Raw genomic sequence first — 141,033 nt, forward strand, 5'->3', positions numbered from 1 at the left:
ACACTTCAGACAAGTGGTTGATATCAAATATCTATAAAGAACTCCTACAGCTCAACAAAAAAACAAAGGAACAGCCCAATAAAAAATGGGCAGAAGATAGAACTTGATGGCTCTCCAAAGAAGAGATATACACGGCCCACAGACATATGTGGAAAGGCTCCAGCTCACTCATCATCAGAGACATACAAATTAAAACCCCATGAAGATTCCACCTCATGCCTGTGAGGATGGACTCCATCGATAAAACAAGAGAAGTATTGGAGAGAATGTGGAGAGAGAGAGAGGAATGCTGCTACATGGCTGGTGGGAGTTCAAACTGGCGCAGCCACCATGGAGAACAGTGTGGAGAATCCTTAAGCAAATACGAATGGAAATGCCATATGACCCAGCAATTCCACTCCTAGGCATACACCCGGAAGATATAATCACACTGATTCAAAGGGACACATGCACCCCCATGTTCATAGCAGCATTGTTCACAGTAGCAACAACCTTGAAACAACCAAAATGCCCTTTGACAGATGCCTGGATAAAAAAGTTATAGACGGGAGTCGGGAGGTAGTGCAGCGGGTTAAGTGCACATGATGCAAAGCACAAGGATCCCGGTTCAAGCCCCTGGCTCCCCACTGCAGGGGAGTCACTTCACAGGCGGTGAAGCAGGTCTGCAGGTGTCTGTCTTTCTCTCCCCCTCTCTGTCTTCCCCACCTTTCTCCATTTCTCTCTGTCCTATCTAACAATGATGACACCAATAACAACAATAATAACTACAACAATAAAAAAAACAACAAGGGCAACAAAAAGGGAAAATAAATAAATATTTTTTAAAAAAGTTATGGACATATGCTCAATGGAGTATTACCTAGCAATAGAAAAGATGAGATTGTGTCCTTTGGGATAAAGTGGATAGAACTGGAGAAGATGATGCTTAGTGAAGGCAGTAAGGAGGAGAAGGACAACCACAGAATGGTTTCACTCATATGCAGAATATAGAGAACTGGGTCTACGAATGTTCAACCTATTTCTAAGACTGTGGGAGAACTATAATGGTTATCTACAGGGCTGGGGCTGGGGACCCAAACCTTTGGTGATGGGAGTAGTGAGAAAAAAAGAGAAAGACTATACCATAAACCATTAACCCTTAATAAAAATTAAGTAAAAAGAAATAAGTAAAATAAACACACACACAAAAAGAATGTTCCAAAAGCTCACTTGTATTGCTATTTATTTCTCATGTTTTTCTTATCCCTTCCTCACATATGTCCAGGGTGGGTCACAGAGGATTTGCCTCACTGTGGTGAGGTGCTTGCTCCCAGGCCTTTGTGTCTGGGGCCTCCACCGCCTCTGTCGGGGGACTGATGGCCACGTCGGGACAGCCTACCTTCCAGCCTACCTGGGTGAAGCAATGGTCCCCCAACTCAGTGCTTCTTCCACCCCAGTGACACAGTGACACAAGCAAACAGGTCGGAGGGTGGTCAGAGCAGCTATCTCTACCACTGCAATAAGCTTGCTGTTACCTTTATCAGCTCATCTGGGTAGCTCATCTGCATCTCATGTGAGTGACCTGGTGCTGCATAAAATCTGATTAATTGAGGGGCTGGGTGGTGGCATATGTCGCCACGCACAAGGACCCAGGTTTGAGCCCAGGTTTGCAGGGGGGAACCTCATGAACAGTGAAGCAGGCTGTAGGTGTCTCTCTGTCTCTCTTCCTGCCTATCTCTCCCTTCCCTCTCCATTTTTGACTGCTTCTATCAATCAATAAATCTTTAAAAAAGATTTTTAAAAACGCAGCGGCAAAGATAATATTCCAAACTCCAGACTGAAGCCAGCCCACTCACTACGGAACACTTGCTCCTGTACTTGTTGTTGTTTCCTGTATTTCAGCCTTGGAACATAACTTATGTCACCATGGGTGCTAGTTTATTTTTTTAAAGATTTATTGAGATATTTTATTTCCTTATTGCTGGATAGAGACAGAGAGAAATTGAGAGGAGAGAGGGAGAGAGACAGAGAGACACCCACAGCCCTGCTTCACCATTTGTGAACTTTCTCCCTAGATGGGGGCCAGGGCTTGAACCCGGGTCCTTACGCACTGTAATGTTAGTGCTTAATCAGGTGCAGCACTGCCTGCACCCCTCCCTCTTTCTTATAGAGAAACAGAGATTGAAAAGGAAAGAAGAAAGGGGAAGGGGAAAGTGAAGAGAGAGAGGGGAGAGAGACACCTGCAGCCCTGCTTTGCTGGCTCTGAGTCAGTGTGGCCACTTCCTTGCATTATAACCTTGGGCCATCTACCTGACCCTCTGTGCCTCAGTTTCCTCATCTGGAAAATGGGGTGATGAGTGATAAGCCCCATTTCTGAGACTCAGTGCAGACCGGAAGGATGCGCGTCAGACAGTGTGGAGGCGGCCTGGAGCTGAGAGAATGCTGGCGAGGGTCCCCAGAGCCAAACCCACTCAGCCGTCCACGGGCCACTCTTGTCACGATTCTCCCAAAGTTCTCCCTCCCAGAATTCATCCTCAGGCTCAGCTCTGGAGGATTCCCTAGAGGGGCCCTGTTTCTGAGTTCACGTGTCTGCAGTCACTGCGGAAGAAGACAGCCCGCAGATGGTTGTGAAAGTTGTGCCTGGTGGCCCTCCTCCCCTGTCGAGTTCAACTGTCCTTGTGCGTTTATTAATAGCCACCTCGCATACTGCTGCGATGCAGTCAGACGTAAGACAACCAGGCTGACTTCAGCTTACATCACTCTACCAACGCTGCAGCCGTGCTTATAAAAATATCACCAGGGTACCAAGGACACTGAAAAGACAAAATTATCTGCCCACATGCTAGGACTCTGCACCCGGCCCGGGAGATGGAGCGGAGGGGCCGTCACTCTGCAGCAGGGATATAAACGTGGCCTTCCGTGAAAAAGCATGTCAGGGCCAGAGGCCAAATCCAGCTGGGAGGCTGAGTGTCAGAGGCCGCCTCTCTAGTTACAGGGGAGTAAATATAGACCAGGCCGATTATGTGAACACATTTTTTCACCCTTGGCCCATCCCGACTCATTCTCCACTGACAGCAGCTAGCTCAACCCAGTTCTAAATGGGTTAGATTCTTTGCTCAGCAGCCTTGGACAGTTTTCCCTTCTTGCCAACAAGAATTGTGCCACCTCTCTCTGGAGCTTTCTGCCTAGCAACGGTGCTGTGCTACCTGACTTATTTTTTTTTAACCAGTGACCATCCCTTCTCCATTTCCTTTCTTCTTCTTCTTCTTTGTCTCCAGGGTTATTGCTGGCGCTTGGTGCCTGCACTACGAATCCACCGCTCCTGGAGAACATTTTCTCCCTTCATTGTTGCCCTTGTTATTTATCATTGTTATTGTTATTATTATTATTGTTGTTGCTGGATAGGACAGAGAGAAATGGAGAGAGGAAGGGAAGACAGAGAGGGGGAGAGAAAGATAGACGCCTGCAGACCTGCTTCACCGCTTGTGAAGCGACGCCCCTGCAGGTGGGGAGCCGGGGGCTCGAACTGGGATCCTTAGGCCGGTCCTCTCGCGCTTAACCCGCCGCGCGGCCGCCCAGCCCACCTCTCCATTTCTTTTGCCTTTTCTTTCTCTTTTTCTGTATCCTGCGGAGTGAACTCAAGGTTTAGTGCAAGGGCAGGATGTTGAGTTACAACCTCCTGAACCAATGTTTTTTATCCTATTGTTGTTTTTGCCTCCAAGGTTTTCACTGGGGCTTCCGCCGCTCCCTCACACTGTCTTTCTAGACAGAGAACCAGAGCTTCACCCAGGCACCCGTGATGCTGGGGAGTGAACTCAGGACCTCCGGCCCCCGGCCTAAGCCTTAGCCACTGTGCCACCCCCAGGCTGCCTGCATGCGCTCTCTCCCCACCCCCTTTAGACAGAGGGAGACGGATACAGAGTGGCGGAGGGAGAAGAGACAGCACAGCACTGCTCCGCCACTCCTGAAGCTTCCCCGCGCACAGTGCTCCTAAATGCTGACGTGCCGACGGGGGTTCAGGCCTGGGTCCATGTTCACGGTGAAGTGCATACTCCACAGGGTGCGCCACTGCCCGGCCCCCCATCCTTTCACGAGGGGGTGGAGCTGCTCCATGACTCAAGGAGTTTCCCGGTACCCTTCATGGTGTGCCCATATGGTGCCAGGGCTCAAGCACAGCCAGGTGCACATTCTACCGGGTGAGCTCTCTCCCAGCCCCATCCTCTCCACCCCTAGTGTCTGCCAATCATGGCCCCTGAGAGAGACGTCCCCTGGCCCCCGGCCCATCTCTGAGTCCCCTCCTAGTCCTGGCTGGCTTACTCCTTTATCTCCTCGAGGGGCAGAACGGGAAGCCTTCCACCTCCTAGTCAGGCCTGTCTCCCTGAGCCCTCACCTAGAGGATCCCTTGGCCCCAAGACAGGGCACAAGCCCTGCCCTGAGTCCTGACACCGCACAGACAACCACAGCACCAGGGGACGTCGTAGCACTGTGGTGCTTCTCCCTCAGAGAAAAGAGTCAGCTCCGAAGAGGTGAGACTGAGCTTACACAAGGCCTAGGAGTTACCAAACCAAACAAAAGCAACCAAACACCAAGTGTGACACCTGCTTGGGTGCACACGCTACCAGCATGCAAGGACCCTGGACCAAACCCCTGCTCCCACCTTCAGGTGAGGCAGGTCTGCAGGTGTCTCTCTTTCTCTAGCTTACCCTCCCCTCTCAATTTCTTTCTGTCCTAAAAGACAAAAATAACCAAGGCAAATGACCATGGGCAGCAGTGGGTTCATCATGCAGACACTGAGCGCCAGTGACAACCCTGGTGTCAATAGAAAGGGTGGGGGGAGAGAGGGAGAGAGGGAGAGGCAAAATCCCCTCCATTCATTTGCCCAGGAAACCCGTGTTCTGTCCTTCCTCAGCTGCAGGCCCAGGGCCTGCTCTGAGCTACTCACCAGCACCCTGAGGTGAGTGGGGAGTATGTGAGGCCCCCGTGGGTGCTGGCCATGTCCACACAGAGGGCGCCCCCCACCCCGTGCTCCCGCCTATACTCTGAACCCAGCTCTGTCGCCTCCTCCTGGTCAGCACAGAGTCACCTGCTGTGAGCTGGGCTGAGAGGGATTAGGCCCCTGTTGGGGGTCGGGGAGGGGGGTGGTTTGCCACCCAGGACACGCTTGTGGCCTTTCCAGCACCGGGGCCGGCCGCAGCTCTTCTGAGCAACTGGTCTGGTTTTACGGTGAGGATACCGAGCACTCGGCCACTGCTTCCCCACTGTCCCCGGCTGCCAGGAAACCCAGCCAGCCTGCAGCCTCAGCCCACACGCAGGCCTTCACACATGCCCCACAGCCCGCTAGGTCTGGCCTGGCTGGCCGCACGCTGCTTTCTCCCAGGCTCCCCTGCACCCACCTCCTCTCCGTGTGCCTGCTTCTCTTCAGTCCTGAGGCCCTGGGCATCCGCTCTGGGCCGGCCTTCCTGTGAGGGAGCACAGAAAACCCGCACGGTGATGCCTGCAGCCCAGCCATGGCTGGGTGCCACCCAAGAAACAGCAGAGTCCCGTGGAGCCTTGTCTTCTGTGGGTGGCCAGGTCACGCTGTGGGCGCTTCTCGTGCATGTCACTGAGACCAAGGCGCACGGCCTGCCCGGGCTACTCTTGGGGGGCTGTCCTGTCTCCCAGTGCAGCTCTCAGGGCTCCCTACACACCCATCAGGGAGGCCAGCCCCCTGTAAGCACTCAGACCCTGCAGGGGGGGCGCAGGCCAGGTTCCCGTCCAGCATGTGACCCTGTCCAGCCAGACCAGCACCCTCTGCTGCCCGCTGCCCTGCCCACAGTCCCCTCTGAGCTGCCGCTGGCCAAGTTCCCCAATGTCTTCTTCCACTTCCCCAGCCAGGCCCTCGGTGCACCCCAGTGCTAGTCAGTTGTTCTGAATGGACATGAGCAGAGGCCTGGCTCTCACCGGGGAGAAGCGAGCAGAGCCCCGCTGGGAGTCGAGACACAGCTACAACTACAGCTACAGCCTCTTTGGCTTTCAAGGTCGATGACCCTTAAAAAAGCAAACCAGCGTCCAGTGGCAGCACTTTGTGGCCCGCACACCTCCCAGCTTAGACAAACCCTCATTTATTTGCCTCCGGGGTTATCGCTGGGGTTCAGTGCCAGCACCACAAATCCACTGCTCCTGGAGACTTTTTTTTTTCCACTTTATTAGATAGGACTGAGAAATTGAGAGATGAAAGGTGTAAAAGGCAGTAGCCTTGAAATTCCCTTTTTATGCAGTTGTTTGTTAAGTGCTTTTAGTATGAGTTGCTTGTAGTATGAGGTGTAAAATTCCTTGCCCCTTCCCCCTTGAATAAGCAGGACCTAATCAGTTAAGGCCACCCATTGTTCGAAGGACCCTGCCTGGGGACAAGCCTTATCAGGACCTCATCAGTGAAGGCCACCCATTGTTCGAAGGACCCTACATGGGGACAAGCCTTATCAGGACCTTTGAACAGACTTTGTGGTGTGCTGTCTACCGGATGGGTGGTCATAGCCGATGGCAGGAGGATGTGCCTGGTTGAATTCTATTGGTTGTGTGATCTTACTATATTTGAAACTAGCCCGCGCTTTGCTTTGAATGGATCATGCTTTTGCTAAGTTTGAAATGATTGGATCTTGTGTTTGCTATAGCCTGTTATTGGATGTAGGTTGATAAGGTGATGTGCTCCCCCTCCCTGAGTGTAGTCTGAATTCCTATAAATTGTATGGTTTGAGCCCTGTTCGGGGTCGAGCTTGGTAGACTAACACCAGTCACCATCTCGGCCCGGATTGCAATTCGTTAATAAACATCTTTGCTTCCTTACAGTGGATGGTGGTTTGATTTATGCTCGCTAACAAAAGGGAGATGAGAGGGATGAGAGATGAGAGGGAGACAGAAAAAGAGAGACCTATCTCACTGCTTGTGAAATATCCCCTCTGCAGGTGGGGACCTGGGGGCTCGAACCCAGATCTTTGCGCCAGTCCTTGTGGTTAGTACTATGTGCTCTACCAGGGCACACCACTGCCTGACCCCCACACACAACTCCTTTTCCAGCAAAGGGGCCACAAGGACGACCCCCATCTGTTCCAGAGGGAGGCTGAGCTCTGTGAGGCTCCACCTGCCCTGTCCACCCTCCTGAAATCCCGCTTGCCCCTTTCCCCCAGCACACTGCTCGCTCTGAGCTCTCTCTCTCTCTCTCTCTCTCTCTGTCTCTCCTCAGCCCTCCCAGCCTGCATGAGTCCTGCCTCTTGGAGCCCTGGCCGGCTCCTAGCCCACACGGGGGGAGACCAAGCCTGAGAGTCACTTATTTATTGAATATTTTCTGTACTTGTTGGCTAGAGACTGAGAGAAGTTGAGATGGAAAGGGAAGATAGAGAGGTAGAGTGAGAGAGACATCTGTAAGCCTGCTTCAGGTGTGCCACTGCCTAGCTCCTGGGAAACACTTTATAAAGGACCGGAGATGGCTCAGGGGGCTTGCATACCTCACCCAGCGGGAGACCCTGGGTTCAAGCTCCAGCAGCATTGGGAGGCCCTGGGTTCAAGCCCCAGCAGCACTGGGAGTGAGCACCAGGCCCAGGGGGAGCTTCAGGAATGGTGGAGCAGTGCTGTGGGGCCTCTCTTCTCCCTCGCTCACTCTAGGGGTACAGGCTGCTCCGTGTGAGATCCATGCTTTAGAGAGGGAGCCCCGCGGAACGGGGTCCTTCTTCCCCGTGTGTGACCACCGGGAAGCCAGGCAGGACTCTTGCCCCCAAGTCTTCCCACAGCCGTGATGACCACCACGCTCCCAGCACTTGGGGACACTGCTGTCTTGGCCTGTGGACCCCAGGTGGGGGGCACAGCACACGCAGGCAGGCAGGGCTGGAAGGTGGAGTTGAGGTGCCCATGTCCACTCCGCCCCCTCCGTGGCCCCTTTTCTGGAGCAGGGCTGGGAGGAAGCCCTGGGGCTTGTGCCGCCTCCCCCGCCCAGGACTCAGTCTGTATTGGGGTGGGGGTGGGGGACAGAGGCCAGAGGGACGCTTCAGCCCTGCTCCACCCTCCATGGGCCTTCTGAAGACCACCTCTAGTGCTCGAGCCCATGGCTTCCCCAGCCGAGGCCCCCTCCCGCCCACAGGGCCCTGGCATGCCCCGACTCTGGCTGGGACACTGGGTCTCTGCCCTGCCTGTCAGCCACAGTCCCGCCCGGACCCGGACCTGCACCTGCGGGCGCTCCCGGGTCCCCACAAGGCGCCCACCGCAGCTCCAGCCCCTCCCGCTGCAGGGCTGCCCCGCAGGGAAGGCCCGGGGCCCTGGGGGCGGCTGGGGGCGTCCCGGGAGGCCAGGTGACCGCGGGTTAGGAGCGCGGCGGGCGGGGTGAGGTCAAGGTGGGGGGCGGGAACACAGGTGCAGCGCGGGACTGGGGCTCGCTGGGCGGCGGGCTGGGGTCTGGGGTGCGGCGGAGGGGCGCGAGCGGGAGTTAAGGGGGTTGGAGGCGGGGTTCGGGGGGAGGGGGTGGAGTTGGGGGCGCGAGGCAGGGTCGGGGCGGGTGGGGGTTGCCGGGGGCCGGTCGGGTGTCCAGAGGGGGAGCGGGTCCCGGGTCCCCGCGTTGGGGGCGTGGCCAGCGCCGGGGGGCGTGGCTCAGTGCCGGGGCGGGGCCAGCGCCGGGGGCGGGGCCAGCGCCGCCGGAGGGCGGTCCCCGCGGGATGCGGTGAAGGGCGCCGGAGCAATGAGCGCGTCGGCGGCCACTGGGGTCTTCGTGCTGTCCCTGTCGGCCATCCCGGTCACCTATGTCCTTAACCAGCTGGCGGCCCAGCACGAGTGAGTGGGTGCGCCGGGGCCCCGAGACTTATGGGTGGGGTCGGGCACCGCTGCGGGCGGAGCTGGGGGCTGCGGGCTGGGGCCGCTCCGAGGGCAAGAGGGCAGGCGCTGTCCTTGCCAGCCGGCCAGACCTGCCACCCCGGGGTAGCCGGCTCCTGCGGCCCCGACACTCTGCCTGTTAGCAAGGTGGCTCTGCAGACCCGGGGCCTCCCGGTGTGCTGGGGGCTCTGCAGAAGGGCGGGGGTCTCCCTGGGGTGCTGGGGGCTATGTGGATGGGTGAGGGTCTCCCTGGGGTGCTGGGGGCTATGTGGATGGGTGAGGGTCTCCCTGGGGTGCTGGGGGCTATGTGGATGGGTGAGGGTCTCCCTGGGTGCTGGGGGGTATGTGGATGGGTGAGGGTCTCCCTAGGGGTGCTGGAGGCCCTGTGGATGGGTGAGGGTCTCCCTGGGTGCTGGAGGCCCTGTGGATGGGTGAGGGTCTCCCTGGGTGCTGGGGGGTATGTGGATGGGTGAGGGTCTCCCTGGGGTGCTGGAGGCCCTGTGGATGGGTGAGGGTCTCCCTGGGGTGCTGGAGGCCCTGTGGATGGGTGGGGTCTCCCTGGGTGCTGGGGGGTATGTGGATGGGTGGGGTCTCCCTGGGTGCTGGGGGGTATGTGGATGGGTGAGGGTCTCCCTGGGGTGCTGGAGGCCCTGTGGATGGGTGGGGTCTCCCTGGGTGCTGGGGGGTATGTGGATGGGTGGGGTCTCCCTGGGTGCTGGGGGGTATGTGGATGGGTGAGGGTCTCCCTAGGGGTGCTGGAGGCCCTGTGGATGGGTGAGGGTCTCCCTGGGTGCTGGAGGCCCTGTGGATGGGTGAGGGTCTCCCTGGGTGCTGGGGGGTATGTGGATGGGTGAGGGTCTCCCTGGGGTGCTGGAGGCCCTGTGGATGGGTGAGGGTCTCCCTGGGGTGCTGGAGGCCCTGTGGATGGGTGGGGTCTCCCTGGGTGCTGGGGGGTATGTGGATGGGTGGGGTCTCCCTGGGTGCTGGGGGGTATGTGGATGGGTGAGGGTCTCCCTGGGGTGCTGGAGGCCCTGTGGATGGGTGGGGTCTCCCTGGGTGCTGGGGGGTATGTGGATGGGTGGGGTCTCCCTGGGTGCTGGGGGGTATGTGGATGGGTGAGGGTCTCCCTGGGGTGCTGGAGGCCCTGTGGATGGGTGGGGTCTCCCTAGGGGTGCTGGGGGCTCTGTCAGATGATTGGGGCCTCCCTGGGGTGCTGGGTGCTCTGTCAGATGGCCGGGGGCCTCCTGGGAGTGGTGACAGAGGGCTACAGGGCTGGCGACAGGGCAGGGGACACGCCGGCCCCTCGGGCTGCATGGCAGGGCAGGGCAGGGCAGGGACTTGCTTCCCCAGCACTGAGGAAATTGCCTCAGTCTGAGCCGCCCTGGCTGCCCCAGGGTGTGACTTCCTCTTGCTCCTGCCTGCGGAGACCTTATCACAGGCCCCATTCATCCTGAGCCAGTGCCACCTGCCCCTCCTGACAAGCCGCCTGGCCACCCGCCTGGGGTCAGAGCCCCTGCACCCCTCAAGCGCCCTGTTTATGGAGGGGCCCCTCTGCCTGGCTCCAGCCACGTTGGGGCGGGAGCAGTGAGAGGCCCAGGAGTCAGCAGCTGGGGGTCAGGTGCCAGCCCTGGCACCACATGGAGATGCCATGGCACTGGGGGAGGTGCCAGCAGTGTGATGTCCCCCCTCCTTCTGTCTCTGTCTGAATGAGAAAGTCAGTCCAGTAGTGGGGAAGATGTTTGAGGGCCCAGGTCTGTTAAAGGGGAAAAAAAAAAGAGTGCTGAGAAGACTGGGCAGGGAAAGCTTCTTGGAGGAGGTGACCTAACTGCAGGAGCTGGCAGGGGTGGGGGTGGAGGGGGACAGAGCCCACCAGAGAGAGGGAGGGGCGCGTGCAGGGCAGGGGGATGTGGGGACAGCAGCACAGCCTTGTGGTGGAGTCAGCCCAGAGGAAGGCCACCCGAGTGAGTGAGTGATGTTCCGGGTGGAGTTTTGTCCTGCCCACCCTCTCCCTCCCCTGCAGTGAGCAGGCGCTCTCTCCTCCCCACTCCTGGGGGTCCCCCTGCCCACCCAGTTGTTCCTCTCTGACCCTGCGCCTCCTGGGTCCCTTGCCCCAGTGCTGCCCTCCCCCGTCCACCTGTCAGAGCCACACTCTTGGGCCTCCCAGAACTATGCCGCTCCCTGTAAGGGGGCTTCACTGCCATTGCAGTGCTCCTCCTCCCCCTCCCTCCTCTCCTCCTCCCCACTAGCAGCTGCCCAGTGCTGCCCAGGGGCCCCGGGTGGCGTCATTTTCCTGGCCAGGCTCACCTCCACTGGGGCCCAGAGCCCGTGGCCGCCTTTCAGCTGGGCTGGGACAGCTCCGGCTGCTTTCCTGAGGGGCCGAGAGCAGAGAAGACACGCCAGGCTGAAGGGGCAGGGCAGGGCAGGGCTCTCCTCTCGCCTGTCTCTCAGCAGAAGATGGTGACCTGCGGGGCTTAGTCTCACCCAGCCCAGAGACCCTCCTCTCCTGGGTCTGAGTGCCCTGTGCCCAGCTGTCTCCAGGACTCAGCCCTGCGACCCAGTCTCTCCTCACCCTTGCAGCCCCTTGGATGGAGAGCAAGAGTGTGAGAGGGCCAGCTTCACCGCCCGCCCAGAGGAGCGTGGTGTGGGATGGCGTGACCGTGGCCAAGGCCCTTGGAAGAGCTGGTGGGGAGTGTCTCCTAGTCCCACCTGCCTCAGCTGCTCGTGCGCCGGGTCTTGTGGGCCCAGCACGTCCAGCTCTTCCCTAACCCAGCACCGTGCTCCCTCTCTCGTCTGCTCCTCCCACCCAAACCACAGGAGTGGTCGGCACATGCAGGTCCTGCTCTCTCGCCTGGACCCTGACACTGTCATCCTCCTCATGTGGAGCTGTGTCCCCTCATCACCCGTTATCTGTTCATCCATCCCGTCCACCCATCATCCACTCGCCCATCCATCCATTTACCTACTCATGCATCCAGCCAATGACCATCCACTCATCCTTCCACCCACTCATCCCATCCACCCATCCATCCATCCAACCATCCATCCATCATCCATCCATCCATCCAGCATTCACTATCCATCCATCCATCCATCCATCCATCCAGCATTCACTATCTATCCATCCATCCATCCATCCATCCATCCAGCATTCACTATCCATCCATCCATCCATCCATCCATCCATCCATCCATCCAGCATTCACTATCCATCCATCCATCCATCCATCCAGCATTCACTATCCATCCATCCATCCATCCATCCATCCATCCATCCATCCATCCATCATCCATCCATCCAGCATTCACTATCCATCCATCTACTTATACACCCAGCCATTCACTCTTCTGTCTATCCATTGTCCCCTCATCCACCATGGTCCATCCATCTACCATCCACTATCCGTCCATCACCCACCCTCCCTCCCACCCGCTATTCATCTCTCCTTTCACCACCCACCCATCATCCACCAGCCATTCATCCACCATTGGTTTCTCTTTCCTTCCCCTCCCTTTCCCCTTCCATCTCCCCCTCACTCACACATCAGTTCACAGACCTTCAGAGACCCCCCCCCAGACTTTCATGTTCAGGAGACTTGGAAACAGCTGCACACTCCCATGAGACCCGGAAACCTGGCATTGCTGATGCCCAGGGCCCACGTCCAGCCCAGCTGTGTGGGGCCAGGGGCAGGCGCTGGGGACGCTGTTTTCCTGGAGTCTGAGGGCCGTGGGGGTGCCGTCCCGTCCCATCACCCTGCTGCCGTGCGGTGTGGAAGGCCCCACTGAGGCGAGTGCTTGCGGCAGCACCCAGGCCCTCTGGGGTGACTGGTGCAGAGCCGTGAGTGGGAGAGTCTCTGCGGGCTGGGGGCTGTCTGCCTGGGCCTGCACCCGGGGCGCAGGGCTGCTCACAGGAACCCGTGCTTCCCCCCGTGCCTGGTTATTTGGTGCATAGAGTGGGTGCTGCAGGTGCTGGAGTGGGTGTGTGGGCTGCCAGCTCTCCCCGCTCCATAGCGAGGGGCCTGGCCTTTCCCAGGAAAGAAGGCTCCCTGCGGGGTACCACTGTGGCCTCAGGCCTGGCCCCTCTGCCCTTCACCTGGGTCAGTCTCGTTCTCTGGGAAGGCTACAGGTCTGGGGTTCGGCTGGTCCTTTTGGGGTACGGACAGTGGCTGCTGGAGCTGGAGCAGAAGCAGCAGGTAGTAGTCGTTGTTGTAGTTGTTTTTGGCGGGTGCTGCAGGAAAGTGGAGACACAGCAGCCCAGAGGCTGTCCACTAGCCTCCCCGTGCCCATGCTCACCCCCCATCCTGCCTCTCCTGCAGTTCCTGGACAGTGGTGGGAGCTGCTGGCCTCACCCTGCTCCTGGTCGGTCTGCTGGCACGGGTGCTGGTCACCAGGAAGCCGCCGCGGGACCCTCTGTTCTACGGTGAGTGTCCAGGGGGTGGCTGGTCCCTGCCCTGCACAGTGACACTCCCAGCCAGCTGGTGACAGGGGTATGGATGTGGGTGTTAGGGCAGGGTCTGGGCAGGAGGCCCCCCTTCCTCACCCCGGACCTCTGCCTTTGCAATAATAAAAAAAAATAAAGGTGGGGGCCAGGCAGTAGCACACCGGGTTAAGCACACATAGTGCAAAGCACAGACCAGATCAAGGATCCCAGTTCAAGCCCCCGGCTCCCCACCTGCAGGGGGGTTGCTTTGCAAGAGGTGAAGCAGGTCTGCAGGTGTCTGTCTTTCTCTCCCCCTCTCTGTCTTCCCCTCCTCTCTCCATTTCTCTCTGTCCTATCCAACAACGACAGCACCACCACCAATAACAACAACAACAATGGAAGAAGATGTCCTCCAGGAGCAGTGGGTTTGTAGTGCAGTGATAACCCAGGAGGCAAAAAATAAATGAAAATAAGAAAATAAAATAAAGGCAGGGGAAAAAAAAAAGCACAGAACTTCTGCAAGAGACTCTCTTGCTTAAGACTCCAAAGCCTGAGGTTCAAACCCCTGCACCACCATCAGCCACAGCTGAGCAGGTCTCTGTTTCTGAATAAATAAATAAGAGAAAGACGCCTTTCTCACGGTGAACGCCTGGCTGCCCTCCCAGTGATGATGCCGTTTCTTACCGCAGTATACGCCATGTTTGGTTTCACCAGCGTGGTCAACCTCATCATCGGACTGGAGCAGGATGGGGTTGTGGACGGCTTCATGACGCACTACCTGAGAGAGGTAGGAGACAGGTGGCAGGCAGCCTCAGGTCGGCTCCCCCAGGTGCCCAACACAGCGGCCTGTGCCCAGCCCATGGGCAGCTCAGCAGAACACTGGGCTACACTCTCTCTGCTCTTTGAGATCAGCTCTCATACCTGTGCCAGTCCACAGTTGGGGATGCTGCCTGGGGTTGCCCTGTCCCCAGTCTGTTGTAATTAAAAATAAATAAATAAATAAATAAATAAATAAAGGACTTGGCAGTGGTGACAGCCGCTTGCAAGTTCAGTAACTTGGTTCATATCAGCTGTCAGCCTGACATTAGCGCCAGCTAACTATATACATCCCAGTGGCCGCGCTATGGCACAACACCAGTCCACAGCCGGGGGTGCTGCCCGCGTGTGTCCTGACCCCAGTCCATAGGGCTGGGGACGCTGCCTGGGTTTGGTGCCCTGTCCGTTATTGTGCGAGGTCACTACAGCTGGAAGCCATGTTGATCCTGGCGTGTCCAGTACTGTGCACCGAGGCTCAACCATGTCCTCTGCGCCCCCGGCCTGCACGTCTCCTTCCAAGCCTCCCAGAGCTGGGCCCGCTCTCAAGGAGCCGTGAGCTTCTCATCCTGCCACATGCTGACCCTGGGCAAAGCCGGGCTGCGCTGAGAGAGAGGCTGATCGGCACATGTTTCCACACAGGAGCTCTGTGAGGGGGCCCGGGGCTTATCCACAGGTGAGGGGGTGGGCAGTCGGGGACCCCCAGGCTGGGCTTCAGGGAAGGGCAGCGAGCTGAGCCTGGACACAGAGCCAGAGGCCCTCAGAGAGGCTGACGGCTGGCTGAGCAGGCAGCACCGGCGGAGAGCTCAGGCCCCAGAGCCGTGCAAGTGCTGGTCAGACCTCAGACTGCTTCCTCCTTGGCTGGGCTCCTGCGGCAGGAGCAGCAGTGGAGACGCAGCCCCTGGGGGCGAGCAGGAAGGTGGCCCTGTGGTGTGGTGCAGTCTCAGACCTGGGGCAGGTGGGGCCTCTTGCTGACCTGTCACGGTGGCATTTCCTCAGTGGCGAGGGCCTGCGGACAGCAGGAAGCAGAGGAGGGCCTGTGGGTGCAGAGAAAGGAAGAAGGGAGCAGCAGGGTGTGGGGCTCAGGCCTGAGGAGGGAACCCCCAGGAGGGACTCAGAGTCGATCTAATGGTGAGGGGAGGCCTGGGGCAGGTGAGGTCCTGAGGGGACAGGGTCTAATTTTGGGTCTGCGGGGCCTGAGCCAGGGGCCTCACCACCACATGGAGCAAGGGGGTTGGTCCCCACCCCATCCTGGTCAGTATGTCAGGAGGAGAGGAGGGAAGGACAGGCCACAGCGTCCTAGGAAGAGGTGCGGAAGCCTATGTCACTGTGAAGTGTCAGTGGTGGCCTCCTAGCTGAGTGCTGCCCGTGGGACTGCGTGTGGGGACCCAGGGCTTGGGGTCAGCAGGAATGGGGGCCACCCAGTGGCTCCAGGGAGCTGAGGCCAGCCTGGTTCCCTTTCTGGCCAGAGCCACAGATGTGTCCCCACTGAGCTCACGGCCCTGCTTGCTCCGTGACAGCTCTGAGTGGCCTGGTGTCCAGGGGGTGGGTGATCTCAGTTCACTCTGCCAGAGCCTCCTTCCTGGAGCTGAGCAGTTCCCTGGTAAAAAAGAAAAGAAAGAAAGAAATGAAGGAAGGAAGGAAGAAGGAAAGAAAGGCGTTGGAACTTAAGAGTTCAGAGCTCAGGGGCTGTGCACCCAGGTTCACTCCCCAGCCCCCAGACCAGTGTTTCTCCCTCTCCCTGTAGTAGAGAGGAGTCGGGAGTGGTGTCTTGGTCCTGGTGTCCTGGTTCTGTGGCCTCCTGTGGGCCGCGGGGCGTCTGGCCCCTGCTCACGAGGCTTTCCTGCCCCCGCAGGGTGAGCCCTACCTGAATACAGCCCACGGACACATGATCTGCTACTGGGACGGCTCTGCACACTACCTCATGTACCTGGTGATGGTGGCCGCCATCGCTTGGGAGTAAGTTGCCCCGTGGACGCGTCCTGGCCGCAGACAGCAGTGTGGAAGGGAGACAGGTGGAGGAGACGCCATCACGGGCCCTGCGTCCAGGCGCCGTCCCTCCTGATGGGTGCCCTGTCCCGGGTGGCCCGCAGCCCCTTCACTCTCCGTCCCCTCTCGGGACAGTCTGGTTGTGAGCACATTCAAGCCTCGGCCCTCACTGTGCTCAGAGCTTTCCCAGCTCAGGCATGAGGCATGAAGCCTCTGGGGCCGCTGGGGGTCAGGGGGTGTCTAGCCTTTGACCCTTCCTACCCACTCTGCAGCTGACCCCACTAGACCTGGCGAGGGGGGACCTAAGGGGGTCAGCACAAAGGGGCCAAGGAGCCGGGGCAGAGTGCCGTGCTCCTGTAGTTCTCTGGGTACGAGTCCCCTTGGTGTGACGTGTGGGCTGTCTTGGGGGCATGTGTGTGGTGTTTGAGGACTCTGCACCGCACCAGCCCTGGGCACTGCTCCCTTTGGTGAATTCACGTGCTTCCATCCACGGTGGGTACCCACAGCTTCCTTCTGCAGGGGCCCCCGAAAGCCAGGACGCAACCTGGGGGGGGGGGAGTCTTCCCAGCTGTCCCACCCTGCAGCCCTCTTGCTTCCGGCTACCCCCGGTGAAGGGAGCCCAGTGTCCCTGCTCGACAAGGCCTGGGACTGAGCATTCTGTCCCAGCCCAGGCCCATGCCACTTCCAGGACAGCCAGGACAGCCTGCTCTTTGCTTGCCAGCGTCATAATCTCTGAGACGCTGTGCGGGAGACTTGTCTCCCTCCTCATGGCCTGTTGTGCTCTGAGGCATTTCCCAGGGTTGGGGCCAGGCAGGGAGAAGTCAGCAGCCCCCACCCCCCTCACCAGTAGACTCTGCTTTTGAATCTTCCATGGTTCTGGGGGTGCGGGGGTCAGCTGTCAGCAGCCTGCTGTGAAAATGAGCTCACAGGAGTCTGGCCAGGCCACTCTGCCATGTCTCTGGGGCTTTGGTCAAAAGCCGGTGCCCCGGGAGAAAGCTCTCTTAAGACCCGGCACTCATACTTAAGATTCAGAGTGTGGGTCTGGCCTCCCCTCTGCCAGTCGGTCTCCTCCCTGCTCGGATCCTTCCTTCCCATCCTCATGGTGTCTGGCACCTCCTGGTGGCCTGTGGGGCTCCTGGGGGCAGTATTGGTAGGTGTCCTTCCCTTGTTGGCAGCTCACACACTTTCCCATCTAAGGGCACAGGGGCCCTGTGGAAGCACCCTGGAAATAAGGCTGGGCTACAGGTCTCCCTCACCACTCACCACCAGGATGCCTTGACTCCCGGGACTTGGGCCAGCCGCCTGCTTTGCTGTTTTACAGGGAGAGCTACCGGACGGTCGGCCTGTACTGGGTGGGCTCCATTCTAATGAGCATTGTTGTCTTTGTGCCGGGAAACGTTGTAGGTAAGATCCTTGATCTTGAAACCTCTTTCCTTTTCTGAAACAATGGACAGCGTTTTTACATGGAGAAACTATTTTGTCTGTAACAGAACCAGGGAATTCCAGGCTCACCAAGAAGCTGCTCTCCCTCCTTAACCTCCCCTTTGAAGAGTGTTTTGAACAGCTCTCAGAAGTGTGCACTGCATAAGTAGATCACCTGTGATCTGTGATCACTGACATTTTAGAAGGATCTAGACAGACTGCAGTCACAGGGCTATAGTTATCATGCAGTTATTTTTTTAAACATTTTTAAATGTTTAATATTTTACCTTTTGTTGCCCTTGTTTTTTATTGTTGTAGTTATTGTTATTATTGATGTCATCATTGTTAGATAGGACAGACAGAAATGGAGAGGCGGGGAAGACAGAAGGGAGAGAAAGACAGACACCTGCAGACCTGCTTCACCGCTTGTGAAGTGATTCCCCTGCAGGTGGGGAGCCGGGGGCTCAAACCAGGATCCTTACGCCGGTCCTTGTGTATTGCGCCACATGTGCTTAACCCGCTGCGCTACTGCCCAACTCCCATCATGCAATTATTTTATCCAGCTCCTTGGACTAGAGCTCTGACAAATTACGGAAACTCAAAGAACGTAGTTGCAAATTAGGAGTCTTGAAAGCGAACGCAGAAGAGGTTACATATGCACACAAGAAACTGGAATATTATGTGAACTATATTTTTAAAAGCACTGTGGCTAGGATGTGTCTGCTAATTTGCACCTAGCCCTGTCACACTGACCTGCTTGTTCGGTCTCCTTAGAAATACTGTCCGGCCTGTAGCGCAGTCAGGTGAGCTGAGCTGGGAAGAGGTCCCGGACGCCCCGAGTGCTTGGCGATGCTTCTGAAACATTTGCGACTTTCTCTTCCTCCCTCTGTCTTTGCCAGGGAAGTATGGGACGCGCATCTGCCCAGCCTTTTTCTTAAGCATACCGTATATTTGCCTTCCCATTTGGGCTGGCTTCAGGATCTACAATCAGCCACCGGAAAATTACAATTATCCCTCAAAGGTGATTCTGCTAAGTTACGTGTAAGCTGCTCTCAAGCCCATGGGGCCCAGGGCTGACCCTCTGTGCATGAATGGGGCATTGTGGACATCTGAGCTGAGCATGGAACAGTGGCCAAGACGGTCTGTTTCTGTCTTACTTTGTCTGTTTTCCCGGCCACACTGGAAGTTCCTGTGTTAGGGCCGTGCCAGTCCGTCTCACTGATGTGGGTGCAGGCTGGAATTGGGGCCCTGCTGGCTGCCTCTGCACTGACTGGGGGTGGGGGTGAGGGGTGCACACGGCCAGAGGGCAGGACACTGCCTGCCAGGTCTCTTCTGAGCTCCTGTCCATGCACAGCTAGGTGGTCAAGGTAGACAAAACAGGTGGGGCAGGTACTCTGCTAAGAGCTCCATTTCTTTTCTTAAATCATTTAGAAATATTTTTATCAGTGATTTAATAATAATTTACAAGATTATAAGATGGAGGGGACCAGCAGTGGCGTACCTGGTCGCCATGTGCAAGGGCCCAGGTTCAAGCCCCCTTTCCTCACCTGTATGGGGGAAAGCTTCACGAGTAGGTGTCTACCTCTCTTTCTCTCTCTATTTCCCACTCTACTCTCAATTTCTCTCTGTCCTATCAAACAAAATAGAAAGGAAAAAAGAAAAGAAGGAAAAAAAAAAAAAACACTGGGAGCAGTGGATTTGTAGTGCAGGCATTCATTGAGTGCCAGTGTTAACCCGGCCCTGGAGGCAATAAAAGTCACAAGGTGACAGGGATATAATTCTAAACCACACTCACCACCAGAGTTCTGTCCCCCCCAACGACAACCATCACAGTTCTCCCAAAGTCTTAGAGATGGTTGACTGTACACATATATGTGAATGTATTATATATAAGTTCATACGCTTCAATTCTCCGTATTTCACATTGGAGTGAAATCATCTGGTAGTTGTCTTTCTCTCCCTCCCTCCCTGCTTTCTTTCTTTCCTTCCTCCCTTCCTCCTCCAGAGACAGCTTCCCGCATTCCTCCTCTGCTCATAGTTTTAGCCAGAACCTTTCAACAAAACCAATCTCTGGAAACATGAGCTCCTGAGATGATGAGCACACGGCTACACAGAAAGGCTTACAGCAGAAGCCACGCACACACATCTGAGTGCACAGGCGCTTCACGTTCACGTGCCACCTGCTGCGGAGCTGGGGCAGCACCCGGACCTCCCGGGGCAACGAGGAGGTGGCTGAGGAGGTGGCTCAGTGGCCCCGGAAAGCCCCGGGCCAGCAGGGCGGAGCCCCGAGACTCAGAGTCTGGCTCCAGTCGTGTCTTAACGTGGAGATGCAGTGATGCCAGAGGAATGGGCATTCCTAGATGGGACCATGGAACGGGAATGCATACTTTGGCTATGCTACCCATCTTAACAAATTTTTAAAAAGATTTTTTAATATTTATTATTCCCTTTTGTTGCCTTTGTTGTTTTCTTATTGTTGTAGTTATTGTTGTTGTTATTGCTGTCATCGTTGTTGGATAGGACAGAGAGAAATGGAGAGAGGAGGGGAAGACAGAGAGGGGGAGAGAAAGACAGACACCTGCAGACCTGCTTCACCGCCTGTGAAGCGACTCCCCTGCAGGTGGGGAGCCGGGGGCTCGAACTGGGACCCTTACGCTGGTCCTTGCGCTTTGCGCCACGTGCGCTTAACCCGCTGCTCTCCCGCCCGACTCCCCATCTTAACAAATCTTACTCTAGTTAGGTGGGTTATTCCTCTCCGAGCGCTCTAGCCTTGGCGATCAGCAGAGATGCTGTCAAGACCTAGTTACAGCGTTGTCACTCCCACAGTCAGTGTCACTAGAGATCCAGCAATGAGTGTAGCTACAATATGACACCACATTTTTGAAGAAAATGTTTTTTTCGGGGGGGGGGGGAGGAACAAGTTGCACACCTGCACAGTTCAAAGAGTTCACTGGGAGTGCTGGAAGGCACAAAGGCTAGATAAATAAATAGAATGAGTGTGTCTTACATTTTCGATAGAGACAGAGAAAAATTTCGAGGGGAGGGGGAAACAGAGCAAGAGTGAGAGGAAGAGAGAGACAGAGAGAAAAAGAGGCACGTGCAGCACTGTTTTACCGCTCGTGAAGCTTCCTCCCTGCAGGTGGGGGCCGGGAGCCTGAACTGGGTCCTTGCCCATGGTGACGCGCGAGTTGTACTGGGTGCACCACTGCCCCGCCCCCACGCTATTTCAATAAAAACTATGGACTCAGGGCCGGGTGGTGACACACCTGGCTGAGCGCACATATTACAATGTGCAAGGATCTGGGTTCGAGTCCCCGGTCCCCACCTGCAGGGGGAAAGCTTCCCGAGTGGTGAAGCACTGCTGCAGGTGTCTCTCTGTGTTTCTCCCTCTCTATCACCTCCTTCCCTCTTGATTTCTGGCTGTCTCTATCCAATAAATAAAGAGAATAAAAGAAAAATTAAAAAAAGAAAGGACTCACAGAGCCGGTGGGGCCCTGCAAGGCCACCTGGCCCTTTCTCATCCCACGGACGAGGAGACAAGGAGGGAGGGGAGGGCTCTCGGGGACTCAGCAGCCAGCAGCAGGGCCGCAGCTCAGCAGAACCTCAGCTGTGGCTGCGGCCAGCTCGCCATCTGTGGACTGTTCCAGGTTCTCCAGGAGATCCAGGCGAAGGCCCTGCTGAGAAGACCCTTGGACCTCACCCTGGTCGTGTGTCTCCTGCTGGCCACCGGCTTCTGCCTGCTCAGAGGCCTGGTAAGCCTGAGTGCTCAGAGCAGTGTGGACAAGTCTACTGTTTGCCAGGCGCCCCGGCACACAGGCCGGACGTTCCTGTGGGGCACCTCTGCCTTGCTCAGGCTGCGGCCACCCCTCAGGCTGCTTCCTGCCCCCGTGTCTGGCCCCCCAGGGGAAGCTTGGCTGGAAACTTCTTCCTTCTCCACGTGAGGGCATGTGGGAAATGAGCCTTTCGGGATCATTTTTTTTTTTTTTTTTTTTTAGTATTTACTTAATCCCTTTTGTTGCCCCCCTTTTTTTATTGTTGTAGTTATTATTGATGTCATCGTTGTTGGCTAGGACAGAGAGAAATGGAGAGAGGAGGGGAAGACAGAGAGGGGGAGAGAAAGACAGACACCTGCAGACCTGCTTCACCGCCTGTGAAGCGACTCCCCTGCAGGTGGGGAGCCGGGGCCTCGAACTGGGATCCTTACGCCAGTCTCTGTGCTTTGCACCACCTGCGCTTAACCTGCTGCGCTAACCCCTGACTCCCCTTTTGGGATCATTCTTTCTACTCCCTTGTTGCCTCTGACTTAAATTCCTTTATTTGATGCCAGGGAATGAACTCAAGCTCTCCAATACAGAATACTGCTGAGTGTCCCCCTGCCTCCCAAACACATTTTCATTCGTTATTTCCTGGAGAAAGGCAGGGAGAGGGAGAGAGACACACAGAGAGGAGAGACACCACAGCGCCATGCCTCCAGCCATGGGCTTCCCTTGGTGCTGTCCATGGTGCCCTCACGTGGCGCCAGGGATTGGACCCAGGACCTCACACACAGGAAGCCAGGCTCAGTGCACTGAGTCATCCATCTCCTGCCCCTCTGATCCGAATCCTGTCAGACCTGTGAGCTCTGTCTCCCCTGCACGGGTGACGGGGAAGCAAAGGCAGGAACATGCCCCAGACTCGCAGAGGGTCCTCTGCACAGGTTCTCCCGAGTGGCCATGGCACTACGCCGTTGGCCCGTGACCCTTCAGGGTGCTCACCTCCATGATGCAGCCTTAGTGGAAAGATGCCTGGGCGGCCGGAATCCCAGGGCTGAACACCCTCAGCTCCGATGGCCGTCATTGGCTGCGGCATTTGCCCTGGGTGGAGCAGAGTGACTAAGCTAGGGTGCCGGCACTCACTCATTGCCATGCTCCTCGGGGTCTCCTGCAGCCCTCCAAGCACATGGGTTCAGGTGAGGAGCTGTGGGCAGGCGGGACTCTCTGGGGGTGGGCGGGCAGACTCTCCCCAGAGGAGCTGCTACCAGCAGGGGCACAGAGCACAGAGACCACAGCTCAGGCAGCTCAGGGCAGTCCCCTCGGTTAGAAGAGAAGCAGTGGGAAGTCGGGAGGTAGCGCAGCGGGTTAAGTGCAGGTGGCGCAAAGCACAAGGACCAGAGTAAGGATCCCTGTTTGAGCCCCCGGCTCCCCACCTGCAGGGGAGTCGCTTCCCAGGCGGTGAAACAGGTCTGCAGGTGTCTGTCTTTCTCTCCCCCTCTGTCTTCCCCTCCTCTCTCCATTTCTCTCTGTCCTATCCAACAACAACAGCAACAATAATAACTACAAACAAGCAACAAAAGGGAATAAATAAATAAATAAATAAATATATAAAAAAAAAAAGAGCAGCAGTGACAGAAAGGAGCCCAGCCAGGTTCTCCTGCAGTCGCACTCACGCTCTGTGTGCGCGCGGGACTGGACCTGCTCACAAGTGGTCGCAGGACGTGGCTTCCCATGTGGAGACCCTGCTATCGAACCACTGTCCTTCACTGTCCCCGAGGCCACCTGCTGTGTGGGCCTGCATAGGCTGGTCTGCTTGGCCCAGCAAAGGGGAGTCAGCTGGGCGTGGCAGGGAGCATCCGAACCTGCCCTCGGCTCTGCCCTCCCAGCAGAGCAGAGCCACTGGGAGCGCCACTGGGAGCCACTAGGTGGCCACTGGGAGCGCCGAGAAGCACAGGTGCCCACCTCCTGCTCTGTGAGGCTCTGCTGAGTCTCCCTGGAGGAGACCTGTCTGTGTCTCTCTCTGAGCAGCTTAGGCCGTTTCTGTCAGCAGCACCCAGCACTGAGCAGCTTAGGCCGTTTCTGTCAGCAGCACCCAGCACTCAGCCTTGCAGCAAACACTGGGGCCAGGTGTGGCGGCTGTGTCTTTGTGACAGTTCACTTCTTTTCTTTCTTTTCCTCCAGGGCTACTGCTGTGGCTCAGTGCCGGCACTGAGAACCACTGCTCCCGGCAACCATTTTTAGTTTGGGATAGGACAGAGAGAAACTGAGAGGGGAGGGGACGACAGAGAGGGAGAGAAGCAGACCTACAGACCTGTTTCACCACTTGTGAAGGAAGCGACCTCCCTACAGGTGGGGAGCCGGGGGCTCGGGCCAGGATCCTTGCGCTTCGTACAATGTGCGCCCCTGCCCGGCCCCCTCACTTCTGTTCTCAGATCGCTTTGGACTGCCCGGCTGAGCTCTGCCGTTCCTACACGCAGTTCCAGGAGCCCTACCTCAAGGACCCCGCCGCTTATCCAAGAATCCAGGTCAAGGAGTTACAGAGCCCCAGGCTTTGCTCAAATTATCTTCTCTCTTATTTTGTGGAGCTGGGGTCACATGTACATGTCATTTCCTGGGCTACTCTTTCATGGGGAGAGGTGGGAAGCACAGCACCAGAGCTTATCCCACTCCCAGGGCACACTCATGTGGTGCCTGGGCTCAGACCCGGCTGAGAGCACGGCGAGGTGAGCTCTCGCTCCAGCTCTAAGATGTATTTATTTGCTGTGGACAGATAGGTGGAGACCCACCCCACTCCAGAACACTGGGCACAGGCTCTAGCTCTGCACACCACCCCTTACTTCCCCCGGGCCTCTCACTGTTAAGAACGGGCACACGCCTTGCCGCGCTCAGGGACCCAGGTCCGAGCCCCTGGCCACCACGTGGGCCGGAGCTCAAAGGGGAAGGCTTCTGAGCAGTGCAGAAGTGCCGTGACATCGCTCCTGTCTCTCTCTCTCTGTCTCTTCCCCCGTCTCTCACCCTCCAAAATAAAACAAAGGAGTCTGCCAGGAGTGACGAATTGTGCAGACGTGGAGTCCCAGTGATGACCCTGCTGGCAATAAGCAAATAAGGGGAGTTGGCCGGCTCAGAGGGCAGTGCTTTCTGCCAGTCCTGCTGTGCTAGCTGAGCAGCCCCTGTCTCTGTGCTGACAGATGCTGGCCTACCTGTTCTACTCTGTCCCCTACTTCATGGCTGCGCTGTACGGCCTGGCAGTGCCCGGGTGCTCCTGGATGCCTGATGTCACGCTGATCCACGCGGGAGGCCTGGCCCAGGTACGCTCACGCTCTGTGCTCTGGTGTCGCGGTTCAGAGTCCCAGGGCAGCTCCGCTTGTGTTGGGGGCGGTAGGAAGCATGTCCCTTTTTCTTTCTTCCCAAGGCATTTCTGCATATTCTCTCCTGCTCTCTCTCCCTCTAAGCACTTGAATCTCATGTATGCATAGTTTCACTGCTTCCAGACTGACTTTTTCATTCAGTTGGGGGTGGAGGGGAATGAGAACAGAACCAGAGCTTCCCCTGGTGCTATGGTACTTTCCATGTAGTGCCAGGACTCAGCGTCAGGCAGTGTACCCTAGTGGGTGAGCTATCTCTTGACTCCCTGCTTTTATTATCATCATTCCTTATTATATCGGGGTTATCACTGCCAGCACTAAAGAATCCACTGCTCCTGGTGGCCATATTTTTCCTTTTTCATTTTATTTGCTAGGATAAAGATAAACTGAGAGCGGAGGGGGAGGTGGAGAGGGAGACAGACACTGCAGCCCTGCGTCACTGTTCGTGAAGCTTTCCCCCTGCAGGTGGGGACCGGGGCTTGAACCTGGGTCGCTGTGCACTGTGATGTGCGTACCCAGCCCTAACTTGCTGCACATCTCATTTAGGTCACACAGGCACTGCTAGCAGCATTATCTTGGAGGCTCTCTAAGGTCAGGCCTGCAGAATTCCCCTCCGCTCTGCTACAGGGAAGCAGGAGGCTCCGCTCCTGGGAAGCAGCCCGGTCAATCCTTTCCTCCCCGTCTCTGGCTTCGCCCGGGGCCTGGGCTCAGGGTCCAGTGGCAGTCAGCTGGCTAAGTGTCTGTGGAGTCATAACCTCACACACAGGACCTGTTTACATAACAGCCATGGGCAAGCTGATCTTCTAGACAAAGAAGAGAATTCACCTGATTTTTCTGTCAGTGAAAAAGCCCGTGACCTCATTCTTCAAAGCCGGCCTCTTCCTCTTGTTGCTCCTGAGCAGACAAAGGAGTGGGGTCGCCCAGCTCAGGGACACACGGCTAATCCTTAGGGGACAGTGACCACAAGGACAGAGACACTGGCACCTCGCAGGACAGCTGAGGCGCTCAAGGGTTAAGACAGTGGGCTGAGTCCCTCCGCGCCAAGGCTCTCCTGAATTAGGCAGTCTTAGGGGATCGGGTCGCTGGCATCAGAATCAGGTCTCCGTCCTCCTCCTTGAAGATCATCAAAGGGAAGGGACTCACACTTACCTCCCTTGCAGGTGCCTGGACACCTGATTCCTCAGCCCTTGCTGCGTCCACATGCTTTTATCACTGGATTTTATTTTTTACCAGAGCCCTGCTTAGCTCTGACTGATGGTGCTGCCGGGGACTGAACCTGGGACTTTGGAGCCTCAGGCCCGAGGGCCTGTCTGCAGAACCATGATGCCATCTCCCTGCCGTCTCCTGGCCCTCTCCCTGATCTTTTAGCACAGGTGGGAGCCCGTGGCTCCCTTTCCTTCCTGGACTTCCTGTCCTTCCTTCCTGCTCCCAGGATCATTTACCCCACATTTACCTGCCTCTCCACTCAGGCGTCTCACTATGGCTTTGGACCCCAGTCATAAACAGGGCCCTGGCCCTCCCATGTCCTCTCCTGGGCTCCCTAACTCTGCCAACAGCCCTTCCTGGCAAAAGGCAGCTCCCTGGAAAGTGGGAACAATTTCCAACAGTTCCATCCCACCCTAGGCTCCTCATCACTCCAGAGCCATTGCCACCCCTCCGTTCCGTGGGGGTGTCTCACTTACCAGCTGGACTTGGGATGGCTGTGGGCTCTCCTGGGGTAGCCAGCACCAGTGCCAACACAGTTAGGGTATTTCTTGCTGTGCAAAAAAATCTGAGTGGAAAGGTTTTCAGAACCAGGTAGGAACAAGCTGGCAGAAAGGGGCTGGTAACTGATGGCCCTAGGAGCTGAGTGAAGCAGTGTGGGCACCGACTGGCACAGCCGGGAGACAGGAGCAGCCGGGGACTGGCCCTGCCTGAGATCACAGTCACCCAAAGGCAGCACAGGGACGGGAGGTCCTGCTTGAGCCCAAAGTCATGTCCTTCCATGCTGTCCGTCAGGCCCCTCCAGTCACCAGCTACTGCGGCGACACCCAGAGCATGACAGGGCTGAGCCGGGCTCTGAGGTGGCGGCCTCAGCAGCAGGTCTGAGGGCCGTCTCTTCACCCGCGCCTGCTCAGCCCCCTAGCAGCAGCAGCTTACCCTCAGCTCCCCTGCCCGCCATGCCCAGCCCCAGGTAGTGAACCCAGTTTCCCCAGGGGCCCATCTGCTCAGCCCCCTAGCAGCAGCAGCCTGCCCTCAGTTTCCCTGCCCACCATGCCCGGCCCCAGGTAGTGAACCCAGTGTCCCCAGGGGCCCTTCTGCTCAGCCCCCTAGCAGCAGCAGCCTGCCCTCAGCTCCCCTGCCCGCCATGCCCAGCCCCAGGTAGTGAACCCAGTGTCCCCAGGGGCCCATCTGCTCAGCCCCCTAGCAGCAGCAGCCTGCCCTCAGCTCCCCTGCCCGCCATGCCCAGCCCCAGGTAGTGAACCCAGTGTCAGTAGCTGGGAGGCTGGCAAGAAAGCCCAGGCGAAGGCATGGCTATGGGCACAGGCCAGCAGGACTGGGCATGGGGCTTGCAGGAGCAGGGGGGCTCTCTTCTGTCAAGGAAGCACTGTGGGCACGGAGCTGCAGTGACATAGGTGGGTTGGGGCGGGTAAGGTGTGCCACTGGACACCTCTACTGCCACACTACTGTGAGCCCTCAGGAGGGTGTCACCCACAAGCTCACACACTCCTCAGGGTGCCCGAGAGCAAGACCTGAGAGGTGGCGGCTTTGGCCAGATTCACGACGATGGGTTTGCCCTCGGGTGCCCACCCTCCCCGGGGCCCCTCGGCCAGGCCGTGGCCTCGCTCCTGCCTGCGCACGGCCTCTCTTGGCTCTGCCGGCACTGTGGACCTTCTTGCAAAGAGCACAGAGGCCTCACCACTGCCAATTGGGTTCCAGGGTTTTCTCAGTACAGACAATTTTATTTAAGTAGTTACTTAATTTCTGGCGGTCCCATGGCCTGGTGCATAGTGCAGTTCTACGACTCCCAGAGCTGGTTTTTAAAAGACTTTTTTTTTTTTTTTTTTTGCATCCAGGGTTATTGCTGGGGCTTGATGCCTCCACCAGAATCCTCTGCTCCTGGAGGCCATTTTTCCCAGTTTTGTTGCCCTTGTTGTTTTTATTGTTATTATACCTGTTTTTGTTAGATAGGACAGAGAGAAATGGAGAGAAGAGGGGAAGACAGAGGGGGGAGAGAAAGACAGACACCTGCAGACCTAATTTACTGCCTGTGAAGTGACCCTCCTGCAGGTGGGGAGCTAGGGGCTCGAACTGGGATCCCTACACTGGTCCTTGTGCCTTGCGCCATGTGCACTTAACCTGCTTTGCTACCGCCTGGCCCCCTTAAAAATAATTTTTATTTCACACACACAGCTCCACTATCCATGAAGCTTCCCCAGTGCCACCCATGATCCTCCCATGTTCAGGCCCTTGAACCCAGGGCCTCTGGCACAGTAAGGTTCACACTCTAGATTTTTCTACTACTGAGTAAAAACAAACAAACAAACAAAAACCCCAATTCTTTGCTCTCTCTCTCTCTCTCTCTCGAAACCTTTTAGAACTAGCTGAAAATAAGGGCCAAGAAAAGATGTGGCAAATCGAGAAACATGGCTCTGGAGTGATGGTTTCACTAAACATCTCTCCTTAAAATCACACCCTGGGGGGCCAGGTGGTAGCGCAGCGGGTTAAGTGCACATGGCGCAAAGCGCACCGACTGGCGTAAGGATCTGGGTTCGAGCCCTCAGCTCCCTACCTACAGGGGGCACTTCACAGGCAGTGAAGCAGGTCTGCAGGTGTCTTTCTCCCCATCTCTATCTTCCCCTCCTCTCTCCATTTCTCTCTGTCCTATCCAACAATAATGACATCAACAATAACAATAATAACCACAAGGCTCCGGTCCTATACAATAATGACAACAATAACGATGATAAACAAGGGCAACAAAAGGAAAAAAAATAGCCTCCAGGAGCAGTGGATTCGTAGCGCAGGCACTGAGCTCCAACGATAACACTGCAGGCAAAAAACAAAACAAAACCAGATCCTGGCCCAGTGTCTTCACATGCCTCTTAGCCTTTGGTGGAGAAAGGCCTCAGAACCACCAAGTCAGCAAGGGACAGGGAATTCTGTGTGGGGTAGGGCGGGCAGGCCGTGAACACGCCCCAAAGACCAGCTCCCTGCACCCACACAACCACCCTGTGAGGAGATGGTGGTGCTGGTTCAGAGTGTTCATGCCCACCCAGACACACGCTGCATCTCTGAGCTGGCTGGTTGGGACGGGGTGTTGGCCTGGTCCCTGAGCACGTTCTCAGCTTTGGTCATGCTGCTCAGAAAGGCAGAAAAGGTCACACAGGTGGGGGTGGCTGCTCATGCTGCCTGCCTCTCACCCCAGTGTCACCTTAGGTTTTGCTTGTGAGGATGTGAGACTCAGGTCTCCCTTCTGGAGCCAGGACAGTGATTATTTGTCCCTCCCTTGTCAACCATCTCCATGAATAGAGGGACACAGAGCTACAACAATTTCACCTTTGTTGAGTCATTTTTCATCCCTATCATTCATTCACTCTTAAAAAAATTTTTTGGAGGGTCGTGGTGGGCTGGAGCTTTGTATCTATGTGGCTCTACCACCCTAGCATATTCTTTCTTCAAACAAACAAACAAACAAAAACAAGATAGTGGGGACAGGGAGGGAGAGAGAGAGAGATGAGGAAGGAGGAGGAGGGATTTTTTCTGTGGACAATGCTGCCCTGCAGTGCTGGGGCTTGAACCGTGTCCTGAGCATGGTTGTGTGTGCTCGCTCTCAGGCATTCCTACCAGCCATTCTAAAAACAGCAGCAACAACAAAAAACCCCAACAAAGTCTTTTTCTTGAACACTTATTTTAAGAGAACAAAAGGCCAGTAACTAGTGGCCCCATCTGCCATCTCTGGAGGAATTCCTGGGATGCATACCTTGTGCCTGGGATCCTGGGTCCCAGGCCGGCTCTGAGGCATGGGGTCACTAGCTATGGACTCTGCCCTATGTAGGCCGTTACAGAGACGTCATGTGCTGGAAACTTCCTGGAAGGCGTGGGCTCTGCAGAGGAAGCTCTGTGCAGGGGTCAGCTGGAGTGCCTAGGCCTGGCCCATGGCTGCTGCTCTCACTCACAGACCCCGTCCCTTCCTTCTGTGAGGAAAGGCCTGACCTTGACTGTGTTGGATACTTCTGCCGGAGGAGGCAGGCCCACACCTTGAGGTGAAGGGCTGCTGTGGGGCCCTGGATTCTGACAGCCAGACCACAATTGTTGAACGTTTATTGAGCACTGACAATGCGACAGGTGGCAAACACAACACCAGACACAGTACCTGCCCCGCGGGCGCACAATCTAAGGAAACAACCATGTGAATGTCGCCATGAGTGGGCTGTCCACGGAAATGAGGTATTAGCTGCACTGGCGGGTGTGGGGCACGCCAGTCCGCAGGTCCCTACGCTCAGCAGACTGATTCTCCAGGGCCGGCAGCCCCCGAATCTGTAGCGTTTGTGATGTGTATACAGGTATCTATGAAGAGACACCACGTTTCTGAGAATCAGGGTTCAAAACTGGCCTCTAGTCCAAGAGGAAAGGTCTGGTTATGCATCGAGAGAAACTGCTGTTCACACAGGGTGGGGGGCAGTCCTCAGGTGCCCCTAGAAGGTCTGCAGGCAGCTCCTCCAGAGCACGTCCTGAGCATCTGCCAGCAGGTGGGTGGGCTTGGGAGGGTGCAGGCGAGGAGGGCCTTCCTGGGGCGTCACAATGCAGAGAGGAGCCCAGAGCATTGGGGTGACGCACCGCTGGTCTGGTTTCTGTCTCCAGAGAGTGCAGACAGGGTGCTGGAGCAATGCATGAGTCGTCTGCCCATTGCTATTGGCCCCTGACACAAATCCACACACGGGCCGCTTCGGAACGCTCGCCCTTCTCTCCCTGGCGGAGTGAGCTACTTAGCGGGATAAACTGGCTTCACAGGGGAGGATATGTGAGGTCACTTCTAGTGTGTAGGGCCAACCACTCACTTGTTTTGTTTCTGCGGCATCTGTTGTCTCTTCACTTTGGGGGTGAGAAAGTGGCCTTTGACTTGCAGTCACATTCTCAGTCCTGTGTCCAGGCGCCGAGGACCCCGAGCATATCCTTTCACAGGAGCCATTGAGAGTTTCCCCCGTGCTGACAAGAAGTATCAAGAGAAGAGTGGCCTGCGCCTCTGGGTGTCTGCTCTAAACACGTGCACAGCAGAGGCGGCAGGCCCTCCCGTCTGCACATGCGGGTCATGTAGCGCTCTGACTGGGAGAGGCTGCCTGTGAACTCACCACTTTAGAAAGAGCAGCTATATCTGTACCCTGTGCAAACTGTCACCCACCTTACTCTGACATAACAGCCCTGGGTATTTTTTAAGTTGCGGAAAAAACAAAAAATAAAACAAACAAACAAACAAACAAAAAACACAGAGGAGAAAATTCACTGGGCAAGGTGCCTGCACTGCCAAGCTGTGGCCCCGGGTCTGAGCCACGGCACCACACGGGAGGTGCTGTGTCCATGGAGGAGCTCTGGTGTCTCTCCCTCTCTGTTTCTCTGACTGAAAAAAAGTGGCCCGGAGTGGTGAGATCACACCAGCACAAGCCCCCGCACCACCCAAATGCGAATAAATATATAGTGAAAGGAAGGACTTCAAGTGCTTGCTCTGAGGAGTCGCTGACAGACAGATGAACAAGTCGGGTCCTCAGTGTTTCTCTTTAAATAGTTACCCTAACATTAAAAAACCTCTTTAAACTCCAAGTCCCTGTACAAGATCTCCAGAATGCATGTCAGAACAGAAATGGAGGTTTTGCTCCACTCTTCCCAGGAAACCGGGGCCCTCCTGTTTGGTGTGGAGGGCCGAGGGGGGGGGCAGCAGGACAGAGCTGGCGTGAGGCAGGCAGACTCTGCCTAGCAGGCCATCTGAACAGATCCCTCAGATGTTCCGCTGCAGCCGCCAGGAACACGGGCTTAACCCTCTCTCTCTTTCCATGCGACAGGCACAGTTTTCCCACATTGGTGCTTCTCTTCACGCTAGAACTGCTTATATCTACCGAGTCCCCGAAGATGCGAAGATCCTTTTCTTAGCGTTAAACATAGCCTATGGCGCCCTCCCCCAGCTCCTGGCCTATCGCTGTGTCTACAAGCCAGAGTTCTTCATCAAAACAAAGGCGGGCGAGAAAGTGGAATGAAGACATCATTTCCTGTCCTACTCCAGATTGCTGAAGCTTGTCACGGGGTCCTGGCCGTCAGTCCCTCGCCTCCCTCCCCACACAAGAACATCTGGTTCTGTACTGACTGGAAGCTGGTCCATGGCTGGTGTGTGTCAGTTTTCTCTTCCTTTTCTTTCCATCCTTTCTTTTCTCCTTCCTTTTTTTTTTTTTTTAAGAAAGATTAAAGTTGCTGATAAACAATTTAAAGGAATATATTCAAAATTGTTTGTGAATGGATTTGACCATCATCTCAGTACTCCATCTGCACATATCAGACGTGTGACAAACTGTAATCCAGCTGCTACAACAGTGAGCATGTTAATGCCGCACACTGAAAAGCATCTGCGCACTGAAAGCTTGAGAGCAGCAGATACAGACGTGGAGACAAACGGTTTGCATACAGGATATATATGCTTCACGATCGACCTCAGTGCAAAAGGCAAATCAACAGAATATTCTAAAATGCTTTTGGGGAAAATTTTTTTCCCCAAGAAAGGAATTTTACTGTTATTTAAAAAATTATTTTTACTAAAAAATTTTGTGGGTCTAAATAGCTAAGGAGGGACCAAGCACTTTATTAATACCCTCAGTGAATTCTTATTTTGTTGATGACTGGAAATATTTGTTTTTAATAAGATTATTCTGGGCCTAGTTTTGAAGCCAGACCTCCACATATTTTTTTTAGAAAATATTTTTGGTGTCTTTAGGATATATATATATATATATATATATATATATATATGCTGGTTCTATGATCCAAGTCAAAATGTCCCCTGAATTTGCACTGTCTTACTGTGAGCAATGAAGAAGCGTTTTGGTGACTCAATTTTAAGTTCAAGTAATACACACGAGATTTAAAGGTATCCTCACTGCACTCTGCCTGTGGACTGACTGACTGGTGTGAGAGCTCGCTAGGTGGGTGCGGGAACAGCCACCCTCAGCCTGGGGGTGAGGGGAGGGTCACGGCGTGCGGGCTCTCCCTCTGCTGCCGTCACCACATCTCCTCTCTAGCGCTTCACTGGAACAAGAAAGCAGACAAGAAAATGAGGGTCCTGCAAATGTGTGGACAGTGCCAAGCATGTGCATTTGGGGTCCACTCAGCGGGGATGTGCTAATGAGATGTGAAAGTGGTCATGAAGCCTTTCGTCTCCTCCTCTAGTGTCCTCAAAACACCTAAAACCCAAAGAGTGTTAGGAAACAAAAGCCCTCCCCTGCACTCTACTGTCAACCTGCCGTTGACATCTGCTTTTATGTATGAATCACACCGACAGCTCACGATACATACGGAAGGCAAGTCACACTAACTTAGCTGCTTATAGTCTCAACTCTTACTCCCGGGACACATTCCAATAAATTTATTCTGTAAAAACAATACAGGCTTTTTTTTGTTTGTTTGTTTTTGATTTTTTTTTTTTTTTACAGTAAACTTTTCAACTACAAACCTCGAATACGCGAAAGATGTTCCAAGGACAAGCACAGTAGGATTGATAAAACCCAAATGGACTGTGTTCTCACAATATAAGCTGGCATAAAAATAAATAAAATCTCTATTGTCACAACAGCAACAGTAATGTACACATAGTAATGTTTTGTGGGTGAACCTTAACTATTCTAATTCTAGTTCCAAAGGAAAACAAGACTTCATTTAAAGTCTGTATTTAACTTGATGCCTTGTCTGGTTTCCCAGAGGGTCACTGCTGATTCCAGCTTTCAGATGTAATGTATCCACCTTGAGTGAAAAATAAATCCTTGCCTTTATTCAGGGGTAACACAAAAAGACTCACTGACTCCACAGATAGAAACTGAGTGTGTGTACGTAACAACATGAGCTTTGAGAAGTATAAGCTATCAACTAGCTATTTCTAATATGGAATAGGTATTTTACAACATGGTCAAACTTCACACATGGCCGCAAAACAAAGACGATTTTAATGCCATCTTCTATATGCCAACATTATGTATCTAGGAATTGGTTCCTGGGCTCTGTCACAGAGAGGGACTCTGTTGAGTGGTCGTTAAAAATGCAGATTTATATTAAACTGAGTGCTTGGTGATGGAAGCGTAAAGGCAGGAGGATGGTGACTGTGACTGCCCTGGTCAAAAGGATCCTAGATGTGTATAAGTTTGTGCAAAAGTCTTGACAATCCTTAGAGGTTACGGGAACGTCATGCAACCAAATAACATGAAATTAAATCAATAACTTTAAAAAAGGCTAAAATGTCTCTCTTCCCCCAAACACAACAGAGAGGAATGTGAATAATGTACATACAAACTGGGGTCTGTCAGGGACAGGACGACTAGCTGTTGGCTCCTATGGTCCAAGGACATGTGACAGCCGCGGTAACCTCCTTGTGGCTCTCTCCACGAGCAGCATTGATGGTGTTAGGTCTGTGAAGAAGAGGAAGAATACGAGCCTTCAGAGAATGTGTGCGGGGGCAACCGCAGCTGTCCACACTGGGGTGGCCTGTGGCCAGGCCCTGGTGTCCGTCTACACGGCCATGTTACACTCAGCAGATGCAGCCTGTGGCCAGGCCCTAGTGTCAGTCTACACGGCCACGTTACACTCAGCAGACGCAGCCTCTGCCACTCAGCCGCACACCCTCAGGGCGTGGCTAGCGCCTGTTAGAGAAGACGTCTGCTGTCTGTCAGGCGTGGAGTTCTGGAGCATGTCTGCGATCTGTTCATTGATTTGTTCAATTCTTCCCCACCTCCCACCCCAAACTGGGGCTTTGAGCTTTTGAGATTCTACTGCTCCTGGTAGACTCTTCTAATTTAAGATGGGGACAGAGAGACAGAGGGAGGAGAGACGCCACAGCACCCTAGACGGTGCTCCCTTGTGGTCCAGGGCTCTGGAGCACGCTAAGTGTGGATTCTACCCAGTAAGCTGCCTCCCAGCCCAACTTGTTTCTGACCAGAGTGGCAACGATGGCACCAGGGATGGAGCACTTCTTGGCTGTCATGGGCAAGTTGCATGGCTGCCAGCTCTGTGTGCCCAGGGGCAGCGGGGAGGATCCATCTGTGAGGAGCTGTGCTGGCAGGGGAAAGGCATGGCAGTGAACATTGAGAAAGCAGAGCTCACCTTGGAGGGAGCCCGCCTGCCAAGCTTGCCACCCCGGTTCCAGCCTGACCCCCACTGCACTTCAGAGCTGTGGAGTGTCCCCCCTCCTCTTTGTCTCTGCCTCTTTCTACCTGAGAGAAGACAGAACAGCCACTGCTGTTCTGAGACTCAGGGCTCAGAGAAATGCAAGCGTGAAGGAAATCAAGATGTCCCCAAAGGAAGGAAGGCTGGATTAAGGTGTGGATGGCACCTGTGACAAAGATATGTGAATGGCTGCCATTTTCTCCAAGACCTGCTGTGAACTGTCCTTACGACTCCCTCCAGGGGCGCTGGTTTTGCTGTCTTTTATTGCTAACCAACTTCGGGAAACGCTGTGCTGCGATGAATGACAAGGACACTCAGGGCTCAGCTTTCCCAGCACTCATGCTCACTCATGGTGCTTACCCAAGGGTCCTCTCTCACACAGGAGAATCCAGACTGCACTGAGTGGCTATAGGAAAGTTACCAGTCCCACCACCCCTTGCCAAGATGCAGAAATATGTTTCTTAGCCTTTCTTCCTCCTGCCCAAAATGAGAGTTAGCCTTTAGAATATATATATTTCTTGAAGAAGAACAAAGTGCCCCCCCCCCCCCAGTTCTACTGGCTGCTCTCACACAACAAGACCCTGGGGGCCAAACTTAGGGCCTCATGTGGGGCAAGTGCTGTACACTGAGTCGTTTCCCTAGCCCTCCCTTCTCTTCCCCCCACCCCCACCAGGGTTGTTGCTGGGACATGACACTGCTCCCAGCGACCATTTTTACCATTTCTCTCTCCCTCTCTCTCCCTCTCTCTCTCTCTCTCTCTCTCTCTCTCTCTCTCTCTCTATATATATATATATATATATATATATATAACTTGACAGGACAGAGAGAAATTGAGAGAGGAGGGGAGATAGAGAGGGAGAAAGACAGATGGATCCTTGTAAACCTGCTTCACCGCTTCTGATACCCCCTTGCAGCTAGGGAGTGGGGTCTCGAACCTGGGTCCTTGAGCATGGTGATATGCGTGCTTAATTGGCTGGGCCACTGCTCCCTCACATCCTGAGCCTTTAGAGAAGATTTTTGCAACAGACGACCCCCTGGCAGCCCCACAAGGTGAGCATCAGTGCCTTAGAGTGAAGGTGGTAGCAGAATGTGGATACAACTGTGTCATGGTTATTCTCCCTTTAACGTACTGCCAGTGGGTGCTTATAACATCAGATTCTGGAGGCTGGGCTGGGGTACACCCAGTAGAGTGCACATATCACCATGTGCGAGAACCTGGGTTCAAATCCCGGTCCCCACTTGCAAGGGGCAAGTTTCATGAGTGGTGAAGCTGTGCTACAGGATTCTCTTTCTCTTTCTCCCCCCTTCCTATCTCTCAATTTCCCTCTGTCAAAAAAAGAAAAGAAAGAAAGAAGAAGAAAGAGGAGGAGGAGAGGAAGAAAATGGTGGCCAGGAGCTGTAGATTTGTTGGGCAGGCATCGAGCCCCAGTGGTAACACTGGTGGCAGAGATTCACTTGGCACTTTGCACGTGCAAGGACTGGCTGCTGGGCTTCTGAATAGCAACAGACAAGGCTCAGGATCGACCACTGAATGAGACAGGGAGCCAGCCCTGACACCACCCTGAAGGCAGCAAGCTTCTGCCTCTGTTCTTTCCACAGCCCCCACGGGAAGGAGCACGGCCAGTGCCTGGGGCCCAGTGTGGCAGTCAGGCCTACTTCCTTCCTTCCGCCTCTCTGTCACTTTTGAGGCATGTGGCTCCTTTTTCTTCTTAAAATTTTTTTTTGTTTTAAAATACTCAATTTTTAAAAAGTACATACATTCTAATTTATTATCCGTTGGGCAGAGACAGATACTGAGAGGGGAGATAGAGAAGAGATACCTGCAGCCCTGCCTCACTGCTCGTGCAGCTTCCCCCTGCAGGTGGGGACTGGGTGCTTGAACCAGGGTCCTAGTGCACTGTGATGTGTGCGCTCTACCAGGTACACCACCACCTGGCCCCCATTCTCAGCACTTCTATGATTTTTTTTCTTTTTCTTTCTTCTTTTTTTGCCTCCAGGGTTATTGCCGGGGCTCTGTGGCTACACCATGAATCCACTGCTCCTGGAGGCCATTTTTTTCATTTTTTGCTACCCTGGTTGTTTTTTGTTGTTGTTGTGGTTATTATTATTGTTGTTATTGATATCGTCGTTGTTGGATAGGACAGAGAGAAATGGAGAGAAATGGAGGGGAAGACAGAGAGGGGGAGAGAAAGACAGACACCTGCAGACCTGCTTCACCGCCTGTGAAGCGACTCCCTTGCAGGTGGGGAGCCGGGGGTTCGAACGGGGATCGAACTGGTCCTCGTGCTTGGTGCCACGTGCTCTTAACCCGCCGCACCACTGCACGACCCGATTTTTTTTTAACACAGTGCCAGGAATGAACCCAGGATATTTTGCATGTACAATACCACGGAGAGGCCTTTCTGGCACAACTCTGCATGTGACCTTTTAAAGTTTTATTAGCTAGGACAGGTAGAAATTGGTAGGGGATGGGGAGACAGAGACAGAGAGAGACACCTGCAACCCTGCTTCACCACTCATGAAACACCCCTCCTCTGCAGGTGGAGCGTGGGGGTTCGGACTCGGGTCTTTGCGCATGGTAACGTGGGCGTTCCATCAGGTGTACCACCACCAGGCTAGGGTCCAACTTTTAATTCATTACTTTTCTAGGAGAGGGGGAGAGAATGAGAGCAAGGAAGGGAAGGAAAAGAGAGTGAAGATGGAGGGAGAGACACTATGCCACTGCCCCACCATCTGTGAGGCCCACCTCCCCCAGCTCCCCCACCTCCCCGGCCATCCATGGTCCTCCCATGTGGTACTGGTGGCTCTGACTCAGGGCTTCACACACAAGGGCTCTGACTCAGGGCTTCACACACAAGGGCTTCACACACGCCCTGCTGTGGCGCCCTCTCATGGCCCCTCTAAAATGTTCCTTCCCTGGTGGCCCGCTCCTCTGAAAACAACACCCTCACAGCTTCAGTTCCAACACTGAGCCACCACCCTCAACTGCAGCCAGACTCTGGACCTCTGTCCCTCTCAGCCTGCTGGGCTCGGCTTCAACCTGGGGCCGCCAGTCTGCATGGCCTTGCAGCGCCCCTGCCACACAGACCCCTGCTCCACCCTACCTGTCATTCCACGCTCGCTCCTTGGACGGGCGGTTCCCAGCCCCTCAAGGACTTGTCAATACCGTTTTCAGCCACTGTTCTGAGGGCAAGATCATGGGAGCATTTAGGTGGTCGTCAGGATTTGGGCCTCTACAGACATGAACTGGCAGGGCCCGTAGGGGGGCTTACTTGTGCTGAGGCATAGGAGGGCTCTCAGGGTGAGGAACGGTGTCACTGTCAGCTACCCTGGGCCACCTGAAGCCCTCTAGGCTGGTGAGAAATGCTCACTCTTCTCTCACTCTTCGTCTTCCGGTTTCCTCCCTCCACCTAGAACTCCAGTTCTGATAAATGGCTCCTTTCCTGAGTCCTCTTCATCCTCCAGCAGTCTGTGCCCAGCATTATGGGGGCTGCCCTTCTCAGCACGCTCAACTCCCTGCTCTCCAGCCTCTTTTACTCTCAGGAGAACCTCAGCTAAGTTCACTTCTCTGGTTTTCTCGGGCAGCACAGTGGCCTGTGCCTAGAGTCCCCCCACCCCATGGACCTCACTTTAGACGCGTGACTGCTAACTCAGGAGGCCCTTACCGCTGCCTGGCATTTAACTCAACTGCAGTACCCAAGTCACTCCTGCTTCTGTTCTTCTAAGTGGCTGATCTAGTCTTTGACCTCTTGCTCGACACTTGTAACACTTCCTCCCGTTCTCTCTCAAACACTGGCCTTACTTCCTAAGGAAATGGGAACGATTAGAACAATTAGAGAGCCTTTACCCTTTCACCTGCTTCTAGGCATGACCTGGGGTAGCTACTCCCGGTCTCCTGTGCTCTGGACCTTACACCTTCCTGCTTTCAGAAGGACACTCCTTTGCTGAGTTTTTTTTTTTTTAAATATGATCATTCTGGGTGATCTGAACCTGTGCAGTAACACTACTTCCAGCAGACTCTTAAAAAAACTATTATTATTATCATTTTAATTTTTTTAAATTATTATTTTTTATTATTGGGTAGAAAGAAATAGAGAGGAGAGAGAGAGGGAGATGGAGAGGTAAATGGAGTGAGAGACACCTGCAGCCCTGCTTCACCACTTGTGAAGCTTTCCCCCTGCAGGTGGGAACTGGGGGTTTGAACCTGGATCCTTGTGCACTGTAATGCGTGAGCTTAAGCAGGTGCGCCACCACCTGGCCCCTAAGAAATTATTTTATAGGGGATGAGAGATGGGGGAGTGAGAGAGACAAAGAGGAGAGACACCACAACACTGTTTCACTGCTTGTGACCAAGCCTCATGCAGGCACTCCTATGTGGTAGCCAGGGGCTCGAGCCAGTGTCCTCGTGCACTCTGTTAGGTGAGCTATCTCCCGGCCACCTGGTCTTTTTTTTTTTCCTCCAGGGTTATTGCTGGGGCTTGGTGCTGGCACTATGAATCCACTGCTCCTGGTGGCCATTTTTTAATTTTTTTTCAATTTTATTGGATAGGACAGAGAAATTGAGAGAGGAGGGGAAGACAGAGAGGAGGAGAGAGAGGTAGACACTTGCAGACCTGCTTCACTACTTGTGAAGTGACACCCCTGCAGGTGGGGAGCTGGGGCTCCAAACCGGGATATTTTCCTGAGTACTTGTGCTTCGTACTATGTGTGCTTAACTCAGTGTGCTACTGCCTGACCCCTGTCACCTGGTGTTTATAGAGAAAGGACTCATGGGAAATGACTAGGGAAGATTTCACTTTTGCTAAGCCTGTTTGGGAGTCGGGCGGTAGCACAGCGGGTTAAGCGCAGGTGGTGCAAAGTGTTAAGGACCAGTGTAAGGATCCTGGTTTGAGCCCCCGGCTCCCCACCTGCAGGGGAGTCGCTTCGCAAGCGGTGAAGCAGGTCTGCAGGTGTCTGTCTTTCTCTCCCCCCCTCTGTCTTCCCCTCCTCTCTCCATTTCTCCCTGTCCTATCTAACAACATCAATAACAACGACGACATCAATAACAGCAACAATAATAACTACAGCAATAAAACAACAAGGGCAACGAAAGGGAATATATATATATATATGTATATGTGTGTGTGTGTGAGTGTGTGGCTGTGAAGCCAGCAGAGCTCAGTAAAAGTGAACAAGACTCGGAGTAGACCTGTCAAGTACGTAGTCCTTAAGGGTACAGGAAGCTCTATACTGATTCTTCAAAAAGGAGGAGGTGGTGTACTTGGTTGGTTGCACACAGGTTCAAGGAAACGGTTTGAGCCCCTACTCCCCAACTGCAGGGGGAACGATTCATGCGTGGTGAAGCAGGTCTGCAGATGTCTATCTTTCTTTCCCCCTCTCTATTTTTTCCTCTCCTCAATTTCTCTCTGTCCTATCAAATAAAATAGAAAGAAAAAAAAAGGGGGTGGGACTGGCCACCGGGAGCGGTAGACTGGTAGTACTGATGCAAAGCCCCAGCAATAACCTTGGTGGGAACAGAAAGAAAGAAGGAGTAATGCGGCAGGCAATCTACTGTTCCGAATGCCATGCCATCATCTTATTAAAAATACAAAAGGTCGTGGCCACCTTCTGAGGCTGCATTTCCAAGCCCAACACTCACAGCTCTCTCTACAAGGCTCTCAAAGTGCCAAAGCGTCTGGGAGGGACAAGCATATACAGCTGCCAGTCCTCCCTGGTGCCCGCGTGCAGACTCTAAGTACAAGTCCCCTCCTGGGGGCTGGGCAGGAGCCATGCCGACGGGGACATCCCTCCCTTCTCTGAGGTGCCCTGGCTTCTGCTGATCCTTCTGTGCTAGGGCAGGTGCTGGGCTGTGTGCACAGTCTTACCCCTTCACTGGTCTTCTGCAGGTCTGAAGTTGTGTTCCTCGTGTCATTGCCGGTGTCCCCGCCCTCAGAGCTGCTTTTGTTCTCCTCCTCTTTGCAGTCCTTGTCATCTTCATCTCCTGGAGATTTCCGGGTCTGTTTAGAGGATTTCTAAATGTGCAGACAAGTTAAGAGTTACAGTTGAAAGTCGTAATCCAAAGGCACCAGTGCAAGTGGGAGAAAGGAGGAGCAGACCCGGTTCCCTCTCCAGGGGTCAGGACGGGCATCCTGGTGGTGACAGGCAGTGTGCCAGGCCAGCCAGGTGACCCTGAACAAGTCACTCTATCTCCTGGGCCTCAGCTTAAGCAGTCTGAAAGAAAAGCAGAGGTGGACCAGATGGCCTTTTGGTTCGTTCCAGCAGAGTGATGGTGAAGCAGAAAATAAAGATTTCTGTACCCAGAACACTCCTGGAGTCTCATAGCTGTGGACCACCCTAGCAAGAGGACACAGCTGGAAGCCTCAAGCTTACCTGTCCCTTCCCACTGTCAGCAGTCAAGCTGAGGTCTAGCAGACCATGTGCATATTCACGTGGGGCTCCTGTGCAGCCCTCACGCGGAACTCCTTGATTTGAGTCTCCACGCACATGGACAAAGAGAGCTCAGCTAAGGCTTCCAGTCTTCTAAATATGAATTAGCAAACCGCAAATTCCTCAGACAATCACTATTTTAGAAGGCAACTTTCCCGGGCTGGGTGGGGGCGCATGCCAGAGAATGTGTGTTACAATGCTGGAGGGAGGGCTCAATTTGAGACCCCAATTTCCACCTGCAGGGGGAAAGCTTCATGAATGGTGAAGCAGGTCTGTATTATCTTTCTCTCTCTCCCTCTAGCTCCCTTTCTCAATTTCTCTCTGTCTTATCTAATAACACACACACAGACACACAAACACACAGACACACACACAGACACATGCGTATACACACACACACACACACACACACACACACACACACACACACACACGCACACTACAGGCAACTTCCAGGGAAAACAAGCTTCTAGCTATGTGGGAGGGGCTACAATCACATCACTCCTACTTTGTTTGACTGGAACCACCTTTCAAGTCCTAAATGGCAGTCCCACATCTTCCATGAAGAACAATGGATTTGTCACTCAAATGTGGGGTCTCTAAAGTTAGGATCAAACAGGGCAACACAGGAAGCAAAGAACGGCTTGTTTTCCAATAAGTACAATTACTGAGATTGAGTAGCTGCTTCATAGAGTACTTCTTTTTCTGTTTTTTGCCTCCAGGGTTATTGCTGGGGCTCGGTGACTGCACCACGAATCCACTGCTCATGGAGGCCATTTTTTCCCTTTTTTGTTACCCTGGTTGTTTTTATCGTTGTTGTGGTTATTATTATCATTGCTATTGATGTCATTGGTTTTTTTTTTTTTTTTTGGATAGGACAGAGAGAAATGGAGAGAGGAGGGGAAGACAGAGAGGGGGAGAGAAAGACAGACACCTGCAGACCTGCTTCACCGCCTGTGAAGTGACTCCCCTGCAGGTGGGGAGCAGGGCTCGAACCGGGATCCTTAAGCTGGTCCTTGCTCTTTGTGCCACGTGCACTTAACCTGCTGTGCTACCGCCCAGCCCCCGAATTAGTTTTTCTAAGAGTCACATGAAATGTTCTTGTAAGAAATCTGTCATTGGGGGCCAGACAGTAGCGCAGTGGGTTAAGCAAACATGGCGCGAAGTGCAAGGACCGGCCTAAGGATCCCGGTTCACAGGCGGTGAAGTTGCTTCACAGGGGAGTTGCTTCACAGGCGGTGAAGCAGGTCTGCAGGTGTCTGTCTTTCTCTCCCCCTCTCTGTCTTCCCTTCCTCTCTCCATTTCTCTCTGTCCTATCTAACAACAACATCAACAACAACAATAATAACCACAGCAACAATAAAAAAACCAAAAGGGAAAAAAAAATAGCCTCCAGGAACAGTGGATTCGTGGTGCAGGCACCAAACCTCAGCAATAACCCTGGAAGGCTAAATAAATAAATAAATAAATAGAAAAGAAACCTGCCATTGTGTATTTGTGAGCTTGCAAAGCTGTTACTGTCAGCGATTACCGTAACCCTTATAATTTGGGGGGAATGCCCCTTGATAGTGGTCTTGAACTGGTTATAAATCCATTTTTTGTTGAAATTATATACGTGTGTGTATATGGGACAAATAACATACATAATGTGTATGTATATTATTTTACCCGGATGGAGTCTCATATGAGAACAGCTCCAGTGCTCCCAAAGGCCTCCTCCCTTGTACTTTCTTATAATTTTTGGCAGAAATAGAGAGGAGGGGAAAGGGTGACAAGAGAAGCCCCAGCACTGCTCTGCCGGCTGCCCAGGAAGCCCCCCTGGTGCTGTGCAGGGCGCTCTCAGGTGGGGCCTGCGGCTCTCAGCAAGCAGGTTTTGAAGCAAGGTACTTTGGGAGACGAGCCACGTTCAGACCCCAGTTGTTTTGAATCAGCATGATGGCATTTAGTCATCTGATCAGCCTTGCTGTATGTAGTGTGTAAGTTGCACACAGATCCTCTTATCCGTCATTTTCCATTGCCAATGTGGCTTAGTGTGAACCACACTTACACCCTCCACTTACGCTACAGAGACACATTACGATCTGCCCCAACTCCTGCTGAGTGTGCTGTGTCACTGGTTTCCCCATGAAAAACAACTAACTAGGGGTGGCAGAGGACATGTGGGAGCATCCTCCAAACTCAAGTGCCGTCGAACAGCTGTGAACGTTTGTCCATTAGCAGTAAAGGACGATTAGTCAATATTAGGAAATGAATCAGAAAAAGATGGCCATGTTCAAGGAAGACAGAATACTGAGGAGGGCCAAGGGGACAGTGAGGTTTTGCCGGGGAGGTATCTCTCTAGACGTGCTCCAGATCAGTAGCCTCAGCCCCACCTGCAAATGTACGTCCTGAATTTCCACTGAAATAGTACCTCCGGGTGGGTGGGGAGGGGCTCTGCAGTGCGGCTTAACAAGCAGGGTTCCAGGTGACTCTTGAGCATATGCCAAGATGGAACCTACGTGCGTCACTTGAAATTAATGGAAAGTCATGGTTTCTGCTGCCCATGAAAGTTGTAAGCTTGGAGGAAAGCACAAAGATATGTGCTCCAGTAGAGTGTACACTCTACCACACTGGAGGATCTGGGTTCGAGAGCCCAGCTACCACATGGGAACATTATGCTAAGAGTAAGTTTCACGAGCAGTTGAGCAGTGCCGTGGTGTGTCCCCCTCTCTTTTTGTCTCTCTCCCTCTCTGTCTCTCATATTCTATCTGGGGAAAGGAATCTGTGGGGAGTGGTAAAGTCCTGCAGGCCCGAAGCTCCAGCAGAACAGACCCTGGCGGCAGCAGGCAGAGGTCCCGCTTGGTAAGTCAGCAAAGACCGTCTTCAGCCATTTAGCGCTTTCTATCCACACCGTGCAGGACCTATTCCTCCTGGTCTTCACCGTGACTAAAGTCATGGCCTGAAACCAGCTGCCCAGGGCTCGGGCACTGACTCTTCCTGTTGAGCACACATGTTGCCAGGCACAAGGACCCGGGTTTGAGTCCCAACTCCCCATCTGCAGGTGAGAAGCTTCAGGAGTGGTGAAGCAGGTCTGCAGTTGTCTTTCTCTCTCCTTCTCTATCCTCCTCCCCTCTCAATTTCTCTCTGCCTATCAAATAAATTAGAGTGAAAAAAAAGAGGAAAGAACAGACACAAGGAATGGTGTGCCAGTGCAGAGCACCAGCAATAACCCTGGTGCCCCCAGCCCCACACTGAATATCCAGGCTGTCTGGACAGTGCAGAGCACCAGCAATAACCCTGGTGCCCCCAGCCCCACATTGAATATCCAGGCTGTCTGGACAGTGCAGAGCACCAGCAATAACCCTGGTGCCCCCAGCCCCACACTGAATATCCAGGCAGTCTGGACAGTGCAGAGCACCAGCAATAACCCTGGTGCCCCCAGCCCCACACTGAATAGCCAGGCTGCCTGGACAGTGCAGAGCACCAGCAATAACCCTGGTGCCCCCAGCCCCACACTGAATAGCCAGGCTGTCTGGACAGTGCAGAGCACCAGCAATAACCCTAGTGCCCCCAGCCCCACACTGAATAGCCAGGCTGTCTGGACAGTGCAGAGCACCAGCAATAACCCTGGTGCCCCCAGCCCCACACTGAATAGCCAGGCTGTCTGGACAGTGCAGAGCAACAGCAATAACCCTGGTACCCCCAGCCTCACACTCAATAGCCAGGCTGCCTGGACAGTGCAGAGCACCAGCAATAACCCTGGTGCCCCCAGCCCCACACTCAATAGCCAGGCTGCCTGGACAGTGCAGAGCACCAGCAATAACCCTGGTGCCCCAGCCCCACACTCAATAGCCAGGCTGCCTGGACAGTGCAGAGCACCAGCAATAACCCTGGTGCCCCCAGCCCCACACTGAATAGCCAGGCTGTCTGGACAGTGCAGAGCACCAGCAATAACCCTGGTGCCCCCAGCCCCACACTCAATAGCCAGGCTGCCTGGACAGTGCAGAGCACCAGCAATAACCCTGGTGCCCCCAGCCCCACACTGAATATCCAGGCTGTCTGGACAGTGCAGAGCACCAGCAATAACCCTGGTGCCCCCAGCCCCACACTGAATAGCTAGGCTGTCTGGACAGTGCAGAGCACCAGCAATAACCCTGGTGCCCCCAGCCCCACACTGAATAGCCAGGCTGCCTGGACAGTGCAGAGCACCAGCAAAAACCCTGGTGCCCCCAGCCTCACACTGAATAGCCACGCTGCCTGGACAGTGCAGAGCACCAGCAATAACCCTGGTGCCCCCAGCCCCACACTCAATAGCCAGGCTGCCTGGACAGTGCAGAGCACCAGCAATAACCCTGGTGCCCCCAGCCCCACACTGAATAGCCAGGCTGCCTGGACAGTGCAGAGCACCAGCAATAACCCTGGTGCCCCCAGCCCCACACTCAATAGCCAGGCTGTCTGGACAGTGCAGAGCACCAGCAATAACCCTGGTGCCCCCAGCCCCACACTCAATAGCCAGGCTGTCTGGACAGTGCAGAGCACCAGCAATAACCCTGGTGCCCCCAGCCTCACACTGAATAGCCAGGCTGCCTGGACAGTGCAGAGCACCAGCAATAACCCTGGTGCCCCCAGCCCCACACTCAATAGCCAGGCTGTCTGGACAGTGCAGAGCACCAGCAATAACCCTGGTGCCCCCAGCCTCACACTGAATAGCCAGGCTGCCTGGACAGTGCAGAGCACCAGCAATAACCCTGGTGCCCCCAGCCCCACACTCAATATCCAGGCTGTCTGGACAGTGCAGAGCACCAGCAATAACCCTGGTGCCCCCAGCCCCACACTCAATAGCCAGGCTGCCTGGACAGTGCAGAGCACCAGCAATAACCCTGGTGCCCCCAGCCCCACACTCAATAGCCAGGCTGTCTGGACAGTGCAGAGCACCAGCAATAACCCTGGTGCCCCCAGCCTCACACTCAATAGCCAGGCTGCCTGGACAGTGCAGAGCACCAGCAATAACCCTGGTGCCCCCAGCCCCACACTCAATAGCCAGGCTGCCTGGACAGTGCAGAGCACCAGCAATAACCCTGGTGCCCCCAGGCCCACACTCAATAGCCAGGCTGCCTGGACAGTGCAGAGCACCAGCAATAACCCTGGTGCCCCCAGCCCCACACTCAATAGCCAGGCTGCCTGGACAGTGCAGAGCACCAGCAATAACCCTGGTGCCCCAGCCCCACACTCAATAGCCAGGCTGCCTGGACAGTGCAGAGCACCAGCAATAACCCTGGTGCCCCCAGCCCCACACTCAATAGCCAGGCTGCCTGGACAGTGCAGAGCACCAGCAATAACCCTGGTACCCCCAGCCTCACACTCAATAGCCAGGCTGCCTGGACAGTGCAGATCACCAGCAATAACCCTGGTGCCCCCAGCCTCACACTGAATAGCCAGGCTGCCTGGACAGTGCAGAGCACCAGCAATAACCCTGGTGCCCCCAGACCCACACTGAATAGCCAGGCTGTCTGGACAGTGCAGAGCACCAGCAATAACCCTGGTGCCCCCAGCCCCACACTGAATAGCCAGGCTGTCTGGACAGTGCAGAGCAACAGCAATAACCCTGGTGCCCCCAGCCCCACACTCAATAGCCAGGCTGCCTGGACAGTGCAGAGCACCAGCAATAACCCTGGTGCCCCCAGCCCCACACTCAATAGCCAGGCTGTCTGGACAGTGCAGAGCACCAGCAATAACCCTGGTGCCCCCAGCCCCACACTCAATAGCCAGGCTGCCTGGACAGTGCAGAGCACCAGCAATAACCCTGGTGCCCCCAGCCCCACACTGAATAGCCAGGCTGTCTGGACAGTGCAGAGCACCAGCAATAACCCTGGTGCCCCCAGCCCCACACTCAATAGCCAGGCTGCCTGGACAGTGCAGAGCACCAGCAATAACCCTGGTGCCCCCAGCCCCACACTCAATAGCCAGGCTGTCTGGACAGTGCAGAGCACCAGCAATAACCCTGGTGCCCCCAGCCCCACACTCAATAGCCAGGCTGCCTGGACAGTGCAGAGCACCAGCAATAACCCTGGTGCCCCCAGCCCCACACTGAGTAGCCAGGCTGTCTGGACAGTTTAAGGAGCAGCAACACACTCCACAGAAGCTCATCAGGGAGCTACAAATTAGATCAAAGTGGTTCAATTGAGGGTTTAAGTGAAGCCTAAAATGCTAAAAGAAATTCAGCTTAAAAAATAATTGTGGAAAAAAAGGAATAACTGCAATGGAAGACAGAGTGTGTGTGGGAAGCTCCAATGTCTTTCCACTTGTGAACCTTCCTGGGGCGCAGGCAGCCGCATGCACTCACACAACTTGACCGACATGCCAGCTGGGGTGGGAGGACTCTGCAGAAGTAAGAGAGGCCGGCGGTCTGACAGTGTCTTGGTACTTGATGCTAATAGTCTTCCAAGCACATAAGCACTAAATGCTTGAATCTAATGGGAAGTAATCTATTCAAGTATTCAATCATTTGACAGACCCAATTATTGTGAAATCTGTATAAATCTTTAGTCTTCAAAGATCCGTCTTGCTTTCAGTTTCTGAAAGGTGGGCAATTCTCACAACTTCACACCTTTCCAATTTTCCAGTTTCTGAATGACTCAGAAGCCTACCCTTCCAATTCGTGCATCTAGGAGTGTATCAATCCTCTGTTTACCACCCTCAGTAAGTGACAGCCACACAGGGATAAGTCCACACTCTAACATGACCTAGCAGTCCATATCGTTTGCCGTGGCCTCTCTCTCCCTGGATCCTGACTCTCCAGCCTCTCTCATTTATTGCAGTTGGAGAGACAGGAACCTCAGGGCCGGGCTCTCTCTACCTCATTCCTCCTCCCTCACAGACTTTCGTCAGAACCCTCTGCCATGTGGTGTATTATTATTATTTTGATCAGAACACTCCTCATTTCTGGCTGTTGTTGGTGGTGAGGATGGAACCTGGGGCCTCTCCCATACAAGCCCTATGCACTCACCACTGTGATATCTCCCTAGTCTCATAAATTCCTCTTTTTAGGGATAGCTGGCCATTTTATCTGAGGGAGGGACCCTTATTCCATGTGGTCAAGGAATAAATTACAATTAACTTGAGGCTGGGGAGGTGGTTCGAACTGGTTGAGTACTGGGCTTGAAAGGCTGAGACTCCCAGTTCAATCCCTGGTACCCCACAGACACATTATCATGTACAAGGATCAGAGTTCAAATCTCTGGTCCCTACCTGCATGGAGGAAACTCCACAAGTGATGGAACAGTGCTGTAAGTGTCTCTCTCTCCCTCTCTGTCTCTCCCTTCCCAGCCACCTTCTCTCTGTCCCATCAAATAAAACAAAGAAAGAAACAGCTGCTGTGAGCCGCCGTGTAGGCACCTAGCCCAGAATACCTCTGGTGGTGGCGGTAACAGAGGAGGCGCTTGCACGCACACAGAGCCCAGGAACCGTTCGTGAGTCAGCATACGACTCAGATAAAGCGGGAGAAGTTCCTTAGTCACCTTTGAAGTGTATGACTTTTTCCGTTTGGAGCCTGCTTTTTCATTCTTTCTTTTGCCTTTTCCATCTTCCTCTACTCGATCCCCTTCTTCCTCACTGCTGGCATCGGCAGTATTTCCACCTTCTCCTTCTGTTTCTGAAGAGCTCTGTTGTTGAATTGCCTGAGAAATAATAAAATACTGGCTCACTACATCTTTTTTGAAAAGACAGTAAAGAAAGAACACAGACTGTGGAGAGTATAGTTGTTTTGATTTGAAACGGCCCAGCTTGCTCTTGTGAGCAGTCCTCTCCAGGCCTTCACTCGTCGGCTCTTTTCAGAAAGAAACTTACAGAGACAGAGGGAAGAGGGACAAGTACCACAGCTGTGAAGTTTCTTCCAGTACTGTGGGGTCAGAACTCGGGAGTGGGTCATGTATAGAAAAAGCAGGAGGGAGTCGGGCGGTAGCGCAGCGGTTAAGCGCAGGTGGCGCGAAGCACAAGGACCGGCATAAGGGTCTCGGTTCAAGCCCCCGGCTCCCCACCTGCAGGGGAGTCGCTTCACAAACGGTGAAGCAGGTCTACAGGTGTCTTTCTCTCTCCCTGTCTCCCCCTCCTCTCTCCATTTCTCTCTGTCCTATCCAACAACGAAGGCATCAATAACAACAACAATAATGACGACAATAATAAAACAACAAGGGCAAAAACAAAGGGAAAATAAATAAATAAATAAACAAATATTAAAAAAAAAAAAGCAGGAGCAATATCCAGGTGAGGTGAGCTACCCTGCTGACCGTCAGATTATCTTATTTTTTAAAAATATAGACAGACAGACAGACCACAGCATCAAAGCTTCCTTCAGTGCAGTGGGGGCTGGACTGGAATGGGGTGCTGCACATGGCAAAGCAGTGCACTGTCCAACTCAACTATTTCACCAGCCCTTCTCGGCTTATTTATTCTTAATTAAAAAGTGGGAGTTGGTGGATTGCACCAAAGCAAAAGACTCTGAAGTGGGTGGGTGGGGGAGTACAGGGATGCATTGGATCGACCTTCTCGTGGTGCATCCCGTGAGGACCCATTCATTGGGAAACTGACGATCCTTCCTAGCCGACTGAATCCACATGGATCCCAGTCACTTTCAAAGCCAGCAACAAGCAGCTCCTGACAGCTTTCAACCTGACGCTGTTGACTGGCTACGGAAGAAGGGCAAACGCTAGAAGAAGAAGGGGGAGTGAGTACAGGTCCTGGAAAAGGTTGACAGAGGACCTAGGGGGGTTGTATTGTTATGTGGAAAACTGAGAAATGTTATGCATTTACAAACTATTGTATTCACTGTCAACTGCAAAACATTAATCCCCCAATAAAGGGGAAAAAAAAGATTTGAAAAGCAAAGTGCTGCCGCCTCGCTCACACTCTCTGGGAACAGAGTAACATTCAGTCCCAGACTGCTGGGCCAAGGGGCATCCTGACCTCAAATGGATGGGAGAGTCACCATGGGGGGAAGCTACATGGATGGGAGAGTCACCGTGGGGGGAAGCTACATGGATGGGAGAGTCACCGTGGGGGGAAGCTACATGGATGGGAGAGTCACCGTGGGGGGAAGCTACATGGATGGGAGAGTCACCGTGGGGGGAAGCTACATGGATGGGAGAGTCACCGTGGGGGGAAGCTACATGGATGGGAGAGTCACCGTGGGGGGAAGCTACATGGATTGGGAGAGTCACCGTGGGGGGAAGCTACATGGATGGGAGAGTCACCGTGGGGGGAAGCTACATGGAAAGGGTCCAAAGCAGAGTTAGACCAAGAAAGGAGGCAGAGCGGCTACAGTGACGGGAGCCATTACCTGGTATCCAGTAAACTTCACTCCGGGGTGATTTTCTATCTCCCACAACCCTTCGTTGAAGCCTTTCCGTTTGTTGGACTTTCCAAACTTGTCTTTGTATTCCTTGTAGGGGAAGAGGTCTTTGGGGCCTAGGAACGCGCTGCAGGGACACAGGAGACACTGAATTGATATTCCAGCCTCCAGAGGGAAGATCTTCTCACCCTCAGTCGCCAGCTGATTCGGGTGGACGTGCCAGCCCACGCGCCAGAGCCTCTTTCAGTAAACAAACCACAAGTGTCTGGAAGCCCTTGAGCAGGGCCCACACCAAGCAGGGCTTGTTGATTTCTGCCACCAGGGTTATTGGTGGCGTCAGTGCCAGCACTACAAATCCACCAACCACTCCTGGCAGCTAATTCTGCCCTCCTTTTTGTTCATTCTATTTTATTTGATAGGACAGAGAGCAGTTGAGAGGAGAGGGTGAGGTAGAGAGGGAGAGAGACAGAGAGACACCTGCAGACCTGCTTCACCGCCCCCACGAGAGGTTTTAAATATATACTTCAATGCAGAAAAGCACACGGCTGGGAATGTAGGCCAACAACCTGAGTTCATGAAATGAGATTTTACTTTGAAATGACCAGTGTCTTGTTGTAAATCTGACTTTTAGTTCCATAAGTAGTTGAAAGTTGTCAACTTTGACTACTGAAATCATTAATTTAAACTAAGACTTGACTATGCTAATCTATAAGGTTTTTTTTGTATTTATAGTAGAAAATATAAATATGGGATAGCAATGATCCTGATACTTTATACTACACTAAACACATTATTTAATCACGGTTGCTCTTATAATCAAGCAATTACATTAAAGTTAAATGAAGTGCTAATTAAAACTTTGAGAGTAGCAAAGTGGACAGAATGTTGTCCAATATAAACTTCATCCTAAAAAACAAAACAAGACATTTAAATGCAGCCATTGAAAGAGAATGAAGGGGTTGGGGGGGATTCAGGAGAGCACACAGGTTACCATGTTCGAGGCTTGGAGTCGAAGCCCCTGGTCCCCTGTGGCGTGTGTGGGGGTTCACAAGCAGTGTGACGGGGCTGCAGGTGTCTTTCCTTTTCTCTGTCCCCGCCTCTACTTCCTTCTATCTTATCGAAGAGGAAAAGGTGAGGGAAGGCCCATGGCAGTGGTAGGGTCATTGTGCAGGCTCTAGCTCCTGCAATAACTGTTGGTGGCAAAAAAAAAAAAAAAAAAAGGAAAAATAAAGATACCGAGGATATAGCAGAATGGTTATGCAAAGGACGCCTGAGGCCCCAGGTTCAGTCTCTGGTACCACCATACACCAGAGACGAGTAATGCTTTGGTATCAGTCATCATCAGCTGAGGTTCTGCGGTGGTTCTGTAGTGTAATGTGTGCCCTCTATGCCTGAGGCCCTGGATTCAGTCCCAGGAGTCACATGAAAGCAGAAAAGATAAAACAAGCAGAGCTCCATAACTCCACGATTGACTGAGGGAAGCTCTGCTTCCTCTGTCTCTCCTGCATGAAAAATAGTTTGGCCACAGGTGAGGTTCGGTGGCATAGCAACGTATGAGACCTGAGTGTGATCTAGACTCGAAGCCAGAAGATACACACACCCGGTAACGCACATGCTTTGCCGTGCCTGAGGGCCTGGGCTCAAGTTCTCTGCCACCCTATAGGAACACCTACCCCATGGGGGAAACATCATGAGTGGAGAAGCAGTGCTGTGGTGTCCCTCCTTCCTTCCCTCCTCCCCTCCCCCCTTCTTTATCTCTCTCCCTGTCTTTTACCCTCTATTTGGGAGGGGGAAAAAGAGTATGCCGGACATGGTGGATCGTGCAGGCATGGAACCCCAGTGACGACTCTGGTGGCAGAAGAAAAAGTATAATATCGGCCTATATATTCATATATATATATATATGCCCCTTTCAGCAGGGTTCATTAGCATTGCTGAAAATACTGTAGTTGCCTTTGCTGACTCACGTTTCATGGGTGCCAAAAAAGAAGATAGGATACTTGTTTGCTGGAGGCTTCACAGCTCCCTCTGGGAGTTCATCAATCTATAAGAGATCAGTTTAGTTAGGAAATACTCAGTTAAATCATGTGAAATACTTCATATACACATTGTTCTGAAAAACTCATTTCCCAATTTCAAAACATTACTCTAACCAAATTGCAATATTTTTCTTTTTTGAATCTTACAAAAATGATTCTAAAGGTTGTATTTGGCCCACTGTATAGAAAGTAACATTGTCAACTGGTTATAAATATCAGGATAATGTATGATCAGGAGCCAAAGCTACTCACTTCCTTTGACTACATATAGAGTTACTATGAGGAACCTGTCCTAGCAAAATCACACCAAATGATGATAATAATAACAGTAACAACACCAACAAGAAACTCAAATAAAAAGATGCATATGTGTTAGCTATCAAGCGCAAACAAAAATTACGAAAGTCATAGGCCCCTAACAAAAACAGACTTCCTAGCTTCTCTCCATCTTAAGATCCCTATTCTCATTTGCTTGATTCTCATTTGCCCTGTTATCTAATTAATTTTGTAAATCAGTATTAAGATCACTAGTCAAGTAAATATAAATAAAAAAGATGCATGTGTATATGTGTGTGAAATATTGCTATTTTGGTGATAATAGCAACGTTTCACGCACACACTCACATGGAATTATTGTAAAACGGGAATTTTTGGAAGTTAACTTGATGAAATGTTATGAAATCATAAAGAGACACCCTTTCTTGCCTGGCCCACTATAAGTCACTGAAGCCAGAATTAACTTTTAAAATGCGCTTCTATGTCACTTCTTTGTTCAAGTCCTTCTATAACTTCTCATTATTTATATGATTTTCAGCTGTGCACCTGAAACCTTAGCAACTTAAAAAGATGCTTCCATCCCTTCCCTTCCCTTCCCTTCCCTTCCCTTCCCTTCCCTTCCCTTCCCTTCCCTTCCCTTCCCTTCCCTTCCCTTCCCTTCCCTTCCCTTCCCTTCCCTTCCCTTCCCTTCCCTTCCCTTCCCTTCCCTTCCCTTCCCTTCCCTTCCCTTCCCATGTAGTCAGGTTGAAAACCTCTAAGAGGATAAAGTCCCAATTCCGTACAATGTTACGTAGTTACATCTACCAATGCATCTCTCTTGAAAATTAAAAAAAAAATGTCCCCAGCACCCCTCAAATGTGTTTGCAGCCCCACGCCCTTCCTCTGAGTGCAGGCACGAACTGTTCACAACCACTGCCTTTTCCCGGTGCCCTGAGCAGGTAGACTGCAGGTGGGCTACACCCTGTTTTTGCCGTGAACTGAACTGCCACCTCACTTCTCAGGCCTCGGCTTTCACACCTGTGCAGTGGACGGGGCGGCTTCATGAGGACTCTCCCCAGCCTGTGATGCTGGAGACTGTCTCTCAACTCACCACCGTTCCTGTGACAAGAGGTAGTCCTCTGCATCAGTGCTCACGCTCCTTTGACAAGACAATCACTCAGTCTTTCAGAATGCCTCCTTGTCCCCACACTCCCTCTCACACAACTTCTGTGGGAACCCTGCACGTGCTGCACTCAGTGCTGCCTTTCAAAGACATTTGAAAACAACTACGTTTTGAAAAACTCCATTACATATTTCTATCCATGTGAATAAGTACCTTTTATTTATATAAAATTCATATAAATATATTTATCTGTATAAAATTTACATATACATATTATACTACATAACTTATATATGACTAAATAATATAAAATTTCCCATAACATTTTTTAAACGAATAGCTCAGCAGTTATTTTTGTATTTATTTATTTATTTATTTATTCATTTATTTATTTTTACCAGAGCACTGCTCAGCTTTAGCTTATGGTGGTACGGGGGGTGGGGGTTTGAACCTGGGACTTTGGAGCCTCAGGCATGAGAGTCTCTTTCATAACATTACGCTATCTACTCCCACATCAGTTAAGAATTCATGCTGCTCTGAAACAAATAGTCAGAAAATAATTGACTGTATTTTAAGTGAATAGTGAGTGGATAAGCTTTGCATTATTGAATCCTTAAGATAAAATATTAAAATACTGGGGAGTTGGGTGGTAGCGCAGTGGGTTAAGTACACGTGGCGCAAAGTGCAAGGACCGACCTAAGGATCCCGGTTCGAGCCCCCGGCTCCCCACATGCAGGGGAGTCGCTTCACAGGTGGTGAAGCAGGTCTGCAGGTGTCTGTCTTTCTCTCCCCCTCTGTCTTCCCCTCCTCTCTCCATTTCTCTCTGTCCTATCCAACAACGACAACATCAATAACTACAACAATAAAACAAGGACAACAAAAGGGAATAAATATAAAAAAATTAAAATACTGATCATTAGGTGCACTCTTAATATATATGGATTTCAATTTCTACTTGTTGATAGTGACTCTTTTTCCACTTAAAGGTGAAGAAAGGGTTTGGGTATTCTCTGTACTCAAGAGCTTTGCTGGTTTGCCAAAGGACTTGTAAATCACAAGAATTACCTCATTCTCAGTGAAAGAGAAATGAGTGACTTTGGTTAAATCATAATCAACTTGGCGACTGAGGCCCTACTAAGAGTAACAGTAACACACCAGTCTGTTTATCAGTGTCAGCGAGAAAGTCGAGTCTTGTGTTGACAGCACCTGGGTTGTTTCTAATTGTGAAAGGCAATGAAGGCCCCCACTTGGGGGACTGTGGAAGGCTGGAAAAGGCCTGTGAGAAGGGAAATTAATTTGCCTTGGGCGACAGTAACTGAAAATTAACAACCGAAAATAGGTAATAAATTATTATTATTGTTTAAGACATTTATTTATTTTGCCCCCAGGGTTATAGCTGGGGCGTGGTGCCAGAACTATGAATCCACTGCTCCTGGTGGCCATTTCCTCCATTTTACTGGACAGGACAGAGGGAAACTGAGAGAGGAAGGGGAGATAGAGAGGGAGAGAGAAAGACAAGACACCTGCAGACCTGCTTCATCACCTGTGAAATTTCCCCCGCACAGGTGGGGAGCTGGGGACTCAAACACCAGTCCTTGCACGGGTCCTTGTGCTTTTACTGTGTGCTTAGCCGGGTGCGCCACTGCCCGGCGCATGGTTGCCTAAGGTGGTTGATTTCTGATGGGGTTATTCTTGAGAGTTAGAAGGGAAGGCTTGTAAGTCCATTCATGTCAAAGATTTACGCAGACAGTTTGGTTTTCAGAGGAAACAGCAGATTGCTCTTGGAGATGTGGTCCAGGCTGCCTGCACCCTCCAGTGATCTATGTGGATGCAGGACAGCTTCCCCAAAGAAAAGCTCTGCTAAGGAGCTGACGTTCCTAACAAGGAAAGGGAAAGAAAGAATCGTGTTCCCATCTCCTGTGTTCACTGAAAACGCTGTACTGCTACTTTAAGCCACTGTCCCATCTATCTCGGCACCCACGTGATCACCCTGGTTGGCGCAGGGCCTGGCAAGGCCTGAGGCTGGTTTCCTGCTGTGGCAGCCTCTGCCAGAGTCAGGTGGGCCCAGCCAGGCCTCCTGCAGGTCCCACCGCCCTCTGCTTCCAGCGCCCAGGCCGCTGGTATCAGGGTGGCCAGGCACTGTTCCTAATTACTGAAGAGCAGGTTCTCGTTCACACGGGCCCTTGGAATCCTGCCACAAGCCAATCCAGGCCTCCTGTGGGCAGCCTACTCTCCGGAAGCTGTATAGCCAGCCTCCCACAAGCCCTGGGAGTCCATCTGGGCCTGATCTTGTCCCCTGGGATGTGAGTCCCTATAGCTAACCAGCCGACTACCCTACCAGCCCAGTGCTGTGTGTGGAGGGTTCCCTCTCTGCCTCCCACCTCATTGGGAAGAGTGGACAGAGATGACTAAGAACACGGGCTGTGGGGGGAGGTGGCTCAGTGACAGGAGGTCCCAGGCTGAGCAATGTTCTGGCCTCTCTCATAAACAGACCCCTGGAAAATGAACATACGCAGAAGCCAACGTCAGGAGACTCATTTCAAGGGTGGGCGGCAGGTGTGCCAAGTGGATTCCTATAATGGCACTTCTTTTTAAAAAATATTTATTTATTCATTCCCTTTTGTTTTTATTGTTGTAGCTATTATTGTTGTTGTTGGATAGGACAGAGAGAAATTGAAAGAGGAGAGGAAGACAGAGAGGGGGAGAGAAAGACAGACACCTGCAGACCTGCTTCACTGCCTGTGAAGCCGGGGGCTCAAATCGGGACCCTTACGCTGGTCCTTGTGCTTCGCGCCACATGCGCTTGATCCACTGTGCTACTGCCTGACTCCCCAGCACTACTTCTTTTAAAAAATATTTTACTGGGAGTCGGGTGGTATAGCAGTGGGTTAAGACCGGCGTTAAGGATCCTGGTTAGAGACCCCCACTTTCCACCTGCAGGGGGTTCACGTCACAGACAGTGAAGCAGGTCTGCAGGTGTCTTTCTCTCCCCCTCTCTGTCTTCCCCTCCTCTCCTGACTTCTCTCTGTCCTATCCAACAACAACGACAGCAGCCACAACAACAACGGCAATAAACAACAAGGGCAACAAAAGGGGGAAAAAATAAAGAAAAAAAACCCTGACTACCAAAAAGTTCTCCCAAATTTCTTTGCGTAATTCCTGTGTTTGGGATGGGTGCAGCCTTGCGAACATACAATCCTATTACTTCCAGGTCAACCCTTTCTGTCAGAGAGAGACAGAGACAGGGAGAGACATGATGATACCAGAAGTTTCCTGGGTGCCATGTGGTGCCGGGACTTGGACCTGGGCCGTGCTCACGTACAGGGAGCAAGCTCTTGGCCCCAAATGTTGGCTTTATTGTGATTTTTGTCAGGTAGAATGTACCCAGTAGTGGATTTAGAGAAATGGGTGGGTGACTACTGAGGATGTCAACTGCTAACAGCCATTGAAGAAGCTGATACAACTCCATTAATTGTAAGATCAAAGACATACACAGCCCATGGCCTAACCATCCCACTCTGGGAACCACTGTCTGCTACAGAAATGAGAGCCTGCGTGTGCAGACAAGCTGAGACGCTCAGGCAGAAGCAGCTGCAGACAGCACAGGTGGCAGTGGCTGCCTGGTCCCTACCAATAGTTCTCTTTTTAAAAAATATTTTTGTTTATTTATTATTGGATAAAGACAGAGAGAAATTGGGAGGGGAGGGGTAGAGAGGGAGAGAAACAGAGAGACACCTGCAGCCCTGCTCCACCACTCGTGAAGCTTCCCCCCTGCAGGTGGGGACCAGGGACTTGAACCTGGGTCCTTGCGCACTGTGATGTGTGCACTTAACCAGGTGCGCCGCCGCCTGGCCCCCCTACCACTAGCTCTACCCCCAGCGATGACACTCGCACCGCCACCACCTGCGTCTGCTGACTCAGAAGACGAGGAGGAGGTCAAAGGTGAGCGGGAAGAGCAGGCGGCAGAGGAAGACTCGGTCACGTGCGCCCAGGAGATGCTGGGGGCTGGCACACCAAGTGGCACGCACTTAGCTGCCCCAGGGTGCAGGTGGCCGTGCTGGGAACTACGTTTTCTTCTGCAGTGAAACACAAAGACATTAGTGGTTCTGCGGAAGCAAAGCAACAAAGACACAGATGGCTAGGGCTCGCCCCAGAAGGTCACTCACTACAGGGCAGGTTTGGATGAGAGGAAGAGAAGCTAGAGCTCTGGGCCTCAGCCCCCGCTGTCCAGACTGAGCTCACGGCCAGCGCCTCTGGGAGGACACGAGGGCCCCCTTTCCCCAGCACCCGGGATCTGGAGTGAGGCTCCAGTTCAGGCACTTTCCATCACCAGGAATCTTTATTTATAGAGCAGTAGCCTTCCTTTCTATTTCCCCAGTGCGGATTTTTAGCTGGCCCTCCTCCAGCAAAATCTTCTTAATCGCATACAGATTCTCACACAGAACATTTTGATGAAGAGATGATTCATTGCTTTACTTTCGCAAGGACGAGGCTTTCCAAAGCCTGCCTCCATCACCATTTTATTTTAGCCTTTAGTTATCGCTGGGGTTCAGTGCCTGCACTATGAATCCACTGCTTCTGGAGGCTATTTTTTCCCTTTTGTTGCCCTTGTTCATTGTTGTTGTTAGACAGGACAGAGTGCAATGGAGAGAGGAGGGGAAGACAGAGAGGGGGAGAGAAAGACAGACACCTGTAGACCTGCTTCACTGCCTGTGAAGTAATTCCCTTGCAGGTGGGGAGCCGGGGGCTTGAACTGGGATCCCTATGCAGTCCTTGCACTTCACGCCACGTGTGCTTAAGCCACTGTGCTACCGCCTGGCCCCCACCATATTAATTCTTTTTTAAAAAAATATTTATTTATTTATTTCCTTTTTGTTGCCCTCGTTCTTCTTGTTGTTGTAGTTATTGTTGTTGTTATTGATGTCTTCCTCGTTGGATAGGACAGAAAGAAATGGAGAGAGCAGGGGGAGACAGAGAAGGGGAGAGAAAGACAGACACCTGCAGACCTGCTTCACCGCCTGTGAAGCAACTCTCCTGCAGGTGGGGACCAGGGGCTTGAACCGGGATCCTTTTGCTGGTCTTTGTGCTTTGCGTCACGTGTGCTTAACCCGCTGCACTACCGCCTGACTCCCCCACCATGTTGATTCTTATTGCTACCAAAGTTGTTGCTGGGGCTCAGTGCCTGCACTACAGGGCCACTGCTCCTGATGGCCATGTTTTCTTTCTTCTACTTTTATCTGACAGGACAGAGAAAAATCGAGAGAGGAGGGGAGACAGACAGGGAGAGAGAAAGACAGACACCTGCAGACCTACTTCACTGCTAGCGAAGCTTCCCCCGTAGGTGGGGAGTTGGGGCTGGAACCCAGGCCCTTGTGCATAGTAACGTGTGTGCTCACCACCCAGCCCCCACCACTTTACCACTTTTTTTTTTCTTTTTAAAGAGAGATAATCATGTAAAGCAAAACTTTAGAGATTTGTGAATCCAACTCACAAGACTTGGACACATCTCTTCTCTCTGGTGTCAATGTCGCTGGGCTTGTGTTGTCCTGGTACAGTGATGAGCTGTGTCTCCTCTCCCCTTATGTTTGGTTTTGTTTATTCTAAGTGACCTCTCTGTTTCACTCAAGTCCGATAAACAGAACTTCCCAATTTGGGGGCCACTTTTTCCTTCAAAGACTGTGGTAGGCCAGTCTCATGAACATAACACTGCTGGGATTTGCTTATTAGTCCAGATGGAGAGAATTTATTCTTGTAATCTAATGCTTGCCTGTTAATTGTGACACAGAGAATGAGAGAATGGAGAGAGACCCACCAGAGCACTGTTTAGTTCTGGCATAAGGTGGCGGTGGGGCTTGAGCCTTTGGCCTCTGGGACTTCAGATATGCAAGTTCAGTGCTCTGACAGGCTGAACTGCCTCCTGGCCCGAATGTCTGCCTTTTGGTCTGTTTTCTCGTGATTGTTTTCCTCTAGTCTGTGAGCTGCAGCTCACGTATTGCATGATTCTGTTAAGTCTTCAAAGACTTCAAGAACACTACTAAAACACAAGTGCTATACCACCCTAAACTAATATTCTTTTTTTTTTTAAGATTTTATTTAAGATTTAAGATTTTTATTTCTTAAGATTTTTATTTAAGATTTAAGATTTTAATTTCTTTATTTAAGATTTTTATTTCTTTATTCATGAAGATAGAAGGAGAGAGAGAGAAAGTGCCAGACATCACTCTGGTACATGTGCCGCCATAGATTGAACTCTGGACCTCATGCTGGAGAATCCAATGCATATCCCCTGCACCACCTCCTGGACCACACATCTATTTATTCTAAGACGAAACAAAATCAGTGCTTTCCTCTTCACTCACCCCCCCATGCCACTCGCTAGCAGGTCTTGGTCATGAGCTAGTAATCACCTCTCTTGTTACTGAGACTATAGGCAGCAGTGCAGCGCAGATGCCTTAAAGGAGTAGGAAGAAGAAAGACAGACAACGTAAGATGCTGAGACGGAGCTACTCGGTTGTCAGAAAAATTATGATATATATATATATATATATATATATATATATATAAATTTGTGATCAATAGTATTTTACAAGATTATAAGATGACAGTGTCTGACATCCACCAAAGTCCTGTATCTTCGCTCTCCGATCTCCTGAAGAGAACCATCACAGTTCTCACAAATCTTACAGTTTACTTGCTCCTTCTCCTCCTTCTCTTTTTTAAAAAATGTTTATTTATTCCCTTTTTTTTTATTGTTGTAGTTATTGATGTCATTGTTGTTGGATAGGACAGAGAGAAATGGAGAGAGGAGGGGAAGACAGAGAGGGGGAGAGAAAGACAGACACCTGCAGACCTGCTTCACCGCCTGTGAAGCGACTCCCCTGCAGGTGGGGAGCCAGGGGCTCGAACCGGGATCCTTCTGCCGGTCCTTGCGCTTCGCACCACGTGCGCTTAACCCACTGCGCCACCGCCCGACTCTACCCCTTCTCCTTCTTTCCAAGTTCATGCGTATCATCTCTAGTTCTGTCCATCTTGTCCCAAAGGTCACAACAGCGTCTTTTTTGATTGCAGAGTAATATTCCATAAATTCTTTAGCCAGTCATCTGTTGATCTGGGCTGCTTCCATTCTGGTTTTCGTGAATAATGTAGCTATGAACACGGGTGCATATGTCCCTTCAAATTAGTGTCTGAGTATCTTTTGGATAAATGCCTAAGAGTGTTACTGCTGGGTCATAAGGTCAGTCCATTTTTATTTGTTTAGTAGTCTTCCAAGGGGCTACCCAGTTTGCATTCCCACCAGCAGTGGAGCAGAGCCCCTTTTCTCCACAACCTCGCCAACGCCTGTCATTTCCTGTTTTGTTGACATCAGCCATTTTCTCAGGTGTGAGGTAGAATCTCAGTGTAGCTTTAATTTGCATTTCTCTAATGATAAGTGAAGTGGGGCATTTCTTCACGTGTCTGAGGGCCATGTGTCTCTTCTTCAGAAAACTGTCCAGTTCTTTGGTCCACTTATCAGATGAGTGATGTGCAAATATCTTCTCCCATTTACTGGGTTGCCTGGTTATCCTTGTGTTAGCTTCCAGTGTGTAGAAGTTCTCTCTTTTTAAAAATATTTATGTATGTATGTATGTATGTATGTATGTATGTATGTATTAATGAGAGGGATAGGAGGAGAAAGGACCAGACATCACTCTGGTACATGTGCTGCCAGGGGTGGAACTCAGGACCTCATGCTTGAGAGTCCAACCCTTTACCCACTGCGCCACCTCCTGGACCGCTGTAGAAGTTCTTTAAGTTTCGTGGAAGCCCATTTATTTATTCTTGTTTTCATTTCTCATGCTCAGGGGGTTGGGCCTACAAATACATCTTTGATGTGAAATCCTTCAAAGTTTCACTAACATTTTCTTCTATAAAAATTTAACGATTCTGGGGAGTCGGGCGGTGGCGCAGTGGGTTAAGCGCACGTGGCACAAAGCTCAAGGACCAGCGTAAGGATCCCGGTTCGAGCCACTGGCTCCCCACCTGCAGGGGAGTCGCTTCACAGGCCGTGAAGCAGGTCTGCAGGTGTCTGTCTTTCTCTCCCCCCTCTCTCTGTCTTCCCCTCCTCTCCATTTCTCTCTGTCCTATCCAACAACAAAGCAACGTCAACAATGGCAATAATAACCGCAGCGAGGCTGCAACAACTAGGGCAACAAAAAGGGGGAAAATGGCCTCCAGGAGCGGTGGATTCATGGTGCAGGCACCGAGCCCAGCAATGACCCTGGAGGGAAATAAAAAAAAAATTTCACGATTCTGGTCTATGATTATGTTAGGTGGCGGTCTAGTTTCACTTTTCTACATTTGGCTGTCCAATTTTCCCAGCACTGCTTATTGAAAGAAGAGATGTGGTTGTGGCCTCTTTGTCCTATACTAGATGACTGTAAATGTGTGGGCTCATTTCTGGGCTCTGGGCTCTGCTCCCCCCATACGAGTGTCTGTTGCTGTCCTAGTGCTGTTTTGCTCACTACTGTTTTGTAGTGTAGAAGCTGAAGCTGGGGAGTGTGGTACTTCCATATTTCCCTCTTTTTTTTCTTCCCCAGAAGTACTTTGGTGACTCTTTTTTTAATTTATTATTTTTTTTTGTGGTACACATGAATTTTTGAACAAGTTGTTCAATTTGCTTGAAAAATAGCACTGGGATCCTGATAGGGTTTGCATGGAAAGTATAGACTGTCTTTGTTAGAATGCAATTCTACCATTTTAATCATGTTCATTTTCCCAATCAGGAACAAGGATGCTCTTTCATTTCTGTGTGTCTTCTATTTCTATTTCTTTCACCACTGTCCTGTTGTTTTTGCTGTAAACATCCTTCACCTTCTTCACGAGAGTCACTCCAAGGTATTTTATCCTTTTGGATTCAATTATCAATGGGATTGAGTCTTTTAGTTCCCTTTCCTCTGACTCCTTGTTTATACAGAATGCCACAGGTTTACGTGTTTTGATTTTGTATCCTACTACTTTACTGGATTTATTGTTTCCAGTCATTTTTTGGTGGGGTCTTTGGGCATATTGTTTGCTTTTCTCTTTTCTTTTTCTTTTTTTTTTTTTTTTGCCTCCAGGGTTATTGCTGGGGCTCAGTGCCTGCACCATGAATCCACTGCTCCTGAAGGTCATTTTTTCCCTTATTTTTGTTGCTCTTGTTCTTTATCATTGTTGTTACTGTTATTGTTGTTATTGCTGTCATTGTTGTTGGATAGGACAGAGAGACATGGAGAGAGGAGGGGAAGACAGGGAGGGGGAGAGAAAGACAGACACCTGCAGACCTGCTTCACTGCCTGTGAAGTGACTTCCCTGCAGGTGGGGAGCCGGAGGCTCGAAACGAAATCCTTATGCCGGTCCCTGCACTTTGCACCCCCTGTGCTTAACCCTCTGCGCTACCGCCCGACTCCCTGACATATTGCTTTCTATGTAAAAATAAGTCATGACTTTTCTGACAACACAATATTTTTTCAAAATGGATGGCATTTTCTGAGTAAGCCACTGCCACACTTCTGTGTTCAAATGCTCTTGTTAATTTTGATGATAGTATTTTTAAAAAAATGGGAGAGGGGGCTGCATAACAGTTATGCAAAAGACTTTCCTGTCTGAGGTTCTTATGCCCCAGGTTCAATTCCCAGCATCACCATAAGCCAAAGCTGAGCAATATTCTGGTCTCTGTCTTTGTCTTTCTCTTGGATTGTGAGAAAGTCATGGCACATTTTTGCACAGAAAAACAAATCATGATTTTTATGACAACTACATATATATTATTTTTTCATTAAAATAATAAATTAATAAAATGTTTTAAAAAAATTAATACTTTTTTAAGTATGAAAGAAATAAAAGAAAAAAGCCTGGCCAGAAGGAGTAGAGGCCGGGGGAGGGTGAAGCAGCAGAGCATGCTGGGGGTCTCAGCTCCTCCCCCACGTCGCTTGACTGGGGAAAAGAGCTTCCACAGGACAGTCTGGAGAGCTGGAGACATGCCGTCTAGGTCACAGGAGTGAAAGAAGGCTGGCCGGAATCTGGCTCAAGTCAGAGGAGTCTTGAGTAAAGGTCTTAGCAGACAAATAGATACTAAAAAGGCCATCTTCCTTCTATCTGCAGTTGAATTAGTCTAGTGAGTACTGACAACCCCTGCCTGAGCTGTCACTGAAAGGAGAGCAAATGGAGGCACGTGTATCCCAGCTGACTGCTCAGCTCTGGCTTATGGTGGTACAGGGGACTGAACCTGGGACCTGGGAGTGTCAGGCATAACCATTTTGCCATCTCCCCACTATAACATTTTGTTTTAAAAGTTAATTAAAGCCTAGGGTTGTCATTTTGGTTCCCCCGCCTTTTTTTTTTTTTTTTTTGGTGCCTGCACACACACACAAAATTCACCTTCTCCTGGTGGTCATTTCCCCCACTTCCCCCCCCTCTTTTATTAGACAGAGAGAAACTGAGAGGGGACACAGGTAACAGGTAGATACACCTGCAGCTATGTCAAACTCAGAGGGGACACAGGTAACAGGTAGATACACCTGCAGCTATGCTTCACCACTTGTCAAACTTCCCCTTGCAGAAAAAAGAAAGGGGGAGATGTCAGGCCTTAAAGCCAGCCCCCCCTCCATGCTCCATTGCTGACACTATGGTCTATTTACATAGTCATTGTTTTGCCTGGAAGATCCCCACCTTGTTATCCCCTCAGGGTGCTGCTAATTCCCGCCAGTTAAAACCATCGCAACAGTTGCTAAGGATGCTTCCACCTTCCCAGCATGCCTTTTGCCTCTCTCCACCCCCTTTCCTAGCCATTTCCGTTCTGACTTGCCACTTCCGGTTTTTACCCTATAAAGCCCACTTCTGTTCCTGGTTTCACTCTCTCTTCTCTCTTTTCTCTCCCACATCCCAACCTGGAGAAGGGCAGGCGTGCAGAGCGGGAGGTGGCCACTGGTCCACGTGGCTTAATTCGCTGCACTCACACCTGACTCTGGTCCACGTGGCTTAATTTGCTGCACTCACATCCGACTCTGGCTCCCACCTGAATAAAGAATTGTATTACCACGCTGCCACGAGTCCCGGGGCCTCTCTCCCGCCCGCAACGCTGGCGGCACAGATGAGTAGAGGAGCTTGAGCTTGGGTCCTCAGGCATGTTAGCGTGTGTGTTCAGCGTCACTGCCCCCTGCCCACCTTGGTCCTTTTTATCTTTTTGTGTTATACATATACACATATATTTTACAGAAACGAGGTATGCCACAGATTGTTTTATCACAGAAATCTTTTTCTTTTTAGTAGAGATGTGCATGTTTGTTTGCTTGTTAGTTTACTGAGTGGATGGGTAAGTGGGAGCTGACATCACAGCCCCTTTCAGACAGCTCTCCTGCAGTCATCACGCACAAGAGGTGCTGACACACAGGCACAAGTTGCTTTAGAGGGAGGAGCCTATTAGGTTCACACACACACACACACACACACACACACACACACACACACACACACACACCATCCAAATCACATTTTATAAGAGTTTCTGCATTGTGAATAGTGCTTGGATACAACTGGCATAGAGATGACTAATCTTTTTTTTTTTTTCCTCCAGGGTTTTTGCTGGGGCTTGGTGGCGGCACTATGAATCCACAGCTCTTGGAGGCCATTTTTTCTTTTCCTTTTTTTTTTCTCCTCATTTTATTGGATAGGACAGAGAGAAATGGAGAGAGGAGGGGAAGACAAAGAGGGGGACAGAAAGACAGACACCTGCAGATTTGCTTCACTGCTTGTGAAGTGACTTCCCCTTCAGGTGGGGGCTGGGGGCTTCACCTGGGACCCTACATGGAGCCACATGCTTCATATTTTGCAAACCACCCTGCCCCTCTCATTGTTTTTTTTTTTTTTTTATCAGCTACCTAGTAATCCAGTGATTAGAAAACCTGTAATTTACTCTACTTAAAAAAAATTTTTTTAACCTTTATTTATTGAATAGAGGCAGCCAATAAACATTTTCATTTACATATTGTATAGAGACAGAGAAAAACAGAGAGAGAGACAGAGAGACACCTGCAACCCTGCCTCACTACTTGTGAAGTTTTCCCCCTGCAGGTGGAGACCAGGGGCTTGAACCTGGGTCTTCACGCACTGTGACATGTGCACTTAGCCAGGTGCACCACCATCTGGCCCTCTACTCAACTTTTCTTTCTTTCTTTCTTTCTTTCTTTTTTTTTAACACGTTTTTCTTCTCTTTTAAAAAATATTTATTTATTCCTTTTTTTATTGTTGTTGTTATTGATATCGTCGTCGTTGGATAGGACAGAGAAATGGAGAGAGGAAGGGAAGACAGAGAGGGGGAGAGACAGACAGACACCTGCAGACCTGCTTCACCACCTGTGAAGCGACTCCCCTACAAGTGGGGAGGCGGGGGCTCGAACCAGGATCCTTAAGCCGGTCCTTGCGCTTTGTGCCACGTGCACATAACCTGCTGCGCTACCGCCCAACTCCCTCTACTCGATTTTTCTTGAGGGCCAGCTGATTTGCCTTCTTTTTAGTGTTTTCGCCCTCTAAAAAGAATACAGTAAGCATCTTAGATTGCTATGCACTGGTGCTCCTGCTCCCAGGAGAGAGGTCTACAGGAGAGAGATTGTCAGATCACAGCTCCAAGGTGTTTTTCATTTGTATAAGTACTGCCAGAGTGCTTTCAGAGCAAGCTGTAATAACTCACATTTGCACCGAGGGATGAAAATGACCTCCCTTTCAACCTCTGATAGCAGCATATACTATTACTCTTTTAAATTTGCATTTTTCTGATTAATGGCCAGGTTAAGCATCTTTTCATAGGTTTATTGGCCATCAGGATCTGCCCTTTAGCGGAGTGCCTGTCCAAATCATCCGTGTGTTTCTCTATTCGTTTACAGTGACCTGCTGTCTGTCATTTTCACGGCAAAGAGATTCCCCATCAAACGGCCTGCATGGAAGCCTTTTGTTTTCTTACGCTCCAGAACACCACACTCTCATGAGCCTCTCCCACTATCCACTTCCTGGGCAGGGAGGAAGTAACTGCTGCACTGCAATGTGAACGAGCTTCTCAACACCGCTGCAGGCTCATAAGCAGGGCCATGACAGACAGTAAGCTCCGTGCTCCGTGCACTGGACTTCTCATTCCATGGAGGAGAGCAGAGGAGGCACTGGGTTTCTGTCAGTGCAGTACAGCCCCCCCCCCCCCAAACTGAGCAAGTCATCTGGTCAAAGGTATAATATATCTCGTTTTTTCCCTCTACCTCCTCTCAAAAACAACACTGGAGGTTACTGTAAGTCTCATATCTCAGGTAGGACTATCATCTAACTTTTCATTAGAGACTTCAAAATTGTCTGCAGGGAGGGCAGAAGCAATAAAACAAAACTTAAATGAAGGTCTGTTCAGGGTATAGTGTGACCCTCTGTAATGAGTAAGCCCGAATGACCCAGTTAATAATGTACATACAGGGAGTCGGGCAGTAGTGCAGCGGGTTAAGTGCACGTGGTGCAAAGCGCAGGGACCGGCGTAAGGATCCCGGTTCGGGGCCCCCAGCTCCCCATCTGCAGGGGAGTCGCTTCACAGGTGGTGAAGCAGGTCTACAGGTGTCTGTCTTTCTCTCCCCCTCTCTGTCTTCCCCTCCTCTCTCCATTTCTCTCTGTCCTATTCAACAACGACGAAATCAACAGCAATAATAACTATAACAACAACAACAAAAAACAAGCACAACAAGAAGGAAATAAATAAATAAATATTAAAAAAAATAATGTACATACAATTGCTAACAGAAGAGAAGAGGGAACATATCCCAAGCCATTTGTTGAGGCTGGGATCACTCTACCACCAAAGCCAGGCATAGTAATCACGTGCTATAAAACCGTATGCCAATACAACTATGAGTCTTCAACAAAATATGGACAAACCAGATTCAGCAGCAAATTCATACCTGTGTACCAGGCTCAAGGGGGTTTGTCCCAGGAATGCAAGGTTGACTCATCATATAAATCAATCAATTAACACATCACTACTGACAGAACAAAGGACAAAAATCACATGGTACACTCAACAGGTGTGGGGAAAGCATCTGACCAAACCCAACATCCTTTCATTAGGAAAAACATTCAGTTGACAAGGAATAGAAGTAGATACTCTTAGCCTGATAAAGGTCATCTCTGAGAAACCAAGACCTGACATCACAGTACTGGTGAACGACCGAGTCAGCCCACAGGAGTGGAACCCACCTTCACCTACTCAACGTGCCCTGCAGACTCCATGCAGAGAGGCAAGGTGGTGGCGTGCGGAGTGCTACAGCAGTTTTGGAGAGAGTCTGGCCATTTTTCAAAGGGCTACACACAGTTACCACATCGGAGAAATTTCACTCCTAGGTGTGCATCCCCGAGATTCTGAAAACATTAAGTCCATGTAGAAACTGGACACGACTATTCGTAGCAGGAAAATGGTGTCCAGAGCTGGCAGGAGGCATCGTCCTACCGTTCACCCTCCTCAGAGGGACCACAAGCCCAGTCTACCTCTAAGTCTCCTGTGCTGAACTGAACCCCTCACCCGCAGTCTTAGAAGCCAGGACCCCGAGGGCCTTGGTGCCCGCACGCGTGCCCACCCCCGCTCCCTCAGTGGAATCAGTGCACTGCAGCTGGGTAGCTGGCAACACAGGGGTGTGTGGGCCTTCAGGAATCATTAACCTGAATCCAGTGTCAGTTTCAAGGAAGCTCTAGACACATTTGCAGTTCAACGATTAGAAAATGAGGCTAGAACTTTCCCGTACGCCTCTCCCAATCCATATCAGATAATACTGCATCCGCCGATCACAACCTAACCAACACAACGATGGCCACCTCAACATGCTTCAGCTCAGACTGTGTCCAGAGACTTCATGTGTGGAATGACAACCCTTCAGCTTCATGACTCGGGTGAGACCTTTCCTTTTATAGTATACTCTAATTCCATCTCAGGTGGTTCACTTTCTAACAAAGTCCCAAAACCTAGATATACACCAGTTTCTGTGAGAGAGAGCTTATGTGCACACATATCCATAAACTACTGCAAAATACATACCTGAAAGCAGTAGTACACTAGAGTTTGCAGTGAGTACCCTCCTAACACTTCCTCTCCACTATTTCAAGCTTTGGGTCCATGATTGCTCAACAGTTTGTTTGGCTTCATATGTTAACTCTCTTTTCAGTCACCAGGTTCCATATGTCATCAGGATGCTGGCCAGGCTTCCCTGGACTGAAGACCCCACCAATGTGTCCTGGAGCTCCGCTTCCCCAGAGACCCACCCTACTAGGGAAAGAGAGAGGCAGACTGGGAGTATGGACCGACCAGTCAACACCCATGTTCAGCGGGGAAGCAATTACAGAAGCCAGACCTTCCACCTTCTGCAACCCTCAACGACCCTGGGTCCATGCTCCCAGAGGGATAGAGAATGGGAAAGCTATCAGGGGAGGGGATGGGATATGGAGATTGGGTGGTGGGAATTGTGTGGAGTTGTACCCCTCCTACCCTATGGTTTTGTTAATTAATCCTTTCTTAAATAAAATAAAAATAAATGAAAACATATTCAATAAAACACTCACTTATGACTAAAAGAACAATAATAAAAAAAAAAGAAAATGAGGCTAGGAAGACAGACTTTGCACACCCAGCCATTTGAGGCCCACGGTGTAAGCCGCCTGAAGGAATACGACCTCCGCTTCTTAGTTCACGTGGCCGTCAAGGCAGAGGAAGCTCAGCATGGTTAGTTAGTCCGTCTCCACAGACAGGCGCCCCACACAGCCTGACTCCCCCCTGGCCCCTCTGGCCCAGTGTACCTGACTGGCACTGTGGTGGAGATGGTCGGGCTGCTTTAGTGGGCAGGGACATGACTTTTATACCAGATGAAATATCTAAATGCTGGGGTGCATCACATGTGACTTGGTGTATCTATGAAATCAGTATTTTTACTTGCTCTTTTTATGAGAGATAGAGAAAGGGGGGGAGATTGAGAGACACCAGAGCACCACTCAGCTCTGGTATGTTTGGTGGTTTTATGAGAGAGAGAGAGAGAGAGAGAGAGAGAAAGGGGGGGGGAGAGAGAGAGAGAGAGGGAATGACCAGAGCACCACTCAGCTCTGTTATGTTTGGTGGAGGGGATCAAACTTGGGGCTTCAGGTATGTAAGTCCTGTGCTCAGCTATCTCCCTGGCCTAAAAGAACCATCTTTTTTTTTAAAAAAAGATTTAATTTAATTATTTACTGGATAGAAAATAATTAAATTATTTTTTTAAAGAAAGAAACAGAAAGAAACTGAGAGGGGAGTGGGGGGACAGCGTGATGGAAGACAGAGAGACACCTGCAGCCCTGCTTGACCACTTGCAAGCCTTCCCCCCACAGGTGGGGAGCAGGAGCTTGAACCCGGGGTCCTTGCACATTGTAACATGTGCGCTCAACCAGGTGCACCACCGCCTGGCCCTCAGAATCATTTATGTTTTGAAACTGATAGTTTTACTGTTGGGTATATAATAAAAATCTGGAAGCCACTAGACTAGACAGCCTCAGAATCAGCAATGATAACTCATTTCCTAGGCCCGAATGCTTTCCTGAAATTATTGACTTAGTCCTTATATAGCAGTTCAGTGAAAGAGATAAGAACCATGAGGCCTTGTCTCAAAAGAACTGTTCTCATTCTCAGAGTTAACTAGAGGTCTGGCAGGAGCTTATTTTCAATTCCTTCAGCATGTGCTGCCTTTCAATCACAGGAATGGAGTGATGCCAAGACTGCTCCACGGAACACTATGCATCTCTCCAAATGCAAAGATGCCACAGCACCAACATGCCACTTGGTGGCAAGGAAGAAGAGGACCAAGAGCCACAAGGTCACTGGTCTCTTATCTGCCACCCTCCACTTTTCTGTGAAATCCACTTTTATATTTACTATCTGCTACAAACCCTAACCCGATTCACGGCGGTAACGACTCTCGTCTCAGATGTGCTGTGCAGTGGGAAGGAGGAGCTGCTATGGTGTTATGGAGAATTTCCCAGTCCCCATGGAGATACCTCACTGTCGCCACAGACCCCCACACTTTGGACCAGGAAACTGCCACTTTTGGGGATCACTGGGACTCTGCAGCCAGACCTCTAGACTCCGCCTGAGCCGTGGTCACGGTGACTGGAGCGGGAGGAGTGGCCGCCCACGTGCAGGACTGCAGGAAAGCCCATCACACTGGAGTCTGAAGGGAGCTGCGGGAGGTCTCCCAGCTCTCGCACCCTAGCGCCACTACTCTTTCCTGTGGTCACGGGAAACTGCTGAAGAGCACGTCTTCCAAGCCACAGAAGCATTTGCTGGGACCAGGCTCCTAGCACTGGGGGGAGGGGCAGTCTGCTGTTCCCGGGAGGAAGCTCGAGGTATGCCATCGGCAAGCACTTCTTTCCTGTGCATGTCAGCATCTGAATGCTAGGAAAGAGATGAGAATTATCACTCTCCCTGTGTGTAACAAAAACGATACCCACAGCTAAGGAGCTCAGGCTGTGTTAGAATGAGGGTTATTGGGAGTTGGGCGGTAGCGCAGTGGGTTAAGTGCAGGTGGCACAAAGTGCAAGGACAGGCTTAAGAATCCCAGTTCGAGCCCCCAGCTCCCCACCTGCAGGGGAGTCACTTCACAGGTGGTGAAGCAGGTCTGCAGGTGTCTGTCTTTCTCTCCCCCTCTCTGCCTTCCCCATCTCTCTCCATTTCTCTCTGTCCTATCCAACAACAACGACAATAATAAAAAAAACAAAACAAGGGCAACAAAAAGGGAGTAAATAAAGAATTATTTTAAAAAAAGAATGAGGGTTCTTTTCACCCTGGGCTAGCTGTGTACCCCCACAGTGCTGGGAAATCTGGACAGGCTTCTCTGGAGACTCGAACCACCAGTCAGTCACTAGGCGACCTCGTCCTTCACCTCTCTGTGGCTCTCAGTGCCTGAGAGAGAGGGAGGCAGAGAAAGAGACACCCGCAGCACTGCCTCACTGCTCATGAAGCTGCTCTCCTGCAGGAAGGGACAGGAGCCCGAGCCTGGCTCCTCGCACACGGTCATGCCTGCACGCTGCAGGGGTGCCACCGCCCGGGTGCTGCTGCCTCAATGTTCCTGGGATACAGGGAGCGTGCAGATATGAATGGTGGTGGTATAATACAAGAAAACGCTGCGGCAGCAAACAAATGAAGAAAATAAATAAAGATCAGCGTGGGACCTGAGAACTCCTTACGCATGAGGCCCGGGGAGAAAGCACAGGGCTGTGTGAACGACCTTTCTGCGCCACCAGAGGCAAGCAGCAGACCCCAAGAGGACGCTTACGGCCCGGCCCGGCTGCTGGCCGCCACCCTCTGACGCACACCCGCTCATTGCCGGTGACCACCTCTGCCCAGCGGCACGCCACAAACGCTTGGAGTGCACACCTCTGCGCCTGGCTTTCCTATTGTTGTTCCTATTCAGCTGCATCCTGTGCGTCCGCCCACATTTCTGTGGGTGTCAGCACTGCTGAGTGGCACCCCGCTGCACATGAGCCCCCAAACCCTCCTGCCTCCTGCCGTTGCTGCGGGGATGTTCTCCCCTCCACTCACAGCTAACTCCGCTGCGCAGGAGCTCGGCGCACACGCCTCCCCTGGACGTGACGCTTAGCCCTCTTGGGTACATACCTCGCACAGACTGTTACGCCACACGGTGGCTGTGCGTTTAACTTCAGTACATCAGCCAGTTTCCTAAAGCGACCGTGTGGTGGAAAAGAACACAGTGGCTGATGCAGTGGACTTCCCTGCCTGAGGCCCGAAGGTTCCAGGTTCAGTCCCTGGCACCAGGACTCAAGAGCTGAGCAGCGCTTTGGTCCCTCTCCCTCTCATTGAAATAAGTATTAAAGAAAGAAAAATCTAGGGCTTGGGGATGGGGGGTGTCACACCTGGTCGAACACACATATTACCATGAGCGAGGACCCAGGTTCAAGTCCCCAGTCCCCACCTGCAGGGGAAACTCTGCGAGTGGTGACGTCGGGCTGCAGGTGCCTTTCTGTCTCTCTCCCTCTCTCTCTCCTCCTTCCCTCCTGATTTCTCTCTGTCTTTACCCAATAAATAAAAATATTAAAAAAAAATCTATGCCCTGGGTGTTGGTATACCCAATAAAGCGTTCATGCTGCCAGGCACAAGGACCCGGGTTCAAGCCCCTGTTTCCAACTGCTGGGCGGGAAGCTCCATAGGAGATAAAGCAGTGCTAATGGTGTCTCTCCCTTTCTCCCTACCTCCCCCTTCCCTTCCAGTTTCTATCTTTACTTAAAGAGGGAGAGGGAGAAGGAGAGGGAGAAGGAGAGGGAGAGGGGGAGAGAGGGAAGATGGCCACCAGGAGCCATAGAATCACTGTGTAGGCACCAAGTCCCAGCAGTAACCCTGGTGGCAATAAAAACATAATTAAGTACTTCAAAATAAAGAAAAGAATCTAGTACTACATATATTTTTAGAAGGGAGTGTGTCCATCTACTTTTCTCCTAGCAAGGCTAGTAATGGCTCGGAGTGCTCACAGTTGAAATACAGATTTTCCCATCTTTCAGACAGATGTAGTATGATTTACAACCATTGGATTGTGTGTGGTTGAGAGGAATTATGGAATATCTACTTCTGACTGAATCCTCACTAAATGAACAAGGGGCCAAAAGGAGTCCTCCAAAGGTAAAATTACTAAAGTAAGCACAAGCAAACAAGAAAATGGCAGAGATAACAGGTCTAGTCTACCAAATACTTTAAAAAACAGGAACCGAGTCTACTGCTATTAATGATCTTGCCAATGGGAATTTGTAGACAGTAAAATGTCTTATAGCATATGCCTCTCCTCTGGTTTCTTTTTCTGCCCATTTCATCACATATATGACAGCACAAATGCATGTGATTTTTAAAGTGAATTTACACCTATTAGGGCGGTCAGTTCAACTTGTTTTTTTTTTTTAGCCAACAACCAAAGAAGTTCAGAGAGCTTCATTTGAGCCTAAGTATTTTTCCTCATAAACGAACATAGTTTTCCAGCCACACATAATAAAGTATTCTCTGGTAGAAATAGGTAGCTGTACTTACTCCGAGCACAGCACTGTGAGTGCCGCTGTTAGGTCAGTGTGGAAACACCAGTATAGCCCGTCTGAGGAGGGAGCTCTGGCATCAGTGAGGGAGAGGCAGCAGAGGCCTCTCATGGGCCTATTCTGATGTGTTCGGTGGCACAGGCTTGGATTACACCAGGGAACACATTTGTCAGGCTCCCTGAATGCAATCTCCGAGACCTGTGTGTTTCAGTCTGTAGACTATACCTCCAAAGTAAAGATCAAAAAATAGATAAAAAAGAAAAAATAGGGAGATCTATAAAAAGTCTTGCCCTCCTGTCGATGATATGCATGCTGAACTACCTAGGAGGAAATCACACTGATGCCTACAGCTTCTTGGAAGGCAGGAAAGGGACGGGGTCTGTATAGACCAGGGCTGAGGCCAGCGGTGCTTTCCACAGACCAAGCACAGCTACGCTGACCACAGGACCCAGGTGGCAGATAGATCTGTGGGTGAACACAGATCACTGGAGAACCAACAGCACTCTGCACATGGGGGACTTCCTGATAGCATGCTGGAAAATTAAGAAAGCTACTCAGGAGTTAAAAAATGAACAGATGACATAAAAGGGAAAAGTTAGGCACTCAAAGGGGAGGGTGGTAGAGAGAGCACAGTGTTATCACCCCAGACTGGCGTGCCTGAGGCTTCAGGTTCAGTCCCTGGTACCATCACACGCCAGAGCCGGCGGCGCTCGCTCGGATCTCCCTTCACGAATGTTAATGATCTTTAATGAAAGAGAATAGGGCAGGACGGTGTGTACAGGCTGAGTGTGCATGGTACAGGGCACAAGGTCCCAGTTCAAGGCCCAGATTCCCACCTGCAGGGGAGAAGCTTCACAAGTGGTGAAGCAGTGCTGCTGGTGTCTCTCTCTCTCCCCCCCACCCAATTTATCTGTTATCTATCCAATGGATAAATGAAATAAATATCTTTTTAAAAGGAACACACAGGAAACATGAGGCACTGCTAGAACCTGGCAGACGAGCAACTCCGGTTGTTTCCTTCGCCTTCGCCTTCGCCTTGCCTTACAAGTCACAAAATGCCCCACATGTTTGCTTGCTTTTTGCTGCTGCTGCTGCTGCTAGTGAAGCCATAGATTCTCCCCAGCAGGCCAACTTTTCCTTTTTCAGATGGAAAGACAGGGATAGAGGGGGGGAGAGGGAAGACACCGCAGCAGCGAAGCTCCCCCTACCTAGGGTAGCGAGGGCCGGGCTTGAACCAGCCACGCAGGGCAAAGCAAACACACTGCCAAGTTCTTCTCCTGAGGTCATGTTAAATTTTAACAGATACAAATTTCCCTTTCTTAAATTTGCTGCATCCTACCTAACAATTTGAGAGATCTTATTTCCATTTAGTTTTGGTTTAAAGTTTTAAGCTCTAGGAATTACATTTAGTTATCCAACTGGAACCAGTTTTATAACAAGTGAAAATATTAATTTATTTTTATGAGATGAAGGGAGAGACAAGAGAGTGAGAGAGGCCTGAGCACTGCTCAGCTCTGGCAGACGGTGGTGATGGGGCCACTGGGGTGCCAGGCTAATGTCTTATTCCCCTGCCCACCACCCAAGCACTTCTTGGTTTCAGATTTTCTTTTTTCTTTCTTTTAAAAATTATCTTTATTTATTTATTGGATAGAGACAGCCAGAAGTCAAGAGGGAAGTGGGAGACACACACACACACACACACAGAGAAAGAGAGCACATGCGTCTGAGAGAGATACCTGCAGCTCTACTTTACCATCTGCAGTTTTTCCCCCTGCAGGTGGGGGCTGGGGGCTCAAACCCAGGTCCTTAGGCATTATAACATGTGCACTCAACCAGGTGCGCCACCACCCAGTCCCGGTTTCAAAAATTCTACAGATGGACATTCCAGGCAAGCAACATGTTAATAAAACTTGAATTCTCTTTTCTTTCTGACACTCAGAAGACACTCTTTCAAAGTCCAAAAGGGTGGTGAATTCCAGCAGCTAACATCTGGCTGAGTGTATGTCTATTCTCTCTACAGCTGGTCAGTCTGAGGCCCCTCACAGACCTCACCTGCCTAAGCAATGTGACACTTGAGCATGAAAGACACCCAGAGTCAACCTTGGAAACTTTGTCTTCTGCAAGGACAGCCTAGAGTTCAGATGTGGAGAGTTTTGCTCACAGCCATGGGACCGAGCCACCCTCTCTCCTGCCACGGCTCCCAGGCTGGTGGTGTTAGCATGCTAGAGACCGTCACCTGGGCGCTGGAGAAGCAGTCCTCTGCAGTGACTAGCCCCCGACAGAGCCCAGGGCAGACGCCAGGTTCCCCAAGCTGGCCCACTGTCCACTCCATCACACAACCACTAAGACAGACTGACAGACAAGCAGAAAACAAAACAGTGCGCCTGCCCCTTGCCTCAACCTCACTCCATTTCAATCTGGTCACCTGTGATGTCACTTCCTTTGGTGAACGGGTGTCTATGTGTATATAAATATATATATATTTTGGGGGGGGTCCTACTTATCCTCCCTGGACTATCCTAGAACATGCCAGGGCTCACCCTTGACGTTTATGCCATTCCCCCCATGCTTATTGCTGTTTTTCAAAGATGCCAGTATAAATCCAAAATCTCTGGGTCTTTCTCATTCCGAGCAGCCGCTCGCCTGCTACTATAACATTAGAGGGAATTATTATGAAACACAAAGCACACATGGCAGGACCGAGTCTCCCCTGCCAGGGCCTAACAGCCTGACTGCTTCGGTATGGCCGCCCATGGCAGACGCTTTCTAGAGCAGGAGCCCGGGCGCCCAGCCTGCTGTGTGGGGAGCCGGCTATTGTGGACAAGCGGGGTCGGGGCAGGGCGAGCGCTGGAGGGGTGGATGTGAGCAGTGGGTGGTCAGGGGGCAGAGGGATGCTGGAGGCAGCTGGAGACTGGGAAGGGGTGGGAGGAGTGGGAGTCTAGGGATGGATAAATGGAGGCAGTGGGAGGTCAGGGAAGGGATGGAGGGAGTGGGGGGCCAGGGAATGGATATGTGGGTGGAGGGAGTGGGAGGCCGAGGGAAGGGGGATGGATGGAAGGAGTGTGGGACCAGGGCAGGGACGTGTGGATGCAGGGAGTAGGAGGCCCGGGAAGGGAAGGGAAGGGTAGGGAAGGGAAGGGAAGGAAAGGGAAGGAAAGGGAAGGAAAGGGAAGGAAAGGGGAGGGGAGGAAAGGGGAGGGAAGGGAAGGGAGGGAAGGGAAGGGAAGGGAAGGGAATGGAAGGAAAGGGGAGGGAAGGGAAGGGAAGGGAAGGGAAGGGGAGGGAAGGGGTGGGGAGGGATGGACAGGGCAGCGGGGGACCAGGAGCGGAAGGGACGGTGGGACAAGCCCTGCCTGCCAATATGGAGGAGAGGAGAGGCGAGGCCCCGGGGCCGGGAGCCGCAGGCCAGGCCGGGCAGCGCGCCCCAGCCCAGCCCGGCCCAGCCCGGCCCGGCCCGGCCCCGCGCGGGGCGGCGGGACCCGGGACAAAGGGCCCGGCTGGGGACACTCAACAAGTCGGGAGGGGCGCGGGCCGCAGCCTGCGAGGTGGCGGCAGGATGGCCGCCCAGGCGCGGCCGCCGGAGGAGGAGGAGGGATGGAGGGAAGGAGGAAGGAGGAAGGAGGAAGGGGAGGAGGCGGCGCCATGGCCGCGCGCTCACCCGGGCCGGCCAGTGCGGGTAGCCCTTCATCTTGGCGAAGACCAGGTCGCCCGCCTTGTACTCGCGGGGCCGCGGGCGCGCCATCCCGCCGCCGCTGTCCTTGTCGCCGCGCCGCCGCCGAGGCCGCGCCCCCGGGCCCTCCGCCCGCGCTCCGGTGCCCCCGCGGGAGGGCGCTGCGCGGGGACGGCCGCTCGCCGCCGCCGGGGGGCGCTGCTGCTACACGCGCCGCATGCCGCCGCCCGGGTCCGAGCCCCGCGCCCGCCGCCGTATTGTTCGCGCGCGCGCCCCGCGCCCCGCCCGCCCGCCGCGCCCCGCGATTCCAGCAGCACGGCCGCCCGGGGCTCGGCGCCGGACAGGAGGCCACGGACGTCGGGGTCTCCGGGACCCCCGCCCTGGGACCCGGCCTCGCACCCGCCCGGGGACCCCCGCCTGGGGCCCCGCCTCCCGCCGTGGGGACCTGGTCTCGCACCCCAGTCATCCGCGCGCTCCTGCTGAACCTCCCGCCCGTCCTGCACGCTGGGGGCCCGGGACCCAACCTTGGGGAATCCCCACCCCCACTTGGGAGACCTCAGCCCCTCCTTGCCCTCACCCACCATCCCCTCCCCTCACCAACCTCAGGGACCTTCGTTCCCCTCCTTGCGCCCTGGGATCCCCTAGGCCTCAGAAAGGCTCAAGTACGCTAGAGCCCGCGCCATCACCCCATCCCCAGCCCCCGCCAGGCCGCCCGGTGCTGTGCCCGGGGGTTGGCTGCTTCTCCCCGCAGCCGCCCTCAAGTGGGCCTCTGTCCATGGATGAGGCCACTGCCCTGCAGTGGACCAGCGTGTCTCCCTGGCCCCCCACACTGTGGGGACACCAAGGGTGGCGTGAACCCCAGTATCCCTGGTGCCCCTTTGCCCGCGGCCCTGGGAGATGAACCCGGATCTGCTGGGCTCCCACATACCCGTAGGTCGACTGAGCCCCCGGGAGGGCTGCCACCTGGACCTCCTGCCCGTGGTCCCCAGGTCCCCGCGGAACCTCAACCCCCACTGGGTGGATGCGGCCTCCCAGCACCACCCCCCCCCCCCCCAGTCCTCCTGCCAGTCCCAGTGTGGCCTTGCCAACCTAGTCCGTAGGCAGCTCTGATGAAGATCCCAACCCCAGCTTCCTGCCCTGCCTTTTCCCAGGAAACTTTGAGTCTGCTCAGAGCCACTAACCTGCCTGCCCAGAGCCACTAAACTGCCCGTCTGCCCAGAGCCACTAACCTGCCTGCCCAGAGCCACCAACCTGCCTGCCCAGAGCCACTAACCTGCCTGCCCAGAGCCACTAACCTGCCTGCCCAGAGCCACTAAACTTCCCGTCTGCCCAGAGCCACCAACCTGCCTGCCCAGAGCCACCAACCTGCCTCCCCAGAGCCACTAACCTGCCTGCTCAGAGCCACCAACCTGCCTGCCCAGAGCAACTAACCTGCCTGCCCAGAGCCACCATCCTGCCTGCCCAGAGCAACTAACCTGCCTGCCCAGAGCCACCAACCTGCCCGTCTGCCCAGAGCCACCATCCTGCCTGCCCAGAGCAACTAACCTGCCTGCCCAGAGCCACCATCCTGCCTGCCCAGAGCCACTAACCTGCCTGCCCAGAGCCACCAACCTGCCTGCCCAGAGCCACTAACCTGCCTGCTCAGAGCCACCAACCTGCCTGCCCAGAGCAACTAACCTGCTTGCCCAGAGCCACCAACCTGCCCGTCTGCCCAGAGCCACCATCCTGCCTGCCCAGAGCCACCAACCTGCCTGCCCAGAGCAACTAACCTGCCTGCCCAGAGCCACTAACCTGCCTGCTCAGAGCCACCAACCTGCCTGCTCAGAGCAACTAACCTGCCTTCCCAGAGCCACCAACCTGCCCGTCTGCCCAGAACCACCAACCTGCCTGCCCAGAGCAACTAACCTGCCTTCCCAGAGCCACCAACCTGCCCGTCTGCCCAGAGCCACCATCCTGCCTGCCCAGAGCCACCATCCTGCCCACCTGACAAGTGTCTGTCAGCGCCCCCTCGGCATTTCCTCACCACTCCCCGCCGCCACTGTCTGAATCTCCTGAGCCTCCCTCACACTTAGGGCCTCCCTCTCCTCTTTTCTGACCCAGCAAAGGTCAGGGGTCTAGGTGGGTCTGCTGTGGTGCTGCACCATGATGACTGGGGGCTCAGAGACAGCCGAGCCAGCGCAGCACAGAGACCTGAGTATTGGCCGTCACACGTGTGGCTGGAGCAGGAGGGTGCTGGGAAAGGAGTGGCCACCGAGCCTGCAGGAGTGTCCTGCTGGAGGAACCAGAGTTCGAGTTTCCGGGAGTGGCCAAGCTAAATAAGATGGTCCGTGGTCTCCAGCGATGGAGAAGCCGCTGGGCCAGGTCTTAATGGACCTGGGGAGGAGAGAAGGTGCAGAGTGCTAGGCTAGGGGGACATGACGGGGAGGTGAGAAGTGAGGGGTGGAAATGGAGACAGCTTTTTCCCCGCTGTGGAGCGGGGCGGCACTAGTGTGTGGGGCTTCTGCTGCTCTGCTGGCTGCTTGCAAAACGCTGGGCAGAGCTGAGCCGTGGTGGGTAGAGCAGACATCAGTGGACACAGCACCCAGGCCTTTGAGCCCCTGAACATTTGTTGTTTTCTCTCTCACTTTCTGGCACTTACATGCCTTAATGAGACATCTAAGGGGGGGCGGGCTGCAGTGCAGTGGGTTAAGCTCACGTGGTGCAAAGACCGGCGTAAGGATCCCGGTTCCAGTCCCCACTCCCCACCTGCAGGGGGTGTTGCTTCACAAGCAGTGAAGCAGGTCTGACGGTGCCTATATTTGTCTCCCTGTCTTCCCCTCCTCTCTCAATTTCTCTCTGTCCTGTCCAACAACAACAACAGCAGCGATAACAACAATAATAACAACCACAACAATGATAAAATAATAAGGGCAACAAGAGGGAAAAAGGTAGCCTCCAGGAGTAGTGGGGTGCAGGCACTGAGCCCCAGTGATAACCCTGGAGGCAAAAAATTAAAAATAAATAAAAGAAAGTTTGTGTTGATCTGAACACACGCAGTCAACACAGCAGAGGAGAGTTCCCTGGGCTTTGCGACAAAGTAAATTCCTACTACTCTTGCCAGCACAGTTATCTCTCAACTGTCCTTTGAGCCAGTCCCCCAGGTGGAGGGTTATAAGGTTGGCCCATGAAAGCTGTTGAACTAGGGATTAAAGGCACTTTGAACATGGGTTGTGATGATACAGCTGTCTGGTGAAAAGGTGAGTCCACTCCCCAGCACTGCACGTGCCAGCTTCCTTCTCCTTCTTTTCCCCTTCCCCTTTCTCTCTCCCTCACAAAAGAAAAATACAAAGAAAACTGCCCCAAGGACATCATAATAAAATTACCAAAACCCCGGTAGAGAAGACAAAAGCAAAAGACATGTTCTCTTCAAAGGCATGACTAAAAAGACTGATGAGTGATTTAGCAGCAGGAAGAAGATTTAGGGAGTCGGGCGGTAGCGCAGCGGGTTAAGCGCAGGTGGCGCAAAGCACAAGGACCGGCATAAGGATCCCGGTTCGAGCCCCCGGCTCCCCATCTGCAGGGGAGTCGCTTCACAGGCGGTGAAGCAGGTCTGCAGGTGTCTGTCTTTCTCTCCCCCTCTCTGTCTTCCCCTCCTCTCTCCATTTCTCTCTGTCCTGTCCAACAACGACGACAGCTATGACAACAATAACTACAACAAGCACAGCAACAAGGGCAACAAAAGGGAATAAATCAATAAAAAGAAAGAAGTTTAGCAACTAAAACTTCTAAACCGAGCAAATTCCCTCTCAAATAGATAACGGCACTTCGTAGACGAACATACACAGCCAGAGACTTCAGTGGCAGCAGCAGGTCTGCGTGGGGTGAAGGCCAGTGGGCAGTGGTCTGGCAGAGTCGCAGGGAGGACAAGGAGCAGCGGGGAGGAGGTACCTGCGCAGTGCATCTCAGTGGACACGTGCTCCGTGCAGCTCAGTTACATGCGTGGAGAAGCGGAGCTCCCACCAGGCCAGACCACAGGGAGTGGAGCAGGGAGGGCTGAGGCATCGAGAGGATGCAGAGGTGTGCAAGCTGGCCCTGGAGGACTTGCAAGCATGAGGTTTTGAGTTCGATCCTTAGCGCTACATATGCCCAGATGATGCTCTGGTCTCCGGTCTCTGCCTGTCTCTTGTTAGGCAAATATATGTAAAGAAAGGAAGACAATGCAGGGACTGGGAGAACTCACCTGGTAGAGCACATGACTTGCCACGGGCAAGGACCCAGTTTTCACTCCCAGCTAGCACAGGGAGCACCAGGTGGAGGGAAGCCTCCCAAGGGAGAAGCAGTGCTGTGAGTCCACTAGGACAGGTGGAGCTGTGAGTACAGGGGCTCCAGCCAAAGCCCTGGCAGATAATACATAAACATGTATGTCCACAGGAACAGTACTAACTGCACTCTGATGAGCTGAATATCCACGTGACATCGGGGACAGCTAAGATCATCCTAAAAGAATGCACAGTTAGATCCCTTTGATCCAGGAATACCAAAGGACACTGGGACACTAATGAGAAGGGACACACACACAGCCCGACATTCAGAGCTGTGTCACTCACAACAGCCAAGAGTGGACGCAGCCTAACTGCCCCTCCACAGGTGACTGGATAGAGAAGTGATGGGATATAGACTCCATGGAATACTACTCTGCAATCAAAAAGATGTTATTGTGTCCTTTGGGACAAAATGGATGGGACTGGAGGTGATGATGCTTAGCAAAATAAGAGATGAAAGGATGAAAGACAACTGCCAGGTGGTGTCACTCATATGTGGAGTCTAGAGAACTGATTCCCACGAACCTGCAAAACAATCAATCAGACAAAAACCAGGTGCAAACAAACTGTCTCTAAGACTTTGTGAGAATTCTGGTTGTTATCCTTGGGGGGGAGTGAGGGTGGGCACACTCAACTTTGGTGGTGGGTGTGGTGTGGAATGATACACTGTAATCTTACAATCATTATTACACTATAATCGCCAAAAATAAAAAGTGATACACAATTAAATAGGATGACAAACAAAATATAATATCAAAAGGCAAGAGAAGAGAACAAAATGATTATAGATCAGTGGATTAAACATGAAATATTTAGTCATATCACACACTTAAACTAGATTTATTAGTAATCACATTAGTGTTTTTATTTTTTTATATTTATTTTTGTTGCCCTTGTTTTTCATTGTTGTTGCAGTTATTTTTGTTGTTATTGATGTCGTCATTGTTGTATAGGACAGAGAGAAATGGAGAGAGGAGGGGAAGACAGAAAGGGGGAGAGAAAGACAGACACCTGCAGACCTGCTTCACCGCCTGTGAAGCGACTCCCCTGCAGGTGGGGAGCCGGGGGCTCGAACCGGCATCCTTCTGTGGTCCTTGCACTTTGCGCCACCTGCGCTTAACCCACTGCACTACTGCCCGACTCCTAGTGTTTTTCTTTTAATTGCATAGAGACAGAAACAGAGAGGGGAAGGGGATGACAAGAAGGAGAGAGAGACACCTGCAGCACTGCTTCTGGGTTTACAAAGCTTCCCCTGCTGGTGGGGACCAGGGGCCTCAACTGGGTCCTTGCCCGCTGTAACATGTGTGCATATTAAGGTGCACATTATAGTGTGTTCAAGACCAAGACTCAAGTCCCGGGTCCCCATCTGCAAGGTGGGAAGTTTCATAAATGGTGAAGCAGTGCTGCAGTTCTCTCTCTCTTACTCCCCCTTTCCCTCTCAGTTTCTCTGTCTCCATCCAAATAAAACAACAACGACAACGACAACAACAACAACAATAAAGACCCATCAAGGTAAGAAAAAAAGTTTTTCTATTGCAAATGCCAACAGAGTGTGGCTTCCCTACTATCAGGCAAAACAGGTACTGGGCGGTACTTTGTCAGTAGCTCTCAAGCAAGTGTGCGTTTGCCCCCTAGTGGACATGGCTGGAAATGCTCAGAGGGTCTGGGGTGGGGTGGGGTGGGGCGGCCTCTGCCAACTGTGGAGAGCAAGGATGCTGCTCTGGGTTCTACAAGGCACAGACCAACTCCCTCCAAAACCATCCCGGCCAAGCAGCATTACTGTGGCCATTGAGAAAGGCTGCGAGGAAGAGACATCACAGTCGGAGCAATCAGCAGACAGACACTTGGTAATCTCTCTCTTGCTTCCAGTCCTCTCTGGACTCCCGGCAGTCTGGCACCGCTGATCCTGTGTGCAGGATCACACCCCTTGTTTCTCTGAACTTCATGAGCAGGAGTCCCGACATAACATTACCAAGGACAGCAACCGGGATAAGTGTGAGCTTTGAACTGAGTGCAGTGCCAAGAACTCATCTGGTGGGACCAGCAGGGATGGGTGTAGGAGCCACGGGCGACTGCCTCGCTAGGCCTCAAGGGTGGCACCTTCTGCTTTCCTCTCTGCCCGCTTGCCTGGGGAGGACACACACAGCACTGTGGAATGCCCATGTGTGTCGGGGGGGGGTGTCACACACCTTTTGTCAAGAGCCAGCACCAACCTGCCCTGGTGAAGCAGCCACCTGGTGCAGATGCTCTGGCCGTGCTCGTGCACGCCAGGACCACAGCCTCAGGGGAGACGTCCCAGCCCAGCCACCTCCGTGTCCCCAACCTGCAAAACTGCCAGAGGAAATAAAACATCTCTCTCTCTCTTTTTATATTTATTTATTTATTCCCTTTTGTTGCCCTTGTTGTTTTATTGTTGTAGTTATTATTGTCATCATTGTTGGATAGGACAGAGAGAAATGGAGAGAGGAGGGGAAGACAGATAGAGGGGGAGAGAAAACAGACACCTGCAGACCTGCTTCACCGCCTGTGAAGCGACTCCCCTGCAGGTGGGGAGCCGGGGTTCGAACCAGGATCCTTATGCCGGTCCTTGTGCTTTGCACCACCCGCGCTTAACCCACTGTGCTACCGCCCGACTCCCCCAATAAAACGTCTCTTGTTGCTTCAGCACACTAAGCTTTGAGGTGACTTAGCACACAGCAACACCTATGATTTCAGTCATGTTTGCTTTGATTTGATACGATCTGCTTTATGGCATGCTTGATGGTTATTTTCCTGTGCTTTTAATTTTGAATTTTTGTTCATTTTAATAGAATGTTTATCTTTCTGATATGTAAAGAATTATCTATAAGCCAAGGAAATTGGCCTTTTGTGGGTCATATGTTGCATATTTTTTCACAGTTTAATTGGGAGGGTTTATTCTTAAAGAAGTTTTCATCTTTTTATGGTGGTTAAATTGAACATTATACATTTTGCTTCAAAATTGCTAAAAGCTTTTCTCACTCCAAAGTTATAATAATATTTGTCCATCTTTTGCTTTAACACTGATGATTTCACTTTTTAAAATATATTTATTTCCTTTTTGTTGCCCTTGTTGTTTTTATTGTTGTTGTAGCTATTGTTGTTGATGTCGTCATTGTTGGATAGGACAGAGAGACATGGAGAGAGGAGGGGAAGGCAGAGAGGAGGAGAGAAAGACAGACACCTGGAGACCTGCTTCACCGCCTGTGAAGTGACTCCCCTGCAGGTGGGGAGCCGGGGCTTGAACCGGGAACCTTCCGCTGGTCCGTATGATTTGCGCCACGTGCACTTAACCCACTGCGCTGCCGCCTGACTCCCAATGATTTCATTTTTATACTACCATTTATTACTATTCTAAAATTTGGAGGCAGACGGGAAGAGAGAGAAAAGTAAACCCTGCACTTGATGACACTGCCATTATGCATCTTCACTTAATAACTCAGCTTGTCCCCAGCAGTCTGAACACTACCTCTGCCACACCCCGTATCTATTTTAGGTCTATTTCTATAGTCGTGATTCTCTTCCATTGGTTAATTTGTTCTTATACCAATCGTACTCTTCTATTTTTGGATACCTTGATATTTTCATGTCTGTTACTTATCTAGAATAATTTTGAAATCACTTTCAGCTTCATAGAATTGATTCAATATCACACAGCATGTTTACTGTAATTTACAAATTAAAAAAATTTATTTTCCCTTTTGTTGCCCTTGTTTTTTATTGTTGTTGTAGTTATTATAATTGTTGTTATTGATGTCATCATTGTTAGATAGGACAGAGAAATGGAGAGAGGAGGGGAAGACAGAGAGGGGGAGAGAAAGACAGACACCTGCAGACCTGCTTCACCACCTGTGAAGCAACTCCCCTGCAGGTGGGGAGCTGGGGGCTCTAAGCGGGATCCTTATGCCCGGTCCTTGCGCTTGGCGCCACCTGTGTGGGCGCCACCTGTGCGTAATCCGCCGCGCTCCTGCCCGACTCCCGATGTCTATTGTAATTTATGTGTCCCAAAGAGACAACCTAGCAGGTCAAGTTATTTTTTATAAGTTTTGATAAACTTTCAGGATTTTCTTCATTCAGGCCATACATATTACTTGTTAGGTCTATTCTAATGATAAAAAACCCAAAGTCTGTTTAAGGGACGCAGTGCTATGCATTTGGGCCAACATACAGAATCATGGAAATGTCACTGTGGCAAAGCCACCAGTTTCTTGAAGCCCTTTTGTAGTCAGTCATCACCTTCCCGAGAAAGCTCTGCTTTCGCTGTCACTATAGATTTGTTTGAGCTGTGTAGAATGTCACACGACTGAGCTGTGCACTATGGGGACGTGTTTGCTCGGCTTCTGTTACTCTGCACGGTGACTCTGAGATTCACTTGTGTGGTTCCACATACTCACCATCTGCCTTTTTCACTGCCCAGTATCCCACAACTGGCTTATCCATCCATCTGCTGGTGGATATTGAGATAGATTCAATGTTTGCCTTATCCAACCAAATCTCCTGTGAGTATTTGTGGTTTTTTTTTTTTTTAATTACTATGTTTTTATTTTTTTAACCATCTCTGGCTTATGGTGGTGTGGGGGGACTGAACCTGGGACTTTGGAGCCTTAGGCATGAGAGTCTGTTTGCATAACCATTATGCTGTCTACCTCTCCGCCAAATATTTGTGTAGAAGTATTTATCTGGACATGCGTTTACTTTCTTTCTCCTGTTAACTAGTTGGTGCGGACTGTTTGGGTCACATGGCATATCGATGTTTAACATATTAGGAAAAGAGCCTAGTTATACTGCAAAAATAATTGCATTATTTGCTATTCTAACCAGAAATGTATAAGAGTCCTTGGAATCCTGTTTTTGTTGTTAGTTTCTAGTATTATTGCATTATTAAAACAAAATGGGCTCTGCTTTATTCTATTTTTTGGAATTTATGTAGGCTTGCTTTATGGTCTTACAAAAGTTTGATTTTTAGAAGTATTGTATTGGTACTTAGAAGAAAGTGTTCACTGTGCTCTGAATAGAGTTCAGCCTTGTTGGTGATACAATTCAGAATCTTTACAGGCTTATTTTTTTGTCCATTGTATCTGTAATATGCTCAGAGAATCGAATTATAGTGTTTCACTGTTATAATGTTTTTGCCAATTACTTCCTATTTTCTGCAGTTCTGTCTTATGAATTTTACTTATTGCAAAAAAGATTCATGAGTGTTATAGCGTCATTGTGGATTATTACCTTTAGAATTATAAAACTTCTCTCGTTGTTTTGTAATATACTGTTTCATCAAGTTTAGCCTTACCTGACTTGAAATTACTAGATTGGAATCTTTAAAACTTAAGAAAAATTTAAAACATCAGCAAAACAAGGAGAAAAGACTATAAAAACTCACACTGTAGGTAGTGTTCAGGCTAACACTTACCAAGCTGTGCTCAGTCTTTGATGTCCTCTGGAAGCCTCCCACACCTCGACTATTGGAAGCAAATATCTACCCTTATATCATTTACCTGTAAACATTGAGATCCAAAGGTTTTTAAAGCATCTGTAATATCATTATCATCCTTTAGAAACTGACAATCGTTTCCCTACCACCACCCAGTACCATGGGATTGAAATTCACCTGATTGCTTCTTAATTTTTTCAGCACTGGAGTCATGCATGCATAACTCTTATTTTTTTCCCCACCAGGGTTACCAGATGGGGCCAGCACTATGAAGCCACTGCTCCTGGTGGCCATTTTTTCCTTTTTAAAATTTTATTTGATAGTACAGAGAGAAATTAATGGCAGACAGGGAGGGAGAGAGGGAGAGAGAAAGACGTCTGCAGATGTGCTTTACTGCTCATGAAGTGGGCCTCCAGCAGGTGGGGAAGGGGACTTGAACCTGGGTCCCTGTGCATGGTAACATGTGCATTCAACTGGTTGTGCCACCGCCTGCCTCCTGGGTCATTAAAAAAATTCTTTTTATTTCAGGTGGAGAGACAAAGTGGAAGAGGTAGCATCCATGGGACTTCCCTGGTGCTGTAATGCTCCACTGTGGTGTGAAGGCTCAAACTCAGGACTTCGTACATAGTAAGGTGAACATGCCACTACTGGGTGTGCCATCTCCTGGCCTACTTTATATTTTAATGTCTGTTCATTCAAATCATAAGGTAGGCAAAGCCACAAAGTAATAATCGTGTCTTAAACTATAGGTCTTCTGCTCCATTTCTGTCTTTTCCTTGTAATACATTTGTCAGGGATTAGACTGCCTCTCTGCAGAGTTCCTCACACCTTGATCACGAAGAGCTCACAGTCAATCTATTCTGCAGGGCCTGGTGTTTATTGTAAAGTGGTGCCTAGATCTAGAGGCTCAGTCAAACTCAGGTCCGAGTTTTTGGCAACAGGCCCTCATAGTTAGTGTTCTATATTTCCATCAATCAGCACAGAATGCCACTGATCTCATTTCCAATAATGTTTGATAATGCCTCATTTTTGACAGATCCACTAGTGTGGGCTACAGAATGGCACACTATTCTATGCTTTTCCCGCTGTACCAGTTTGCAAGACCTACTGAAACAATTTTCTTTCATCCAGCAGAGATAAATGGCGCACTTCCTCTTGCCTCAGGCACATGTCAACGCTCCTGCTCTCTACCACAATTGAATCAGGAGAAACCTTGGTTGTCTTGACATCCCACAGAAAGTCAAACTAACTTACTACATTAATGTAATTATGGCTGCTTCTGATGAACAGGAAGTAGCAAGTGTCTTAGATGTCTTATTTACTTATTTATTTATTTATTTATTTATTCCTCCAGGGTTATTGCTGGGGCTCGGGGCCTGCACCACGAATCCACTACTTCTGGAGGCTATTCCCCCTCCCCTTTTTTGTTGCCCTTGTTGTTTTATCATTGTTGTGGTTATTATTGTTATTATTGATGTCATTGTTGTTGGATAGGACAGAGAGAAATGGACAGAGGCGGGGAAGACAGAGAGGAGAGAAAAATAGACACCTGCAGACCTGATTCACCACCTGTGAAGCAACCCCCCTGCAGGTGGGGAGCCGGGGGCTCAAACTGGGATCCTTACGCCAGTCTTTGCGCTTCATGCCATGTGTGCTTAACCTGCTGCGCTACAGCTCGACCCCCCTTAGATGTCTTATTAAGGCATATAAGTGCCAGAAAGTGAGAGATAAGAATGACAAATCTTCAGGGGCTCAAAGGCCTGGGTGGCAGCTCAACTGTAGAGTGCATACCTTACCACTTGCAGTACCTGGGTTCAAGACCCAATCCCCACCTGCAGGAGGGAAGCTTCACGAGTGGTGAAGCAGGTCTGCAGGCGCCTCCCCTTCTGTCTTTCTCTCCTCTACCTCCCTCCCCCCACCTCTCTCTTTTGCTTCCAGGGTTATTGCTAAGGCTCGGTGACGGCACTAGGAATCCACTGCTCCTGGCGGCCATTTTTTCCATTTTATTGGATAGGACAGAGAGAAACTGAGAGAAGGGAGGAGATAGAGAGGGAGAGAAAGACAGACACCTGCAGATCTGCTTCACTGCTTATGAAGTGGACCTGCTGCAGGTGGGGAGCAGGGGCTCCAGCCTGGATCCTTGAGCTTAGTAGTATCTGTGCTTCACCAGATGTGCCACTGCCGGGCCCCATGACAGGCTTATTATCACAGAAGCTTTTGGAGGCTCCTGGCTTTACCAGTGTTGGGACAGCCCGCCCAGAGGCCCTGACAGGCATGTCACTCTAGCTTGCCCCACCTGCCATGGGAAAAGGGGCCAAAGGCTTAGTGGGCTTGTTGGCAGCGGCACATGCTGCCTGTGATGTGCTCCAACCCATCCAGAACATAGCTGTCAGTTCTGAGCAGGCCTCCAAACATGACTTTGACAAGGCTTTGTAGCAGGTTCAAGCTTTGCCATCTGGGTCTCATGACCCAGTGGTACTCAACAGGCCTCTGCACATAGAGTGGCGCCCCAGGAAAGCTCTCAGGAGCAACCCTAGCTCAGATGTCTGGGGTGAAGGGAACAGTCATTCTTTTACTTGAGATTCCTCTGCAGAGACAGGATGTTTCCCTATGCAACACTTCCAGTGGCCATGTCATCTGAGCTCCCCATCACCAAGGAGGTCTTATCTGGCTCACTGAGTCATAAATTGAACACTCACGGCAGCGATTCATAATTGAATGAAATTGCATAATGGAGATCAAGATCAAATACATTCTGAAGGTACAAAGAAATGCTGTGAGCAGCCAAGATGCCTCTTCATGCAGGTCAGTGTCTGCTCCCTACCTGCTCTCCCTGTGGACACCTGTACCTGCCCGTGAATTTCTTATTACCCACTGCAGACTCACAGTTCTCCACAAGATACTGCACCAATAGGAAGCTGACTCCAGCAGCATTAGCATCCCAATTAGTAGTATTAATTAATTAGTGAAAGACAGTATTAGAGAAAAATTCTCACCTGGCAGAACTTCAAGAGGTCAATTTCAATGATGGTTCAGTTAGTGTGAAATATCCAGGGATGAGAATCAGTGTTCATCCCTGGGCAGGGATGTGGAAAGAGTAAGATTGGAGGACGAGTGAAGAGGAGATCTAGGGGAAGAGGTAAAAAGATAACCCTTTGGAAGGGCACAGAGCACACGCATGGATGTGTTCCCAGTCAAGTCTCAGCAGAGGGTGTCTACGACACAACAGTTACATAGACAAGAAGACATGCTCTGAGGGTCTAGTGTGACTGCAGTCACATATAACTGATCATAATCTGAAATGAACTGAAAGAGATCTAGCCCCCAGTAGATAATGAGATATATTGAGGGTTCTCAGCACACACACAAGAGGTAACCATGAGAGGTGACAGATAATTTGGATCATGAAAATAATTTCATAAGGATAAAATGTGGTATGTCTTAACATATGACTTTTATTTGCTAAAATAAAAATATTAAAGGCTGAATATAGATATCAAGGCATAATTATTGTTATATGTGTTTAACCCAAACCTCACACTAAAATTTAGAGTCAACCTTATTTTAGGCTTTAAACAGAATTGACTAAATCAAAATTTAGGTTTTAAATAGGTTTACATTTTATTTATTTTAATTTAATTTAATTTTATTGTATTCTTTAATATTTATTATTTATTCCTTTTTGTTGTCCTTGTTGTTTTATTGTTGTAGTTATTACTGATGTCGTTGTTGTTGGATAGAGCAGAGAGACAATGGAGAGAGAGGGGGAGAGAAAGATAGACACCTGCAGACCTGCTTCACCGCCTGTGAAGCGACTCCCCTGTAGGTGGGGAGCTGGGGGCTCGAACCGGGATCAACGCTGGTCCTTACGTTTTGTGCCACGTGTGCTTAACCCGCTACACTACTGCCCGACTCCCTATTTTATGACACATACTCGCGCGCGCGCGCACACACACACACACACACACACACACACACACACACACACACAGCACTGCCCAGCTCTGGCATACTGTGGTGTCAGGGACTGAATCCCAGAGCCTTTGGGAACTCAGGCAGGCAAGTCTGAAATAGCCTTACATTTTAGAAGTGAAGCTTTGGAAAATGTTAGCATGATGGAGTGGGTCAGCCATCTCCAGGAAGCTCTGTTCACTAAACTTTTTTTTTTTTGCCTCCAGGGTTATTGCTGGGGCTTGGTGCCTGCACTATGAATCCACTGCTCCTGGAGGCCATTTTTCCCCTTTTGTTGCCCTTGTTGTGTAACATTGTTGTTGTTATTGATGTCGTTGTTGTTGGATAGGACAGAGAGAAATGGAGAGAGGAGGGGAAGACAGAGAGGGGGAGAGAAAGACAGACACCTGCAGACCTGCTTCACCGCCTGTGAAATGACTCCTCTGCAGGTGGGGAGCCGGGGGCTCGAACCGGGATCCTTAGCCAGCCCTTGTGCTTTGTGCCACGTGCGCTTAACCTGCTGCGCTACCGCCAGACTCTCCACTAAACCTTTTTGACCAATTCCAGTGAGCTTGCTTTCCAACTGGACCAAATGCACTTTCTTCTTGGAAGAGGTGAAAGTTCCCTCGAGTCCATGACAAGTGACTGAGCCTACTGCTGTGAATGGATTTCTGGGGCTGGGGAAGGAGGCCTACAATTCACACACTCTGAGTACCTGCTTTGGGTTGAGCATTGCTCTGAGTCAAGACAAGGGTGCCCAGCCTGCCATTCCCTCTGTCCCAGCTGGAGGAACAGAACAATGTGAGCTCATACCCAGACACAGTGCATAGAGGTGTCCGGGCCAGGAACCAGAAGCCCCTACAGGGCTTCTGCTATCATCCACTGCATACATTTCAAACTATTTCAGCAGCACCAGACAGACAGAATATTAAACTTATGGTGTAAAACCAGAAGTGGGTGGATTCTAGGTGGTGGTAGTCAGCTACTTGGCGATCAGGACCCTTGGCGTGTGGGGTCCTCGGAGGTTTTCATGGGAACCCCTGTTTTCCAGATGGAGAGAGGAGGCCTCCAGAGTTCAGATGTCCTTTAGGGGTGACAGTGTTTTGCAGAAAATTGAGAAATTTTACACATGTATCAATAACTGTATTTACTGAAAACCATTAATTCCACCATAAGAAAAAAAAAAAGAAAAGAAAAAAATGAAAAAGAATTCAGATGTTTAAGGTTGTCAACGTGGGCTGCAGAGGTGGGCAGCCGCTGAGTGTCTTTCCACCTAGTTCATTGTGGCCGGCTGGAAGGCTGGAGGGGCTCTAATTTTAGGAAGGCAGGTTTCCAGGAAGGCAGTGCCCAGTGGAGAGGGACAGAGGTCTGTGTGATGTCCCCCAACCAAACCACTGTTTTAAGTTCAGGCACTCAGCTCCCAGAAGGGACGTAAGAACATTCAGGAAAGCTCTTCCACTGAATTTGGAATGGAGGAGACAGACAGTGCGATGACCCAGAAATTCCAATAGAGGGAGATGTCCACCAGCAAACAGGAACTTGATCCTGCATCAGCTATCGATGAGAGCCAAAAAATGACATGCCAATTTCCCTTTTCCAGGCCGGTCTGCGGGCACACAGTGGTGCGCACATTGTGAGAGGCGCGCAAGGACCCGCTGAGTCCCCGTTCCCTACCTCTCACCTCTCCTATCTCCCCCCACCTCCCCTCCTCTCTGTTTCTCTTTGTCCTGTCCAATAAAATGGGAAAAAAATGGTCACCAGGAGCAACTTATAATGCTGGCACTGAGTCCCAACGATAACCCTGGTGGGAAAAAAGAGATAATTTCTTTTTCCTCCAGTCTTTCCAGTCCTTTACAAAGACTATAAATCAGAGGGCTGGGTGGTGGCGCACTGGGTTAAACGCACACAGTACAAAGTGCAAGGACTGGCGCTAGGATCCGAGTTTGAGGGGGGGATGTCCTTTCACAGGCGGTGAAGCAGGTCTGCTGGTGTCTACCTTTCTTTCTCCCTCTGTCTTCCCCTCCTCTCTCAATTTCCCTCTGTCCTATACAAAAAAAAGAACAAATGGCCGCAGGATCAGTGGATTCATAGTGCTGCTGCGAGCCCCAGTGATAACCCTGGAGCAAAGACCCAAATAATATAAAGCACGCCATCTCTCTGTGATTAGTACGGCAATCACCAACTTCTAGAGTGTCACTTAAAGTGCCAGGTGACACTCAGTCCTGTGTGCAGTTTGTCTGAAGTCACTTTTAATGTTTCTTTTCAAACTGGTTTTTGAAAAAGGTTTGTATTATTTATTTCACGTGAGACACAGAAAGAGTACTGTTGTTACCCATGACATGGTGACTTGAGCCTGGAACCTCTGGCATGCAAGTCCTGTAGAGCACAGGCTCTACCTGCTGGGCCATGTCCCCGGCCACTAAGAACTCTGGCTCAGATGGACAGCCAAAGCAGGTTATTCTGCTCAGGACCTCACAGCTGGCATTCCTACTCGGATGCTCCCTTCTAGTCCCAATACTCATGGCAGAGACGACCTCGTAGCCTGGAGGAAGAAAGTCTGGCGCAAAGGTGTTGCCCATGGGCCCCCAGGTCCTTGGGTGGGAGGAGAAGCTGAGTTGGGCTGCCTCTCCCAGGAGCCCAGTTCACTTTTGCTTAAGCAGAATGAGTGGCAGGGCCCTTCCTTTAGTCTAAAATTTTGGTCTATTTTGTCACCCGCTGCCACAGGACAAGGTTAGCATACGGAGATATTTTTAAGGCTCATAATTTGGAAGGTGGTGCTGTCATGGAGTGGGGAGAGGCCATAGTATCCTACAAAGCACAGGGAAAATGTCCACCTTCAGAAAGTTTTCTCTGACCCAAATGTTCACTTGTCACGAGTTTGAGAACCCTGTTCTAGATGGAGTCAAACCGCAGCACCTACAACCAAGCCTGTCAGTTGGGACTTGTTAACAAATGAGGTTTGACTTAGGGTTGACCAGTGGGTCTTAACGCCACCTGCTCGACCCAGATCCAGGAGGAAAAAGGTTTGACTGGCAGGGGAGCACAAAGCGAGCCTGGTGGTCACTGAGCTGCAGGGACTGTGGCTCATTCCAGGATATCCAGCCTGCTGGGATCCTGCTGGAGGCACAGACTAGGGGGTCTCAGCCTAGAGCAGATGTCACAGTGACGAGCAGGAAAGCCACGGAGGTTCAGGGTGAACCAGAGAAGTACACCCTGGGAGTGTTGGTGGGAGGAGCTCCCGTTAGGGCCAGAGTGGAAGTAATCTGATGGCATTAGGTCTACTTTTTTAAAAAAAATTTTATATTTATTTATTTATTTATTTTCCCTTTTGTTGCCCTTGTTGACCAGGATCCTTATGCTGGTCCTTGCACTTCACGCCATGTGTGCTTAATCTGCTGCACTACTGGCTGACTCCCTAGATCTAATTTTTAAGGACCTCAGTTGTACAAGGAGGAAGAAAGGTCACTAAAAGGACCAGGGATGCAGGAAGTTAGCTTTTCTTTCTTTTAATCACTAAAGTGTTAGAGATTTGGAAGAGTTACTGGCTAGGAAAGTGGGGCCAGTAGATGGGATGAACCTGATGCCAAATGGGAGAGAAAGGGAGATGGAACCATCTCTCTGAGGCAGCTGGAGGAGTAAGGGGGAGAATGTCAGCCTTAAAGATCATGAGAACACTTCCCTGGGCTTCTAGGACACAGGGCACCAGGAAGACTTGACCCAGAGCTCATTGCCACATCTGCAGAGGCCACAACACTAAGAGCACATGACTGAGCATGGTGGGGACTCAGGTCTCAGGGAACTCGTTCCAGGAGAAGCGGGCCTGCTCTCATGGGTGGCCTTGGCTCAGGGACTCCCTGGGGCCTTGCCAAACCTTCCTGGAACTACACACAGTCGTGTGTTCTTTCACCCAGCTCTGCCTCCTTGCCTCCTCCACTTAGAAGCTGACCTGCATTGAATTTGCTGGCTGCCTTCCTATTTTCTCTCGAGTATTTCTTTAAAAAAATCCGTGCATATTTGGTCCTATTGGCATCTGCTTCCTGGCTCAGCAACACAGCCACCTGCAGACACAAGGGAATAAAACCAGAGAGGATGAGCCAGGGACTACTGGATTCCTCAGTGAGAGTCTTTGGGCCCATGGGGACTGCTGTAGTTCTGGATGTGGCAGCAAAGTGGATGGAAGGGGTGCCAGGGTTCTGCTCTCTCACAGACACCTGAAGCTCCCTGACAGCCCACCTCATGTGGCCAGAAAGGGCAGGTATGGGTATGGACAAACTGAGAGGAATGGACAAGGGGGTAGGGGCAGCGGAAGAGGCTCTTGTCCACTTCCTTGAGAGGAGTGAGCTCAGCCACTCTGGAGATGGGAGGGTACATATGGTTATCCTGAAAAGTGGCTGTAGGGAAGGGAGAGGAAGCTGACCAGGACTGGAATGGAAGGCCACTGGGGAAAGCGTGGGGCAGGAGTAGGACTGCGAGATGGCTTAGGGCCTTGTAGGCCTCCGGAGGGTGTCATCCTTGGTATGAGAAAGGAAGCAACTGGAGGGGCTTCAGCAGGAGAAGCACATGATCTGACTCACATCTTTGCACTGTTTTGGCTGCTAGGAGAGGCAAGAATGGACACAGCAGAGCAGCTGGCGACTGCACTTATCCAGGCAAGAGAGCTGACCTACAGTTGGGGCTCAGGTGCTGGGAGATAGGGAGCTCCCTGTGGATGATTCCTCTCCTTCCAATGGAAGACGAAGCCGCCTGAGAGGGGAAGGTTGGTAGATGGAATCACTTTTATCGATACATTAGTAGGACAGAAAAGAAGTTCATAAACAATTTTTGTGTGTGTGTGGTATGTGTGTGTGCATGTGTGAGTACGTGCATCATTTTTACAATTGATAGTCCATCCATACAATAAAATTGGCTTTATCACTATTTGCCTTTTTAAACAAAAACTGTGTCATGTATTTTATTAAACCATAGAAAACTCAGTTGTATACAAATTTCTCCATTTTTGGGAAACTAGAATATTAGACAGCTGGGTACCAGAACAGTTGAAAGATACATCTCTCTTTAAGCAGAGAAAAATTTTAAGTTAAAAATGTTGAAATAATCAGGAACAGCTTGTTGGCTTTTCCCACTTTTGGGCTAGAGGAATCTCTCTCTTACAATCCTTGATTTTCTTTCAGGATGTTTTTCATTACTTAAATCAACTGTAAGTTCAGAACGGTATTAACTCAAAGTCTTACTACAAAATCAGTTCCTTTTGGTCTTCTCAGATGCTCAGACTATGTCAGTGCTGGGTCTCAGGAGCTGGTTTCTTTCTACAACTGTACACATGTATATGGATGTGGATTACACTTAGAATAATTTCGATATTAATACATATAGCATGGCAATCAAGTACTAGTCTTCTTTCTGCCATGAGAACTTGGAAGTCCATCCACACATAAAAGGGCAGAGACTGAAGACCCAGTGACACTGAAAATGCACGACCATCAGAATCACATTTTCTAAGTGCATGGGTTGGAGTGTCGTCTACAAACTGTCCTGCCAGAAGCATGTGTTCAATTCACAGGGAATAAAGTGAAGACTCCAAAGCCCCCCAATAAGAACAGCTGGTGGCTTGAAGTCGAGGTTATCACTTGTCCTACTCTGGGGCAGAGGTCACCCAAAACACAAATTAAATATCAGCAGAAATCATTTAAAATCAAACCGAAGAGCACTGCTTTTTAGTGTATGGAATACCAGCCAGCTGCTTAAGCATGTTACAGAGCAAGAACTGCCACTCTTGGTATATCTAAGTCCCTGCCAGGGAGAGGCCAGTCCACTTCCTCTGACAGCTCCCTGGAAGAACATATACCATGAAAGCAATTCTCTGCTCCAAGTGGAGAGTCTTACAAAGTCATTTTCCAAGCCTGAGATCTGGATCTCAGATTCATAAAGCAGGAACTCAAATGTGGTGGCTGGGGCCTGGCCTTCACCTGTGCTTCATCCTCCCCAGGATGCCCAGCTGACCTCTAGCAAGGGCAGCTTACTGTAAACCTCACTTCTGGCTGCTCACATTGATCTGATGTCCATCTGCAGGCCTGGAGCTCTCCCAGGGAATGCATGAAGAAATCTGGAGAAACTGTTTCTTTAAGTTTTGGTCATGTCAGTGAAAACCCTTACGGGCTAGGAAAAAGGAAAGAAAAGGCTACACCAGTGTCAGCTCCCCACAGGCTGATCTTGCTTGTCCTCGGTAGAATATTGGAAAGTCAACTCAAGTAATTTTTCCCTGACTTGCCTTGTATGATCTTAATGAGCTTAGAAAGACTTCTCTGGCTATCTTATTCCTGAATTGTCACAGGTGCCTACCCATGTCCAGGTGGTCTCATCCCTGCAGGGGACTGGGAGATGGGGCCAGGCTTCTGTGCAGATTGGGGTTCTGGCTGTGTCTGTTTCGGCTGCGTACTGATGAGAACATGGTATTGCACCCTGGAACTTTGCATTTGTGCTGCTGGCGGAGGTGCACTGTTTTGTAGTGGGCCCGGAAGGTCCCTTTGTTACTGTATGTCTTCTGGCAGAGGTGACATGTTATGGGCAAGCCAGGAGGCAAGCTGGCAAGGCTCTGGTCAGCCTTCTCCATCAGGACACAGAGGGGGTACTCTTCTTCCCCGGCAACCAGGCCCTGTCCTTCACAGTGGCCATCACTGTCCTCCACAAATACCATATCTTCCTCACTTGCCCCATCTGAGTCCCACAAGGAATGGCTGCTGCTCTCCGACTTTATGCTCGAGGTAGTACTCAGATCCAGGATGGTGCCTTCACCGGGCGAACCCGAGCTGTAGTTCTCCAGGGTGGTGCCGGAGACTGGGGCTATAGGGTAAACCAGATTGCCCATTCGGCTCGTCCCCTTAAAGATGACTGATGTCTGGTTGGCTTGCGGTGTAAAAGCCACATTCTGGTAGGCTTCTTTTGCCACATCTTTCAGAAGGAATGCTGCGTGGAAGTGGTCTTCACTGCTCTCCAGCGCTTCTTGGGTCAACACTTTCTGGTGGAGGCTTAGGTTTGAACTGTGTCTACAAGAGTGAAAAGATGGTTAGCAACAGGCTGGACTTTTTTGAAAATCAGCATCGTTCTCAGTGGAGACATTACGGAGGCGTCAGGGAAAACCTGTGGCAGAGAAGTAATGATAAAGAGGCAGGAGGTGAGGCGTGTTTCACAGACACTGGCCCGCTGCTCTTCCTGCTGCTGCAAGTAAACATTCACCAGGAGTCACTGGAGACTAGATGTACAGAGTTCTTTTTAATTCCACCATAACTTCCTGAACCCATTCTAGTATGACTAGACCATTTCAATCAGTCAATTCTAGGGGCACGAGAATCAGAAGACCACAGGCGAAAAGTGGCCTCAGGCTTTAGGGGACTAGACAGAGGACTTCATTCATGGAAATCAGGAAAGAGTCTCTGCTAGAGCTGCCCTGTCCGATGGGAGAGCACTTGCTCCCTTCTGTGGCTTCTGAGCACCTGAAGTGTAGTCAGGGTCAAACTAAAGGAATATTTTAGGTTAACTGAATAAGAGAGAATAAGTTACCAGACCTTACTTCACTTGTTTTGTAAGGTAGCTACTAGGAAGCCTAGTCTGTCTATGTGACATTTTATACTCTAGAGCATTTGCACACTTATCATCCTGGGAGTTCTGTAGGTGTGGGTGAAATTATGTGAGTATATGTGTGCATGTGTGTTGACTTCAGCCCATATTTGCAACGTTTCACTATAGACCAGACAGGAGTTTTGCAAGTGCAGCACTGTGAGCGTCCCGCCACTCTCCCACCCGATGATTACCCCTGAAGGGCAGGTAATGAGTACCCATTATGACACACACAATATTATTTCACGTAACTTGTCAATTCACTGTCAGCCTTACTCTGAGATCTCTGCTAACTTATTACTAGTAAAATTGGCCCTTACCAAGAGACACAGGCAGGAGTACTGGGAAAAGCCCTCTCCCACTAGCAGGGTCAAATTGGGAAAAACACAACCACCAAAATAACTCAGAACTGGATTTTCCTTTCTTCTTTCTTTTTTTTTTTGGCCGTGCTGTCAGGAGTTGTTTGTTTGTTTATTTATTATCTCCAGGGTTATCACTGGGGCTTGGTGCCTGCACTACGAATCCACTGCTCCTGGAGGCCATTTCCCCCCTTGCTGTTTATCATTGTTATTGTTATTATTATTGTCATTGTTGGACAGGACAGAGAGAAATCGAAAGAGGACAGAAAGACAGAGAGGGGGAGAGAAAGATAGACACCTGCAAATCTAATTCACTGCTTGTGAAGCGACCCCCATGCAGGTGGGGAACCGGGGCTCCAACTGGGATCCTTAAGCCGGTTGGTGCACTTTGTGCCATGTGCACTTAACCCCCTGCACTACTGTCTGCCCCCCTGGATTTTCCTTTTCTATATCTACCAAGACACAGTGAGGTACTTTTAATCCTACTTCGTAAAAATGTATAAAATTTGCTTTTCAGTGTAGCCCCTCTATTCCTCTCACAGTCTTTTCTGGACATGATCAGAATTATACTCCCAGATCACCCACTTTGCAGGCAACTCTCAAGTGCACCACTCACTGCCCTGTGATTATGTCAGCATAGCTCTGTGTAGAAGGGCAAGTATGTGTTGGCAGAAAACCAGACAGACACTGGGTTGACATAGTGGCTCTAGCACATACGAGTGGTTAAAAAAACAACTAGATAAACACATTTACTAGAAGCTTGTGCTGAGGAGTCACTGACACAACTGAGCAAATCTCTGGGCTTCACAGTCAACTCTTAGAGTGCACCTTGGCCACAAAGAGTTGGCTTGTGCTCCTCTCCTTTCTTAGACCTTGGAGGGTTAGATGCATTTCCCTAAAACCAGTGATTCCTCCCACTGCCAAACCTGGGGCCACCTTCCAGGCCGTCTGCGTCCAGGACTTTGATAACATCACACCCACTCCCCATGTCTGTATTTCTTTATTTCAAGCCTCCCTTTCTGAGTGGTCAGGTTGACTGAGACCAGAGTTCACATACTCTATGATCTCTGGGTCCCTTCCCAGGGGTCCCTGAAGTCATGACTCACTTCATAATAATACTAAGACACTGTTTGTCCTTCACCCTCATTATCTCACAACTTCACAGTGGAATCTCCAGAGGCTCCGTAACAGATAATGTTGCATCAGGTTGAATGACAAGGTTGACATGAGATTCAGCCTGTCTTCTGCTAAGTCGGGCACTGAAGAAACTTCAAAAAATGTAAAACAAAGCCACTCTTTTAAGTTTTTTTTTTGGAAAATAAACTTACTTTTCATTTAACTGTTAGTGTATGTTCACTTACAATAGGCTTATTATTTTAAAGCGATGTAATGTATTTCACTTTTCAGCTTTTATTTCAAATGCAGTTAAGTACTGGTAGGTACAAACCCAAACAGACAAAAACTCTTGAGGGTTCTGATGTTTAGCAGAAACAAGAAAACTGTTTCTCAGATTTTGTGATAATTATGGTGGTTATCTTTGGGAGATGGGAAGGTGGGACTATATACCCTGTAGCACTACAATCTTTTAATTTTTATTATTATTTTTACCAGAGAACTGTTCAGCTCTGGTTTACGGTGGTGTGGGGGATTGAACCTGGGACTTTGGAGCCTCAGGCATGAGAATGTCTTTGCATAACTATTATGCTATCTAACCCCACCTATAAACCTACAATCTTGTAACCCACTATTAATCACAAATAAAAAATGGGGAAAAAGACTTTGTAAAGGGTTTGTGAGATCAAAGTGTTTGAGAGTCATTGGTTTAAGCATACCCTTTCTTTCTGGAAGTCATCCCCAACTTCTGGCTAGGTGCCCTCCCATGCCCCCAGAGCAGCCTGGAATGCTATGGAGATGGCAGCTATCACTGTCATCAGAAATTGTCCATTATGGTCTGTCTCCATCACTGGCCTTCATGAGCAGTGTTTGTGTCCACAGCACTTAACACAGACTTTGTTAAATATTTGTTGGCTAACCAAACATCCAGGTGCTGTCCCAGTTCCTGACTGCTGCTGGCTGGAGCAGTGGCTCCACCAGGAGAATTTATCTTTACAGCCATGCAGTCTCATCTCTGACTCTGAGAAATGCCATTGGACCTATTTCATATGGTGTCATTTCAATCACAAGTTTGAAGCAAAATACATTCTAAGTTCTGGACTGCTAGAATTAGAGCTCAAACTCAGAATGCATGCTGCTTTCCTTTAGGGGCTGGGCCAGAGTTTTACATCTACAAATAGCTCAGAAAATAATTAGGCTCTGAAGAAAGAAATATGACACAAAAAAGTCCCTTTATCCTGTCTTTTAAATGACCTGACATTATGGGTCCAAAGAATTATTTCATAAGTATCAAGGCTAGTATGCCCAATACATCATCTCTCCCTCATAAGTGAGCTCACTCATGAACACTTCATGTGGAAGGGGAAGGACTGGTCCACTAATCAGGGGATCCTGAGGCTTTGGTTCACATCCCAGCAACAAAAAGAGGAATTTTAACTCATATCACCTGTGGTCTGTTCTATGCGCTACAGACAACATGTTCTTGTGAGCTCTGTCTTGGAATATGTGTGGGATCTGTACATTTTCACCCTCTTAATAAATCAGGCATTAAAGTCTGCACTGAGGTGGTGGTGGTGCTGAGCTGCTTCAAGTCAAGCTTCTTTAAGCAGATGGAACATTTTAATTTCGTGAGCCATTTGGTACTTATCATATTGTGTTTCATCAGAGAGCAGATTCTTTCATTAAAGTCCCTTGGGGTAAAGTGTGAAAGAGAGAGAGAGAGAGAGAGAGAGAGAGAGAGAGAGAGAGAGAGAGAGAGAGTGTGTGTGTGTGTGTTTACTCTCCCCTTTATAGGCTTGGGAGGAAGGTGACCGTGTGTGTGTGTGTGTGTGTGTGTGTGTGTGTGTGTGTGTGTACTCTCCCCTTTATAGGCTTGGGAGGAAGGTGACCTGCAGTGTAGTCCCATGACTCAAGTTCATTATGGAAAGCACAAATAAAATGGTAGGGCAGTGGTGAGGTCTATCCTACACTTGGCACTTCATAAACAGTTTGACTGGATGAGCCAAGAAAACTAACACCAACAGACTTCTCACCTTTCAACCAGTACCTCAAACCCTGAAAACGGGCTAATTGTCTTTGTTCTCTGATATCTTACTGTTGTAAACATTTTCACTCAAGCACTTATTCTTCCTTTTTTTTTAGATTAAGGGTGGGGGAGAGGGAGGTAGAGAGAGAGAGAGAGAGAGAGAGAGAGAGGGTAGCACAGAAGCTCCCTTCAATGCAGTGAGGGATGGGTTGTGTACATATAAAGTGAGATGTTTTACCAGTCCTATTCTTGTGTTCAAGTACAGCTAGTTAAGTAGAAATCAGAGAAACTATTTAAATAAGTGAATTTAATATTATGACAATTAGATACATTTTCAAGAATGACATTAATTTTAAATGCTCCCCCCTCCTTCTTTTCTTGTGAGAACTAGTTTACTACTCTTTATCCCAAACTCCTGGGTTAGATATATTCCTGAATGCAGATTTCTCAGCTCTTAGGAAGGCAGAGTGATGTATGCACTATAATATCACATTAATGGCTCATAGTCAGTGGGTATCTCTATACTGAATAGGTGTATGAGACTCACAGGAAGAGGTATTTTAGTAAAAGACTAAAAACAGCATCACATCATCATTTCAGATATGTTCTTAAGGCTAAATAAGTCTAGACTTTTGGAAGTTTTGGAAGGAATGTGATTCTATAGACGAGTGTTCCTTAAACTGTGGAATACAATATCACACCTGGGAACTCAGCAATCCAACTTCTTGGGCTTTACCCTGGATCTACTGAGGCAGACGTTCTCAGACTGAGTCTGGAAGTCTGTGTTCTGACAGGTCTCCAGGTGAGTCACATGCCTGTGGAGGTTCAGGAAAGGCTGACTGTTACCTGGTGGCTTACCTGTCTCTGCTCCTGCGTGACGGGAAGGTGGCTTGGCAGCCCTCCATTGTGCACGTGTGTCTCTCTTTAGCATGCATGTTCTTGTGGTGCATTTTAACCCCACAAGCATTTTTAAAGGTCTTCTTGCAGATATCACACTGGAAGCTGTGTTCTTCCTTCTTCCTCACTAATGTGTGCTGGCTTGTGTGTTCCAGTTCTTTAGAATCTTGAAAACAAGGAAAAGCCATTCCTCTGGTGGACAGAGCACTGAGGAGCCCACTGGCCAGCAGGTGCTGCTGCAGCTGGATGTAGTCAGGGAAAGGAGCACATGGTTCCAACCCAGGAGTGAGGGGCAGCTCTCCGCCACGATCCTCTGCCTCCCTTGGCATCCCAGTCAGTGCCGTTTTCTGCTCCGGCTGCCTTTCCCAGCTGTGTGTGACCTGCTCGGGGGTGTGGCCTGGGGCTCCACTGGATTCCTTCCCTGACTCTTGATGGTAGGGCCTCTCTCCTTTGGGGAGGGGTGTCCCTAAGCTTCCTGAGGTTGTGTACCGCTCTTCAGGTCCCCCGTCGGACCTGGGACTGCAGGCCTCAGGCTCATCTTCACTGACCACCTGTAGGGGCATGTCTTCATCTGAGCTGAGTTTCTTCTCATGAGTTATTTCCACGGCCTCCTTCTCGATTTTGATAGGCATACTGGACTTGCGGGACTTCTTCTTGGGAAGGGCATCAAAGGGCATGTCATTTGAAAGCAGGTGTTCTGGGGTTGACGAGGACAGCAGGGGCAGAGAAGGCAGCCCCCCGGGTGTGTTGGCCAGCTCTGCTGGAGTGGCTGGGCTGCAATAGAAAGGCAGGACTGGCTGTGCTGTCTTTAGGTTGGGGAAGAGCACTCCATTCTGCCCGAGGCTGGAGAAGGCCGTCTGGCTCTTGGAGTCATCCCCCGACACAGTGTAGCCAGGCAGAGGCCTACAGTCAGGAGGGGTCATTGTGAAACCTGAGTGCTTGTAATTGTCGGAGGCGGCGGCCAGCTGGAGGCTGTTCCTGAGGTCTTTGTCCCGGTTGTTCCTGTTCATGGGCATGTGCAGCCGGGGGTTGGGGTTGGCACTGTGGCGGTTCCGGCTCCTCAGGGAACTGAAGACCATGTTGCAGCCTTCAATGGTGCACTTGTGCTTGATCTTCAGGTGAACGGCATTATAGTGGATCTTGAGGGTGCCTTTGTCATAGAAGGTCTTCTCACAGGCTGTGCAGAACACCCGGCCCTTCTTGGTGCCCAGGCTGCTCCTCTCTGACTTCACTTTGCTCTCGGGGGACAGCTGTGTCCTTTCAAGTTTAGTGACAATGTGGTATGAGCTGGAGTCACTCAAGTGGGCAGTGTCTTCCTTTTTCGTGACAGCGTCTGGATAGTTAAGACATGGTTCCTTCTCAACCTGACACGGTGTGGACCTGGCGGTTAGGAAACCCCCATCAGGGAAGGGTGTGTGCACTTCTTGCCGGGGGTCCCGCCTTTGGTCCTGGCCCTGCTCCAGCACGTACCGCTCAGGTAGCGACCCGACCAGTGAGGGAGGCACGGGGTTGAAGAATTGGAAGGGGAGCATCAAAGCCATGTTGTTTATGAGGTTCTCGAAGGGGTGGATGCTGCCGAGGCTCCCTCTGTCCGCAGGGCTGGGGAGGCCAGCGCCCCTGTGGCCACAACTCTCGATGAAAGCCCTGATGTCTACACTGGCTGAGGAGGGTGCCATGATGATGGGCTGCTCCTCTTTCTCCTGGATTGCCATGAGTTCAACAATGGACTTGGTTTCTCCAAACCGAAGGAACTGCTGCAGAGTGGCCACTTCCTCCTCGCTGGTCATGATGCTCCAGTGGTCCAGCACCTTCCCTGATGCATCCTAAAGCCAGGGTTGGAAAAGGCAGTTAGTCCACCTTCTCACCATTTTCTCAGAGAAAGTGTCATGTGGTCACCAGCAGACTGAGCACCTCTGTGTGTGTTAGAAAATGACCTCCCTCTCCAGAGGACCACAAAACCCCTCACTGCACTGTCCTAGACCAGAAACTCTGCAGAAAATAAACCACACAAATGTAAGCAGTGTTCCAAAAGAAAGAAATACGACAACGCTGCTCAGGCCTAAGGGAAATTTGGTGATTATTTTCCACCTTATTTCAGATCAGCTGACTGTCTTGCCTAAGGCATGATAATTTGCCCCACTAAAATTAAGATACATATGTGAGCAGTAGCAACTTCCTTATCTAAACTGTATAGATGTTGCAATTAGCCCTCGATACAGCTCGAGTTTTATTCACTACAAGTTTAATAATCCTAATAAACCAGCATCAGAAGACAAATGAAGCTGTATTGACCTATAGCTCCTGTTCACAAACAGAGCTATAATTATACTGGAGTGCTAGAGATCTTTCAGACTCTAGCAAGGCCTAACTTTCCTCAAAACTACAATAAATATTTTATAACACAACATGCATTTGATGGCCTACTGAGATTTTTCACAGTGCACGTACGATTTGAAGATGAAGAGGAATGTAGCATCATAAATTTTTCAGGCACTAGAGGTTCAAGGTAATTGATTCCATATTTTTAATACTAACACTAGAAAGCAAGATGATCAGGGTCATTAAATATTGGTCTATGTCATAATGTAAGATCATAATGCTACTCTACATAAAAGGTTGTTTCTAGCCTGCTGGGGGTCAGGCATGCAAGGGGAACAAAAGTGTTTGCAGAGGAAGATTAAGACTTCAGAGTTAGAAAGAAGTGGATTCCAGTTCTGGGTTGAGTGACGTCAGCAAGACTTGGAAGCACTCTGAGTCTCCCAGTTTTCAGCTGGAAGATGGGGCTAATCTACCTACTGACAGGGATAATGGAAACGGTCTAGGTCAGTAAATGACTGCATGGTTGCTATTTGGATGGCATGGCCAACCTGAGTAGGACTGAAGTATATGTTAGTCTTAGAAACATACCCATCCCCTCATTGCATTGAAACTTTTATCTAAGTTGACATTTTCTAGAGTAATGACAAGAAAAATATGTACTTATATTTTTTAAAAGAATTAAAAATTAAAAAAAAATTATCTTTATTTACTGGATAGAGACAGCCAGAAATCGAGAGGAAGAGAGAGATAGAGAGGAAGAGATACACCTGCAGCACTGCTTCACCACTCGTAAAGCTGAAGCTTTCCTCCTGTAGGTGGGGACTGGGGGATTGAATGTACTTTTTAAAATATTTACTTATTTATTAATTTCCCTTTTGTTGCCCTTGTTGTTTTATTGTTGTAGTTATTGTTATTGATGTCGGCATTGTTGGATAGGACAGAGAGAAATGGAGATGGGGGGAAGACAAAGAGGGGGAGAGAAAGATAGATACTTGCAGACCTGCTTCATTGCTCATGAAGTGACTCCTCTGCAGGTGGGGAGCTGGGGGCTTGAACCGGGATCCTTACACTGGTCCTTATGCTTTGTGCAATGTGCACTTAACCCACTGTGCTACTGCCTGACTCCCCTTGAATGTATTTTTTTTTCTTATATCAGAGAGATGATAGGACTCTTCAAAGGAAATAGTGCTCTCTGTGGAAATATTATGAATTCTGGATATAAAATATGAAGCCTGCCCCCACAGCAAGGTATGAAGAGAGGTTCACTGCTCTGTAAAGCAAAGAGAGGAGAGACTGGATGAAGGGCAAGGAACAACAGACAGATGAGAAATACAAGGGACAAAAAACAAAAATGGGGAGAAAGAGAATGAGAAAGAGAAAAAACAAAGACATATCACAAAAGGGTTGATACTATGAGCGAAAGCATTAGTGAGGAGGCAGAGGGTCTAAAGAATAGGAGGGTGCAAAGAAATGTTCATAAAGACAACAATGAGACCCCACTTCATTCCTGTGAGAATCAACATCAGAAGGGATAGTAACAAGAAATGTTGGAGAGGCAGCAGGGGTAAATGAACCCTCTTGCACTCCTGGTGGGAATGCCAATTGGTCTAACCCCTGTGGAGAGCAGTCTGGAGGCTAGAAGAGGATCTTCTCCATGGCCCTGCAGTTCCTCTTCTAGGAATAGATCCTAAGGAACCAAACCACCCATCCAAAGAGATCTGTGTGTACCTGTGCTCAGAGTAGCACAACCTATAACAGCCAAAACCTGAAAGTGTCCAACAACAGATGAGTGGCTAAGAAAGTTGTGGTCTACATACACAATGGAATATTACTCAGCTATGAAGATGATGATTTCACCTTCTTTACCTCCTCTTGGATGGAGTTTGAAGGAATCCTGTGAAGTGAGATCAGTTATACAAAAAAAGGATGAATATGGAATGATCTCACTCACGGACAGAAATTGAGAAATAAGAACAGAAGGGAAAACACAAAGCAGGAATTGGACTGGGTTTGGGGTATTGCACCAAAGTAAAGGACTTTTGCTTTCAGGTCCTGGTGCATGATGGTGGAGGAAGACTTAGGCTGGGGGTGAAAGTTTTGCATAAAACTGAGAAATTTTACATATATACCAACAACTGTATCCACTGTAAATCATTAATTCTCCAATACAAATATATATAAAAGAATAGAAAGGTGTGGCATGAATCTGTAATTCTTTGTCTTATGTTCTATACCGTGAGCTCTTTGATTATTCCATACTCCCTAGTAAAAGGTGACATGGATAGCATTTGTCTCAGTAGGTAGTTTGGAGATGATGAAAGAAATGGAGGTAGCACCAAATACAATGTATGAAGAACTGGTTTAGTGGAACCCAAGTAAAGACTAATGTTTCCATGTCCTAATGTTACACAAGTATCTTGGGGAAAGCACTGGATTCCTTGCCCTCCACAGAACCTCAAGTAGGGGCTTCAGCCATTAGAGCAGGCATTAGGGGCCAGGAGATAAATAGCTCACCCAGGGCACACACTTTACCATGTGTGGGTACCTAGGTTTGCTCCTCTGGGGACACATGGGAGCACTTTACTCTGTGCAAGCACTCAGGTTTGACTTCCTAGAGCCACATGGGAGCACTTATGTACAGCAGTTTCATGAACTGTGAAGTGGTGTTGTGTCATCTCTTACTTTCTGCCTCTTTTTCTATCTGAAACTAAGAGCAAATCTGCAGGAGCAGTGGAATCACACGGGTGTAAAGCCTTGGCACCAAAAAAATGTATTAAAGGGCAGAGCAGCCACCCATGGCTGCTGGTCAATGACTAGGTTCCATCATTTATGGCCTGTGACTTTTAGGAGACAGTTTAGGGCACCAGAGCTGTGGCCACTGTACCTGTAGCACATATCCACGGATGTAGTCCTGCAGAGTCCAATCCAGAGCATGGAGGATCTGGAGCACCTCTTCTTGCTTCAACACACTGAAGAGACGGTCCAGCAGGATTTTCAGGCGAACAGGAATGGCCTGGGTCCCATAGAGCATGAGACTGCTGATATCAAATACCACATTGGACTGGACAATTTCCACCTGGCTTGCTGGATACACAGCAGGTATCCTCAATTTACTTAGAGCTGAAGGAAAAAAAAAATTGTCTTAAAGGTTCTATTGGGGGGGGTACTGGAAGTATACTAGAGATAATTCTGGTTTTTTTTTTTTTGCTCCAACAGAATAAACACACATATTTGAACAATAATCTTAATAGTGACCAGTCTTCACTTTATTCACAGCAATTTCCAAAATAGCTGCTCTCCGGCAGTAGCCACACTTCAGTAACAAGGGAAAGGGGTAGAGACAAGGGGGTGGGCACATGACTGAGAGAACCAGGAAGAAGTCTGGCATTGGACTGCTCAGTCACAGGGGAACACTATGCACAGCAGAGTCATGGATTATGACCAGCGGTGCTGGTCACCAGGGGTTGAGTCTACCTAGTTGCCAGACTTGGCAAATTAAATCACAGAATTTGTGCTGTTCAAAGAAAGAGGCATTAGCCACAAAGGCTTTTAAAATTTAGTTTTAACTCAACTAACATTAAGTTAGAAATTCAGTCTAGTCACATTTTGAGTATGCAGAAGCCACACATGACTAGTTCAGTGTTGTCAAGTTTAGCAAAGAGAAATTCAGAATGCCCAGTTAGGTCTGAATACGGACTTCAGATAAACAATGGATAAATAGAATTGACTTATACTAATCTGCAGAGTTCCCAGAATATAGTTAGGTGAAAATTATTATTTATCTGAAGTTCAAATCTAACTGGCAATTCCTATGTGACCTGACAACCCTAGGATAGAGGATTCTCTATCATGTGGCACAAAACATATTGTTGCCACTGACAGCTCTGATATAGCAGTTTCTGCACCTTTAGAATAAGGCTGATGACATAATCACTGAGAGTTGTTAAGTTACAAGGGGGACATATGTAGAACTCTTAGCCTATTGCCTAGCACACAGGAGACATTTACAAATGAGGTCATTATTAGAAATTAAATTCATTCCTGAATAGCCCTATGTTATCCTGGAGGGAACACAAACACTACAAACCAATGGGAGGAGTAATTACCGTGGGCTACCCATCCGTGTCTGCACTGCTCACACTGACGGTGGTTTATTTTCCCTGGCTTGAAGCTTTGACAACTACAGTTCAGAGTACAGCCGATAGCCTGCAAAAGAGAACACAGGAACCTGTTAGAAACATACATCACACTGACACAACAAAAATTTCCCTCCTCTCAGGACACTCAGTGAGTGATGATGTTCTTATCTCATGCTAGGCATGCAGGAGTACATGGTGCCCCAAGCAGAGGAGTAAATGCTGGGACATGGGCATGTAAGCACATCACACAGATGCTCTGCACATGAGGATGGGCAGAAAACACCACAAACTCTTAGGAAGGATGTTGTTTTCGACGGGTTATGTTGTTTTCACCAGGCTGGCTTCACGGGCGGGTAACAGACGATCAGGGACTCATGGTTGAGCTGTAGGCAGTATCTCTTTATTCATGCAGGACGCAGCACAATCTAAGCCGAGCTAAGCTAAACTCAAGGTAAAGTACTGTAAAACTCACAATGCTGTCTTTATATATACTTGCCAAGTAGGGTGGAAACAGGATGTGACATAGAGAGGGTAGAGAGAAAAGTAACTGGTGAAAATCAGAGTGTGACAAGGAGGGGGCAGAGCAGGCGAGAATCCTATCACTGAACCACCAATGCCCTGGAGGGAAGGTGGTACTTGTTTACAGTGGTTATGTAAATAGAATGAAGTGGTTATGTAAATAGAATAGTGTTAAGCAGGGGGGATTTAAACCAAATGAAACAGAAGGAGTCTCATGCATACCAACAGAAGGAGGTATCTTGCATGTTATAAAGGTGACGGAACTGAACTGCTCTTTTCTCTTATAAAGAGAGTGCTTGCTGCTCAGCTCTAGCTTATGGTGGTGTGGGGACTTTGCAGCCATAGGCATTTAAGTCTTTTTGCATACCTATATGCTCTCTGCCCTACCTATTAGCAAGTTTCTGAGCTGATGAGAGCGGCAACTCTAGAGGTATACAGAGTCTGTCTCCAAACAAGGGGATAGGAGAACTGTAACTTGCAGCAAGAGCAGCTCACACATGGGATTTGTTAACCTGAGATGATACAGAGGCTGAAATCAAAACAGACTGAACATGTGCTGGATGACCAGAGTGAAGATGAGACCTCTCATGGGACTACATGGCCAGCACATAGGCTCAACCTGCCAGCGGCTCATTTGGTGTTTGTATGGTGTGGGGTGTACAGTGTGCAAATATACTGCTGAGACAGAAAACAGTGACGTCCACGTCTAAAAAGTACTCAGAAAAGGTCCCCCCCCATTTCTCTCTCTCTCTTGCTGGGGCTTCATGCCTCTGTGATTTCACACTACTGGTGGACTATTATTTCTCTTTTCTGTTTTCCAGACAGAGGGTGAGAGACTTAAGAGGGAAAGAGCTTGAGAATGGTGAGACTCCACAGCTGCAGACCCCTGCCTGTGAAGTCTCCTCTGAGCCTGGTGCTCCCGCGTGGTGACTGGAAGTTTTAACTTGGGTCTCCCACATACTGTGTGCCCTAACATTAATTTCTCAAAGGGGCACAGTAGCCTGAAAAATATTACCCATTATTAAAGAGAAAAGCTCTCCCAGGAGCCCTATCAGTGAGGTTCCCAGAAAGAGCCATTAGAATCCAAATGACTTAAGAGGGGTTCAGAACTAAGGAGAGTATGTGTGTTGGGGTGGGGGGAGGAACATCCTGCAGTTAAAGATTTAAACATCCATCTACCAGTTGAGGGATTATGTGGCTTTGTGTGGGGACAGTGTAAAGGAGAATCTGACTCAGGACTTGGGAAGTTCACATTAAAGAGTAGATATTGGAGGCTGAGCGGTGGCGCACTGGGTTAAGTGCACATAATATAAAGCACAAGGACCCATGCAAGGATCTGCATTCGAGCCCCTGGCTTCCCACCTGCAGAGGGGAAGCTTCATGAGAGATGAAGCAGGTCTGCAGGTCTCTCTCTGTCTCTTTCCCCTCTCTCTCCCCCTCCTCTCTCAATTTCTCTCTGTTCTACCCAATATAATGGAAAAAATGGCCACCAGGAGCTGTGGATTCATAGTGCTGGCACCGAGCCCCCGCAATAACCTTGGAGGCAAAAAAGGGTAGATAATTAGTCTTCACTTAAAAACTTGTTGCTAACAGGATTGTAAAAGGGTGTAGCTGCTTTGGAAAACATTTTGGTAGTTTGTCAAAAAATATTAAACACAGTTACCATATGAACCAGAAATTTCACACCTAGCATGTGGCTATGAGAAACCAGAGCAAATGTCCATACAAAACGTGTACCTGCATGTCCACAGCAGCACTACAGTAGCTACAAAGTGAAAATGCCTGTTGTTAAAATTTTGGAAAGCTCTAGCTGGCCGGTCTAGCTTCACGGGCGGGTAACAGAGACGCGGAGACAACGGCTGGGCAGGGAAGCTGTATTTCTTTATTCAAGAACAACGATTCATAAACTAAGACAAACTAATCACCAAACAGAACTCTGCTGTCTCTTTGCGGCGGCGCAAGCACTCTCTCTTACTCTGGAACTCAGGAACTCTGGAACTCTGCAACTCTTCCACTATGGAACTCTGGCCCTCTCGCGGGGTTCCTAGGGGCGGGGCCAAGCGGCCGCGAAACTAACTGGACTGATCCAATTCTCTCGGCGGGGGAGAACTACCCAATGTAAAGCATACAACAAATGCCAGTGCTTTTGGGGCACCTGGTTGGGTGCACATGTTACAGTGCACAAGGACCCAGGTTCGAGCACCCAGTCCCTACCTGCAGGGGGAAAGCTTCATGAGTGGTGAAGCAGGGCCGCAGGTGTCTCTCCGTCTCTCTCCCTCTCTCCCTCCCCTTCTCGATTTCTGGCTATTTCTATCCAAAAAATAAAGATAAAAAAATTAAAAAAAGAAAGAAAGAAAATGTCAGTGCTCATAAACTGATGAAAAGGTAAACTAAATGTAGCATATCCACAAAAAGGAACATTACCAAGCAGTGAAAAGGAACGAAGCCCTACATATGCTACCATATGTCTGAACCTGGAAAACATTCTAAGTGGAAGAAGGCAAGGATACAAAGTTGTGGGTTGTATGATTTCGTTTACAGGAAAATCAAGCACAGGCCAGTCCACAGAGGCAGAAAGCAATGCTGTGGAGGAGCAGGCAGGAATGAGCAGCGACTTCGAGTGTGGAGCAACACGCTTTGTTTCCATATTTTTAAAAACAGCTTTAAATTGAGGTATAATTTACATTCCCTACTCTGTCACCCGGTTAAAGTGTGCCACTCAGTGATTTTTCAGTACACTGCAGTGTGTAGACACCATCCCAATCTAATTTGTGAAGATTGTTGTCACTCCCAGAGAATCCCTATATGAAAGTTCATGGTGGAACTATGTCTTAGCTTCTCTTTCTGGTTCAGATAGACTCCTAGGGATGGCACTGCTGGATAGTAAGTGACTCTATGCCCAGCTTTCCAAGGAACTGCTTAAGTGTTTTTCTGTACCATTTAACACTCTCACCAGCAACATATGAGGGTTCCAATGTCTCCAGTTCCATACCAACATTTGCTATTGCTTATTTTCTTACTTGTAACTATCCTATTGGCCACACACTGGCATCACACTGAGGTTTTCTTTTCTTTCTTTTTTTTTTTTCCTTTTCTTTTCTTTTTACTCAGCTGTGGTGGTAGGTAGGGATTGAATTTGGGACTTTGGAACCTCAGTCAGGAAAGATCCTTTGCATAACCTTAATGATGTCTGTCTACCTGGCCTCACCCCCTTGCCTGTTGATAGCTAATCCAGCCTGCAGTGGGGGGTGAGGGGGGATCTCCCGGTTCCTCAGGCATGAGAGTCTCTTTGCATAACTATTATGCTATCTACCCCTGCATCTGAAATGTAATGTTTCACACTAGCAAAGATAAAAACGCCTGTTCTATGGTGGCCCAGGAGGTGACTCATTGGATAAAGCTTTGAACTCACAAACATGAGGTCCCAAAAACAATGTTTAGCATCACAATTGCAATAGTGATGCTCTGGTTCTCTCTCCTTCCCTTCCCACACTGAGGTTTTCATCTCATGTCCCTGATGGCTTGTGACACTCAGTGTGCTTTCTGTGTGCTCATAGGCCACATCTATCTTCTCTGGAGATATATCTTTTGACCATTTTTAAACTGGATTTATCTGTTTATATTTAGTTGCAGGAGTATTTACATTTTCTAGGCTTTTAGGTCCTATATCAGATATAGATTTTCAAGTATTTTCTCCCACTTTTGAATTATCTTTTCATTTCTTCACAGTATTCTTTGAAGACCAGATGTTTTACATTTTCACTAGAGTTTCTTGTCCCCCCTTTTTTCATTAGATAGGATTGAGAGAAATCAAGGGGGGAGTGAAGACAGACAGGCAGAGAGAGAGAGACCTGAGACCTACTTCACTGCTTGTGAAGCTTTCCTGCCTGCAAATGGTGAGCAGGGACTCAAACCTGGGTCCTTATGCATGGTTACATGTGCGATCAACTGGGTGGACTACTGTCCAGCCCCCTTCGGAGTTTCTTTTTGGAAGTTATGAAACCGATCTAAAATAAGGTACTGGTGATGTTGCAGAATTCTATAAATATAGTTAGCCACTTACTTGTATACTTAAGGGTGAATTTGATGGAAAGTGAATTATATCTAGATAAAAATACTTAGTGCCTTACACACCAATTAGGATGGCCCAAACCTGGCACGTTGACATACAGAATATTAACGCTGTCAAAATGACTATTCTACCCAGAGCCATATACAGATTTGACACAATCCCTATCGAAGTCTCATCAGATTTCTTCAAAACAGTAGAATAGAATATGTAAAAGTTTACCTGGAGATAGAGAATATCCAGATAAAAAAAGAAATCCTGAAAGAAAAGAACAATAATGGAGGCACTATGATTCCTGACCCAAAAACTACAGAGCCACTATGATCAAAATGTCCTGGTACTGGAACCACAATAGACAAACTGACCAGTGGAATAGAATAGAGTCCAGGAATATGCCCCCATACCTACAGTTAACTAATTTTTGACAAGGGACCCTAAAACACCAACTGGAAAAAGCAGAGTTCTTCAATAAACAATGTTGGCAGAACTCTAGAAAAGGATATACCTTATCACCCAGCAATCCCTCTCCTAAATATTTACCCATAAAGACCCATACACACTGATGTTCACAGCAGCACAGTTTGTAGTAGCCCAAACTTGGAAGCAACTCAGTCACACTTTGAGGGGAGATGAGAGGCTGTGCCTGTGTGTTAAAAAATACTATAAATTATTAACCCTCTAATTAAAAAAATAGAGTACTTGTAAGGATATGGAATAACAGGAATTCTCATTCATTGCAGATGGAAATGCAAAATATTATAGCCACTATGGGAAGTGACTTGAATAGCTTCTATAAAACCAAACATACTCATCATATGATCCAGTGATCACGCCCCTTGGTATTTGCCCAAAGTAGCTGAAAGCTATGTCCACACAAAAACTGTAACAGCTGTTGCAGTCACTGTTGCTAAAACTTAGAAGTAACCAACATCCCTCAGCAAATGAATGGATAAATAAACTTTAGTCCATTCTGGTAACTGGCTATTATTATTCAGTGATAAAAAGATATGAGCTATTAAACCATGAAAAGATGTGAAGGAACCTTAAATATGTTTTAAGTGAGAGAAGTCTGAAAAGGCTACAAGGCTATAAACTGCACAATTCCAACTCTACAACATTCTGGAAAAGGAAAAACTACAGAGACACTAAAAAGATCACTGGCTGGGAGGGGGCTGGTGTGAGGGGCAGAGGAAGGAACTGGCAGAAAACAGAAGATTTTAGGGCAATGAAAATACTTTGTATAATATTACAGTGATGTATACATGTCATTATACAATTATACAAACCCATAGGATGTATAACACCAAGAGTGAGATTTAAGTAAACTATGAACCTTGGGTGATTATGTTAAATCAATGTAAGTTTATTACTTGTAACAAATGTGCCCTCCTATGAGGGTACTGTTAGTGAGGAAGGCACCAGGCTTATGGGAAATCGATGTTGTTTCCTTTCAGTTTTGCTATGAATTCAAGAGTTCTAAAAAACAAAATATTAAAAAAATCAGGGACTGTGGTCCAGGAGGTGGCATAGTGGATAGAGCATTGGACTCTCAAGCATGAGGTCTTGGGTTCAATCCCCGGCAGCACATGTACCAGAGTAATGTCTGGTTCTTTCTCTCTCTCTTCCTATCCCTCTCATTGATAAATAAATAAAATATTTTAAAAATTAAAAAAAATATCAGGGACTGTGATTAAACTCATGCTTAAATGTTTATGGTCTGACTGTTACCTCTAATTTCTCTTGGATTTCACAGTCTGAAGGGAACAAATAGGCTATGGACTAGGTGCTCCACAGAGAACGACAATGTACTTAATCCCTTCTAGAGTCAACAAACAGGAAATTGGGGAGGAAAATATTTGCCATTTGTAAAGTCACCCAATATTGAGCCAGAATTCCAGATGACCACAATATTCGTTCTAATGACATGCATCTTCATATATGGGTGAAGTCACAGCAAGGGGATGAATATTTGTCCTGGAGGGGTGTGGCAAATATTATTCTTTTTAAAAAGATATGGAAAACAGAAAACCACATTAAACAGACATATTGTACATGATAAAATTTCATTGGGGGAGACAAAAGAAGAGAAAATTTCCAGAGAAGTTGGTGGCATACCTGGTAGAACTCATAAGCTACCATGCACAAAGACCTGGGTTCAAGCCCGTGGTCTCACCTGCAGAGGGGAAGTTTCACAAGCTGTGGAGCAGGGCTGCAGGTATCCCCCCCCCCTTTCTGTCTTTCATCTTCTATTAAAAACAAAAAGACGGGAGCACAGTGGGTTAAGCGCACATGGCGCAAGGTGCAAAGCGCAAGGGCCAGCGTAATGATCCTGATTTGAGCCCCCGGCTCCCCACCTGCAGGAGGTTGCTCCGCAAGGAGTGAAGCAGGTCTGCAGGTGTTTATCTTTCTCTCCTCCTCTCTGTCTTCCCCTCCTCTCTCCACTTCTCTCTGTCCTATCCAATAACAAAAACAGCTATGACATCAATAACAACCACAACAAGGGCAACAAAATGGGAAAAATAGCCTCCAGGAGCAGTGGATTGTAGTGCAGGTACTGAGCCCCGGCAATAACCCTGGAGGCAAAAAAAAAAAAAAGACAGAAAAAAGAAGAGAAATGATTGTTGGGAACAATATAGCTGTGTAGATATCAAGCAATAACCCTGGTGGGATGGGGGAAGAAGAGGAGAAAATTTCAAAATTTCCTTAAGTGTAAGAATAGAGATCCTGGGGCCCGCTGCACATGGCCCAAAGTGCAAGGACCAGTGTAAGGATCCCAGTTCGAGCCCTTGGCTCCCCACCTGCAGCGGGGTCGCTCCACAAGCGGTGAAGCAGGCCTGCAGGTGTCTATCTTTTACTTCCCCTCTCTGTCTTTCCCTCCTTTCTTGATTTCTGTCTGTCCTACCCAGCAACAATGACAACAACAACAACAACAACAATAATAATGACAATGACAATAAACAACAAGGGCAACAAAAGGGAAAAAATAGCCTCCAGGAGCAATGGATTTGTAGTGCAGGCACCAAGCCCCAGCAATAACCCTAAAGGCCAAGAAATAAAAATAAAAATAAAAGAATTGAGATCCACTTAAGTTATCTTTGGGTTATATAATCCTTACATATTTATTTATATACATATACACATACATACACAGACATGTAAATAAATGAGCACATATTTATATATGCAGTTACCTCACTTGAAAGTCAAAGGATAGTGGTTGGGGAGGTGGCACAGTGGATAAAGTGTTGGACTCTCACCCATGAGGTTCCAAGCTCAGTCCCCAGCAGCACATGTGCCAGAGTGATGTCTGGTTCTTTTTCTCTCTCTCCTCCTATCTCTCCCACTAATAAATAAATAAATAAATAATTTTAAAAAAAGAAAGCCAAAGGATAAATATGAATGATAGTTAATTTCTATTACACACTGTCAAAAGAAAAAATGAACAGGCACTTGGTTATGGAGAAACTAACATGTTATCCAGCACTTCAACTTCCCTGTGGGTCTCTGAACATCAGCTCACCTATACTCATAATAGCTATAGCATACTTGGCACTAAAAACTCTGAAATAGTCAAAAACCTACTTTCGATACAAATGAACATTTTAAAAGAACATTAAAAAAAGTTTTTATTTTGGAATATGTCTTTCAGATGCCATTTACCCTTCAAAAATTGTAACTGTGCAAGTTGAATTCATACTCCATTTATTTAGAAACTAGGATCTGCTTTAATTAGAGAAAGACAGGTCCATGAACACAGCTCTTTCTCTTTCTGGGATATTCTGCACCAGAGGTTGCCCCCATGCAGTGTCCTCAGACACATGGGATGATCCTATCTCAGACCTAACAACAGCACTCCATACATAATTGTACTCCATACAGGGTACAATTCCAGGCTTACTTCACAGACTTCCAAGACTGCAGCTTTTTTTTTTTTCCCAACATCTCGACCTGTGACTTGGTTCCTCAGCTTCTGCATATCAACATGTTGAGTCCAGCGCTACTTTGATTTCCAGATGCAGCCGGCCTGGCCTCTACCCACTACCCACTACCCACTAGAGGCCAGTAACACCTCCAGTCCTCAGTGTTAAAGCCAACCAGGTCTCCAGACTTTGTCAAATGCCCTTATGGGAAAACCTACTCCAACTAAGACCCATCCACCCAGCTAGACTACTCAGCTTAAGCAGTTTCTAGTTTGGGGACAGAATTTTAAGCAGTTCTATCTGTTATTCCAATGTATGAACACTGCTTATAGGAGACACTTATCTCATTCTTTATGGACGTAACTGAATAAAGCTCATTAAACATCGATGGAAATAAATCCAGAAGAATCATTTATGAGCTAAACATGCTAATTATAGTGTCTAAGAAAGCTTCAAATATTAGGCCTTTAGGTTTTTCCACCCATCTCAGAATTCCACAATGTAGTTAAATTACAGCACCATTATCTAAAGGCAAATTAAAACTTCTTAATTGAAATCAAACCCAAAAATTCTAATTACAGAACAGAAAGTATTCATGTAAATCAAAATGGAAAACTCTTAGAACTTACATCCTTTCCCTTTGGAATCCTAATACTTACTCCATTCTTCAGAAACATAAAGCAGATGTTTACAACATTCTGAACTCATCAAGACAGGATTATTGCTTTTTATGCACTCATTTTAACCAGACTATTTCTGAATTGTTATTAGTCACTTTGATGTACTACAAATCAACATTCAAAATTCTGTTTTGCTTTTTTCCCCTAAGTATCATTTGTTAATTCATTCATCTAGAAATTAGTGACACACCTAGTATGTAGAGGATGATCCTGTTATTTGCAGTGTTGGGATGGAAAGTTATAACTTAACATTTTGGGGTAGATCTGAGGGTCCCATCTACTCCCCCAGACACCCCTTTTCTGCTTTTAGTTTTGGGAAATGCTGACTTGAATTCCTGGCAGGGACTGACTAGGCATACAGTGGGAGAGATGCATAGAACTTCACTGTGCAGAACCCATAACAAAAGCAAAGGTCCTGAGGCATGCAAACGGTAGCAATGTTCAGGGCACAGAGGAGGGGGCCGCTGCAGCTGGAGCAGAGTTTATAAGGTCAATGGTAGAAACTGGGAACAGAGAGGTGGCAGAGACCACTCAACATAGGACCTTATTTGGCAGGCCAAGGAGTATGAACATTGTTCAAGCTTTAACAGTGAGTCTTTGAAGAAAGGGATGAAGTTGATATGATTTATCTGTTAAAATGCCACCCCAGTGTAGAACTGGGGAGCCTGAACTCCCTCCTCTCAGCAAACCTGAGCATTTTTCCAATGGGATGGAGTAAAATTTATAACTGGCCACAGGAACTTACCTCCTAGTTGCCATGAAGTCTTATGAGCTCAGCTCCACACCTTAGAGCTTTTGATCAAAACGGGCTGGATACCTGGCCTTGCCTATATTGGAGGCCTACTAGCCTGACTAGCAAGGGTATGGGAGGGAAGGTGAAAAGACCAGTCAGCACAGTGAGATCGCTGCTACCAAGCCTACAAACAACTGGGTTCTTAGGTCTTTTGGGTTCCTGTGTTCTGTTTCTCTACATCAAAACATACTTGTGAAAAATCCCTCTAAAAGCCTGTTCTACAGGGAGCCAGGTAGTAGGTAGCGCAGTGGCTTAAGCATACATGCCACGAAGCACAGGGACCAGAGTAAGGACCCCAGTTCAAGCCCCTAGCTCCTCACCTGCAGGGAGGTTGCTTCACTGGCAGTGAAGCAGGTCTGCAGGTGTCTGTCTCCTTCTTTATCTTCTCCTCCTCTCTCAATTTCTCTCTGTCCTATTCAACAATAATGACAGCAATGGCAACAATAACAACAACAAGGAAAGCAAAATGGGAGAGATGGCCTTCAGGAGCAGTGGATTTGTAGTATAGGCACTGAGCCCCAGCTATAACCCTGGAGGCAAAAAAAAAAAAAAAAAAAGAGCTGTTCTATAATGAAACAATTCAGATGTCAAATCAATGGCCTGGCAGCTAGCACTGGGCCTGGAGATCTTACCACTGATATTATTTGAGAGAATAATGAATGAATCAATGAGAGAGCTACCCCATGCTAACTAATTGCAGGTATACACCAAACATTCTTTCACTTGATATTCCTTGATAGAAGAACCTTAATTTCCGAGTCTCTTTTGGTGGGCAGGGGACTAAGTACCTACCCGTCAATGGGATACACATAGAAATTGCTGTGTGGAGCTTTACAGAACTCTCCTTATAAGGTCTGGGCAGTTGGTGGCTTACCCAACATAGCACACATGTATGAGCGCCCTGGTTCAAGTTCTTGTTCCCTCCCTGGAGGAGGGAAGCTTCATGAGTAGGTGTCTCTCCTCTTATCTCTCACCCTCTATGAAGAAATAAAAAAATAAAATAAAAAACATGACCACCAGGAATGGTGGAACCTTGCTGACAACCCCAGTGGCAAAAAATGATTTTAAAGAAAGTCAACTTTTCATATAAATGAGAGCCAGTTCAGCTGAGAGACTATTTTACCTTTCTCTTTTCTCTTTCTTGAAACAGAAGCATGAGAGCTGGCTTTCAGACTATTTTGCTACCATGAGGCAACCCTAAGGTTATAACCTAAGGATGGCAGAGTAGAAAGGATGGTCACTATTATTTAGAAGCTTTCTTCCTTCCTTCCCTCCTTCCTCCTTTCCTTCTTTCTTCCTTCCTTTCTTTCTTTCTTTCTTTCTTTCTTTCTTTCTTTCTTTCTTTCTCCTTTATTTTTTTTTCCTAGCAGTTCAAATGTAGCTTCTAGTCTGTACTCGGATTACCATGGAAAGGGCCACAGGAAAACTATGGAAAATGGTTAATCACTGAGTACAAGCTGAAGGTACATGTGCCTCTCTTAAGTGTGAAAAGCTATGGTGGTGCTGGATTCTCAATGGAAAAAACCAGAATTCTGCCAGATAAAAATCAAAGAATCAAATCTGACAAATCCCAATTCATTTACTGAAAGCCACCAAGCTTTAGAATAAAAGTGCTTCAAGTATTTCCAAGTTGCTTTTTAAAATGTTGAATATAGACCATTGCTGTTAATACACTGAGTCCTGGAAAACTGCAAGGGGGGGGCACACAAAAACTGCCCACCAGGACCTGTTAATGCATGATGTCTCCTCAGAGCAGGACCATCCTTAGCTTCCCCCAGTGAGCTTTTCATTCTCATTCTCTCCAACTGCAGAGCTAGCCTTTCTGGTTCAGAAAACTGATTCACACAAGAATGACAGTTTCTATCCCACCACTTTCTGGAGCTATTTTACCTCACACACATTTTTGCACTTCTTATTATTTATCTTATTTATCTTGTTATCTTATTCGAGTAAAATTATTTCTGTGCACTAACTTCCCCTCCTCTCATCTTTCACTAACTGCTTTCACTTTTTTTTTCTTTTTTTTTTTTTTAATTTTTTTTTTTTATTAAAGAAAGGATTAATTAACAAAACCATAGGGTAGGAGGGGTACAACTCCACACAATTCCCACCGCCCAATCTCCATATCCCACCCCCTCCCCCGATAGCTTTCCCATTCTCTATCCCTCTGGGAGCATGGACCCTCTTACAAGTACAAATCAACAGAGGTACAATTAGGAGTCTGAAACTAGCACACCAGTAGTCAGATGGGCAGTAAGGACAGCTGAAAAGGAGAGAAAAGAAAACCTATGAGATCTTTTAGTGTGAGGTGGCTACTCTCCTGCAGGCAACAGTGGATGGAAGCCCACCTGAAGAAATATACCTGGCCCACTCTGTCCATTCCATAGCTTTACCGGAAAGAAAGTAAGATAACCAGATTGGCCAAGGAAAGTACAAAGATATGTTATCAAAAATTAGTGTAAGTCATTCACTGTGTTAAAATCAAGCAATACAAAGTATACTAAAAATAAATGTAAAACTCATAGGCTACTTTGAGAGAATGCTACAGAACTAACTATTTAAAAATTGCTAAACAGAGGAAAAGACTAAAAGATGTACCATTTTAACGCAAACTGTACTTCTGGGTAAAATTCGCGGATGAAACTAAGGTTCTCTCTATAAACGCATTCAAGCAACTAAACCAACTAGAATCCTAACATTCCATAACTCCTAACAAAAGGGATGGCAGCCTGCTCATTTGCTTATTATGACAACATTTGGAGTGCTCTTGCCTCAAGTGTTCAGATATTAATTGATCAAGTCTCTGGCTTACAGAAAATACAGGGAATAGGGAAGTTTGAAATAATATCACAAGAAAGCCATCATCAAGCTCTGTTGCCAGTATTTTGTAGGACAAATGGCTCAGCTTCAACAGGCAAATTGTAAGGGAGATAGTTGACTAAGAGAGACAATGTGTGATCCTTACTTGGATCCTGATTTAGATAAATCAGTGGAGCATTAAGTTTATGAAATAAAGATATTTTAATACTAACAACTTTAGTGAGGCTAATGTGTTTTTGATAAAATTTTAGGTGCTATATGGTATATTTCTTTTGTCTTAAAAAGAACATTTTCTGCTTACTATTTTTTAAAGTATCTCTGAATGAAATTATATGGTGCCTGGGACTTGCTTCAAAGTAACCCAGGGTGGGTGATGGTGTGGTTGAGTAAGAAATAAAGATAATATGGGACTGGCTCAAAATTCATCAGCAAATTTTATTACACTGTTCTAATTTTGAATTATTTATAATAAAAAGTAAAATAAATCAGATAATTTAAAACTCTGTCCCTCCCTTAATTTTAGGTGATGGCAAACACAGGAGGAGAGAGCAGAGCTATGTTGAAGCTGAGGAGGCACGTCTGGGAGACTTAGCCATGCATGTTTCCCAAGTCCATGTAGGAAATACCACATTCCTGGAGGCAGAGGAGACTCCCTGTATCTGTGTGCCAAACCCAGGAGATTAGGCCATAGGGCACAGATTTCTGTGCTGGGCAGAAGATGGGTAGCCAGGAATCCCTCAGGTGAGTTTATGGAACAATCAGGGCCCAGAACAATCGGAGGACACCATTTACCAAGAGGTTATGTGGGAACCACTAAGAATCAGGTAAGCAGCAATAGATAGTTCTAAAAGCAGGTCCCCAAAGGGTAACTGAAACTGGCTTCTCACTACAAATATGAGGATGAAAGGAGAGAGCAAAGAGTGAGAACATGAAGAAGGGCCTGGCAGGGAAAGGGCAGGTGGGAGGTAGAACTCAGGGGACAGATGTTGGGCCAAGTCTACCTGGGAGTAGAAAGTATGAGTGACACACTGTATGAACTGCTTAGTTCAAAGAGGTGATGGGGAAAAAAACTTGTTCTTTTGATCTTTATAAATCAAAGTATAAACGCTGTGCCAAAATCATTTAACAGCCGTGTCTCTTTTCTTAAAATTATTAGTTCTCAAAATGGAAAATATAAAAACAAAAAAATATACAAGTATTACCTTAGAAACAAAACCAAATAATTATTTTTAAAAAGATAACACTAACAAAAAATTAAACACAAATATAACTAATATGGATATATTCCCCCCATTATGTAAGTTTAGGAGACCTCAGAAGCAATTTTCAGGAGTCTTTGATAATGAAAAGCAGAAAGATGTTTGTTATCTGTACAGGTAAGGAAACTATGAACATAAGACTAAGTGGGAGCTGAGGGGCAGTGAAGGACTAATCGAAAATAAAACCAAGAAAACGCATTTATGTGTATACTACTGGATCATTTTAACTGAGATGGCCAGTTACACAAGCAGTGCAACCTGATGTAGATACACAATAACAATGAAAGTGTGAGTATTTCTGAGTAAGGGTGTACAACAGTTTCTTTTAGGTACTCAATGAGAACTAGATTTTTAAAAAATATTTATTTTATTTATTTATTCCCTTTTGTTGCCCTTGTTGTTTTATTGTTGTAGTTATTATTGTTGTTGTCGTTGTTGGATAGGACAGAGAAATGGAGAGAGGAGGGGAAGACAGAGAGGAGGAGAGAAAGACACCTGCAGACCTGCTTCACCGCCTGTGAAGCGACTCCCCTGCAGGTGGGGAGCCGGGGTTCGAACCGGGATCCTTATGCCGGTCCTTGTGCTTTGCGCCACCTGTGCTTAACGAGAACTAGATTTTAAAAACAAAGTGCAAAAATAAAATAAGCCTAGATTTTCTAACAAATTTTAAAGAAAGGAAATATCAGACCTAATCATGCCATCCTGTCCACTGCATGGCATATCATAAAATGTTAGTCAGCTGTATAAAAATGTTACCTACGTAATGGCTAATGCACGAAGCAGAGGGCCACAGGGCAAGACAAGGCTTTCAGGAGTCAGTGAGGAGCCAGAAAATAATTTTGATGTGTATGTGTATGAGAAGATCACAGAAATACTCTATAAGAGGACACAAAGCAGTTTCAATACTGTGAGAAAGCACAAGCCTGACTTAGGATCTACCCATGACAACCAGTCTCTCCACATCGGCAGTTTAGAGCCAGGCTTTAACCATTTTACTTTCCTGCCTCCTCCTCACATTTGCCGGATGCAGAGCCGACATCTACACCACAACTCTGAGAAGGCCCCCCTGGACCCTGAAGAAGCAGAGTGCTGTCCAGACACAACCTCCAAGGATAAAACAGCACATGTGTGAGCAACCTTGGAGTTTCTGGAATGAGGAGAAAGGGCTTCGTACATAGAGCAGCTGAGAGGAAATAAGGCTTTCAGGTGCAAGCCAGTTTAAAAGAAAAACCACACTTTCCAGATGCGCCTTCTGTCCAGAACTGAGTGGTCCTCAGATCCCTCAGGTCAATCATGCAATAGGTGAGTGGGGGGTTACAGTCTGTGTGAAGAGCACAGAATGTGGGGCTGAACTGGCTGACACCGCAAAGGGTTAGGGTTAGAGTCAAGTTTCCAAAGCTGTGCCCTGTAGGGCGGAGGCTGGGAGAGCGGGAGGCTGAGGCGGGAGCCGGGACAGCTGACAGGACTGTCCCCTCCCAGCTGCAGTGACCCTCGGCGTTGACAGGACTGTCCCCTCCCGGCTGCAGTGACCCTCGGCGTTGACAGGACTGTCCCCTCCCGGCTGCAGTGACCCTCGGCGTTGACAGGACTGTCCCCTCCCGGCTGCAGTGAACGTCAGGCGCTGACAGGACTGTCCCCTCCCGGCTGCTGTGACCCTCTGGCGCTAACAGGACTGTCCCCTCCCGGCTGCTGTGACCCTCTGGCGCTAACAGGACTGGCCGCTCCCGGCTGGTCCGAAGCAGTGCGTCACCCCCACCCCCACCCCGGCCGTCGTGGCCCCCACAGCCGCTGCCGTCAGCCCCATCAGCAACAGCTGAGGGGGAACATCGGGCTGAGGGAGACAGGCGCCCGGGATGACTCCTTGCAGTGGAGCCGAGGGGCCGGCTGCCAGGACAGTCGGGGACCCACCAGCCCCGCCGGCCCTGGGTGCGAGCGGCGCCCGGCGCCTGCACCCGGCAAGCGGGTCCTGACCAGACACCGGCGCGGACACCGCGCGAGGGACAACCCACGGCCGCGCCCCGCAGCTTCATCCCCGCAGCCGCCTCCCTCAGCCCCCTACTGTCCGCCGCCCTCAGCCCCCCACCGCCCGCCGCCCTCAGCCCCTCACCGCCCGCCGCCCTCAGCCCCCCACCGCCCGCCGCCCTCAGCCCCTCACCGCCCGCCGCCCTCAGCCCCCCACCGCCCGCCGCCCTCAGCCCCTCACCGCCCGCCGCCCTCAGCCCCCCACCGCCCGCCGCCCTCAGCCCCCCACCGCCCGCCGCCCTCAGCCCCTCACCGCCCGCCGCCCTCAGCCCCCCACCGCCCGCCGCCCTCAGCCCCCCACCGCCCGCCGCCCTCAGCCCCTCACCGCCCGCCGCCCTCAGCCCCTCACCGTCCGCCTCCCTCAGCCCCCTACTGTCCGCCGCCCTCAGCCCCCCACCGTCCGCCGCCCTCAGCCCCTCACCGCCCTCAGCCCCTCACCGCCCGCCGCCCTCAGCCCCCCACCGCCCGCCGCCCTCAGCCCCTCACCGCCCGCCGCCCTCAGCCCCTCACCGCCCGCCGCCCTCAGCCCCTCACCGCCCGCCGCCCTCAGCCCCTCACCGCCCGCCGCCCTCAGCCCCCCACCGCCCGCCGCCCTCAGCCCCTCACCGCCCTCAGCCCCCCACCGCCCGCCGCCCCTCACCACCCGCCGCCCTCAGCCCCTCACCGCCCTCAGCCCCTCACCGCCCGCCGCCCTCAGCCCCTCTCTGCGCGGAGCCCCCGCCTGACCGATCGCGCGGCGGGAAGCGCCGGGGCCTGAGGTGGAGGCGGCGCCGCCCTCGCCCGGCCCGGGGTCGCGCTCCGACTCGGACCCCGCGGTCCGCCACGCCCCCCCGGGAGGAGCCCCCCCGCGCCCGGCTTCGCGCCGCTGCCGCCCGTCCCGAGCCGCTCACCTCGGCCATCCTGCGGCCGCTACCCCGCGCCGGCCGGTCCCCGGTCCTCCCCGCGTCCGCCCCGGCTCGGCGGCCGCCGCTGCTCCTCTGCCGTCGGGGCCCGCGCGGGGCGGAGCCAGCCCCGCCCACCGACCCCGCCCACCCACGCCGCCACCGACCACGCCCACTCCGCGGACGACTCCGCCCAGGACCCGCCCACTCCGTCCAATGCGCCCCCGGGGCCCCGCCCACCTGCCTAACTGCTCTGCCCCGGCCCCGCCCAGTGGCTGACCGCTCCGCCAGCGGCCCCGCCCACGAAGGCCAGCAGGCCCCGCCCACCGGGCGGCGGGACCTCGGGGGCGGCGGCGGAGGTGTGCACCCGCCCGGGCGTGAAGGCGCTTGTCTGCGGGGCGCAGGCGTGCCCGGGTCTGCTCCCCGGCGGTGGGGACAGGCGCCCCGGCTCCTCAGGCGGTCCGGGGACCCGGGCTCCGCGGAAGCCTCCTCCCCAGAAGGTCCTCCCCTGCCCCCCACCCAGCGCCCCTTCCCTGCTGCCGTCCAGGTGCAGGTCCAGGGTCCCGGGAAGCCGCGTCCCCGTGAAGTGGAGTTCAGTGTCCCCCGCTCCTCTGGTGCTGATATCCGGCTGGTGGCACCCAGGAGGGACCCCGCCTTTCTGTTGCCCGCCGAGGCCTTCCCCCTCCTCCCTGACCGCCACCCTGGGCGCGGGGCGACCCCTCTCCCCGGATCTGCTTCACCTGCCTCCCTGTTGCTGGGGGTCCTGGGGGGCAGCCCCTCCCATAGGCCAGCTGGTGGGGTAGGGGTGCAGGAGGAGAGCCCGGCCAGCGGGGCAGGGCGCCCGGGAAGAGGGGGAGCCAGCGGGGCACAGTGGAGGCGGTGGCTACCTGGGCTTCCTGGTGACCAAGGGTGGTTCCTGGATGCACCTATCTGGCCTTTTGGCCAGGTGAGAATCCTGAGTCTGCAGCCCAGCCCCTTCTCAGAGGCCTCAGGGACCAACTCTGCTTTGCTTACAGGAGTTGGGAAGGGTCTTGTCCCCCCCCCTTTATTATGAAGGTTTGCTTTGTGAGTTTCAAATGCAAACTGCCCACCTTCCACTTTCCCTGTCGCCAGCAAGACCTTGCTGCCCTCCCTGCTCTCTCTGCCTGCTGGCAAACAGGCAGCCCTCCAGGTCTTTCTCCAGAGTCTGCTTCTCAGACGTCTGCCTTGGTCCACCAGCCCTCCCTGCCTCTGGGGCCCCAAAGCACTTGGGTTTGCATCTGGCACCACGGGAGCTGCTTTCTCTAGGCCCCTGTGACCACCCTCGGTTTAGCTTCTTGCTTCCCTCCTCTTCCCAGAGGACGGCTATGTCAGACTCTGGAGTTGTCATGACCTGGTGCAGCTGGCTGCCAGCAGTCGGAAACTGGCTGAGGAAGTCAAGCTTTCTTGGCCTCATCTCTCTCCTCTATAAAAATAGGTGTGAAACCCCAGCCCAGGCCAGATTGGCAGGGCCCAAATAGTGTCCTTGTTCTGCAAACATTCGCCAATCCCCTACTTTCTGCTACACCTGAAACTGATGTTTAGATTAAATTTGTTGTCTTGGCATCCTTGGTTGTAGTGTTACCGTGAGGCCCTATGTATGTATTACAAGTTCACCCAATGCCTTCATGTCAGGTGACAGCCTGCTTAAACACCTTCCATCTTCTCAACTAGGGGCTGGTATCTTTGTGCTTGCTGCAGTCAAGTTGTGTCTGTTTTAGCAGAATTTCCCAGCAGCCGGCTGACAGTGGAATGCACCTGCTTACCCACTCTCCCTGGTCACAAACACAAGGAGGGTTCTGGCACTGCAGACTGTGAAGGTATGAAAGCAGGCTCCTTCCCCACACACACTGTTGGGGAGCAAGCACCTTTTTTTTTCAAGCATGACAACATTAAGGAATCACATCTTAAGGAATCAGTAGGTCGGGATGAAAACAGCTCATGAGCCTTCTGCAAATCCATTTATAATCACATACCTGATGTTGCCATGTGATTTCTGAAATCAGTTCTTGAACTGATTTATTCCCAGGCCTGCTCCTCCTTGGACACACATAAGCAGAAACAGGTGCAGAGACATCGTCTTGCATACATAGGGGTCAGAACATGCTTCTGGCACGTTCTGTGAGAAGGGCATCCGGAAGCTGCTTGTGACCTACTGGTGGTAAGGAAGCGGACCCGGGCTTCAGCTTCCTCACCTGGCAAGTGGGGACCTTCCTGAGGGTCCCCCCACCCCCATCTCTGAGTCCTCACATCCTGACTCTGGGCTTTGCCAGTTTCCCTTCATGTCAAGTTCTTCATTGCGGGGAGAGTGAAAACAACATGCCTTTCCTGACTGCGTCAATTACCAGGTGAACTGGAGCCAGGGCCGGGAGGACGTGGGCAGTGGCTGCTTGGCTCGTCATCAGCTGGGGGTGTGGTCTCTGCTTTGCTAGATTGCCTGAGTTTTCAGGAGGACCTGGGAAATATTCTGATATTTAAAAGTTGGCAGCTACTTCACATTTTTGATAAATACGGTGTGACTCAAACAAAATGTGGGCTGTATCTGGCCAGCTTGCTGTACTTGTGCACCCTCTGTTCCGGCAGGCCTGGGATTCTGGTACACGGGCGCACCGACCATACACACTGAGGGTGCCGGCAGCCTGAGACACCTGTGGGTTCCCAGGAGGCGTGGAGATTAGCAGCAAGCTTTGTGCTGGGTTCAGGCTCCACTGATGGGCAGGGAGACTTCTCCAGTACTGTGGCCTGAGAAGACTGATTGTGAACAGTCCTGTTACACGGAGTGGTCTTTTCTTGTTTAAAAATCATAAGGTGGGAGAATGGGCAGTGAGGCTATAAGTAAAGGCAGTAAGTTTTATTTTTGTTATTGTTCAAAGCAAAACAAACACCAGAAGGGCAATCTTCTTGGTAAACAAAAATTTCCCCCCAGTGGGAACAAATGAGTTTAATTTTTTTCCACTCTTAGTAAAAGGTATTTTTGGGAATGGGTCCATTCATGTGGTAGGAGAAAAGCCAGCCTTTGGTCTGGAGGTCAAGATGGGAGCAGCAGGTTACAGCAGAACAGGGGGGTGGCTGCCTCCCACCTGACCCCTTCTTCCATAAGCCAGCCCTGGGGCCACTAGCAAGAGGTCACCTGTGTGCCCCAGGGGCAGGGCAAGTAGGGGCTGTGACAGGGAGGGGCAGGCAGGGAGCTGTCTGTCACAGGTGACCGCACCTGAGTCCTCTGATTCCTGAAGACGCTGCCGCTGCCGGGAAACACCAGCAAGCAAGATTCACATTTGTGCCATCACCTCGCGGCCCAGACACAGACACCTGGTGGCGGCAGGTCTGGGCACATCTGCAGCTCAGCTCAGCCTGGGAGCCTGACTAAGCAGCACTGGGGCCAAGCCTCCCCCTACCCGCCCCCCACCCGCCTGCTGGGGGGTAGGCTGGCCTGCCGCAGGCCTGACCCAGGTGACGCAGCTTCTCCTGTCCTGCCTGGGGCTGTGCCCAGCTGGTGGGGAGAGAGGAGTCCTTTCCAAAGGTGGCCCAGAGGACCCCTGCCCACCACCCTCACCCAGCACCTGGGGAAGAGGAACCCAGCACCCTAGAGCTGGGCTCCCGGGGCCATGTGCCGTGCTATCCCCTCCGGCCTGGTGGCCAGGATTGCCACATCATGAGGAGGTGGAGGGAGGGGTGTCAGCAAACAAGATTGATGAGTGCAACTGTAAATTCCAGAGGGAAAACAAAGCTGGGCCTGATCCCAAGCTGCTTCCCGGAGGCCGGATGCCTACTGGGGTGGACATGGGAGCCTGGCCTCACTCCACAGTCCACAAGTGACTGCCATTTTGGGCACGCACGACTGAGAGTTAATAGTGGTTCTGGGGCCAGCGGTGGCACACCTGGTTAAGTGCATACGTCACCATGCATAAGGATTGGGGTTCAAGCCCCCCCCCCCCACCTGCAGGGAGGACGTTTCATGAGCGGTGTCTTTCTCTCTCCCTATCTCCCCTTCCTTCTCGATTTCTCTCTGTCCTGTCATTTTTTTTTTTAAAGTTGAAAGAAAAAAAAAATGGCCACCAGTAGTTGAGGATTCGTAGTGGCAGCACTGAGCTCCAACGATGATCCCAGAGGCAAAGGAGTCACAGTGGCTCCACAGGTGTAGGGCGTGTGGAAAGCTCCGCGGGTGTGCGTGCATCTCACTGGCCTGTCCTCCACGGCCAATAAGCAGTGAGAGTAAAGGGAGACGTGGCCTGCCTGTTTGCCTGCTCACCACGGCAGTGGGAAAGGCAACATGGGGGGCAGTGCTTCTTCACGGATACTTAACGTACGGCTGACCACAATGTCATTTCTGAGCTTCAGGAGTTCTTGTAATTCAGATGTAGGAGAAATACTTGGTCGTTAAAAATCACTCCAGCTGGAACTTTGCAGACAGAGCTGCTGGTGTGAGGCAGGAGTGGGGCACTGGCCATGCTTTGAAGAGGGTTGGAGGCTGTAGACACACTCAGCATGAGGAAAGTCTGGATTTGCCTCAGAACAAGCTGCAGATCTCACAACCCATTTCCAAGGTGAAGGGGAACATACTTTGGTTTCTATATCAAGGAATTCCAAGTCAGATCATATTGGCTCGGAAACCTGGGGAAATGAACTGATAGAGGATAGATTTTCACATTCTTCTCAAATACAGATTGCAGCAAGCTTTAAAAACACTTCTTTGGGGTGTTAGTACACTTTTAAAAGAAAAACAGCTATGAAAAAACCAACGTACAGCTACTTGTTATGTTTTTGAAAAAGTAAAAGCATCTTTCATTACCTGATTTAGAAAATACAGAGGAAATAGATTCCTCATCCCAGAGTTTATCTCTGAGATCACATAAAAACTAATGAGCAACCCAGAGTCCAGGCATGAAGAAACACTGTAACACACACTCTACCACTGCTGCCTTCTTAAACTCTACACTGGACCTCGCCTGCCATCTTGATTTCTTGGTTGGTACCAAGACCAACCCAGTCCCAGCCCAGCCCCACACCCCTATCCCCCAGGCCAAAGCCCCAGCCAGCCTCACACCCCCAGCCTCACCCCCAGCCTCACACCCCTAGTCCCCAGTCTCACCCCCAGCCCCGGCCCCGGCCCCAGCCCCAGCCCCAGCTTCGGCTCCATAAGTAACTATCTCATGGAACCCATGCTTAAACCAGTCAGCACCATGGTATTTTTGTGGCCACAGGGATTGGAGCTAAGAAGGTCTGATCAGCTCAAAGTTCAATACTTTTTCTTTTAATTAAGATAAAGTGATCTACAATTGTTATATCAAGTGTTTATTATTATTATATGTCCAACACAGCCACTCTGTATTTGTATACAGACAGAAAGTGATCACAATAAGTTAGTTAACATTGTCACCATACGCGGCCACATTGTTTCCTTGTGATGAGAACTTGTCAGGTTTCCTCTCAGTGACTGTCCAGTGTGCAATACAGTGTTAGCAGGGTTGCAGTACTAGAATTGTAGCCTGCAGCTCCCCACCACTGATTTTTGTTTTAACCGGAAGTATATAGCTTTTGACCCCTTCAGTCCGGTTCCCAAACCCCTCTCTTGCAGCCACTGGTTCTCTGCCTGGTGTTTTGCTTTTAGATTGCACATATAAGTGATATCACATGGTATTTGTCTTTTCCCTTTTATTCCAGTGCAGTGCTGTCATCCATACTGTTGCAAATGACAAGATTTCACTCTTCTGTACGGCTGACTCTTAGCCTGTTGTGCACAGTGGACTGTGCGTCTTAACGCACTTCCTCCGCCTGCTCACCCAGCAAGGCACACTTCTGCTGTGTCCATCCCTCTGCAACTGTAAAGAATTCTGCGGTGAGTGAGGGGGGTGGGTATCTTTTTAGGTTAGCATTTACATTTTCTTCAGACACACAACCAGAATTGGAATTGCCAGACCATCGGGCAGTTCTGTTTAAATTTGTTTTTGTTGTTTGTCTTTGGGGCTTCATGGCTCTGGAATGAGTTTTTTAGATGGAGAGACGGAGGCAGGGGGCCGGGGGGCGGGGGAACCACCACACTGAAGCTTTCCCCACTGTGCTGGGGGATGGACTTGAACCTGGGCTGTACATGTGGCAGAGCAGTGCACTCTAAGCTAGCTATTTTAATTTTTTGAGGAAACTCTATGCAGTTTCCACAGTGGCTGCATTATCAGGACTATGACAGTTCTGAGAAATCACACTCTTCTCCTCAGCTGTGCAGGAGACACGCCATTGCTGGCTGCTGCTGTGTGAACAACACTCTGAAATCGGAGGGGATCAGGGCTGACACATGAAGATGAGTATGGCTGAGTAGTTGCTGGGAACCTCCCACCCCCATTCTGATCAGAGATCAGACCAGGCCTGAAGCCTTTGTCCTATCTGTTTTGGTGCCTGTGTGGCTCTGCTCTATTTTCCTCTTTCCGTATAAAGAAGGCACGGAGGGAGGGAGGGAGAGAGGAGAGAGACACCACAGTGCTGCTTTACTGCCCCTGAGGTTCCCCTGTGCGTGGCAAACTGTTTGCTCTGTTGGACGAGCTCTCTATCCCCCAGCCCTGCCTCTGTTCCGTTTGTGAATGATTAAATCACTGTTGCCATCAAGGTCAGTTTGAGAGTCCTCCCCTTTCATTTTCTCAACGCCCATATTCAGCGAGGAAGCAATTACAGAAGCCAGACCTTCTACCTTCTGCAACCCTCAATGACCCTGGGTCCATGCTCCCAGAGGGATAGAGAATGGGAAAGCTATCGGGGGAGGGGGTGGGATATGGAGATTGGGTGGTGGGAATTGTGTGGAGTTGTACCCCTCCTACCCTATGGTTTTGTTAATTAATCCTTTCTTAAATAAAAAAAAAAAAAAAAAGAATGTTTCTCAACTGATATTGAAACTTCTACTCAGAGTCCCTGGAAGGTTGTTTTGGGGAGCTCTTGGCCACAACAGTCTCTGTTCCTTCGCTTGTACTTTGTTAGCCTTTGACTAGAACACCGTCTGCTCTGGGACGTGGTGGTGCTGGGGACTGAGATGGGCCTCCCATGTGCAAGTCCTGTGCACTGCTGCTGTGCTGTCTCCCTGGTCCTGCCCTTTGTTGGGAGGTGACACTGGTCATGGGGACGTGGGAGAGAACCTCCTACCAGGAGGGAGGAGGCTCAGTCAAGACACGATGGGGCTCCAACCACTATTTTCTCATGACTTTACATGTTTTTAGGTTGCCTGAGTGGACCCTGCAGGCTGAAGAGAGTTTTCGTCTTTGACTTTTGGGGCCGATGGTGGTCCCTGCCGCTGGCCGCCGCTGTGCACGCACAGTAGGTGCTTCACTGACATGGCCTTTCCCTGCAAGCAAACAGGTTTAAAGACACAGTCCTGACTTGCACCTTCTTCTGCATGGCATAATTGAAGACTTTTAAAAATGTAATTGCTCACTGCCCCTGGAAATCCACTTTGTCAGGCTGTGGCTTCTAACATGGTGTCTGGGGCATCAAGTCAGTCCTGATACCGCTTCCCAGAGGTGTGGCTTTTAATCCTCAGGTTACAGTGCAAGTTTTAACAGGCCAGCCTCTGTCTGTCACTGCGAGTTTAGTCGTTAAGGCAATGCCCCAGCTCTAATGGTTTATCAAAAGGCGGTAGGAGCCACAGCCCAGCAGGCAGATGTGTGCTCTTTGAAGCCCTTTCAGCGGCACCCGCTTCCAGGACTGCTCCAGCTGGGCCCAGGTGAGGAAGTTCACCATGAGATTCCCAGGGAGCCCAGAGGCATGCCCTGGGAAGCCCAGAGGTATGCCCTGGCATACCCTACTGGCCACAGACCTGGTGACTTTCCCAGGGAGCCCAGAGGTATGCCCTGGCATACCCTACTGGCCACAGACCTGGTGACTTTCCCAACAGCCATTTCAGGCTCACACGCCTCCGAGTCACCTTCATAGCCTGGGGGGTTTTGCAATCGTCTTTGCTACAAAGGCTTTAATCAAGCAAGTGGTTTCCTGGGGAGTCTGAAACAGGGCGCATCACAGGCAGTGAGTAACCTGCAAGTAATGCCCGTGGTGACAATTCTGCTTTGTTCCTTCTTGTTCTGGAAGAAGCTCCTGAGTGCTGGGAAGGGAAGGTCCACCCGCTCAGAGACGGGACCACTCCCAGTATCTGGGGGGGTGGGTGGGTGCCGCCAAGTCCTAACTGCTAAAACCTGTAGGTGTGCCCCAGTGGAGTGGCCTCTGACGTTCCCACAGAGATAACCTGACAGCGGGGGTGGGGGGGAGGGGAGAGGGGAGCGGGCTGTTGACAGACATGTGAGTTTGTCCCTGGAAAAGGTGACTTTTCTGGAACTTTGGTGTCCCTTGGTCCTGAAGGAGGCTTCGTCTCTAGCCCATGTGTCTGCAGAGTGGGCTTTCTGCCTGCCCCCACCCCACCCCCTTCCTCTCCAGGACACCACTAATGGGTTGCAGATGCCCTGCTGGCTTAGAAGCACGTTTCAGATGTGTCTGTCCTTCTCGCTTTTATGCGAAAAACACCTGCAAATCTTTATCTTTGCTTCGATTTGCCGCACATTTGGAGCTTTGAAAATTTGGTCCTAGGGGAGAAGGGCATATGCCCACCCCCTTCTTCAGCTGGATTCCCTGATGGACAAGAGCCTTTGGGGAGACGTCTGCATTGTTCTTCAAGGCTAGCAGTCAGGAAGGCCTTGGCAGTCTCAGACACTTTCAGCAGAAAGTGGATTAATTTCTTTAGTCCTGTGGTGTCTTTGGACAGACCTATGGATGCACAGTTATTAGGTTTGTGTCTCCTCTGGATTTTCTGAGTCTGTGAGAGACAATGAGACCAGAGTGCCTGGGCAGGAGAGGACAGTGAGATGCTGGCAGTCTGGCAGGGATGTGGCTGAGGGCGCAGCTCCTTGAGGGGACGGTCTTTTCAGTCCAGTGTGACTAAGTCCCTGGAGGCCTGGAGGGAGGTTTTCACCACTCCCTGCACCCAGTCATCCCCAGAACCCAGGGGGATGACAGTGACATTTCTCTGATTCTTATAATAAAATTATAAAGGCATGAGTTGCCTCTAGGGAGGCAGAAAAGGAAGCCTGCCTCACTCTGTGCTGCCCTGCCCGGACACCAGCACCTCCACCTTGCACAATGAGCTGTGCTTTCTGTATCTTTAGCAAGGGAGGTGGAGTGGCTCATTTCTTCCACAGATCATCTCCAGTGCTGGTACCTTCCCGTGCCAGGCTTTGCAGCAGAGCCCCGTCTGTCTCTGTGAGTGCCTGGAAGCCGCCCCTCAGGAGTACTTCCTGGGCTCTGCCCCCTTTCACTGCTGGCCTCAGCACTTTGATCCCCCGCCTGCTGACCTAGCCTGGGGCTTCCTCTCTGCCTTACCCCAGCCCCACTCGCTCTTCTCCTTCAAGATTTTCATACTGGAGACTGAACTCAGGACGGCATACTGACAGCCCAGCACTTTGTTCACGGCAGCACCGCCTGGGCCTCCTCCAAGCTTTGCAAAGTGGCCTGCACTGGCTGGCCTCGCAGGGCCTCTTCGGCCAGCTGGCCTGCACTGCTGTTCTGTTCTCTGTGACCATTCCCTCCCTTAGCACCTCCGCTCCAGGTCTCCCCACTTCTTGCAATCCAGGCATTTCCAGGGTGGGGGGGGGGCTCTCCTCCACCTGCCCCACATTCTGTCCTCAGCCCCTCAATGCTCTAAACTTCACACCTGCCTGGTTTAGTCCCCACCCCACAAGCACGGTGCAGAGGCCCAAGTCTGGGGGCCAAGACATGCAGAACGGGCGTTTGTGAGAATGCTGCCTGCTCCTTCCCACACAATGGCCTGGCCTGCTCGTGGCCCCACTCCCACCCTTCTGCTTGGCTGGGCCCCGTCCTCCTCCACACTTTGTTCTGGCATGGCCTCCTCCATGGGGTCTGTGTGGACTTCTGTGTCTCTTTTTCATGTCCCTACTCCATGCTGTGCTATGAGAATAAGTGATATTTATGTTAAGCACAGAATCATCATCATCATCATCATCATCATCATCTCTCTACCACCCATGGAGTCTGCATGGGTGCTGTCTACTGTGCTCATGCACCCACAGAAAGCATGTGTCCAGCCACTGAGCCACCTCCTGGTCTTTCAGTTTTCTCACGTGTCTCCTTCCCCACTGAGTCCCCCACCTTTGATATGAAGACCGTCCTGAGACATCCTATCTGTCCCGCGGTGTGGTGTGACACAGGCTTGGCATATGGTCTCCGACAAGTAGCAGGCGTCCAGGTCCAACAGATGTCCCTTCAAGGGCTGAGGTGCAGGCCAGTGTCCTGGGGAGGTGCCCCGAAGGCCCATCGAGGATGGGCCTTCATGCCTGCTTCTGTAAGGAGCTGACCTGGGGTGGTGTACTCACAGGCAGTTGGAGTTCAGAGCCGTGTTTATTTTGTAAGATCAATATTTTTTTTTTGCCTCCAGGGTTACTGCTGGGGCTCGGTGCCTGCACCACGAATCCACTGCTCCTGGAAGCTATTTCCCCCCCTTTTATTGCCCTTGTTTTTTATTGTTGTGGTGGTTATTATTATTATTGTTGTTGGATAGGACAGAGGGAAATTGAGAGAGGAGGGAAAGACAGAGAGGGGGAGAGAAAGACAGACACCTGCACACCTGCTTCACCGCCTGTGAAGCAACTTCCCTGCAAGTGGGGAGCCAGGGGCTCAAACCGGCATCCTTACACCGGTCCTTGTTGCGCCATCTGCGCTTAACCCGCTGCGCTACTGCCCGACTCCCATAAAGTCAAATTTTACGAAACCCTGCAACTCTTAGAATGTCTGTCTCCTTTACTCTATGCAGCCCATGAAATCTGGGGTGTCGTATCTTCATCTTAGTGGACCGTGGTCATTTTTTCTTTCTCTCTTAGCTGCCGCCAGGGCTATCCAGGCATGCCAAATCCACCGCTACTCCAGACACCGGGCATGCATACACAGAGACACAGAGAAATGGAGAGGGGAGAGGAGAGAGAGAGAGAGGGAGACGGAACTAGAGACACCTGCAGATAGGGACTGGGGACTTGAACCCAGGTTCTTACATGTGCTGACGTATTTACTCTACTGGTGTAGCACCACCTGGCTCCTCTTTGAATGGAGACACTTTCAGGAGAAACAAAACAAGTCTGACTTTGGCCGTTCTGTACATGAGTCTCCCCCAGTTCCAACTGGTGGTCAGTCATAGGCATATAACTGTCTCTGTATAGTTACACATGGCCCAGAGCACACGTTAACGCTATCTCCATCTCATGGGTCTGGTTTGATTTCCAGTGTCAGCTCCCTTACCCATCCTTGATAATCAAGCCTGTCCCCATTGGTTGTTCTCTGTCAGAATGCTTATCCGCAGACTGAAGGCCATGCCATTGCCTTAGTCTTCAGAGCTACTGTCTTCTTTGCTTCATTTGAAATACTTCATATTGATTTATTCTGCCTTTGGGATATTACTCTTGGACATTATCCTCTATTTGAATGAATGAATTCTCTGGGGTTTTCATTCTGCTTCTATTGATCTTTCTTTCTTTCTTTCTTTCTTTCTTTCTTTCTTTCTTTCTTTCTTTCTTTCTTTTTTTGTCTCCAGGGTTATTGCTGGGCCTGCACTATGATGCACTGCTCCTGGAGGCCATTTCTCCCATTTTGTTGTCCTTGTTGTTGTTATTGTTGCCATTGCTGTTGTTGTTCAATAGGACAGAGAGAAACCAAGAGAGGAGGGAAGACAGAGGGGGGAGAGAAAGACAGACACCTGCAGACCTGCTTCACCGCCTGTGAAGCGACTCCCCTGCAGGTGGGGAGCCGGGGGCTCCAACCAGGATCCTCATGCTGGTCCTTGTGCTTTGCACCACATACACTTAACCCACTGTGCTGCCACCTGGCCCGCTGCTTCTATTGCTTTTAATGAAGACATGATTTAAACTATTATGAGTTTAATCTTGTGGTATTCTCCTTTCATGCTGACCTGTTCATAGACTGATATAAAGAATTCCTTTATCTTACTAGTAATATGAGACAGCTGTATCTTCAAGGTAGACTTCTTAAGGTAGTTTTCCCCCAGGGGGAGAGAGAGAGAGAGGGAGAGAGAGGGAGAGAGAGAGAGAGAGAAAGAGAGAGAGAGACCATAGCATCTAAGAGATCCTGGCACGGAGTTGGGTTCTGCACTACCCTTGTGAGCTATTTTGCTGGCTCCAAGATAAACTACTTAGGGAGGGAGACTTTTCTGTTGGGGCATATATATATGTTCTTTACATTTGAGTTTTACTAAGTCTGAGGTGACAGCATAATGGTTATGCAAAACGATTTTCATGTCTGAGGCTCTGAGCACCCAGGTTCAATCCCTAGCACCACCATCAGCCAAAAACTGAGCAGTGTCCTAGTAAAGCAAATAAATAAATTTATCAGAGTTTTTCTAAAAGTCTTCACTGTGTTTGTCTGGAATACCCAGGGGACGGAATTACTTACCAAGCCACATCCCATGATTCATTTGACTACGGAGAGCTCTCTGGGATTCCAGCCAAAGGTTCAATCCAAGCCTGCCAATGACTACTCCCTTAGGAGGCTCCTGGACCTGGAAATTAAGGAGTGACCAGGAGTGAATGCAGGTTAATGAACCAAAGTCTTTCTTGGGATAAGACTGCATATAAATCAGTCCATGGAAGCAGGCTTCTCACCCGCTCTGAGTCTGCTCCTGGCTCCCGGTTCCTTCTTATTAATGCAGGTGGATTTTCCCTTTGTGTCGGCCTCTTTGTCAAATGCATCTGTGGGTAACTTCTGGTCCAAATTCCAGTCAACCGTTAGGTATCAATCCATCTCTCCCTATTTGGGACTTTTGATTGCATCCCACCTGTCGCTCTGGATTCATTCTTCTTCTTGCTGAAGTGAGTCCTTCAGCAATCTTCACAGTGACTAAGTGATGCTAAGTGACTTTGCCAGCCTGGAAAAGCCTGTCTTCTGCTCTCACTTGCTGGTGATAGCCAGGCTGAGCGAACACTTGTGCACGGTGCTGTTCTCCTGCCGCACAGCTAGAGGGTGTCCTCGCGGGTCCCCCTGGTGTGCTGACACATGGGCCGCTTACCATGGACACGGACATATCTCCACGCACTCAGACCTGGCCCGCTCCTCTCTCAGGAGCAGGCAACCGCCTTGTTCTTTCACAGTTTGAAGCTTTTTCTTTTTGGATTTTCAAAGTGATGTGTCTAGAGGTGGCTTATCTCCAGTTATCCTGCTTGGTACTTGGTGTGTTCTTTCAACATGAGGAATAATTCTCAGTCAACATTTAATATTTATTTTCATTATTACATTTATTATGTTACACATCTGACTGCTTATTATCTACCCCCCTTCTACCTCTACTCCAGCCTATGCTGAAAATATACGAGAACCTCTTGATCTGTCAACTAGGTTCTGAGCTGCTGTCTATTATTGATTTTAGCCTTCCTCTTTTATGGATGTGACCAATTTATCCGTCTCTTTGAAGATTCTAAAATAGTTTATTTTAGCCATTTTCCAGACAGCCCTATTGTTGTTGTTTCATCTGGAATGAAGTAATCTGCTCACTGTTGATATTAATAAAAGTTGATATGAAAAAAAAAAGTTGATATGAGAGTGGGGACTAGTGATGACCGAACAAATTGAAATCCAGGGGGAATGCACCCAAACTCATGAGAGAAGCCTGAAAGAGTAGGCACGAGCCACCTGTCACCCGGGCCCAGGCTCTAAGGTGCCATGTCCTGGCAGAGGTAGGAGGGGGACCAGTCTGGCTCCACTGCCCAAGTCTCCTCCCGGCCCCCTGTTTGAGTCTGCCCTGCAGACCAGGCCCGGAGGCCATTTCTGTGTCCGTCCACCTTGCTTGTCACACATCAGCTTGTCTTTCTGAGAGTCTGACTGTCCAAGAATATACTTAGTTTTGTTCTGAGCATGGCTCTGTATTTCCTGAGTTCTGCTTTACTGGTTTTGTTTTTGTTTTCCTCTCACTGTCATGTGGTTTGAGCTACAGGGGCCACACTATGAGCATATACCTGCCGAGC

At 50.2% G+C, this 141,033-nt stretch overlaps 3 protein-coding genes and 2 long non-coding RNA genes across 18 annotated transcripts; 3 read left to right on the top strand and 2 right to left on the bottom strand.

Annotated features, from left to right (window-relative positions):
* Positions 1-8,614: 8,614 nt before the first annotated feature.
* Positions 8,615-33,191, top strand: TM6SF1 (transmembrane 6 superfamily member 1). Of its 9 annotated transcripts, none has more exons than XM_060179532.1 (12): positions 8,618-8,772; positions 11,389-11,493; positions 13,125-13,228; positions 13,918-14,015; positions 15,897-16,000; positions 17,352-17,434; positions 18,352-18,473; positions 21,100-21,204; positions 23,637-23,729; positions 24,393-24,512; positions 24,944-25,034; positions 31,607-31,799. In XM_060179532.1, exons 1-11 carry the CDS (start codon positions 8,681-8,683, stop codon positions 25,016-25,018), a joined length of 1,101 nt encoding a protein of 366 aa, XP_060035515.1. In that variant the 5' UTR covers positions 8,618-8,680; the 3' UTR covers positions 25,019-25,034; positions 31,607-31,799. The 9 variants fall into 9 exon arrangements, with proteins under 9 accessions (XP_007525389.1, XP_060035513.1, XP_060035512.1 ...); XM_060179533.1 differs by lacking the exon at positions 31,607-31,799 and adding an exon at positions 25,116-25,220; XM_060179531.1 differs by lacking the exon at positions 24,944-25,034 and having other exon boundaries at positions 24,393-24,511; positions 30,627-31,799.
* On the top strand, positions 8,780-9,477 carry LOC132534885 (uncharacterized). Its single transcript, XR_009546650.1, has 3 exons — positions 8,780-8,985; positions 9,181-9,363; positions 9,438-9,477. It is a non-coding gene; the product is annotated as an uncharacterized LOC132534885 (long non-coding RNA).
* On the bottom strand, positions 33,160-78,442 carry HDGFL3 (HDGF like 3). 2 transcript variants are annotated; one of them, XM_060179543.1, is made up of 6 exons: positions 77,870-78,123; positions 52,680-52,756; positions 50,701-50,839; positions 48,884-49,042; positions 40,826-40,972; positions 33,160-34,207 (listed from the first exon to the last, which is right to left on the bottom strand). In XM_060179543.1, exons 1-6 carry the CDS (start codon positions 77,951-77,953, stop codon positions 34,202-34,204), a joined length of 612 nt encoding a protein of 203 aa, XP_060035526.1. In that variant the 5' UTR covers positions 77,954-78,123; the 3' UTR covers positions 33,160-34,201. The 2 variants fall into 2 exon arrangements, with proteins under 2 accessions (XP_060035526.1, XP_060035525.1); XM_060179542.1 differs by lacking the exons at positions 33,160-34,207; positions 40,826-40,972; positions 48,884-49,042; positions 50,701-50,839; positions 52,680-52,756 and adding an exon at positions 76,008-76,668 and having other exon boundaries at positions 77,870-78,442.
* Positions 78,443-95,522: 17,080 nt separating this feature from the next.
* On the bottom strand, positions 95,523-127,159 carry BNC1 (basonuclin zinc finger protein 1). 5 transcript variants are annotated; one of them, XR_009546642.1, is made up of 6 exons: positions 127,022-127,159; positions 110,017-110,116; positions 108,795-109,030; positions 103,553-105,414; positions 96,157-96,325; positions 95,523-95,640 (listed from the first exon to the last, which is right to left on the bottom strand). XR_009546642.1 is itself a non-coding variant. In XM_060179521.1 (6 exons), exons 1-5 carry the CDS (start codon positions 127,028-127,030, stop codon positions 97,938-97,940), a joined length of 2,895 nt encoding a protein of 964 aa, XP_060035504.1. In that variant the 5' UTR covers positions 127,031-127,159; the 3' UTR covers positions 96,500-97,738; positions 97,922-97,937. The 5 variants fall into 5 exon arrangements, 4 of the variants coding, with proteins under 4 accessions (XP_060035504.1, XP_060035506.1, XP_060035503.1 ...); XM_060179521.1 differs by lacking the exons at positions 95,523-95,640; positions 96,157-96,325 and adding exons at positions 96,500-97,738; positions 97,922-98,625; XM_060179523.1 differs by lacking the exons at positions 95,523-95,640; positions 96,157-96,325 and adding an exon at positions 96,500-97,738.
* Positions 127,160-129,002: 1,843 nt separating this feature from the next.
* Positions 129,003-133,620, top strand: LOC132534886 (uncharacterized). Its single transcript, XR_009546651.1, has 3 exons — positions 129,003-129,378; positions 132,692-132,866; positions 133,243-133,620. It is a non-coding gene; the product is annotated as an uncharacterized LOC132534886 (long non-coding RNA).
* The last annotated feature ends 7,413 nt before the right edge of the window (positions 133,621-141,033 follow it).

Source organism: Erinaceus europaeus, chromosome 20 (genome assembly GCF_950295315.1).
Source record: "Erinaceus europaeus chromosome 20, mEriEur2.1, whole genome shotgun sequence".
Classification (NCBI taxonomy): Eukaryota; Metazoa; Chordata; class Mammalia; order Eulipotyphla; family Erinaceidae; genus Erinaceus; species Erinaceus europaeus.

What these genes read in the sequence shown, in the direction of transcription:
- TM6SF1 (XM_060179527.1), top strand. Translation starts at nt 8,681, where the DNA reads ATGAGCGCGTCGGCGGCCACTGGGGTCTTCGTGCTGTCCCTGTCGGCC. An exon ending in GTGGCCGCCATCGCTTGGGA is followed by an intron (nt 16,001 to 17,351) that starts GTAAGTTGCCCC and finishes GCTGTTTTACAG; the next exon opens with GGAGAGCTACCGGACGGTCG. An exon ending in TGTGCCGGGAAACGTTGTAG is followed by an intron (nt 17,435 to 18,351) that starts GTAAGATCCTTG and finishes TGTCTTTGCCAG; the next exon opens with GGAAGTATGGGACGCGCATC.
- BNC1 (XM_060179521.1), bottom strand. An exon ending in TCCGTGGATATGTGCTACAG is followed by an intron (nt 105,415 to 108,794) that starts GTACAGTGGCCA and finishes CCCTGGCTTTAG; the next exon opens with GATGCATCAGGGAAGGTGCT. An exon ending in TCACGCAGGAGCAGAGACAG is followed by an intron (nt 98,626 to 103,552) that starts GTAAGCCACCAG and finishes TCACTCTTGTAG; the next exon opens with ACACAGTTCAAACCTAAGCC.
- HDGFL3 (XM_060179542.1), bottom strand. Translation starts at nt 78,347, where the DNA reads ATGACTGGGGTGCGAGACCAGGTCCCCACGGCGGGAGGCGGGGCCCCA. An exon ending in ACCCGCACTGGCCGGCCCGG is followed by an intron (nt 76,669 to 77,869) that starts GTGAGCGCGCGG and finishes ATATACACATAG; the next exon opens with ACACCCGTTCACCAAAGGAA.